Here is a 144,179-nt window from a genome sequence, read left to right as displayed (position 1 = left end):
CAGTGGCCACTTCCATGTTAGTGGAGGAGGCAATCCACTCCTGGACTTCACTGTAGCTGACCAGGATGCTGAACTTTATCCCCCAAATCAGTCTGGCATCTTGGACAGATTTTTTAAAGTTCAGACTAAAATGCAGAACAGAATCACCACTCCACTGTCATGAAAGCCACCAGCCACCACTGACTTTTCCATGTTTTCTTGTTTGTCAAAATGACATTTGGCTACTAAGCTCAGATGTAACTTCTGGGAGTCTGGGGAAAAGTTAATTGCTATATATTCTGTAGTAAGAGGTTTTATCCCTCCTTCCCTCTCTTTACAATTAAAAGAATGTTCATTGCTGAGGAGATCTCTTTGCCATTGCCCCAGATGTGAGGGAACACTCAGAAAGGAGGGGTGCAAAGAGGAAACAGAACAGTCATGGAAAGAGGGACCTATGGGATGCACATTCTCAACCAGGTTTGCTGGGATGGGATTCCATGATGCTGGCACAGAGAGCTCTCTCCTGTAGAAAGGCCCAGAGATCTTCAAGGCTATGCTCCCCCACCCCGCTTCTTTCACAGATGGCTGCCCACTTTATCTGCAAGAGTGCTCTGCCAATTCCTGCAGGCAGCCATGCAGAAAGGCCAAGCTCCAAAGCAGATGTGGCACTGACAGACGAAAAGCAAAGATTTGACATCAAAAATAAGGGGGAAGCTGGACCAAGGGAAGAGAATTCTGTGCACACCCACACCCATTTTCTTACTCCAAATACATGAATGGCACATACATTTTCTGTTTACCAAATACAAGCAGTTCGGCCAAAATAAAGAAAACCCTACTAGAGAGAGCATGTGAGATAAAAACTTATCTGCCACCCAACCCCTGGTCTATTTCAATTTAGTGATCTATTCATCCTCTTCCCCTCTCCCCTATCATCCTATGGATCACCTATTACCAAACCCTTTCAGTAATTCAAGTATAATTACTAATGACATTCAGGAATTTTTTTTCAGTGGGACATGGGAAGATTGCATTATGCAGTAAGGTCAGAGTTATAAGGCCCAGGGAGTTCAAGTCTTGAACCAGGGCCTCTAGCAGTGTGCCTTTGGTATCTTACTTTCTGAGCCATCACTCCCTCACCAACCCAGGTAAATTAACTTCTGTAGATCAATGCTGCCATCTAGGCTGCCATTTTAGCTTCAATGCATTCATGCAGACCCCAGAAGCCACTGGAAATATGTCAGGTCATATAAACCTCTTATATCCATATCACCACTTCAGTTTAAGCAATTTATATCATTGGGTACCATGTAGACTCCCTATCCTGGCCTGCCTTGCCCAGAATCTGATCACTACCCTAATTCTGACCATGCCTTCTTCCTCTGTTCCTTTGGATTCTCCTCTGCCTTTTCCAGATCAGGCATGTACCTTTGATCACATGAGATGCTTCTTGCTCTTTTGGTTCCTGTTTGCTGGCACTCAAACCTAAACCTGCAAGTGACCGGCCTCAGAGCTTGGCCAAGGCCAGGTGAAGGGCTTCTCCTGGATAATGTCAAACCAAAATGGTGCTTCACTCAAGGTGGAGATGGTGGAAACAATGAATGTGAAGAGTATTTACAGTTGGCCCTCCATATCCACAGATTCAAGTATCCACGGCTTGAAAATATTCAAAAACTGTATAAACTCCAAATAGCAAATCTTGATTTTGACATTTTATGCACAGGACATAATTTTACTATGTCACAGTATTTATTGGGACTTGAGCAGCCAGGGATTTTGGTATCCATGGGGGGTCCTAGAACCAAACCCCAGCGGATGACAGGGGCCCACTTTATTTTGATTACAGGCTGAGGGCCCATTCAGACTACCTTTTAACCCGGTTCAGGATTCAAAATTTGCACGTGAAGTTCATATTGGTCCCGATTCTGTCACAATCCATGTCAAGGCTTGCACAAGGAAATGCCCCTTACCCCGGGGTATCCAGAATCGGGCTAAAATCCATCTTTTCTCAAAAGACCCGGGTTCCGCGAAATATGAACTTGCCTTCGATCATGATCGGGGCAAATTCAGGGAGGGATTAGGGTCAGAGGGCAGGCAGAGGTCAGGGCATTCCCTCCCCTCATCCGAGGGGAGGGGGAGGAAGAGGAGGAGGAGGAAAGAGCCGAAGGACTGGAGGCTGAGAGGAGGCAAAAGGGGAAATCAGGGTGACTTTTGGGCTGCAAAGGGCTGTAAGAGGGAGGGTGGGGGGAGTGGAGAAAGTGATGGAGATGATGGAGGAGGAGGAGGAGGAGGGAGCCGTGGGAAGAAGGGAGCCATGGAGGGCATTCTCTAACAGAGCAGGAGGAGGAGGATGAAGGAGCCAGGGCAGCTTGGGAGGGGAGGGTCGGAAGGAAAGAGGAGGAGGAGGATTGCCAAGGGAAATTGGGCCAAGCCAGAGGAGGGATGTATGGAAATCAGGCTGTAAAATCAGGCTTTTATTTTTAACAATTTATGCGCATGATTTTTTGGGTGACATGTCTGTGTGCTTGCTTGTGCTTTATTTCCTCTTGCGCCTGAATTATTATTATTATTATTAGTGTATGACAGGGGTAGGCAACCCTTTTGAGCCAGGGGCCAGGTTGCTGTCCCTCAGACAACTGGGGGGCCGAAGCCAAAAAATAAATAATTAAATAATTTTTAAATAAATAAATAAACTGGGACAAATGTAGGACAAAATTTTCTAATGGAGGGCACTTTTTAAATAAAAAATGGAGGACATGCGAACAAATTTGCTGATTTTTTAAAAAATGATAATATAAATGCATGTTTCTGAGGCTTCTATAGACAATTGCCCCCCTTGCCCCAAAGGCCCCGGTGGCAATCGGTGGCAGGACCGGGCTGGGGCCGGTCCCAAGGCCTTGCCGGGCCGCATTCGGCCCACGGGCCGCAGGTTGCCTACCCCTGGTGTATGAGGATGCTACAGTCAGAATGCCTGTGCTGCATTTCCCTTTTATTCCCAATTGATTCCATGGGTCAGTTGGAACTGACAGGTCACTCTCTCTCAGCCTCAGTGGAAGGCAATGGCAAAGCTCCTCTAGCAGGAGGAAAAGGGTCAGTTCAGTTCAGGTCAAAGGCAGGGCACAAACGGAGCTCCCATCAGGCACCTTCCCCCCTTTTTTATTTTTTAAACTTATTTTTGACAAAATATGTGCATGTTTTTTTTTCTTGAGGCAGCTATATATGGATAGAACATGGCTGGCTGCTTGTTCACTTTCCCTTCTATTTCCTGGCTTCCAGCAAAGGGGAAATGTTGCAAATGGGCTAGACTTTTTTTTCCTTTGCCAATCAATCCCACAATTCGAATGTTACATTTGTTGTTCTTGTAAATTAGGCAATTGGCAAACTGATACATGCTTTTGATACTCTTCAGGGGTAGCCCTGAATTGCTTTTAAAAGCAAAAAAGAATGCAAGGCAATCGCATCCTTTTCTGGCATTTCTAAGGTGAGGAAATTATTATTATTATTATTATTATTATTATTATTATTAATTACCAGTGTATGAGGCATTCTGGGGTGGCAAGGAATGGGGATACAGGATGCATTAGCTTGCATTTTGGGGTTGAAAATGGGGCCAAGGGCAGATCATAACCTGCACTCACCCAAATGCCCCCCCCCCACACACAAAGAGATTTTAAAATTTGACAAAATGTGTGCACTTTGGGACATTTTGTGCATGGCTCTTTAAAAAAAAGGAGGGGGGAGGACACTTCCGATGCCCCTGCAAATGTCACCTATGACGATTGCTTGATTGACAGCAGGCGCCTTCAAGTTAAACCCGATAAGGCATTCGGGTTAAAATGCCCCTCAAATCTAGTGGGCACTTGCTAACAGAGAGATTCGGGGGAGGGGCATCCGGATCTACCCAGGTCCACCCACGTTAAATGGGCCAGTGGGAATGGGGCCTGAGTCTCTCTAATCTGGAAACTGAAATCAGAAATACAGGTACTCCAAAATCTAAAATTGTCCACATGGGTAGCTGAGATGGTAACATCTTTGCTTTCTGATGGTTCGGTGTACGTAAACTTTGTTTCATACACAGAATTATTAAAAATATGGTGTATCAAATTACCTACAGATTATGTGTATAAGGTATATACAAAACATAAATGAATGCCATGTTTAGACTTGGGTCCCATCTCCAAGATAGCTCATTATACAGTGGTTCTCAAACAGTGGGGCGGGACCCTTGGAATGTGTGAGAGTTGCTCAAGGGGTGCGCAAGACTTGGAAGCTCTGATCCTTCCTCCTCCCCCTCCTCCCAAACCTTTTTATGTGTAAAACGTACACCTGTATTGAGTTAAATGCTGAACTTACTTAAATAAAACTGTTCTAATTTGAATGTTACTTCCTTATAAAATGTTACAACATGAATATACATGAATGTTTGAATGAAAATATGCACACTAAATTAACAAAATATTTTATTTATATATTACATCGAGTGTGTGTGTGTGTGTATGGGAGTGACGTCTGCATGAAGATGTAAAGGGGGTCCCAAGGGTAAAAAGTTTGAGTACCACTGTCATTATGTATATGCAAATATTCCAAAATCCAAAACACTTCTGGTCCTAAGTATTTCGGAGAATGGACACTCAACTTGTATTTCTATCATACAACAGAGTGAGTTAGAGAGAAAGATCATTCCTGAGAAATAGTCTCATGAGTCATGAAACACAATGGGGATAGTTGCCCTTCTGCTTTCCATCTATGGTGTACCTGTTTATGCTACCAAAACTATTTTCTCTACTCATGACACAATGACTGTTTTCCAATCATACTGACAACAAATTCCCTAAGCTCCTAAACTGACCTTTCTCAGAGAGCAGCCATCCTACAGAGAGCCAGAAGATTTCTCTCACATCTTCGGGGCAGGCAGAATATTCTGTCAACATGTGAGCAACTGCATCGACTGAGCAACATAATTAACCTGCACTTGAGACACCACTCACTTCAATTTCTTGGAGAATGGCTGTCCCAAAGGATCAGCAGTACAGCTGAAGCTTGAAGCCTGCAGACATTTCGAGAAGTAGCCTTCACCTATTCTTCCAACATGTTAGGTCCTGATGAAGACATTCATTAGATTGAACAGAAAGCTGTTCTACCTGACATAACTTAGTTGCAGAGCCGCAAGTCATAGTGGGCTAATTGGCCATGGAAACAGGCCCTTGTAGTCCTTGACCATTTCTAGCTCATTTTGTTTATTTCCAGGCATGAACTGCATCTGCTGAAAGAGGACACTGATCTTTCTATCAAGTACAGGAAGCTGAGATAATGGGTAATTAAAATGCAGTACAGGAAAATACTGCTTCTGGGCCCCAACTTCCACAGTTAAAGTGACACAACATGTAAATTCAACATGCTCAACAATTTGAACTGGAGCGGAGGCCAACCTCCGTGGGTCTAGAGGCCAATTTCTTGCCCCTGGGACCCTCCTGAGGTTACAGACTGGCACAGAGCCACCCACCTCTTCTATAGAGGGTGATGATATGCTTTTTAAAGAAATGTTTCGTTTAGCAGCTGTATAGTTTTTAACAGTCCCCACATGGAGCAAAAAACACAGAATGTGACACCTGGGGTAATCCAAAAGATGTCATGCACAGCACACACACAATCATTGGAAGAAACAGAAAACGCAGTTGGAACAGCACAGAGGCTTCTTGAGAAATGCAATGTTCTCTGCCTACAAAAGAGGTAGGTAGCCTCACCCAGAAACAAAACAGCCTTGAACTCAAAGGAAGTTACTTTTTCTGTTGAAATGTTATTGTCTGGATTTTACGACTCTTTGTCTCCCAGAGTCCACATGGCCAAAGAGAAAAGTGGCCTCTGCCTGCACTGATATCCCTTCAGGTCATCTGAAGTGATTACAACAACAACAACAACAAAACATCTTGACAAAATGTAGGCCTGTGACACCAACATCATTATTTTTCTTCTTTTCCTGTACAACCTTTAACATATTTGCCTGATGAAGAAGTCAATGAATCTTTGAAAGCTTACACAATGTATTTTTGGTTGGCCCAATAAAGGTATAACTCTGTTGTGGATTTTAGATGCTATTATATTTTGCTGTATGGCCAACATACGTACCTAGCACTGGATATGATTTATAGAAAAAGGAGGATTATCCACAACTGAGGTGGGAATCATGTAGCCTCTTGATGTTGTAATAATAATAATAATAATAATTTGTTTTATTTATATACCACTATTCCAAAGATCATAGCGGTGAACAGCAAGTAAGCTAATTAGCAAGTAAGCTAATTTGCCCCCAACAGTCTGGGTACTCATTTTAGCGACCTCGGAAGGATGCAAGCCTGAGTCGAGCTTGGGCCCTTTTGCTGGTCTTGAACTCGCAACCTTGTGGTTTCGAGTGAATGGCTGCAGTACAGGCATTTAACCACTGCACCACCAGTGGTTAAATGCTTGTAGTACTGGAGGCCCCAGCATTTTTCACCATTGACTTTTACTTATGTGCCATTTGCTGGGTTTAGGCTACTGGGAACAAGGTTGTTGTTGTTGTGTGCCTGCTAGTAATTTCTGATTTACTGCAACCTAAGGTGACCAAGCTGCATACTTTCAACAACTCTGAGCCTAGACTGTACCCTGATAAGACCCCCAAATCTGTTCTAAGATGAAGATACTGTTTCAGAGCAATAAAAAGAAAAGTCCCGACATGTATTTTTTCTTTTGACTTGCCATCTACCAGTTGGTTATCTGTTGTTTTATGTCTTCATTTCCAACTTATGGCAACCCATGGCATTTTCTTGGCAAGTTTCAACAGAGGGGGTTTCCCATTGCCATCCTCTGAGGCTGAGAGTGACTTGCCCAAGTTCACCCAGTGGATTTCCATGCTTGCGTGAGTCATTATGGAATCAATGCTTGCCCTCTCCATAAATGGAAGATGGAAGCACTAGGCTTAGAAATATAGCTGGATTTTCAACATACATCTTAAAAAAACTTATTGGAGGTAATCTTAGAAGAGAAAGCATTCCACACAGTGGATACCAATATGTGGATATACAACTAGGTTTGTCAGATCTGGAGCTCCCAGGCTCTGAGATTCTGTGGATGGACCCTGGTGATGTCAGTGAGGACAGCCCTGGTGATGTCATTAAGTAACTTCTTCCAATTACCACTTTGCACATATAGAAAATTTCCCTACTGTGGCTTAGCGCATGGGATGGAATATTATTTATTTATTTATTTAGGTATTTATATCCCGCCCTTCAGCCCTAATGGCTCTCAGGGCGGCTTACAATTATTATTTTTAATCAGACAGTTCCCTGCCCTCAGGCTTACAATCTAAAAGACACGAAACAAAAGGAGAAGGGAATGATGGAGGGAAAGGGGATGAGGTCCAGTGGTTCTTCTCTCTCTCTGAGGCCTGGACCAAGGCAGATGGATTGGAGGAATAATGGACTTACAATGCAAGAAATGTTTTTTCCTCCAAGTGATGCATACCCTAATATATTTGAAGTATGATGTAGCTGTAGCTCCTGCACATCTGGACCTGGATATCATGTTTCACGGGTAATGTCTGATGAGGTGGATGGAACATATGGAATATGCTCATATAAGCTCAAATGGCTTATAAGGTGTGATGTAGGATCCATGACATAAGCAGCAATTGTGCCTTGAATTTCTGATCAGTCATTACGTGTATATGTAATGCTTAACATAATGATCAGTTGCATCTTGTTAGTCAATATTAATATGGTTGTTTTCATGTACTATAACAATTTTAAAAGCCCACCTACATTTGACATCTAAATAGTAAACACCTTAAAAACATTGTTTCCACAATTTTTCAGGGGCAAGATCTTGGAATACCACTACTTTATGGCCACTACATTCTAAATTTTGAATGGCAGGAAGTTTATATAAGATCCCCCCCCACAAGGAAATTATTAGATGCATACAATTATATCCCTCAAGAGTTCACTTGTTTTTGTGTTGATACCTAGCAATTGAGGGACACATTCTGTGTCTGTGCTGTCAAGTTCTGCCTCTGGATGAATTTCGTTTCTCGACAGAATTATAACTTGCCTTACTCTGCTTGTTCCAGGACCGCATCCAGCAGATACTGAGACATCTCCCCTGATCTTTGAGGTCTTCAAACTCATTGTAAAAATAAGCACTATCTTCCTCCAGTTTATTATTATTATTATTATTATTATTATTATTATTATTATTCTGCCCTCATGTGAGATGCTTTGCTGAAAAGTAGCCTTAGCCTTCTTCTATATCACCAGCATAGCACACAAGAACAAGTTTTGAACTGACTGGTTCCAAATCAAAAGACCGGTCTTTTTGCAAGTTTCTTATTATATCAGTTCTACATTTTTCTAATAAAATTGTGATCAGTGGATCAGTGTTCTTTCCTTTATTTACCTTATTCTGCTCCTGCTAGGAGTCAGTTGAGCTGTTTTTGTCTTCTAGAGCTGTTCATTTTTAAAAATGAAGAACAAAATATTGTACAGTGGGTCCTTGTTATCCGCTGGGGTTTGGTTCCAGGTTCCCCCATGGATAACAAAATCTGTGGATGCTCAAGTCCCATTAAATGTATAATGGCATAGCAAAATGGTATCCCTTATATAAAATGGAAAATCAAGGTTTGCTATTTGGAATTTATATTTTTTTAAAAAATATTTTCTAGCTGTGAATGCTTAATCTGTGGATAAAGAATCCATGGATAAGGAGGGCTGTTTTTGTGTTGATACCTAGCAATTGAGGAACACATTCTGTGTCTGTGCTGTCAAGTTCTGCCTCTGGAAGAATGTAAATTTCCATTGATTAGTATACTGTATCTGCAGTCTTTTTTTCTTTCTTTTTTTTTTTTTTTTTTTTTTGTTTGTTCCACACATTAGACCTGACAGTATTTTATTTTATATTTACCTTGATTTTACTCTAGACTACCATAAAACAGTAAGGCTACATTCAACAATCACATTAAGTCTCTGTCATGTTGGAAGGCCATGCCTCCCCTGAACTGACTGGTTTTGATTCCCTCCTCCATCAAAAGAATACTGTTACCCAAAATGCCAGGGTTCCAGGAGGGCACCCACAATTAATGTTGAAATGGGGGATTTTTAGTATTTCAATTAAAAGCAGCTGAGGCAACTCAAAGTTGGGATCAAGCCTGTGTATAATGGTTCTGAGAAACAGAACTCCAGAGTGCAATTTCAAAACCAGTTTTATTTATGGGTCGAAGATAATCATCATCCACTCTGAAACTTGCTCATGCATATGTTGAAAGGCTAAGAAATAAAAGGTGGAGGCAGATAGTGACTTAAGGGGTTGCAGAGGGACATACTGTACCAACTGCAAAAGGAGAGAAGTGGCTCAGCAAGCTGCCTTGGGGTCGTGGAAGGGCCTGCACTGTTGAGGAGTCAAGTATCTGTCTGACCTCAAAAGGGACCAAATTGTGGGTGCCTAAATAGTCATATTTATAGGGATTAAGGGGTAGCTTCTAAGAGAAAAGAACGAGAAGGGAAGTTGTGAATGGCCTGACATTCAATGCAAATGTTCTTGGACAGCGGAGTATCACTTCCAGAAGTAAGTGTGTGCTTGGATTTCTGTTTTCCTTTAAATCCAAGGTCTATCACTCACCATCACTTCTATCAGTGAAGGGATTATGCAGATTCCAATCTTGATTGATCTATCCTGGCTATGTGCTTTTGAGCTCCCCCATGCTGAGCCTTCTGGATCTCCTTATACTGTATGTTAAGGGTAGTTTTCTGCACTGGGGTGCCCTCGCAGCTATATGCTCTAAACATTCCCTTTGATATCAATTTGATATTAGAAAAGAGGAGGAGTGTGAGGGTCAGACCCTGGGGTTACAATCCACCCAGAAACAGAAATTTGGAGTAACAACTGAAATGCATTTATTCTGTAGTGTGGCAGCAGTCTCTGTCTCATTTTCTTAAAATCAATAAGCTTGCATTTGAGGGGAAATTTGGCCCAGTACAATTCAATCCAAAAAGACAAACAAATGAGTCCTAGAGCAGATCAAGCCAGAAATCTCCATGGAAGCCAAGATGACAAAACCTAGGCTGACATACTTAGGACACATCATGAGAAGGCATGAATAACTGGGAAAAAAGCAATAATGCTAGGAAAAGTGGAGTGGAGTAGAAAGATAGGAAGGCTGCATGCTAGATGGATGGACTCTGTTAAACAGATCATGAGTATGAGTTTGCAGGAGCTGGGCAGAGCAGTGGAGAACAGGGGGTCATGGAGATGTCTCATCAGCAGGGTCGCAATGAGTTGAGATCAACAGGAAAGCAGTTAACAATAACAATACAAGAGTTCCTGTGTCTTTCATTTAATACAGCTATTTAACACCGAGCACAAACACCTTCCAAAATGATCCTGCAGTTTCCTGCAAAGTGGCCTTGGCTAGAGACAAGACCTAGAACTATATGGGTCATTAAACTGACATAAGGAGTTCAGTCATAATTAGGAGACTCTGACTCTGCTGTTGATCATGCTTGATCACTATCCAGATAATTGGAAACTAAAAGTCAGAATAAGCTATTTCCCCCTTGGTTGGCAACAGGTCTTAGATGTGACCAGAGAGCTATGCTGACCTCCAGTACTAATAAGCTATATACCTGAATTAGTCAGGCAAACAAATGTATTTGACATCCTTATTACTATTATGTTAGTAGAATTGCATTCATTTACAGGGACAAATTCAATTAGAAGGTTTTTTTTTTTAAAAAATACCAAAAACAGCAATGTAAGATTAGCTATCCTAAAGTGAGGGAGTAAAAGTGGAATAAATATACATAATTGTCTTTTCATTAAAAAATCCCAGATGAAAAATGAGTATCTCTTCAATAGATCCTGCTATACAGACAAGTGACTTCAACAGGCAACAAAGCATGACAGCATCAAAAGGAAACTTCTATGCCTTGTGTTTGTCAGGAGAAGAGTGAAGCATTTTTGGATGATCTGAGAGTTACCAAGGGAATCTAAAAAATCAAAATACCCTAAAAATAGCTTATTCCTTCACAACAGAGTCAATGGATATACAGCCATGAACATCTTTGCAATTTCTTCTTTGGTTGCATGGTAGCCAGATGGCCCTCTGCTTCCCAAATAAATAATAAATAAATAAAACTTTTATTTATATACCGCTTTTCTGTGACAAGACAATCAAAGCAGCTTACAACACGTTAAAATCCACATTTACAAATTTATGTCCCAAATTCCCCCCCCCCCCCCAAAACAAGATTAAACAAGTTACAATTAAAACATCTATTAAAAACACAATAAAAATACAATGAGGACAGAGCAGTGGGCTGATACATGATGTGAGGGGCAGTCATTCTGTAGACAAAAGCCTTCCTCATCCCACAAAGAAAAAAAAAGGGAGAAAAGAGAATGACAAATGGCAGCAACTAATAGACTATAGAAATTGAAGTCATTGTTAAGAACACAATGCCTTGCAGCATGGGTGCATTGTCTAAGTGACAAAGCATGCATTAATTCCTCTGAAAGGTTCTCATCCATCTTGAAGTTTATGGACATTATCTCACACTACAAACCCTGCACTGTCAAATGAATTGGGGGGGGGGGGGTGTTTTTGTGTGAGTGTATTCACAACCTAGACTTTGCCAGGGGCGGATGTAATGCTTGCTTATCTGAGTAAATATAATGAAGAATTGGTTAAGTACCTGATTTTGAAATCAGCACATAGAATTGAAACCACCCAAGTCAGTCATCTTAATGTGTTAAACGTACAAGCCATTCAGCAAATCTCCACAATTTCTCTCCAAAAGAGAAATGAAACTGCTGCCAACTCTTCAAGCTTCCCCCCTGCTAAGAGTAAGAAATCAGTAAAAATTATAACCGATTCTCACATCTTACAAATAGGGACTCCTGCTTCCTTCTACAATCGTAACACTTGGAAAATGTAAGATGAATTGGTTACTGTTACTGTTAATATATATACGTTCACTATAGCAAAATGACAATACACATGCAAATCACTCCTGCATTCCCAGGCTCACACTCTGTGTGTGTGTGTGTGTGTGTGTGTGTGTGTGTGTACACATACACATACACAACTTTTTCCAGGCAAGCATTCTCTGAAGATGCCAGCCACAGTTGCTGGCGAAACGTCAGGAAGAAATCCTTCTAGAACATGGCCACATAGCCCAAAAAAGCCATAAAAAACTATGACAATGGGTTGCTTTAGGCTTCAAATTACTTGAAAAAACTGAGAAAAAGATCTGAGTGCTTCTGCTCACTGTGAACTGTCAAAAACCAAGCTGGATGATAGAAAAAAGAAGATAAGAATTGCCTATGTTCAAACTGAAATTGTACTCAGACATCACCTGCTTTTTGAGATTTTACTACTCCCTCTTAGGTCAGAATTGTGCTGGAGTGAGACCTTTACCTGAGAGTAAGTACCACTGAAATAAATGGAACTTACTTCTAAGAAGACATACAAGAGTATCTGGTCTAAAGCAGAAATAACTGCAGAGGGACATGCACAAATAAGATAGATATAAGGTAGTATTTAAAATACAAATAAACACATTACAAATGAATGTTTGGAGAAGATATTGAAATCTGACCATATGTGCATTTGTTCTTGTGTGCCTTTGAGTCATTTTTGACTTATGGCAATCCTAATGCAAATCTCTCATAGGGTTTTCTCAGCATATTTCTTTTCACAAAAAATCCCAGATGCCATCCTCAGAGCCCCCTTTCACACTTGCACTTTTGTCCTGGGTAGATTCAGACGGACCCGATCCTCCAAGAGCGAATATGTCTGGAATGGAAGCTCCTACTATCTTTACCCTGATCAAACATTCCTGGTGCAATTTAACCCTGTGGATGTTCACACTTACAAAGTATCGATTTAAGATACAGCCTACTTATTGATCACTTTCTATCATTCCCGGGGGGTTTGTTCTGTCAATCAAATGACGAGCATCCACTGTCATCAATGGTTATGTGTCCCTAGTAGTCATTTTTTCGTCAACTGCATGAGTGCTTTTAATGGAGCCACCTTAGCAGATTGCATTCGATCATTCCTGTGTTTGGTTTTGTTTTTAAAAAAATATTTGACAGAATATGTGCATCCAGTCGATTTGGGAACATGAAGAACCAATGGCCCCACAAATTAGTGGCATCTAGTAATATTGCAGCCATATGGAAAGTACTGTCTGAGGATGGAATGGGGAATGACACCCTGCAAGAATCAACACACAAATCCCAGACATTGCATAGTCTGTCAGTGAAAAGATTAATAAATACATGTCACCCAAATGACTACCCTATACCAAACTTTCGCATAATCTATTTTTTTAAAAAATTAAAAAATTCCAAACCCCAAATGCTAGCAACATCCAAGCAAAAAGTACATATATGAACTTTTGGCTGCAGTAGCAGGAGAAAGCGAAAGAAAAAACAAACAAACAAACATGGTAGCGCTAAAATACGCATATTCTATCACAAACTTAAACATAAAAAAAAAGATCAACGGGTCTACTGACATCCCCCTGTTGCAGGATTAAAGGGATTACATGGATGTCAGTTCAGGAGTGGGAAATTAAATTGGCACCCAGCGCTTGCAAAAAATGTCACTTGCCAAGCAACTGGGGTGAGAGGGGAGGTATGTTCCACCCAACTGCCCATCCTCTGACCTTTATCCCTCCCCCTTTAAATGACCTGAGCAGGATCAGGGACAAGTTCACATTTCCCAGCACCATATAAAAAATGGGTTTTCCAAAAAAAGAAACAGGGGGGAAAAAACTGCTTTTGGAAAACCCGCAGTAAGGGGGATTTGCCCCGGATCCACCTTAATTTGGGTGTGCAAAAACCGGCACCAGTGGGAATTACCCACTTATAAACCAGTTTGTGATCCAATCTATAATGCAGTGTGAATGGCCCCAGAGGTTGAAAGAGTATGACTTTCCCAAGGTCATACAGTGAGTTTTTATGCTTGAGCAAGGAATTGAACCCTGATTTCCAAAGCAGTTCAGAATTGGACTAAAAATACTGTGGCATGCCATCAACGTGTGATCAAAACAAATCTGAAGCAGATTCAAGAGGGGCTCAGAACATGGGGCAATATAGATTTTTATACAAGTATGCTGTTCCCAAGCTCTTCATTTCTCCATAGTACCTTTCTCCACTATCCCTCCACTTTTTAAGTACAGGTTTAATATATGTTTCCCCCCCCATGTACTATTTATGTCAGAGAGCCAGTGTGGTGCAGTGGTTTGAGAGCTGGACTATGACTCTGGAGACCAGGTTTCAAATCCCTACTTGGTCATGAAAAGCTGCTGGGTGACCTTGGGCAAATCATACTCTTCAGTCTTGGAGGAACCATAGAAACTGAACAAATCTTGTCAATATTCAGAGGGAACATAGCATTGGTGGGGGCGGTGGGTAAAGGGGTGCATGGCTGTGTGATCTGCCAGCTGTTGCAGCAGAGTTTCAAGGAAACTTTGCCACAAATATTCAATCATTTTAAATCACACTAAGGGCTTTTTGGTCGGGCTGGAACCACTGGGTTGGTATCTGGTGTGGCTGAACCCAGACAGGGCTATTGCCCCCATACAGGACAACACCATGCTGGGTAGAACACAAGCCTTTTGGAGCCCTGGTGGCACAGTGGTTAAACGCCTGTACTGCAGCCACTCACTCAAAACCATAAGGTTGAGAGTTCAGTACCAGTGAAAGGGCTCAAGCTCGACTCAGGCTTGCATCCTTCCGATGTTGCTAAAATGAATACCCAGATTATTGGGGGCAATTAGCTTACAGTTGTAAACTGCTTAGACACTGTTAGTTCAGTATGAAGCGGTATATAAATGAAGCTGTTTTTTTGGGATGTGCATTCAGCCCTGTTGTAATTCCCCAGTGCTGAGGAACTAATGAAGAGCAAGAAGTAGTTATTTAAAAATCCAATAGAACTAGGCTTTAGATAAAGAACCATCTAGAAGATGTGAAATCTGTTCATTCTCTGGAAGAGCATCTTATTTAACTAATTAACAGCATAACCAATAACTTAATTCTTGAATTAAGTTAATGCTGAAATTCTAAGGCAAGTCAGTTAATTAAAAATTTTAAAATCTAATTAGGCTTCCTCTTTCCATTAGAAAATTTCTAACTTAATTGATTTGAATTAGTTCATATCATTGGGTTTAACAACCCTTGGTCCCTATTGGCTCCCTGCATTCTTCTTTTTCTAGCCAATAAATGATGAACTGCCTCTCTTGGAAGTCACTGAGAGTGGCGATTCACTTTTTAAAACAGGCTACTATTACACATGCAAACAGTCTGCAGAGGTTTTCAAAATTGGACGTGCTCCTCTGGCAGCTTGTTTTTTAACTTTTAATTTGCCATTTGAGGCATTTTGTGCTGCTCCTGGAGGGCCTCAGGGGCAGAAAATGGCTCTTAGACTTGTCACAGTTGCTAACCCTGTTGTTGTTGTTATATGCCTTCAAGTAGGTTATGACTTATGGCAATCCTAAAGCAACATGATCACTGGCTTTTGAAGGCAATATTTGTTCAGAGGGAGGTTAGCTTTTGCCCCCCTCTGAGGCTGAGAAAGTGTGATGTGCCTAAGGTCACACAGTAAAAAAAGGTACCTCTGTTTCTATCATATGGACTATTCAAATGGCATATACGCCCGATACAGATGGCCCAAAAAGGGCGGGTCTGTGGCGCTCCTTTCCACATCGGATTGGGGCCAGGGCAGCCTCACAGGCAGTCCCTGCGGCCCCAATCTGGCGCTTTTCCAGGCCACGGAGAAGCGGCAAAATGCCGCTTCCCCATGGCCTGGAAAAGAGGTATCCTTGGGGCTGCATGCCCCCGGACACCTCAACAGGCACAGCCATGGGACAAAGGGGCCACCCGGCCCCTTTCTCCCTGGCTTCATTCCTGCAACAATCTTGTTGCTGCGGGAAGGATGTGCGCACCTAAAAGAAACTACTCTCCAGCGACGCAGTGACGTCATGCATGCGTTGGTCCGTGTGGAGGCAGTGCGTGTGTGACGCCATTGTCCCACGCTATGTATGGACAGCACGGCTTCAAAATGGCGCCATCCATATGAACTAGGACTGGAGAGCATGCGGTTGCTGCATGCTCCCCAGCCCTAGTTTTGGCCCGAGGACAGCGTTTCTGCGCCATCTGTATCAGGCCATAGTAATGTGGACTACATTCAGTCCACAATTCCTATGACATCTGTTGGCTGCCAAACCAATACAGTCCTAGGATTAATTCAATTTAATTTTTTTAAAATATGATCCTTAGGTTAATTGATTATCACTATTTTTCTTTGGGAGAACGTACCAATTTACAGTGTCTTTTTTATTGTTTTCTACTTTAGGTATTTTAGCTGTGAGATTCCTAGTGCCTTTGTTGTAGAATTTTGAGCATCACTTTGCTTACCTAAGAGACTAATGCAATGGTTTTATGTTTACTGCAATCCCTAGTGTCCCATTTCTTTGAATGCTTATTGAGTGTTTTCAATCTATAAACCATTATTTTATTTTCCATATTTGCTGACAGATTTTAGTTAAAATTTGAGTGTATTCTGTCTGTTGCATGAAACACCTATTTTGGTATGCCATCTGTTCTTGGTGATTAATTTCTCCCAAATGCTCTCAATGCAGCTTCACTTAACTTTCTAAAATTATGGGTTCATCTTCAAACAGTTCTTCTGTTTTAACTTGTTTTCTTATGATGTTTTTAATTTGTTGTTTTAACTTCTAGAGATTGTACGCCATAGGCAGGCTTTTTATATATTCTTGATTTTACTTGGTTTTGTACAGCGCTGTGTAAATTTATGGTGCTTTATAAATAAAGCTTATTGTTATTATTATTATTATTTGAATGAATCAGTCATCCTTTCATCTCTCCTATACAGTTCTTCCCTGTATTGTTTCCAATGACCTTGATTTCTTCTTGGACATGCAATGTGTTTCCCTGCTGGTTGTAAAGCATCTCCACTCTTGGTTTAAGATAGATCTTAAACCTGGATTATGGTTATATTTTTGAGTTTTCCCTGAAGTCCTGTCTATATGATTTAGTCAATCTTGGCATTATATCCTTTGATTGCTTTTATTATATCTCTCCTCACTATTAATGCCATACCATTTCTTTTTGGATATTCATTTCCTGAGTAAAATGTAATTAACTGCATGTAATATCTGATTCAAAATGTCACATTCCAGCCCACTTTAGCTCACTCACTGCAAGTATTGCAATACTGATATGTTCCATTTCTTGTTTTACAGTGCGCCCACGTCATACATGGGCGCATTATATGCTGCTTTCAGCATATGCTGAAAGCAGTGCTGGAAGAAGTGGTGTCATGCGCCGGAAAAAACAATGGTGTGTGCACCCATGGAGCACGCATGCTGCCGCCCCACACCATCACAAGCACAAGCCCCATTACTTGTAATGGGGCTCGAGCATACACGCTTTTTCCTTTATGCAGGGGGTCCGGAATGGATCCCCCACATAAAAGAAGGGCACACTGTACTATGTCTAGCTTCCCTTGCTTAATGCTTCTTACATTCCATGTTCCTATAATATGTGTTGTTTGGCTTTGGACTGTCTTTCTGGCAGTATTGCTTTTTCATTTTGGAATGTCCCATCACAGGGTTTTCATGGTAAAAGACATCTAAAAGGGGTTTACCATGCCTCCTTCTGTGTAGTACTATGGTACCACTGCTGTTGTCTCTAAGATCATCTACCAGTGACACCACTGCTGCTGCCCAGTAGCTGCTTGGCACATTTAGTCTGGCTCCTCAGCAAAAGCCTGCCTGATATGGAAAACCCTATTAGTAGCACTACTGCCATTGGCATAGTGTGGTGTAGTAACTGGAGTGTTGGACTAGGAGTCTGGGAGATCAGGATTCAAATCTATGCTCGGTCATGGAAACCCACTGGATGACCTTGGGCAAATCACATACTCTAAGAGGAAGTTGAACTTCATCTGAAGAAATTTTGCCAAGAAAACCCTAGGGCAGGGTTACCGTAAGTCAGCTGATTTGAAAACAACAAGAAGAAATCGTAGGATCACAGAAAAATGAGTCAGACCTTTGATTAATTTAGCCCAGAACTGTTAGTTCTGACTGGCAGCTAAGGCTCTCCAGTACTTTACACAGGATTCTTGTCTAGTCTGACTGGGAGGTTCCTGGTATTCCCTGGTCATCTCTTATTCAACTACTAATCAACCCTGATTTTAGCTTCTGATTATCAGATGTTTTTAGAGTGTTACATTGGAGAGCCAGTGTAGTGGTCTGACCATTGGACTACAACTCAGATCAGACCAGAGTTCAAAGCCCCACTTGGCCATGGAAATCCACTGGGTGACTTTGGGCTAGTCACATTCCCTCAGCTTCAGAGGCTCAAAGGCAAAACCTCCTCTGCACAAATCTTGCCAAGAAAACCCTGTGATAGGTTTGCCTTAGGCTCACCATGCTTCGGAAATAACATGAAAGCACACAACAACAATTTTGGCATATCATACACAGATTAAAATTACATATGGTTTATAGTGCTGACTGAGGAAGCAAATTTTCATCTTGGGTGACCTTGAGTGTAAGTCACACTCTCTCAGCCTCAGAGAATGGCAGTGGCAAACCCCCTCTGAAGAAACTTGCCAAGAAAACCCTATGATAGTCTTGCCTTATGGTTGCCAAAGTTGGAAATGACTTGAAGGCATATGACAATAACAACAACAACAACAGAAAAATTCCTTGCCTCAGAAAACCCTATAAAATTCATTGGGTGACTATAAGTAATAAGCAACTTGAAGGCACTTGCACACACACACACACACACACACACACCAATTATAGGGGTTTCCTATACATGCTTATTATTATGATATATTGAGTTCATTTGTAAAGTCAGCCCTATAGCATTCAGTGGGACTTAAAACCAAGTATGTATAGGATACAGTTGCCTTACAGTGCAATTCCATACATGTCTACTCAAAAATATGTTTCAATGGCCCGTTACAAACGGGCCAGAAAGTACGCATGGAGCGCGTACTAGGGTTAGAAAGGGGCGGTGCTTCCGCACTCCCCAACCCTAGTGCACGCTCCGTGTGCACAAAATGGCGACAGCCGTTCCACATGGCCGCCACCATGACGACGTCACGACCGCACCGCCTCTATACGGGGCGGCGTGGACGTGATGTCCTCGCTCCACGCCAGGGCGCTTAGTACACCCTTAGCGCGGAGCAGGAAGGAGCTCCGTTTCGGAGCTCCTTCCTGGTTTGGTCCGCTGGGCACAGCCTTCACACGGCTGCGCCCAGCGGACCAAAGGAGAAAGGGGCCAAGTGGCCCCTTTCTCCTTCTCCCCACCACCGCGGGGTGTCCTTGGGGCTTGAAGCCCCAAGGACACCTCTTTCCAGGCTGCAGGGAAGTGGCCTTTTGCCGCTTCCCCACAGCCCGGAAAGCGGCGGATCGGGGCCTCAGCAGCTGCCGGTCTGGCCACTGAGGCCCTGATACCCCAGGGAAAGGGGCGGGTACAGGCCGCCGCTTTTCAGCGGTCTGTAACCCGCCCATGATTTCTGGCGGGCTTAGGCTTGACAAAAGTGCAGACTGGAGTATAACCTTAATGATTTTAATTTATGACTGATGAAAAACATTGACACTCTCCCTCTCTCTCTCTCTCTCTCTCTATATATATATATATATATATATATAGCTATTTTTAAGAGCTCAGTCATCTTTATCTTGCTCCTTTTAGCTTCCATTTTTATCGCTGTAAACCACACAGACTGCAATTAGATTTATTGTAGAATCTTTTAATTTTCTATTCTCTACAATGAGAAGTAAATTGATACACAACCCAATCTGCATCAGGGACTGCCTGAAGGAAGAGGCCCCTCCCTCCTCAACTGTCATCTCGGCCTCAGAGGGAGCGATCAGGCAGACCCAGCAACATCAGGGACTGCCTGAAGGAAGAGGCCCCTCCCTCCTCAACTGTCATCTCGGCCTCAGAGGGAGCGATCAGGCAGACCCAGCAACATCAGGGACTGCCTGAAGGAAGAGGCCCCTCCCTCCTCAACTGTCATCTCGGCCTCAGAGGGAGCGATCAGGCAGACCCAGCAACATCAGGGACTGCCTGAAGGAAGAGGCCCCTCCCTCCTCAACTGTCATCTCGGCCTCAGAGGGAGCGATCAGGCAGACCCAGCAACATCAGGGACTGCCTGAAGGAAGAGGCCCCTCCCTCCTCAACTGTCATCTCGGCCTCAGAGGGAGCGATCAGGCAGACCCAGCAACATCAGGGACTGCCTGAAGGAAGAGGCCCCTCCCTCCTCAACTGTCATCTTGGCCTCAGAGGGAGCCATCAGGCAGTCCCAGCAACATCTTGGACTGCCTGAAGGACGAGACTTCTCCCTCCTTTAACTGTATTTTGTATTGTATTACGATTTTACTGTACACCGCTATGATCATCGCGGAATAGCGGTCTATAAATAAAACATATTATTATTATTATTAATCTTATGAATATTTACTGTGAAATAAAACCTAGTGAGTGCAGCTTCTAAATAAGTTTACATAGTATTGAACCCTGAGGAATTCATAATCTATCATATCAGTGAAAGTGACAGTCTCCCTAGGAGGAAGCATAGGAAAGGAAAGGAAATTATTTTCCAGGTTCTCAAATGCTAATATGTACATAACAAGATATCAGTACTTTGTTGTTTTTTTAAAAAAACTCCCTAATAAGTGATTAATTTCTTTTAGTTTAAAACAATGTTATAAATTATGCATCACACAGCCTACAATGTTTGTCAGGGGAATGTTTTATTAAGCTACTTTAGAAAAATATGCTATCAGCTGGTGAGGTTTTTTTAAAACAGAAAACAAAAATAAAACATTTTTTTAAAAATTAGATGATCAATTTAACATCAAGGAAAAGTGTGCAGCTGACAATTATGAAGAATGAAAGCTTGCAAATGATCACATTATGTTATTACTGCAAAGCAGAGCAAACTTCTGCAAGCACTTATGTCACAACGCCTTTCCAAAGGAATTTACTGATCCTAATTGAGAATGTATCTGACAAAGATTTGACTACCAGTCCTCTATGAACAGTTCATAACCACTATCTCTCAAAAAAGTTTCTTCTAGCATAGTTGGAAGATGAATAAGTACTGTATTCATCGTTAAATAAAAACTTAACATAAGAATGCCCAGCTTTCATAGATTGCAGGAAAAAGCCCTGTACAACAATTAAGGAAGCTTCACCAAAGATGAGAGCTCTAATGAATTAATACCGTAGCTCAGCCAGTTACAACATCACCAATCAGGAGAACTTGGAAAAGTTACTTTTTAACTACAGCTCCCATAATTTTCCAATGGAATCCCTGGGAGTTATACTCCAGAAAGGTATTCCCCCCCACCGCCATCCTCTCCTGATCAGTGTGAACTACATAGTCACAGTGCTATGATTCCACTGTAACTGCAATGCCAACATCCTTTGGAATTCTGGGCTTTGTAGTCTGGTGAGGCACTAGAGCACTCTGGGTAAGAATTCTAAATTCTCCTAGCTAAACTGTCAATTCCAGGATCACTTAGGGTGCAACTATGGCAGTTAAAGTGGAACTGTGGTGCAATAAATAAATAAGTCCCAGAGAGTCAAACTCTCCTTAGGGGCAAAGATGATTAAACAGAGGCTGTTATTTTGGCCATATCATGAGAAGAAAGAACTCCCTAGAAAAGATCATAATGCTTGGTAAATCTGAGGGCAATAGGAAGAGAGGAAAACCATATATCAGAAGGACGGATTCAATCAGAGAAGCCACGGTCATGAATCTGCAAGAGATGGGCACTTGGGGATAAGAGGAAAGTTTCTCATCCATAGGGTTGCCATAGGTTAAGGTCGACTTCAAGGCAATTAACAACAAAATAGATCTATAATTGTGCAGTGTGAAAAGGCCTCTGGTGAGGGACACAACTGAAGGAAACCAAGTATGTTGTTAAAGGAGGCAAGGCAAGGAGTTCTGTATGAGTGTGCTATCCTTCTTAACCTACAGGAACTAAGCCAAAATCTCAGCTACCCAGGAAAGCCTGGTTATTGTGTATGAGAGAGAATTGTTCTCAGCAAACGAGACAGATGTCTTAATTAGGGATGAGGGTGCTTGTGAGCAAGTGACTCGCCCAAGATCACTTAACCCATAAACACATCAGTGGAGAATTTCATTAAGAAGAATGGGCTGTTCTTTCTGGTAGTATCATACAGCAAGTGGAGAGAGGCACTATGTGTGTGTGTTGGGGGGGAGTGTGTAAACTTTCAGCAGAAGGGATCCAAATTCAGCTGGAGTTCAACCATCTATTGCTGTTTAGGATAAATTTAAAGAAAATATTCCACGTATTTTAAGAGTACTCTGATAATTGTTGAAGTAATTCTTGGTGGGTTCAATCTTGACTTATACACACGGTCTAAATGTCTGTCAACCCACTGAAATCAGAGGGGCTTCAGTTAGTCATAAAGGAATCATGGGGGGGGAGCACCATTGATTTGTATATGGAAAAATGCAGCCCCCACGTGCAAAATAAGCAAATAAATAAAACCTCTTTCACAGAGAGTGGTATTCTGTTTGAAGTGCTGTCAGGGCAGGTGTCCAGAAGTCCTTTCCAGGCAAGCGTTCTCTGAAGGTGCCAGCCACAGATGCTAATGAAACATCAGGAAGAAACTCTTCTAGAATATGGCCACATAGCCCAAAAAACCCACAAAAACTTATGGATGCCGGTCATGGAAGCCTTTGACTTCTTTTTCTTGTTGGACTCCAATTCCCAGTACCCCTCACCATTGCTGGGAGATACAGACCAAAAGCTCTGGAGCTTGGGGTGGGAATCATGTGGGCCTCCGAATGCACTTGGATTGTTGTGGCTTTTGGGAATTCTGCTTAGCATGGCCAAGTCAATGGGATCTGCAGTCCAGTCACATCCGGAAGGCTTCATGGTCAGGGTGACCAGATAATACTACTACTACTACTACTACTACTACTTTATTTTTACCCCACCTCTCCCTCAGGATCGAGGAGGTGGCTTGCGATAAAAATCCACACGATAGAACAACAATCCCAATTATTCCCTTCCTCCCCTAAAACATCAATTAAACTCATTTAAACATTATAACAATCCATTAAATGTCAAGAAAAATAATAAAATAATAATAATAAAACTTTTATTTATATCCCGCTCATTTGGAAGAAACAATCAAAGCGGCTTCCAACAATTAAAACAGTACATAAATAATTAAACCGTCCTAAGATTACAATTCAAACACTGAAACCAACACGTTTATATTAAAACTACACAGTATCACAGCGCAAAAGCAGTGGGCGAACTCTTCACGGCTGGGATTGCACAAAATGTAGGACGTGTCCATATAGAGGCTAAAAACGCTCCTATAAATGTTAAACCCGTGCTTCTCTGTGATGCTCCAAATGGAGGACCTTTTGGGATTCCTCCTGGACAGAAGTGGAAATGGAGGCCGTGTCAAGGAAAGGGAAAATGGAGGGGCATGGCCGAAGAAAAGCTCAAACACTTAATATAAACGACAGATCCATGTTTCTTAGTGATGCTCCAACAAATGGAGGGCCTTTTGGAACAGGAAATGTGTATGCATGTCCTGGAAAAGGAGGACGTGCCTGGTCGCCTTGGCAACATGGCCTCCAGCATCAGCCCTGCCCTCCCACTAGTCCTCTAGAATGATTATGGAGACTTCAACTCCCAGAATTCCTGAACAATGAGCATACTGACTGGGACTTCTGGGAATTGAAGTCCAAAATATGTAGATGCTCGAAGGGTTGACTAGAACCTTCCGGACCAATCAAGGGGCGTGGCCTAAAACCCATCTTGGTCCCGCCTCCCTCCCTCTCTCCCTTGCTTCCCATTGGGCAGAATCCTATCCAATCACAAGCCTGGCGATTCTACGCCCCGCCCCTTACCCAACCACTCCGCCTCCCTGAGGTAACCAGGTCACACCCACTCCCTTTCGACCCCCGGCCTCTCCCCGCATTTGAAATGCGGCGGGCGTCGTTGAGGGCTCGGGGTCCGCTTTGGGAGACGGGGCCCGTGGGGGCGGGTTGCCGGTGGCCGCCAGGAACGGGCGCCAGGCTCCCGGCGGGGCTGCGGGGAGGCCAGGCCTCGTTTCCATGGCAACATCAGCCGCAGCAGCAGCAGCAGCGGAGTCTGGGGCGCTGGTGCCGCCACGTGACCGTCGGGGGCGGGAAAGCGCCGGTGCCGCGCAGGTGGAGGCACGCGGGGGGCGACGGCGAGCCCAGCTTCCTGGGGATGGTGGAGATCTTCTGCGATCGGGCGACCCGCGTGGTGGAGAAGGAGCTGGTGAAGCGGCTCCGGACCCCGAAGGACGAGCAGGAGCGGGAGCAGCGCGTGCGCGGCATCCTCGACACCATCCGCAACTGCGGCCACGTCCTCGAGGTGGCCTTCCCCATCCGCAGGGACAGCGGCAGCTGGGAGGTCATCAAGGGCTACCGCGCCCAGCACAGCCAGCACCGCCTGCCCTGCAAAGGGGGTGAGCCCTCGCCTCCCACGCTTGGCCCTCGGTTTGTTTGATTACAGATCCAGGATGCCCTCAGGGTGGCCATAGAAGCCTAGCGTTGGAAGAGACCCCAAGGGACATCCAGTCCAACCCCGATCTGCCATGCAGGAACCAATCAAAGCACCCCTGGGACAGAGGGCCATCCAGCCTCTGTTTAAAAACCTTCAAAGAAGGAAAGACCACTACACTTCATAGAACAATAGAGTTGGAAGAGACCCCAAGGGCCATCCAGTCCAACCCCATTCTGCCATGCAGGAACTCTCCATCAAAGCATCCCTGACAGGTGGCCATCCAGCCTCTGTTTAAAGACCTACAAAGAAGGAGAGCACTACACTCTGAGGGAGTGTGTCCCACTGCTGAACAGTCCTTACAGTCAGGAAGTTCCTCCTAATGTTGGGGTGGAATTTCTTTTCCTGGAGCTTGCATCCATTGTTCCATGTTCTATTCTCTGGAGCAGCAGAAAACAAGTTTGCTCCATCCTCAGTATGACACCCCTTCAGATGCTTAAACAGGGCTATCATATCACCTTTTAACCAGGTGTGCTTCTTGCCGCAAAGGAGGACGAGCCTCTGGAAAATGGAGGGCGTTCTAGGAAATATGGAGGGCTTGACCAAATAAAAGCTAAACATACAATACAAATGTAAATCCATACCTATTAGTCTGGGTTCAAACAGGTGACATTTTGGAATTCCTCCTGGTTGGAAGTCTGAAATGTAGGATGAGTCCTGGAAAAGGAGGACACCTGGTCACCCTGACTGCAAGATTTAATCTTCAAAAATAATGCAGTTTGACACCACTAGGCAGTGAGCTTGACGTCTAATCTGCACTGCAGAATTAATGCCGTTTCACACTGCTTTAACTTCCATGACTCCATCCTATGCTATCCTGGGGTCTGTGGTTTGTTATGGCACCAAAGTTCTCTCACAGAGGAGACTAAATAACTCACAAAACTACAAATCCCAGAATTCCATAGCAATAAGTTAAAGCAGTGGCAAACAGCATGAATTCTGTAGAGCAGATTAGACCTCAAATTCATTGTCTAGACAGTGAGTGTGTTTCTGTGACACTTCCTTGTGCAAATAAAACTTAAGTCTTCAGTTTGGTCAGAAATGCCATTGTTAATTTGTTTGTCTTTAAGGTGCCAGAGGACTGCATGGGTCTTTGTGTTTTTGCTGCAACAGACATACTGTTTCCCCTCTAGTTTTGTTTTATTTTGTTTTTTGGAAAAAAGTGAAGGAATGAAACATCTTTCACGCTGGAATCACAAACCAATCACTCATAAAAGGTTGGCGCAGCAAAAACCGTATGGATCATGGGCCAAAGCCACAATGCAGGACTGGTGAGCTGGAGGGCCTCTGGCAAAAATGGTGCAGCCTTGTTTTAGATTTTATGGCAGTAGGCATACATGACACCCCTCTTTTCAAACCCAGAAGATGTTCATCTTCTAAATCCAAAGTTAGACTATTTCTCTTATACCTCTCTAATACCGAGGTTGTTGTTGTGTACTCCAAGTCATTTTTTACTTATGGCAACCCTAAGATAACCTATCATGAGTTTTTTCCCAGCAAGTTTCTTCAGAGGGGGGTTTCCATTGCCATTCTCTGAAGCTGAGATAGTGTGACTTGCCCAGTGAGGTTTTATGCTCAAGCAGGCAATTGAATGCTCATCTCCAGAGTCATAGTCCAACACTCAGAACACTACACCGTGCCTTTTGTCAATTTATTGACTCATAACTGCTATCTTTCCTAAGAAAGCCAGGTCTTTCCTGGTCAGTGACTACTGGGAGCTCTGGTGATGCAGTGGTTAAATGCTGATACTGCAGCCATTCACAGCCACAAGGTTGTGTGTTCAATCCCAGAGACTCTTAAGGTCCACTCACCTGTGTGCATCTTTCTGTAGGTCGCTAAAAATAGTACCCAGCTTGGGGGCAGTTAGCTTACACATTATAAACCGCTAAGCAACATAGAAATGTACTTGTTATTGCTATACTCTTTCCTCATGCAGTATTCTTTCCCGTATTCCTCACTTCTCTTGTTTGTTGAGATTTCCATCTTAAAAGAGTTGAGGAAAAACCTGAAGGATAAAAAAAAATCATGTTTGCTATTGAGCTGTTCACTTAGTAGTTGAAGTCTAATTTATTTTAGTGTTCCTTTTCTGTAAGTTTCTCTGGGAACCTATTGTGTGGGATATAACCTTGCTCTCCCAAATAATACGCAGATTCAAAAATGTGTTCCAAATGTATAGCAGGTTAGAACATCAACAGTTAGAAAGAGTCTTCCTCTCTAATGGCTCTAATGGAACTTTTCCCTAGAAAGCTGTGTTTGTTACTGAGCACTCAAAAAGGTTGTAAACTGACCTCTTTTGTCAAGCTTCTGGCCAAACTGATTTCTTTTTTGGTTGCAGTTGAATGTATTATTATTTTTTTGCTACTTAATTGCATATTATTTATCATTGTATTTATATTTTTATTGTTTTAACTTCCTAAGAGATAGCTAGGAAGGGCAAATGTAAACATATATTTTTTTAAAAGATGGATGTTTTGCAGGATCTTATTGGATTGTTTTCTACCACAGACAGCTGTCTTTCTGATTCCTTCCTTGCCTGCAAAAATTGAGGAAAATAGAATTCTTTCAAATATGGTGTGCGCTCTTCTTTTTTCTTTCTTGGTTAATGCTACCATCTAGCTCAATGTAACAGCACTACTTTGGACTTGCTTTCCAAACTTGTGATCCGTAGCAGTGTCTGAAATTCTCATATGGCTAAAAGGAATTTGGCAAAAGCAAGTCTTAACTGAAAATTAGGGTTTAAAGAAAACAACACACCATCCAGAAGCCATAGAAACTCCTAAGATATTTTGGAACAGATTGGACCATATGCACTGCTATCTGTCTTAATGAGTCAATCTGCACATAATAGCAAACATGCCTACAATTGGAGGCTGGTTTGTTACACTGTAAATCATGTGAGTATGCATTTGTATACAAATAAAGGAATAATAAACAAAATAGGAAAGAATGTGCCCATCAGTACATATAAAAGAACAGCTAGATCTAACTCTCTACTCATTTTTGCTGGACTGTCTCTCAATATATGAGCTCCTCCTTCAAAAATCCCCAGTGTCCTATAAAAAGAAGAGTGGGCATAAATAAGGTGTATAATAAGTCTTTGGGGCACTTAATGCCACATGGTTGCTTTTGCTCTTTGTTTCATTCTGCAGTAACCTATGGCTGGAAAAAAGAAAGTATCTGTCTCCAGACAGCTGCACCAAATTACTTTTATAATGGCATGAGCTTCCATGTTAATGGGATTGTATCTTGACAAAATGATTATACTAGCTAGCAGTCACTTTCTAAAGATGCAGATTCAGAGCCTGCCAAGAACTGTAGGCTGTGTTTTTTTATATGTGATACTCTTTTGAGTCCATAGAACTGAAGTGGGGGTGGAGGACTATGAATTAGTATAAATAAATAGATATATATGTTTTGCACAGACATTGACTAAGCACCTGCTTGTTTGTTTCTTTACCATCCCACAGGAATTCGTTACAGCCCATCAGTTAGTGTTGATGAAGTAAAGGCCTTAGCTGCTTTGATGACATACAAATGTGCAGTGGTGGGTAAGTAGCATTTAGTCTTGCATAGGGTGTGTTCTGAATGCTAGGAGATGACTCTATCAAAATATCCCATGGTAATATTTGCAGAAGGATTTGTGCATAGTTCAGAAAGAGAATTTCAACATTTTTAAAAAAAACTTGTAACTATGCAATGCAGATACAGTGGTCCCTGCACATTCACTGAGAATATGGCTGAAGGACCCCCATGAATGTGGGAAAACTGTAAATGTAAAAAAAACCACTATTCTTTTTATCTAAGAGAATGTCTTTCTAAGAATCTCCAGGTCCTCCAATGCAATTCTGTGGTCAACATCTGCCAGAAAACGATCATAGCATCATGCTGGAGGACCTACTAATGCCTAGAGAAGTGTTTTCTCTAGGAACCTCTAGGTTCTCCAGCACAACTCTGCGATCAACTTCTGGCAGAGTTATGCTGGATGACCAAGATATTCCTAGAGAGAACATATAAATCAAAACTGCAAATAATCAAATCTGCAAAATTCAGAGCTGCAAATGTGGAGGGCTAATTGTATATTTTGAGGATATTCAAGGAAGGAAGGAAGGAAAACAATGGATGTCGGTATTTCTCAAACAAGTTGAAGTTGGACCCACTGGTAAACCCACTCATTCTTTTGGAGTACATCTGGAAAGCCACACCATCGTCTGGACCCTATTTTTTTCCTTCTGCAACGGAAAGGGCAAGAATATCACATTAGCAGTTAGTTTTAATTGGACTTGTACATTGTTTTTTATATAGGACAAACATTCTCTCTCTCCTTGTCTGCATACATACATACTGTATTGGTGCTGAGTATTTGGACAGGATTTAAACATGACAGAAGAGAAGTGCCACAAAACAGAGGGGAAAAAGTCTTAATGTACAGTGGGGCCTCCGCATTTGCGGGCTTTTTATAAACGGCTTTGAGCGTCCGCGCTCAAGCCGCTGGGCGTGCGCGGGGCGGAAGGGGCGGCGCGTCCCATTCAGTTGAATGGGCGCGTGCGCCTGTTGCGCTGCGCCTGTTGCGCCCCACTCACCTCCGTGCCGCCGTGCACGAGCCCCATTGTTTACAATGGGGCTCGAGCATAGGCGGAAATCGCCATACGCGGCGGGATCCGGAACGGATCCCCCGCGTATGGCGAGGTTCCACTGTATAGTACATCTAAGGACAGACATACCATATATTTGAAAAACTTTCACCTCCAGTTTGAAACATAAAATACATCGTGGAATTGACAACCTTGAATTTACAGAGTGGCAAACAGCATTCAAAACTGGTGAAAGGCTGGGGATATGAAAGAAGTGTACTGCTACTGTGGGGTCCTCCAGATGTTCTAATAGCTCCAGTAAATTTGAGAGCTTTCTTTTTCAGGATTTCAGACCTTGTAATGGTTGTTCTGCTCCTTTTTCTGGTCATGCTCTTGGTTTTGACCTTAGTATGTTGCTATCATAATGTAGTTTAGTGCTACCTTGATCTGCACATTTCTTTTCAAATACTCTTTTCTCCCACTTGAGGAGTGGTTTAACAGTGGTGTGAGCATGTTTTTTCTCCTTCAACCTGTCATTCCTTCTCTATCAACTTAACACCTCCCCCATGCTCCTCCCCCAGTATCCATGTTCCCTGTCTTGCACATTTAATAGGTATGAAGGGAAAATACAGAAGAAACCCTTAATGTGGTCACTGGAAGTGTAATGAAGGAGCAAGGATAAGTGGGAAACCTCTGTGACAAAGGTCACACCCCCATTCCATCAGTGGCACCATCCAAACATACAGTGAGAGGACAGTGGATATACAGATGTGTGACATTTAGTGTGGCCTGTTTGGAATCTCCCAGGAGACAAAAAAACTCCAAACTTTGCAGTGGGTTTATAAAGTGCTAATACTGAAAACTGACAATAATACCGGGACAGAAAGAATGTCATATAGATATTAGATAGATACCCCAGTAGCTACAGCTGTAATGTATGAAAAATGCTGAGGCTTTTAGTCAGTCTGGAGGAGTCCTGTGTCATTTCACCTCAGTGAATTATCTTTTAAAACCAAATTTGTAGCTCAGGGGTGGGAAACATGCAGCCTTCTAGATAGAGCTAGACTGCAGCTTCCGTCATTCTTCATCATGGGGTATGCTGGCTGAGATTGATGAGAGTTGCAGTTCCAGAGAGTCACATGGTGTGGTCCATTATCTCTTATATGAGCTCAGAATGTGGCCATCTAGTCCAGTGTACCCTGACTGGTAGCAGTTTTCAAAAGTCTCAGGCTGCTATTTTTCCCATCACCTCCTACTTAATCCTTATTTTAAACTGAAGATGCCAGAACTTGAAACTAAGGCTCTCTGTGTGTAAGTCATATGCTTAGTGACTGAGCTTTGGTCTTTGCACAACAATCTCTCTCTTTTTTTTATTGGCTGGATGGGAGGGAGGAAAAATATAAATGAACAAATTCTCTAAACACAGGTAACACTCTTTTAAGAAGCCAGAGTGGTTTTAAGAAACAGAAAAGTGTCATTATTATATGACAAAATGGGTGGGTTTTAGAACAATGAAGTTTACACCAGCCTGGTAATCTGTGGAGTGAGGTAGAAAGGAACCTGTGATTGTGTGGCCACACAGAGCTGTTGTAAGAATTACTGCTCTAAGAACTATTGAGAGTACATTGATTTGGAGTCAGAACACCCTCACTCCCCCAGATGACAAAACCTCTGGTTAGGGCAGTAGTTCTGAAATGATGGGCTGGCACCCCCCCTCCCCAGGGGGGGAGCGGACATGAGAGTTGCTTAAGGGGGGTTACGAGATTTGGAGGCCCTGATCTCTCCTCCTCTTTCCAAACTTCTTTATGTGTAAAATTTACACCTGTGTTGAGTTCAATGTCGAATTTACTTAAATAAAACTGTTCTAATTTGAATGATATATTTTCCTTATAAAATGTTAAAATATGAATATACATGAATGTGCAAAAGAAAGTATGCATAGTAAATAAACACAATATTTTTATTCATATACTAAGTAGTGGGGGCACAAGTATGCATGTAGATGTAATGTGGCATCCCAAGGGTAAGACGCTTTGAGTACCATTGGTGTAGGGAACACGGAGGTATTAGGAACAAGGAATGTCATATTAGGATCAAGGAAGCGAAGTGGGTAGTTGCTAAATTGTATGTCTGGTGTTTTCCAGATGTTCCTTTTGGTGGGGCTAAGGCTGGTGTCACTGTTGATCCAAGGAATTACTCAGTAAGTATATGCTCTATCCTTTTCATTTTCTAGGAAGTATTTAACACTGCATGGTTACAGATATATTTAAGATGTTTGCTAAATAAATAAATAAATAAATAATTCAGATGTGAGCACATCTTATGATAATTCATAATTACAGAAGTAGGGCTCTTTAAAATGTGCTGTCATTATCTCTTACATGGTGAAATCAAGTGTTTGAAAGAAGCCCTCCGCAAATACAGCCACACCTTCTTAGAAGCAATTCTTGTGGTCATGGTGTTTACTTCTCAGTAACCACAGGCACAGATTTGTTACAAAGAGGCTATGCCGCTATGGCTATATATACTTGAGGACCTTAGGTCAAATGCTGCAATCTTCTGTATATATTTCATTATAGGTGGTCAGTGTCGATTGTTTAACATAAAAGGGTTAGCAACTTTGTTGTGACCTACATGTGGTACCAGATGGCTACAGACACACACGTACTCTTCCCCCATTTCACTCAGGGTGACCTGGGTTGCTCACATGTATGGTAGCCCAGAGTCTTGTAGCATTGGTACTGATGCAGACATGCCCTTTACAGAGAACTGTGAAGGTGACATGAGAAGCAAGCATTAATAGTGGAATGCAACATGGAGAACTCCATCTGATGACAGCTCAGCTCTTCAGAAGTAGATCTGCTAACCCCAGGAGCTCCTAAAGAAAAATGCCTGTGATGAAATATTTCTCTCTTACCAGGATGCAGTATTCTGCAAAGCCACTTGGTCTAACCTGGATGCTATAAAATCATATATACATTAGCTGTTGGTATCTCTGCAAGAGTATGTAGTAACAGCTGGATGTTCATGTTCTTGTGCAGGAGAGTGAACTGGAGAAAATAACGAGACAATTCACATTAGAAATGGCCAAGAAGGGATTTATTGGTGAGGGCACCTTCTTTGCACTTTTTCCTACAGAATTGAATTAAAAATGGTTGGTTTGTTAGCTATCCCATAGGCAAAGAGACAGTTTAATTTGTGTATTTATTGTTAAAATAGTTATATCCCACTCTTCATCATGTGATCTCAGAGCAAACTAATGCCTCCCAACTGGAAGCAAGATGGTGAGGGCTGGCTAATGTGCATATTAGCAGATCCCCCCCCCCCCAGTTCTTTAACAGGACTGTATGGCTGCACCCTCACAGCAGAAATAATCCAGTTTGACACCACTTTAACTGCCATGGCTCAGTGCTGTGGAATTCTGAGAACTGTAGTTTTGTGAGACATTTAGCGCTGTGGTGTCACAACAAACTACAAACTCCAGATTCCATAGCATTTAGCCATGGCAGTTAAAGTGGTGTCATCTTGGATTATTTCTGCAGTGTGGGTGCAGCCCTATTTATCCTGGAATTTTATGCCAGAAAACTGGGGGGGGGGGGACCCAAACCAAACCCAGACTTTGGTATCTGGTTCACAATTCAAGTTTCTGTGAATATGTGCTTTCATTTTTTTAAAAGCCTACATTTAAGCTTTAAGATTCATGTTGAAAATGCCTAATTTCCATGGGGGGTGGGGTACTTTGTTGCTTTGCATGTCTCTGCTTTTAACCATTGATTAAGATACACAAAATGAGACTGCTGTTCTGCATCCACTTACTTGAAAGTAAGCCTTACTGAACTCAGTAGAACTGTAAAGGTGACAAAACAAATGTCAGTGGTGTGGCGAAATGCATATAATAATGTATGTAATAGATATAATAAATGTAGATGACATAATTCATATTATTTACATGCTTTTTCTGGTTTGTGCATAATACATGTAAGGCCTTTTGGCTCATGATACCTTTCTCTTGCCTGTCATTTCTAATGCTCTATCCTAATTTCAGTATCTTTAGGTGGAGTATGAACAGTGTAAACTTTTCTGCCACTTGTAGCATAGGATCCAGAGCATATCAGATGGGTCATGGTTAATCTCTTTCTGTCTGCCTCTCTGTCACACACACACTAAAATTTGAGATAATTTTTATGTGAGTTATGTATGCAATTTGAGGGGAGTCAGTCATGACCACTGCTGAAATGTGTGGATGTGTTTGTTTGTCTTTCTTTTTTCTTTTCTTTAAAACATAATATTACATAACAGTACAACCATCCTTAAACACAAGAATAATAGTCTTAATCTGGTATGTTGACCTTGCTAAATCAATCATTGTTTTTCATTGTCAATAATAATTAGATCTTTTTTTCAATATTTAAAAACTAAATGCAATATTTACTGCCCTTCTCTCTGAATTCAGTTATTATCCAGTAGTCGTCTCCAAATTCACCAGTGTGGATCAAAGGGCCTGCCGTTCCTGACCCAGATCTCATAAATTCAGTGAATGGCATGCATGTTTCAATGAATATGTCTTCTCCCCCCACCCCACCCCCATTTTGTCTCTTTTTGTGCCTTATTCCTTTCAGTTAATTTTTCCCATTAATTAATCTCATATTTTCCTCCACCAAATAAATATATCTATTTTCTCTTCAGATTTCTAATATTTGGCTGTAATTAATCTTGCTAAAGATAACTGCAATTAGATACTTTTAATGCTTCAGGTTCTTTTTTTTCCCCCACAAAAAGAGACAATAGTAAAAATCTATTGTCATATATTATTTGTTTTTTAGTGATTTGGGTTATGTGGTTTAGTACTTGATACCAAAATTTTTAGGATATATGAGCCACAAATGTACCTTTTTGTTTACTTCCTTTCCAACACAGGGGAAAAGAATTTTCATTAATATAAGATACTCCAACTGGCATTAAAAGTTCATCCATGACTGATATTGCTTTAAATGTGTCTCTGGACTAGATACTAATTCAATTCTATCTTTTAAAAGTTATTTCAGTATTTAAATCAGTTTCCCATGACAAATGTGTTGAGAATTAAGACTGAGCTCAAAATGATTTGAGCGTTAAGGTTTGGAGTGTTCGGGGTATACAGAAAAGTTACATGTTTTAGCCTCTAGCAGTGTCAAAGGGTAAGAGGCCTGTGCTTTCTTTGGCAGTATTTGTATATGTCACATAAAACAGGCCTATCAGAAAATGACTGGTCTAACTTATTTGATATGAGAGAGGGAGAACATTTGATGGATCTATTGTCCCTAACAGGTCCTGGAATTGATGTAGCTGCTCCTGACATGAGTACAGGGGAGAGGGAGATGTCCTGGATCGCCGATACTTATGCTAACACTCTTGGATATAGGGTAATGTTGATTCTTTATACAAAAACACTCAGTGTGTGGCTTTCTGAAAACCGTTAGCTTTGCAGCTTGGTTACTGTCCTTCTTCAACATGGCTTGAAAGCAGGGTGAACATTGTGCCTCACTACTGACTGTGCAGGGGACTCAACAACATTTGAAGGGCCTGACAGTTCCCATCCCTGCTTGAATGGATGCTTCAGACTTGGCTTTAATTAGTATTTTAAAACGTTAGCTCCTTTTGAATATTCTGACTATGGGTGCTTTTGGAGAGGACATAGTTTTAAGCTGTCTGGACTTCTGTGTAGTAAGTGTGAAGGTATGACCATGCTTATCATCTATTGTTTCATATGTGGAATTTTAGGATATCAACTCCCATGCTTGTGTGACAGGGAAGCCTATCAGTCAGGGAGGAATCCGGGGAAGAATATCAGCAACAGGTCGTGGAATTTTATATGGGATAGAAAACTACATCAACAACACAAAATACATGGATCTCATTGGCCTCAAAACGGGCTTCTCTGGGAAAACTTTTGTGTTGCAGGTAAACATGAGATTGGGCTGCTGCAGTATTGATGCAGTCTCTTTATTTTACAGGATTGAAAATTTAACATCCTTAGTGCTTCGTGTGTTAAAGTTGGGAATGTCTTTTTAATTAGTGAGTTATGTCTTTGCTACTTCTAGTTAATATAATCTTATATAATCATTTTATGATTTTGTTAGTAGTTCAGGTGACAGTTTCCAGGTGAATCTGAGAAAATTGGTAATGAATCTCATGGCCACAGCCTACTTTGGCTGTTGGTTAATTGTTACAACTGATGATTGACTGCAAAACGTTTTGAATGTGGTAAATATTATGAAGCTTATATTAAAATAAGACACATTCCACAGATCAGCAATGGACTTCAGTATTATTGTTTTTTCTATACTTATGTATGTATGTATGTATGTATGTATGTATGTACAGTGGACCCTTGTTATATGCTGGGGTTTGGTTCCAACATCCCCCGTGGATAACAAAATCTGTGGATGCTCAGGTCCCATTAAATATAATGACATAGCAAAATGGTGTCCCTTATAAAAAATGGAAAATCAAGGTTTGATATTTGAAATGTATGATATTTGAAATTTATACTTTTTTTTGGAAACATTTTCAAACCATGGATGCTTGAATCCGTGTATAAGAAGAAATCCATGTATAAGAAGGCCTGACTGTATATATTTTCAAGGGGACCTGGATTATAACCTCTGTACAGCTACTTTTTCTAGTACTCTAGTATATTGCATATTTTAAAAGACTTTTAAGTTCAAGCAAATTGTTTTATATGTTGTATTGCTGGTATGTAAAATGTAATAAATAATATATGGATAAGTAGGGTTGAGAAAAAAAATGATGTTCCTTGGAACACCATAAGCCTGTTGCCTTGTTTCTCCATTCAGAGTCCAACTATATACAGGATGAGTATCCCTTATCTGGAATTCTGAAATCCAAAACACTCCAGAATCCAAAATTGTCTACATGCCCTCCATGGGCTGCCCCCCTCCTTATTTATCAGGCCTTCTTTCTCCTCACCTTCCCACTTGGGCCCTCGGTTCTGGTAGTCAAAGTCGGCTGGCCCAGCCCAGCCCAGGATTTCCTCTGCCCCATCTAGGATTCGCCCCTTTTCACTTGCTGCCCCTCACTCCTGGAACCTTCTTCCCCTGCGAGCAAGGGCCATCACTTTCTTTAACCAGCTTCAAAACGGAGTTGAAGACCATCCTGTTCAGAGAAGCGTTCCCAGACGTTGCGTGATTGTCACTTGCTATCTGATGTTCTTTTTTGTTGCCTGTTTTATTGAACCATTTCCTGTATTACTATGTATTTTATATGTATTATCCTATCATTTCTTAGATTGTACGCCATAGGCAGGTTTACTCTTTTATATTTATTGTTTTTATGTACAGCGCTGTGTAAATCTACAGTGCTATATAAATAAATAATAATAATAATAACAACAACAACATGGCTGGCTGAGATAGTGACACTTGCTTTCTGATGGTTCAGTGTATACAAATTTCATTTTACCCACGAAAGTATTTAAAATATTATGTATAAAATTACCTTCAGGTTATGTGTATAAGGTGTATTCAAAACATAAAGGAATTTCATGTTTAGACTTAGATCCCATCTCCAAGATACTTCATTATGAATATGCAAATATTCCAAAATCTGAAAAAATCTAAAATACTTCTGGTCCCAAACATTTTGAATAAGGGAGACTCAACCTGTGTCAGCTTTGTCAAACTGTTCCTACATATTATTGAACTTAGAAGAATTATCTGGTTATATTTTTGCTTACTTCTGCAAAATCTCTTGATAGAATGATAGGTTTTGCAACTACTGTGATATCCAAAAGTGAACATAGTGAAGCAGGAGCCTGTACCAAGGGCATCTGCAAAGCTTAAATCAGGGGTGGGTAATAGTATGCTTTCCAGATGTATTATATTCCCAGATCCAGTCTGTCAGATTATGGGAGCTGAGGTCCAGAACATTTGAATGATCAAAGTTTCCTCACTCCTCATTTAAATTAATCTGTGTAGGATCTTGTATTTAAAATTGGGTAATTTGTCTGAAATGGGATAAATAGAAAAATATCATGAATGCTCTTAGGTGAATTTGGGATGCTTCAGCTTGACAACACATTTTTTTTATATACTCTGTTTTATGAATCCCTTGCTTCAAATCCTAGGTTAAGCTGAAATCCTGGCTAGCATTCACTATTGCAGACAACATAATACTTAACTTTGGTTAAGACTGACAGCAAGAGCTTGTGCTACATGAGTGGGGTTCTGTGAACTTACAGACTAATCCTAGTGATTTCAAAGTGTTTCCTAACATGCAATTTAACCTTAGTTCATATTCATATTTATGGTCCCTCAATGTGTTGATATACTTTTTTAAAAAAGGGAAAAAAAGAAACCCATCTTAATTTGATTTCTGTTGAAATAAAAATGCTAACACCCCCTTTATGGTAATGCTGTAGTAATCCATGAGGTTCTATAATAACTTTGTTTGAGCCTTCAAGTTACCTGTTGACTTATGATGACCCCATGAATTTCATAGAGTTTTCTTAGGCAAGGAATACTTAGAGATGGTTTTTCTCTGTTCCTTCCTCTAAAATATATCCTACATAACCTGGAATTAGTTGGCTGTCACCCCTCTAAGTTCTAACCAGAGCTTACCCTGTATAGCTTTCAAGGTGAGACAGGATCTGGTGCCTTTGTTGTTAGTGCCTTCATGCGATTTCTGACTTATGACAACCCTCATTGAGTTTTCTTGGCAAGATTTGTTCAGAGGAGATTTGTCTTCCCATGAGAGTGAAAGCATGTGACTTTATGTCAACATATTTATGGCTGTGTAGCATTTCCTGTTCAACGTATATGCAGAAAATATCATATGAAGATCAGGCTTGGACTCAGAAGAAGGAGGAGTGAAGATAGGAGGAAGGAACATGAAGAGAACATGAACAGTCTAAGATACGTGCATGATACCATACTCCTAGCAGAAAACACTTGGAGCCAAGTATTAAAGAAGGTCAAGGAAGAAGATGCAAAAGCAAGTTTGCTGCTGAAGATATACCCCTTGAAAATAATGACCATAGAGCATCTATATAAATTCAGTCTAGATAATAAGAAAATAGAAATAAAGACTTTACATACGTAGGATCAAATACTGATTGGAATGGAGACTGCAGTCAAGAAATCAGAAGAAGACTAGGCATGGGAATGGCAGCCATGAAGGAACTAGACAAGATCCTAAGAGTAAAGATATACAATTGAACACTAAAGTTAGAATCGTCCAAGTTTTTGTATTCCCGATCACTATGTACAGATGTGAGAGTTGGGACAGTGAAGAAAGTCAGTAGTAAGAAAATCAACTCATTTGAGATGTGGTTCTGAAGAAGAGTGCTGAGGATACCATGGATGGCTAAAAAGACAAATAAGTCGGAGAACACATCAAACCTGAACTCTCCCTGAGACAAAAGATGATGAAACTGAGGCCACATCATGAGAAGGCATGATGGAATCATTAGAAAAGACTATCATGCTTGGAAAGGTAGAAGGAAGCAGAAAGAGAGGAAGACCTCATTTCACATGGGTAGACTTTATCAGAAATCACAGGCCTGAGCCTGCAGGACCTAAGCAGAGGTGTTGAGGACATGGGATCTTGGATATGTCTCATCCATAGGGTCACTGTGAGTTGAGGTGGACTCAAGGGCAGTTAACAACAACAATGCATTGACTTATTTCCTATTCTCCTAGTGTCTTTCTACTCAATGATAACATTTTTATCTGAATGTGTGGGATAGATGTCCTTGGGAAACTATATTAGTTTCTATTAGTTTCAAATTATATTTGAAAACCTATCTCTTCCAGTTAGCATATCCTCCCAATTCTCTTTAGAGAAAGCATTCCCCAACTAGATTAAGACGACTACCCATAACTGATATCCCGACTATTTTTAACTGCACTGTTTTTAAAAATTGAATTGTTTATAATTGTTTTTAATCTGTTTTTAATATTGCATTTGACATGTGTCACAGAGTTTTATCGTATGTACACCGCTTTGATCTGGAGGAAAAGCGGTATATAAATAAAAGCTTTATTATTTATTATTATTATATTAGCCTTTGATGATTTCCATGCCATGATCAATCTAAGCTTCAAACACTCTTTGCAACAGGCCATTTCTTGGGCATCACAGTAGAACTGTGTGAGGTATGTATAGAACATTGCTTTGTGTTGTATACCAGCTAATTGCTACATACAGTATACAACTACAGTCAGCCCTCCATATGCACAGATTTTTTATCTGCGCATTCAAGTATCCATGGTCTGAAAATATTTTAAATATATATAAATTTCAAAAAGCAAATACTGATTTTGCCATTTTTATAAGGGACATCAATTTACTTTACCATTGTATTTAATGGGACTTGAGCATTCACGGATTTTGTTATCCATGGGGGTTCCAGGAACCAAACCCCAGCTGATACTGAGGGCCCATTGTACTCTCTACGTATATGAGGCCATCTTAAAACTGTAATGTTGGCAAGGGGAAGTGAAAACAGATCAGGAACATGGGATAGTACCCAGAGTCATCTACTATGGAACAGCAAGCAGAAAAAACTATAATAAAATTAAATTTTAAATAAAATGTAAAGTTTATCATCAGATATATTTTATCTAATACATGTTAGATAAATGTCCACTGCTGATATTACTCACCATATGCTAGAAGATGATCTGTCCCTTTTACCAATCTTTTATGGAAGACGTGTCTTTCCTCTGTACTGAAGCAGCTGCTGAGTACCAGCTGTTGTTCACAGAAGGAAAATATAAGCTCAGGAACAAATCCCCATATGTATATAGACAACACTACCTGGGACTAGCAATATAAGCTTCAGAGACAAGGACACATCTCATCTTTTCACTTGATATATATTGGGTGCATGTAATGGAATGCTCCTTCAGGTGCGGAAAGGGTCACGCACCTTACAGACCAATGATCCTGACTGGGAAAATGTTGAGAGATACAGATCAGTCTTTTTTCCTCACTGCTAACCTTGCAGGAGTGGGGGTGGGAGGATGATTTGTATTAAGTGGATTTGGTGGCAAGGATATCAAGGCCTTGTGAGTTCAGGTTGGGCGCCATCACCATGCTCTTTTGGCTTCACATTACCCAAAATGTCTTTCTTTGTGCAAGAGAATGAAAAGGCACATATTGTTGATTAAAATTAGTAATGCTCAGAATCCAGCAGGAGAGTCTATTAGGGATGTTTGTCTATTGGAGACTTAAAGGCACCATTTTCAGTGAACTAATTTTGGAGATTAAATCTCATATGAAAATTGTAAATAATTAATTTTACATTGGAATTAGGTCTCATTACCTTCTGGAAATGGCACTAGCTTACTATAAAAATTGCCTTTCTTATTCCTGCCAGCCCCAATGTGGCATGATGAACCTAATTTGATAGTTTGCAGTGACTTCCTTTCAAACCATTGGAACACAATGTACAAATTTCATACCTTTTAACCCTGTGAACCCCCTAGGTCTCCTGCACATGCTTAAAAAAATCTTTGCTTGATAAAAAACTTTTGGTGCAAAAAGAACCAAGTTTTTCCTGGTTTTTTTTCCTGTGGAGGGAAGCTACACGGTTTGGTGGCTGTGGCCTCCCTCCGGAGGAAATTAGGCTGCTGGTAGGCCACTTTTCCACGGTCTGTCCCGCACCTTGATTTCAAAAGCGTTCACAGGAATTTTTGTTTCTTTTTGATTTGCCTAATAAACAGTAATAGCAAGTACATTTCTGTACTTATTATCAGTAGACCTAAGCGGTTTACAATGTGTAAGCTAATAGCTTACAACAAGCTGGGTACTCATTTTAGTGACCTATGGAAGGATGCAAGACTGAATGGACCCTGGAGCTCTGGCTGGGATTGAACACTTTATTTATTTATTTATTTATTTATTTATTTATTTATTTATAGCCCACCCAATCACAAGGAATCTGGGCAGTTACAGCAATAAAAATACATAGAGAATACAATAAAATAGAGCAACATAAATCATAGTAATTAACAGCTAGGCCTGATGGAGTTGTGCCCGTCTTTTTCACTCCCTCCCAGGCCTGGTGATGACAGTTGGCATAAAGGGAGGGCTCTTCTTTCTTGTATAATCCAAACCATCTGAATCCAACATGCAGACTACATGACTGTCACTACATCCTCCTTTCCCTCTACATGTTTTCTAAAAACATCTTTGCTTGATGAGGAAACTTTGATTTTGTAACAGGGATTTTTATGCCTTTCTGTGTGGCTTAATAATAGTATTACAGCAGTGTGGACTTTGAAACACTTCCACTTCTGCATTTGATCCCTCTTTCATATTTAGTTTTTATACTCTTGTTCTTCCAATACGTATAATCCATTGGTGGCTGCTTCATACTGTCAGTGAATGGATCTTGTATTTGTTTGACTGGATTTAGAATTATTTTGTGGTCATACATAGTAGCATGATATGTTTATTGGTGTCTTTTGGAATATTTTGTGAATATTCCTTTCATAGTATTCAGACTGCCTATTCAGCTAAGTGCACATTTTGTACCTCATGACACTGTGGCCTTCTTGGCCCTTGGAAATGGATGATACAATAAATGTGTTATTTTTGTGTCTTGGTTTTCCTCAAAGGAGCTTGGGCTGACATATATGATTCCTTACCTCCTACCCTACACTTTATGTTCACAGCAACCCTATGATATAGGTGAGATTGAGAAAGAGTTACCGGCCAAAGATAACACAGCATAATGTTTTTGAACCTGGATCTTTGTGCTAGACTAACACTTTAGAATAGAGGGGGATAGTGGGTTCCCCCCACCACACATTTCAGAAACAGTAAAAATATACAAAAATTTGCAAATGTTTTTTTTAAAAAAATAGAATCATTTAAAAACTTAAACCTTTAAAATGCAACAAATAAAAAAAAACCCAGCACATTATTCAAAGTCCATTTCCCCCCTTAAAAAAATCAGTTCTCAAAGGCCTGTTGGAGCAAGAAAGTCTTCCCTCACTTGCAGAAAGATAATGAGGGTGCCAGTCTAACCTCTCTGGGAAGGGAGGTATGGACTTAGGGAGCAGCCACTAAAAAGATCCTCTTCTGTTCCCTCCAGCAGATGTACTTGGGAAGGTGGCAGGATAGACAGAAGGGCCTCTCCAGAAGATCTTTAACCACAGGCAGGCTTGTATAGGAGAATACGGTCCTTCAAATAACCTGGACCTGAGCCATATAGGACTTTATAGGTCATAACAAGCACTTTGGCTTGTGCACAGAAAGTGACCAACAACCAGCGGAGCTATTGCAAACAAACCACTTGCGGAGCACATGCCTTGTTCTGAAATGAATTTTATTCCCACATCTGTGATTTGGTTTCAAAATCTGGTTATGTAATGAATTCAGTGGCACTGCAGCACATGGGGATTAGGGCACCTGTTAGATTCAGTGTAGACCAGCGTAGCATCTCACTGATGGAAACCTCCCCCCTCCATTTTTTAAAGTGTTGCTGTAGAAATGACGTCCAGGTTGCTGCTTTAACCAGTATCCCATATCTTTAAAGGTGCAACAGTATTCATCTTGTTTTTTGGCTGGCATATAATAACATAGCTGCCCCTCTGGACTTTGTAGAATTGTTTCTGCTGCTGCTTGATTAATTGGGCAATAGCAAATTTTTGCCTGGGGAGAAGCTCTTTTGTATATCAGCTTTCCATCAGAATGCCGGTCCTTCTAATACATTTCTTTGTTTGGAGGTTTTAAGCTGGCAGATTTCCATTTTCCCTTCAGTGTGAGAGAAATATGTTTGTCCCCAAAGCAGTTTTCCCCTCAAGTTGAAAAATTTGGCTGGCAGAGCTGAGCTTGTTCGAAGAACTGTCTCTTAAGTCACTTCTATTGAATTAAGTTTGCTGAACAATACCCCAAAGAATATTTCACTTACTCTAATTAACTTACCAAGAAAATTAAACTGAGAAGCCCTCTAGTCCTCCTCTTTGTGCATTGTTTTTCCTTGTCAAATCAAGTTTCAGTTTTTCTTAAAGAAATCAAAGAAGGGTACAGATGGGTTAGGAGCTAAACAGTGTGTGAATAGTTGCTCCAAGGGGAAGAACTCAGCTACTCTGATTTCTTTTCCATCTGTAGTCATATTTAGCTGTTTTTGGCTGTTATGCCAAACTAGAATAGATGGTATAGTATTTTTGGCTTATGCAATCATCCTGAAGAAATGCTTTGTCACAGTTGTCATGTTTTTGGTGCTCCTAAGCACTTTCCTTTCAAAAGGTTCATTCAGACTTTTGTATCTGATACTGTACTTTGATGAAAGGACATGGAGCCCTGGTGGCCATTGGTTACTGCAGCCACTCACTCACAAACCATGAAGTTGTGAGTTCAATACCAGCCAGGGGCTCTGGGTCGACTCAGTTTGGCATCCTTCCATGGGTTGCTAAAATGAGTATCTAGCTTATTGGGGGCAATTAGCTTACACTTTGTAAACCGCTTAGTAGACCAGTAAGCCATATAGAAATGTACTTGTTATCGCTATGTAAGCATTGTTCCTTGCTGCTATACCATGAACAGGAGAGAAGTAAGCATTGCCTGCTTGGGGAGAAAAGGAAACCTGTCCTGAGCAGATCAGAGCCTTTTAAGTGACCAGTTTAATGAAAGGTAAAGAAAATGTATAGAGTTTGGATTTCTACAGAATGAAACCCTTCTTCTGTTAGATATCCCTTAGTGCTCCTTTTCTAGTACAAAAGAGCTTCCATATGCTTTGTCCTGGTCATTACTACTGGAGATCTCAGCTTTCCTGAGCCAGCTGTACTTTGCCCTTTCAGCCTCAGCTTTATTTTGTAGGGAAATTTAGAAGTATTGTCCTCAATAACAAAAGCCTTCATGTTGCATAGGAAAATGGGCTTGTTGCTTATATACTGCCAATATTTAAACATGGGCTATTTTACCTTAGTTTCCTATTCAGTAGTGTGAATCACAAACCTGTTATCATGTTTGGAACAAACAAACAAAAAAGACTTTAGTTTTTTGTGGGTTTTTCGGGCTATGTGGCCATGTTCTAGAAGATTTTCTTCCTGCCGTTTCGCCAGCATCTGTGGCTGGCGTCTTCAGAGAATGCTTGCCTGGAAAAAAGTGTGTGTGTGTGTGTGTGTGTGTGTGTGTGTGTGTATACTGTGTGAGCCTGGGAATGCAGGAGTGATTTGCATGTGTATTGTTCTGTGCTCATGGCAGGCCTCAGGCTGGGAGGCTAATGCAAAACAGGATTAGTGTCTGCTAATTGGTACGAACAGAGAGATGGAGTAGTAATGGGAAGCCCTCTAAGCCCGGTGATAGCAAACGTATACATGGAACACTTTGAAAAGCAAGCCCAGGAAACAGCATCGAAAAAGCCCACAACTTGGTTCCGATACGTGGATGACACTTTCACCATTTGGAGACATGGAGAAAAAGACCTGGCTGTGTTCCTGAACCATCTGAACAACATCCACCCCAACATCCAATTCACTATGGAAAAAGAAAAGGAAGGAACATTGCCATCCTTGGATGTCCTAGTCATCCGCAAACCGAACCAATGTTTGGGTCACAGAGTATACAGAAAACCCACACATACAGACCGATACCTGCACTAGAACTCCATCACCCAGGACAAAAAAGAAGCACAATCAAAAGACTGGTAGACTGAACAAAATGCATCTGCGAACCCCACTTCTTGGAAGATGAACTGAAACACTTGGATTGGGCTCTACAGGCTAATGGTTATTCCAGCTCAGACATCAGAAGGGCTGCCAGGGAAATAATGGAAATAAAAATACCCCTATCTCCAGAAATATTTCTACTTAACATGATAGAAATTCCACAGAAAAAAACTAGATAAAATACAGATAAGTATATTATTATATTTAATAACGGCTGCGCGCATGGTATTCGCAAGACACTGGAAACAAAAAATAATCCCAGACTTAATAGAGTGGAAATTAAAAGTTTTGGCGTTAAAAGAAATGGACAAATTGTCCATGTACATTGCGGGGAAAACAAAGCAAGAATTTGAAAAAAAATGGGGGAAATTGATAAAGAAATGGTGATAAGAATAAGGAAAACAAACAAGAACTAAATGGAAATATTATGAAAGAAATCCCAATCCAGTTATGGTACAGTGGGGAAAAAGGACAAGTGTTATTAGAATTTCTTAAGTATAGAAAACATTGTAGACAGATTATTATGGAAAAACACAAATAATACCTCCGTATCTTCACATCAGAAATGACAAAAGAAATGTGTCATTTTGATTAAACTTGAACGTGCTTTTCTTTCTTTTTTTTCCTTTTTTTCTTTTTCTTTCTTTCCTATTGTATTTAATTTAAGAAAATCAAATAAAGATTAATTAAAAAAAAAAAAACGGGCTGCCAGGCTCAGAAAAACCCAGAGAAGTGAAGACAAGCTAGCCACCAAAAGGGAAGGTATTTTTACCATACATCAAAGGAGTCACAGACAGAATAGGCAAAGTGATGAGGAAGCACAACCTTCAAATGGTTTACAAACCAACGAAGAAAATCCAGCAAATGCTTCGCTCAGCCAAGGACCAGAGAGACCTTTTCACAGCCACAAGAGTTAACCGCATACCATGCAGCTGCAGACAAGTCTACATAGGGACCACCAAACGCAGTGTGCAAACAAGAATCAAGGAGCACGAGAGACACTGTAGACTGGGCCAGCCAGAAAAATCAGCAGTAGCAGAACATGCCACAAACCATCCTGGGCATAAAATACTGTTTGAAAACACCGAAATTCTGGACCATGCCAACTACTACCATGTCAGGATGCACAGGGAAGCCATTGAAATCCATAAACATCTGGATAATTTCAACTGGAAAGAAGAAACCCTTAAAGTGAACAAAATTTGGCTACCAGTCCTGAGGAATAGCAAAATAAGGACTCAGTAAATGCAAATGGTAAACCACTCAGAGTCAGGGGCTTTCCCAGCAGATAATGATCACCAATTAGCAGACACTAATCCTCTTTTGCATTAGCCTGAGGCCTGCCATGAGCACAGAACAATACACATGCAAATCACTCCTGCATTCCCAGGCTCACACAGTATATATATACCCACTTTTTTCCAGGCAAGCATTCTCTGAAGACGCCAGCCACAGATGCTGGCGAAAGGTCAGGAAGAAAATCTTCTAGAACATGGCCACATAGCCTGAAAAACCCACAAAAAACTATGGATACCGGCCATGAAAGCCTTCGACTTCACATTAAAAAAGACTTTGATAATGATAAGGAAGACAAGTGGTAAGATCACTCAAACAATCAGCAAAGCAAACAAAGTAAAAGTTTGTGCTCACACTTGATTCTTTACTAAGGATGTTGTGATTACCTATCAGCATTTGATTACCTTTAAGAATGCTTGTCAGTGTTTCAGATGTTGGTCTATCCCAGTTTAATCTATAATAGAGTGAACTCTTGAATGTTTCCTACTGACTAAAAATGTGCCTCATTCTGTCTTCAGGGTTTTGGCAATGTAGGTTTTCATTCCATGCGATACCTGCACCGCCATGGGGCACGCTGCATATGTATTGGGGAGCATGATGGTGCCATCCTTAATACTGATGGAATTGACCCCCTGGAACTACAAAACTACAAGCAGGTATGTTGAATCCCTTTGGGATTCTGTGGATACTGAGCTGAGTCTATGAAAGGAGTGCTGAATAAATGCTCAGTCCAGTTTCTGCCATGAAGCTCCATTGGTTAACAGCAACCTGATACAGCTGTACCATCCTACAGTGTCACCAGCCAAGTTGCTTTAGCCACAGAAAAGGCCACTTGATATTCTAAGGAGGCGTTTTCATATTTGTGTTCTTTGAATGTCAGGCTAAGCAAGCTAAAATTTCTTTCTTATTCCAGGAACATGGCACAATTGTTGGCTTTCCAAAGGCCAAGAAACTTGAAGGTAGTGCCCTTGAGGTGCCTTGTGATATCTTAATCCCAGCTGCTATTGAGAAACAGTTAACAAAGGCTAATGCTCATTGTATCCAAGCAAAGGTAGGGTTTTGAGTGTGCTGGTTTTCCCCCCCTGTATCATTCCAGGACAAAATGAAAGCTGTGGCACCCAATTTATTTGTGTGGGAATGGAATTTGATGTTCAGCAAAAATGGGCTCTTTCAGTACAGACTAGATCTGCCCATTGTGAAGACACTATGGAGCTGAGCTGCTGATATACATCCACTAAACAGACTTTAAATATATGGCAAACTAATGGCAGGGTAGGTGTGGCTGATTTAATTTATTCTCTGTACATGAAATAAATTCACCAAATGTGGTCTCGAGAGAAAAAAAGTACCATTATCTAATCAATCAAGTCTTATGGCTCTTAAAGACTAACACATTTATTATGGCCAGCTTTGGAGCTTATAACAGACTGTGTGTGTTCAAGTTGCCCATCAACTTAAGATATCTTTGTGAATTTTATAGAGTTTCTTAGGCAATGAATACTCATGAGGTGGATTTGCCAGTTCCTTCTGTTGAAATATAGCCTACGGCACCCAGGATTCATTGGTGGTCTCCCATCCAAGTACCAACCAGGGCTGATCTTGCTTAGTTTCCAAGATCATCTGGGATCTGGTGCATTTAGGATATTTAGGGTATATACCATATATATTCGACTGTAAGTCGTGAATTTATGCCCCAAAATGGATTCCAAAATCATGGGTCAACTAATATACAGGACAATAAGTTAATACTGCTTATAAAGTTCCTAAAAGAAGTGCCCACCTTTGTAGCCAAGGATCTTTAGACAGCTCCCTGCTAGAGTTCTCTTGCACATGCTGTGTGTGTGTGTGTTACCCCTCAGCCTTCCCTTGCAGCCAGAGCTAACAAACAGCTGCTGAGGTGAGGGACAGAGAGAGAGAGAGAGTATGCTGAGGTTCATACCCCGTTTTGCAAGACATGAGCCTTGGAAATCCTGAGGGTAAAAGGAGAGAGATAGGTCTGTACCCTGTTTTGCAAGTCATGAGCCTTGGAAATCCTGGGAGTGAAGGGAAGAGAGAGGGAGGTTGTACCCCATTTTGCAAACTATGAGCTTTGGAAATCTTGGGGGTGAAGGGAGGAGAAGTGTGTGCGCCAAGGTTTGTTTCCCCATTTCCCATGCCGAGATGGTGACCCTTGGGAGAGGTCCAGTGAGGGAGAAGTAGGGAGGGAAGTGTCCCTTTGTTTCCCCCTTCAGATCTTTTGTAACATGCCCCAGTGTTTGACCCTTGACTTATCCACGGGTCATATCAAACTCCAAGATGTTGGCCCCCAAAACTGCTCTCGACTTATATATGAAGTCAACTTATACACGAGTATATAAGGTAGGCCCCTGTATGAAAGTACCTTTAGACACTAGATGACAAGCCACTTGTGTTCTTGTTGTTGTTATAGTTATATCCCACCTTTTTTCCAGATTGGGACTCAAAGCACCTTACAAAAATTAAAAAAAAAATGTTGTTGTGTGACTTCAAGTCGTTTCCCACTTATTCTGACCCTAAGGCAAACCTATGGGGTTTTCATGGCAAGATTTGTTTAGAGGAGATTTTCCATTGCCTTCCTGTGAGGCTGAGAGCATGTGGCTTGCCCAAGATATCCCAGTGTGTTTCTGTGGCTGAGTCTTAAAAAAAAACAACCAAATTAAAAAAAAACCCAAAAATAATTGAAACCAGGTTAAAACATATATTAAAATACACACATGCATACACACAGCACAGTGATTAGCAATATTGGCTCCTGAAGTGACCTATTAGAAGTTGTCAGGACTAGAACTGAAATCTATTACTCTTCTTAAAGAGTTACAGTTTAATGTTGTCAAGCTTCTCAGTTTTGGGAGTCATGGAGAAGAAACAGATGAAACAGCCATTTGTGATTGCTAATTTATCTCAAATCACATTTGAAAAATTATGAAAATAATAGGGAGTGGATGTTAAAGGTAAACTAAAAGGTATTCTCCATTGACAAGGTTGCCAGTCATGTTCGACCATAGGGGGCGATGCTTATCTCTGTTACTAATCCAAAGAGTCAACATTGGCAGAGACTACTCTGTGATCATGTGGCCAGCATGATTGCAGAGAATGTTGTTTACTTTCCCACCAGAGTGGTACCTATTTATCTATTTGTATTTGCATGCTTTTGAACTGCTAGGTTGGTAGAGGCTGGGACTAGTGATGGGAGCTCACTCCATCATGTGGCACTCAGGTCTCAAACTGCCAACCTGCCGATCTTGCAGTCAACAGAGTCAGCACCTTAACTACTTGAGCCACTGCAGCCCATGAATGTTAAATTAGGTGCTTTCAAATCCATATCAGGAGAGAGATTATAGTACAGAATCAGTTAGAGGAGATGGGTGGGTTCTACACAATCTCCCAAATTTAATTTATTGTTAACTGCCCTCAAGTTGACTTCAATTCATGGCAACCCTGTGGATCTCCAAGCCCCTCTATCCTCCACTGCTCTGCTCGGGTCCTGTAAATTCAGGCCTATGACCTCCTTGATTCCATCTGGCCAGTGGTCATTTTTTCTTTCTGCTACTCTCTACCTTTCATAGCATTATTGTCTTTTCTAATGAGTTGTGCCTTCTCATAACGTAGCTTCGATTTGATCATCTTGGCTTCTAGGGAGAGTTCATGCCTGATCTGTTCAAAGACCCAGTATTGAAATTGTGATGGAGCTGACCTTATTGACCAGGGGTCGGCAACCTACGGCCTGCGGGCCGGATCCGGCCCGCCGAGGCCTTTCTACCAGCCCCCACGCAGTCCTGCCAACAATTGCCGCCGATTGCCCCCATTTCCGCACCGCTCTGGGTGCATTTTGTTTTTCAAAATGGCGGCTGAAGTATCGTGTGACCTTTCCCAGGACGGGAAAGGTCGCGCGAGACTTCGCTGCCATTTTGAAAAACAAAATGGCGGTGGAGGAGGAAGAGGAGGGCCACGCGGCCTGGGGTGAAGGAGGCAAAGGGTGAAGACCCGCGCCGCCCTCCATGCCTCCCCACGCGGCCCTGCACGGCCCTCTCCGCAGGGCTCCGCGCGGCCCTCCCCGCCTCCCCGCGGGGCCTTGCGCCGCTCTCCCCGCCTCCCCGCGGGGCCTTGCGCCGCTTTCCCTGCCTCCCTGCGGGGCTCTGCGGCCCTCCCCGCGGGCCTCGCGCCGCTCTCCCTGCCTCCCTGCGGGGCTTCACGCGGCCCCACGCTGCCCACCTCCTCCTCTGTCTCCTCTGTCCTGCCCCCAGGCCGCGCGGCACATGGAGGAGGGGGAGGAGAAGAAAGAAGAGGAGGAGGAGGAGGAAGAGGAGGGAGGAAGAGCAGGAGAAGGCAGCAGAAGGAGGAAGAGGAGGAAGAGGAGATGGGGCAGCAGGACGAGGAAGAGGAGGGAGGAAGAGCAGGAGGAGGCAGCAAGAGGAGGAAGAGGAGATGGCAGCAGGAGGAGGAAGAGGAGGGAGGAAGAGCAGGAGGAGGCAGCAGGAGGATGAAAAGGAGATGGGGGCAGCAGGAGGAGGAAGAGGAGGGAAGAAGAGCAGGAGGAGGCAGCAGGAGGATGAAGAGGAGATGGGGCAGCAGGAGGAGGAAGAGGAGGGAAGAAGAGCAGGAGGAGGCAACAGCAGGAGGAAGAGGAGATGGGGCAGCAGGAGGAGGAAGAGGATGGAGGAAGAGCAGGAGGAGGAAGAGGAGATGGGGGCAGCAGGAGGAAGAAGAGGAGAAGGTGGTGAGTGGCCAGAGGCCACATGGTTTTTTTTTGTTTTTTTTTTTTTATTTTGCATTCTTTTTATTTGCTAACAAGTCTCCCTGCTTTGACAATGATAGTGTGGTGGTGATGATGATGATGATGATGATGATGATGATGATGATGATGATGATATAAGCCAGCTTGAGAGGCATGGAGGCACTGTTTCTGAAGCCAAGAGAGTGTCACCTTCCAAAGTGTGTTTTGTGTGCTTTTAATGTTAACAAGTCTCCCTTGCTTTGACAATGATAGTGTGGTGATGGTGATGATGAGTCAGCTTGAGAAGCATGCAACTACTGTTTCAGAAGCTGAGAGAGTGTCACCTTGCAAAGTGTGTTTTGTGTGCTTTTAATGCTAACAAGTCTCCCTTGCTTTGACAATGATAGTGTGGTGGTGGTGGTGGTGGTGATGATGATGATGATGATGATGATGATATGAGTCAGCTTGAGAGGCATGCACGCACTGTTTGTGAAGCCAAGAGAGTGTGACTTTCCAAAGTGCCTTTTCTGTGTGTTTTTGGTTCTTTAATGGTGATATTGATATCAGAAAGCCTCTGAGGCAAGGCCAGTGTAAATTGCTGTGATTTTTACAAACCCATGCGCAGTGAAGAAAAACCAAAGTCCCTTGACCAAGTACACACTCCTGAGAAGTACACTTGGTCCAAGAACGGTGAAACCACCTTGACATGTTCAATATGCATAGCCATGTTAAACCATGCTAAGTGTTAAACCCAAGGGGTTTGGTTATGGAATAAGCCTCTGAAATATGCAAGAGGCCATGTTAAGTAAAGCCATGTGAAATGCACAACTGTGCTGTTGTGTGTGTTTTGGAATGCAGGTTGGGGGTGTTTGTCCAGAAAGGGACCGAGGAGGAGAGGGCGGGCACACGCCTCCTCCTCCTTGCAGGGCTTCGGTGGAGGCTCCGCCCCCGGAGGGTGGCTTTGCCCCTGGAGGGTGGAAGCTCCGCCCCCAGCATGCAGCCCCGCCCCAGAGGGTGGAAGCTCCACCCCCCGGCTTCGGCCCCCCGACTTGTCTGAGGGACAGCAACCCGGCCCCCGGCTCCAAAAGGTTGCCTACCCCTGTTATTGATCCTTTTGTTCCTTCTTAAAGACTTCGCTGTTTTAAAGGTGTAGTTGAGAGCAATGTTACAAATTTGTAAACTTCTCTTAGAGCCAATCTGCACTGTAAAAATAATGCCATTTGATACCACTTTAACTGCCATGGCTTAATGCTGTGGAATTCTGGGATTTCTGGTTCTGTTGCACAAAACCTATTAGAGAGAAGGTTAAATAGCTTATAAAAGTCAAATCCCAGAATCCCGTTGCACTAAACCATGGCAGTTAAAGTCAAACTGCATTATTTCTGCAGTGTAGATTCAGCCCCAGTCTCAGAGGCTATTTGTTGAGTTTTCATATATTGGGACAGGGATAGGCAGGTTTCTTGTAGCTGAATGTACCTGGATGCGTTCTAAATGGTAGTAGTTTTTTGAGATAACATTTTACAGAATCATTTCCATATCCTGCACAAAGGTAATTTATCAGGATAGCTTCTCAAGGTTTGCTTGTATTTTAGCTGTTATTCTGATGTCTCCTGTTATCTTTTTGTTTTGTTTTGTTTCTGGTGCCTCACAGATAATTGCTGAAGGTGCTAATGGCCCCACAACTCCAGCAGCCCATGATATCTTCCTTCAGAGAAAGATACTTGTTCTTCCGGTATGTCTGCACATTGCTTGTCTCCACTGATCCCCTGTTTGATATCTTGATGCTTGCCCCTCTGGTTAAACCACAACTATTGAGCATTGTCTTCTGTAGCATCCGGAACCTTACTTTAGAATAAGGCAAGCTTTTTGCAGTGTTGTTGTGCAAATAAGTATAATTGAGCTCCTCAGCATTGTGAAATTGGGATTGTGTGGAGCAGTCTGGCAGTAACTCGATGTAAAATGATTAAATGCACTGTTCTTTTTTTAAGTCTTGCCTCTGCTAGGAGTAGGCACTGCATTTAGTCCCTCCGGTTGGTATACTATTAAGCAGTGGGGGTGGCTTTCTCTGTTACAGATTTAGTATCCCTTATCCGAAATGCTTGTGACCAGAAGTGTTTTGGATTTCAAACTTTTTGGGATTTTGGAATATATGCATATACTTAATAAAGTATCTTGGAGATGGGATCTCAGTTTAAACATGAAATTTATGTTTCATATGCTACACCTTATATACATAGCCTGAAGGTAATTCTATACATAATATTTTTAATCATTTTGTGCATGAAAGAAAATTTGTGTACATTGAAATATCAGAAGGCAAAGGCGTCATTATGTTACCAGCCACATGAACAATTTTGGAGTATTTCAGATTTCAGGATTCTGGCCAAGGGATACTCATAATGTATGTTGCTTTTATTTACTTGTTATGTTCTTATCAGCATCATGTAAAACAGCTCAAATGATTAAAAGCAGACCCTTGTCAATAAAATCAAATTGTTTTGTGTGATGTAAATATCCATCTTTGTGGAAAACATTAAAGTATGTTGGACTTGAAAAAAGAATAGTACATGTCTCCCCTATGCCAGTCTCTTTCCTGCTGTGCTTCTGGGAGCACCTATCTCCAAATAAATGAGCTGTCTTCTGAATTAGTCTTTCAGAGGTGATCTATTTGCTTCCTTCAGAATAGTTTGGATCAATGGTAATAGCATTACTCAGAGATGTTTTCAGTCAGTAAGCACATAGAGAGGGGTGATCAGCTAGACATTATATACTTGGACTTGCAAAAGGCTTTTTGCATATTCCACACCAAAGGTTATTGAGTAGACCTTAATTGTAAAGTCAACTTAGAAGCTGTTGATGGAGGGAATGTGTTAAAAGCCTTCTGCAAGTTCAATTGCATAATGTCTACCTGATCACCCCTCTTTACATCATTGGATCTTCTTCCATTAGACATTTGTATCTGGTTACAGTATAGGAAGTAGATGAAGGAAGGAGTACATGGCCAGCTCTTGCCATAAGGCAGGGATGGGCAACTGGGATCTTGGAAGGGGTTATTAAACAGACCCCCACCACACCCTCCTTTTGAAAAACAAAAATCAAATGTTTTTCCCCCAAATGTCTATACTTCTGCCATGTTTTTGCCTCCATAGGGCCATTTTAGGCCCAGGAGGGGCCATTTTTTAGTAACAGGTGATAAAAAACACTTACTATTCATAGTTTTCTGTGGGCTTTTTGGACTATGTGGCTGTGTTGTGGAACACAGCAACTATGGATGCCAGCCATGAAAGCCTTTGACTTCACACTTATTATTCACTTTCTGTTTAGGCCCTCTCCTGGGCCTAAAATAGCCCATGTGTTTGTGTGTATGTGCCTTCATCTGTCCATTTGTGGCAACCCCATGAATTTCATAGGGAGGGTGCAGAAATATAGTGAAAATGCCCCCAAACTTCCCAGAGGGCATTTGGGGGCAAAACATTTTTCCTTTCTTGGGGCATAATGCGCCCCTCAGCCTATGCTTTGCCCACCCCTGCTATTAATAGATGATCTAGAGTGAGACGTGAACAGCTTGGTGGCTGAACTTCTAGGAGATACCATGTTACTTGGTGAAATCCCAAGCAGTATGTGAAGGGCTTTGGGAAGGAGGACCTCTGCGGATTGGATGATTTGATGATAAACTGGTTAAAGAGAGAATGAATAAGAGATGCACACTGCAACTGTCACATGTAGATTGATGGTGTTTGACCTGGCAGTGATCAACCAGAAAACAGATCCTGGGGTTATGATGAAAACATCAACTCAAGTGTTTAGTAGCAGTGGAAAGAAAGGTAAATTCTAAGCTAGGGATGAGTATGAATAAGAATGAGAATAAGATTTCCAGTATAGCAGTTTAATGCTGAGGGCCAGCTGTACTTGGAAACCTATGCATGGGTCTAGTTGAACCATCTCAAATAAAAATTTTGTAGAGATGGGAAAGGTTTAAGAAGCCCTGGTGACGCAGTAGTTAAATGCCAGTACTTCAGTCAGTCACTCACTCACAGCCACAAGGTTGTGAGTTCAATCCCAGCCAGGGGCTCCAGTCAACTCAGCCTGATATCTTTCCAAGGTCACTAAAATGAGTTCCCAGCTTGTTGGCGGCAATTAGCTTACACATTGTAAATCGAATCTTAGGGAGTGCCTAAGTGCACTGATAAGCGTTATAGAAATGTACTTGCTATTCCTGTTGCTAAGAAAGGGTAGCCCAGATCATCAAGGAGATGGAGCACTTTCCAGTGAGAAAAGATTAAAGCAATTGCAATGTTTATGTTTGTTTCCCAAAAAAAAGGGTGATAGGAGTATGCTAGAAATTTATAAAATTACGTGTAATATGGAGAAAACAAATAGAGAGGTTGTCTTCCTTCTCTCACACTGCTAGAACTTGTAGTTAACCCGTAGAACTTTTGAGCAGTAGAGTCAAGACAGAGTAAACACTTGTTTACCCAAGTCATAATTGCTTTATGGAATTCACTCTACCTAGATCTGGTAGCGATACTAACATAACTAATATTCTGTGATTCTGTGGCTTTTGGGAAGAATTTGTTAAAATCAAGACCACTCAGTCACACACACACACACACACACACACACACACACACAGAAAATCTCAGTATTCCATAGGATGTTGTCATGGTAATTAAAATTAGAATCATAGTGGGGAACTAACAGGAAGGAAAAATGAATATGAATTTTGAGGGAAAGGAGGGGATATACATAAAGACAGTGATGATGGATGATGACAACAACTGATTAAAAATGTTGAGAGTAATACATGAAACTCTCTGAATAGATAGTATTATGTTCCTGCAGCTTTCTTATCAGGAGTTCCCTAGAGCTACTTTTCTATTTTTGGTCAGGATTTATACATAAATGCAGGTGGAGTGACAGTCTCCTTCTTTGAATGGCTGAAGAATCTGAACCATGTCAGCTATGGACGCCTCACTTTCAAATATGAGCGTGACTCCAACTACCATCTGCTGATGTCAGTGCAGCAAAGTCTGGAGAAAAAGTTTGGAAAGACTGATGGACAAATTCCAATTGTGCCTACACCAGAATTCCACGCCAGAGTGGCAGTAAGTCATAATATTCCTAAACACTCTCCCTCTTCGTTCCTCTTTCCCCTTGAGGACAATCCCTAGGTGAAAGTTGCTTGGGAAACTGTAAGATGTGAATATATATTTTTAATCTGGCTTGATGCCACATGACTTCCTGGCTTTTTTTTTTTAAACTATGACAGAACAGTCCTTGACCAAGCTGTTTTCTAATGGGCACCTTAAATTTAATCTCTGATTATCATAAACCTCAGAATTGAGCATACTTTCCAGAGTTTGGATCCAGTTCTGATCCAGCTCTGCTTATTCAGAAGGTCTGTAGGTCTATGCAGTACTTAAAAATATCGGAGAAGATTTCAATAAGACTTCATAAGGAGTTTATGTGTGTGTGCCATGTATGTATGCATGTTGTGCATGTATGTATTTAAATATTTGTATCTCATCCAATATTTGTATCTAAAATCTCAAGACAATTATTTCAATAACTTTAAAATAATAAAGATGATTTTAAAAGTTTGAAAACATATGAAACAGTTTACCAAATTAAGACAGTTTAAAACTGTTTTTAAATTCATGTGCAGTTTTGGATGAAATGTAGGCTTTGATAAAAAGCCATGTTTTTACTTGGTGCTGGAATGGCCCCAGCAATGACACTAGTTGGATCTCCAAGGTGAGGGTATTTCACAAGCAAGAAACCACGGTAAAAATAGGCCCTTTCCTGTGTTCTCCCACAATGTATTCCCTTGTTGGTGGTACACAAAGAAGCACCCCTCCACCAGACCTCAATTTTTGGGCAGGCATATATGGGGAGAGGAGCTGCCTCAAGTACCAATGTCTCAAGCCATTTAAGACTTTGAATGTCATCATCAGCCCCTTAAGTGGATGTGTACTGGCTGATGTTGTAGCTCCTTTTAAGAATGATGTTATATATGTTTTTTCTGCATTATTCTACCCCATGGGTTCCCAAGCTTTTTCATTTGTGGAGCCCTTATTTCTAGGTTGGAGCCCCTAATAGGCCTACCCTATGTCTTACAAGTTAATGGTGTTTAGGAGTACATATAAAATACATTCCTATTCTTTTATTCCATTCAATTTTTATTTCTTTCATTTTCTGGAGTAGCCATGGAGCACCTGGGAAGTGCATGCGGAGACCTAAGGGCTCCTTGGAGCACAGGTTGGGAACTCCTGTTCTAGTCAATAGACTACTGCAGCATTTGCACTAGCTGCAGCGTCTGAAGGGCAGCCCCATATGGCATGCATTGCAGTAGGCTAATTGGTAAGCTAACAGTACATTAATGACTATAGTTAGGTTATTTCTGCCCAGGAAAGATTGCAATTGGTGGACCAGCCAAAGTTGATACCAAGCACTGGGTTACTAGTGACAGAGTACTCCAAAAAATCTCTATTCACAAAGCCTCTGTCGTATTGACCATCACCCAACCCAATACAGTATCCAGGTCAGGCATCTGTACTGCCCCAGCTGATGCCAGCTACAAGGAGAAGGAGAGCTGTGTGTCATAAGGCACCCAACCCTAAGCTTTGGGGGAGGCAGTAACGCCTTGTTGAGAGTGATGTACCAATTTTTGTTTACACTATTTTTTCCTGCCTGTTTCTAGAGGTTGAGGGCAGTACACTTGTGATTGTCATTTTATCCTCACAGCAGTATTAGGGGGGAAGTTAGGATGCTAGTGATGTGCCCTGTGAATTTAATGACTCACAGTTAATGAGCAATACATACATATAATGCTGTGACAAGTCACTAGGCAGGCTCGTTTAACAATAGCCAATCCTGGTTCAGGCTGGCTGTAGGCTAGTGGCTGCTGTGGGAAGAATGGTTATAAAAGGAGAGGAGTCAGTCATTCGGTAGTCAGGTGAGATTCAGTGCAGAGTCCTTTGATGGAATTCAGAATTCCCTTGAAGGAGTAAAGACTTAATAGGCAGAAGAGAATAGTTTAGAGGCAGAAAAGTGTCATGCTCGTCTAGAAGGACTCAGAAGATGGCTGAGTTTGAGCCCCAGCTCTGCTCTGCCAACTCAAGCAGAGCCTGTTCTGTGTCAGGAAACTCAGCAGCCCAGCCTTCCACCAGCAGAGATTCCAGGCACAGACAATATGGACAAGCAGGACAATGAAGTACCTACCTTTAGCCAGTAAAGGTCTGAAAGGGCATGCCTCTGCCTGTCCAGGAGGCTTTATGAGAAACATTCAGCAATCAGGAAGCACCTGTGATTAGGATCTGGGTAATATAAACAGGTACAGGTCACTGAGCTCCTTTGCCAGAGATTATCTGATTTTTCTGGTGAAAGCATGTTTTTCTGACTCCTTTGGACTTTGTGGCCTTGCCTCTTGAACTACTGACTGATCTTGACCCTCTGGACCTTGGAATTGCCTTGCTCAGTCTGCCTTACTAGAACCCTGGACCCTTGGATTGTTTCACCCTTCTCTATTGGACATTGAACTGGTACTTGGATACTGTACTTTATTTCTTGCATTTGTAGAGACCTTTAGTTCTGATTATAAAGCTCTGCTAGGCTGTTTTGAGCCATTATCAGCAGTCTTGGCAGCTTTCCCGGACAAAAAGAACAGTTTAGTTGTAAAAGAGTTCAATGAGAAGAAACTGAGAAGTGAAGTACATGCAACTGTTGATTTATTATCACTATTGTAACATACTATCTGTGAAACTATCTTAAATGAGCTACATTCGTACTTCATTCTTGTAAATAAAGCTGAGTTTTGTTTGTTTCAAGGCAAGCTTCTGACTGAATGAAATCATAACAATAAAAGCACATGAAACATTCTACCACAGATGTAAGATTTATAGGAAAAAGACACTGAAGACACTAGCCCTTAAACATGTAGGGAAGGTGTAATAAGGATGGATGTTAGGTCAGTGTCATTCATGATGCGTCTTTGGATGTTCCTGAGGTAGAAAGGTGGCCTCGAAGCATTGACAGAAGAAGCCTTGCGATACATGCCTTTCTCAAACTTCTTTATTTCTTATAGGGTGCCTCAGAGAAAGATATTGTGCACTCAGGTTTGGCTTTCACTATGGAGCGTTCAGCTAAGGTAGGTGCCTGTGATTTGAATTTCTCTGTGTGGTTTTGTTGTTTTGTTTTGTTTTTTACATTTCATGCCAAATCCTTACTATCTTACTGTTATTTATTTATTTGCTTCTGTGATACTTGTCATAGCATGATGAAAAAAGCCCTCATAATTTACAATGGCATCTCAACCCAATTCTTTGTAACCGCCACCTTTGAAATTTTGGCTTAGGACAAGAGTACTGACTGGAGCCATTTTTACTTATGTTTATGTTCTATCTTTGTAGCAAATCATGGCCACAGCTACAAGGTACAACCTAGGCTTGGACCAAAGAACTGCTGCATACGTCTGTGCCATAGAAAAGGTCTTTAAAGTTTACAGTGAGTCAAGTTTCACTTACTGAGGCTACTTGCCCACAGAGTCCGTCTATCTATTGCCTACAGTTTGGGTATTCTACTTTAGAAAAGAAGAAAAATCACCATGAGAAAGTGAGCTCTAGGTGTCGCTGTGGAGTCCTGCAAGCCATCCCTTTTGTTTGTACCTTGTTCTTCCTTTTCCTGTGTCTCGTATCCTTCCTGCACAGTAGTAAGCCGTATTTGAGAAATTATTTTTTTACACCTGCAGGTGGTGCCAGCAGTCCAGAGATGCTGCTGCTTTGCTAAATTGCAATGTAATTGTTGAAATTAAGTGTCTGTTGGCATTCTGCTTTGTATATTTTGTTTTATTCAGTTCAGCTTTGCTTTTTGTGTCTTTGGGATGCCTGAGGTCACTTGTTTCAGATGTATGTCCGTTTTGTACAAGTCACAATTTTTGGTTCATGCCTCTTGCTTCTTTTACAGGGCACAGGCTGCCCCTTTGGGGCAGCCTGTGCCCACCCCTTTCCCTGATGGATTGGGGCCTCAGCTACCACAGCGGCAGCCCTGAGGCCCCGATTCGCCGCTTTTCCAGGCCGCGGGGAAGCGGCAAAAGGCTGCTTCCCCGCAGCCTGGAAAGGGGTGTCCTTGGGGCTTCAAGCAGCAGGGAAAGGGAGAAAGGGGCCACTCAGCCCCTTTCTCCTTTGTGTCGCTGGTGCAGCCGTGTAAAGGCTGTGCCAGAGACACAAACCCAGGAAGGAGCTCCAAAATGGAGCTCCTTCCAGCGCCACGGAAAGGGCGCCACAGGCGCCCTTCTGCATTGCCAGGAGTCACGTCCGTGCCGCTCTGTTTGTAGAATGGGCGCTGCCATTACAACGTACTAGGGTTGTGGGGCATCTGGAAAGGACGCCCTGAGACAACCCTAGTATGCGTGCAGGCCGGCACAAAGCGCTGGTCTGTACAGCGCCATAATTACAAGTTAATCTACTTCACTTCTCCCTGCCATAAAAATGGGGATTCTGAGGTCTAGCACAGATTTTCTTCCCTGAACTATTCTTCAGTTGCACTACATTTTTCAAATGCCACATTACATTATCCACACTTGTATGTACTTCTGTTTTCAGTGAGTTGCTTCTTTTTGAAAAATAAACTATATGAGTTTATTAAAATAACATTTTACCTTACAAACCAACAAATTAATCACATCCTATCTCAATAGTGTTCTCAGCTAATTACACACATGCACACATAATATTTCCTCTATTTATTTATGTTTTACCCCTCCCTCCCTCCCTACCAACCCCCCACCCCAGGAATGGTGTTTTCTTTTTAATTTCTTTTTCTGCCCACGTGGAAAATAATTTTAACTGTTTCCTGAGTTGCTTCACTGAGTGTGTCTCTTCATGCATTCCAAGGATTTAAAATTTTTTCTCATAACATCAGTAGATGTGAATATTGCTGGGTAGCCACACTGCAGAACTAAAGCAGATTGACAAAACTTTAACTGCCATGACTCTATCCTACTGAATCCTGGGATTTGTAGTTTGTTTAGCCTAGTCTGTCAGAGATCTCTGGTGCTTCACTAAACCCAGAATTCTGTAGGATAGAGTTAGAGCAGTTAAAGTGGTGTCAACGGCTTGAGTTTTTCAGGGTGTCTGCACCTTGCGAGGCCAAAATACCCTAAAGGCACCAGATCCCATCTGAACTTAAAAACTAAACAGGGCCAGACCTATTAGTATATGGATTGCAGGACTGCCACAAAGTACTATGTGCTGTAGGCTATATTTCAGAGGAGGGCAATGACAAACCATCTCTGAGTATTCTCTGTCTAAGAATACCCTATGAAATTCATAGATTCACCATATGTCAACAAGTGATTTGAAGGCACACATGCACATAATGTTTGACATCATTATTCCCTGCATCCTACTACATGATATAAGATGGCAAGCCTATCTTGTTATTAGTTGTTGCCCTACTCAGGGTAGTAGTAGGAATATCAAGATTTCTGTACCGTTGACCAGAGCTAGCCCTTAGTTTCAGCTTCATACCTTTGGTGTTGGTTCTTCACCACCATGTGCCATCCAAAGTCATTGTCATTGAACTTTTCGTCTTGAGACTGTTCATGGCTTGAAGAGGTCTTGGCAGATGGTTTGGTCTTTGGTGTCCAAGGCTACTGGGCAATAGCCTTTCAATGTAATCTTCTCCTAGGCCAAAAATTACTGTGCTGCGTTGACTATTGTGGCAGAATTGTTGGAATGAAGAGCTTATCCTTAGGTAGAAAAATATCATACCTGTAGTTCAGCTGTGCTCTCTCCAGCAGTGGTGTCTATTCCTTTCTGATACGGCAAATGGAGCAGCTTTTCTGCAGGATTTAACTTGTTACCTGTGTGCATGCTAGATTGGGATGGAAGGTGTTAGTGGAGTATGTGTCAGTATGTGTCACTCTTGAGAAAAGTGACAAGGAAGAGGAACCTCAGTTTCAGCACAGACCTAGATAAGGTAGTTGGATTAATTTTAAAGGCTGCTAGCAAAGAACATTCAGAAAAGAGTCACATTGTGACTGTCATATCTTTTTTCTTTTGGTTAAACAATGTTGCAAAGGTTATTAGTCCAATGGAATTGCTGGCCTGCCTGAAGGCATTGTTAACCTAATAGTGCTATCCCAGACAAATTTAATGGAAAGAGGTGTAATATATAATGGGCAATTATCACATATAATAAATGTTTGGTTCTTTAGCCATTCCTCAAGCCTGTAGATCCATGCCTCGCTTTGTCTTACACCAAATGGACATTTCTGAGTTTGAGGGTATAAATGGTGATGGATGGTAATGTCAGAGATCAGATATAATTTGGGCTATATTGCTTCCAGGTGTGCTATGATAGAGATGTCAGGACCATGTTCCACATTGGCCTGTAAAATGACATGGATGTGGCCAGCAGGAGGAACTGGAGCTGAGGTTACTACAGTTCAAGTGGTAGGTGCATGAGTCAGCACTTGGTGAGCTGTGTATCATGGGAAGTCTGATGCAACATGCACAGTAGGTGAAAGTCAGCAGTGCATCATGGGCAATGTTATGATGTAACAGGGACTGGGTATGAAACCAGCAAGGTTTCATTGGTGGCATGGCTGTCACATGACATCACAGAAGACTATCCATAAAAGGGAGACGGTAGCTATCTCCGTTGTTGGGTTGTTGTGGTTGGTAGTTGGCGAAGCACTTTGTTTGTTTGTGGAGAGCATTCAAGACGGCTGTCTGATACTCTGTATAATCTTTGTATATAGTTTATGAAACAAAGATTAAAGCCCTCGTGTTGAGTGAACCCTGTTGTCCGAGGTTCGTTCCTTCAAGCCGGGGGTTCAAGGCTGAAGCCTGTGTGGGAGGAAATTTTTCCTTGCAGCTCAAAGCCTTTGCAGACTTCTCACAGAGAACTTCTTCTGGGCGTCCTGCCTACATGGATTAACTCTGCATGTGGTCATAGTGGACACAGCTCGTCTCTACACTCCAACAGGAGAGCCCCTGCTCTGTGCTAGCACATAATTTGTCTGCACATTTTTGCCTGCAGTTAGGCAGTGTCATCCTTCACTCAGTGGGTTAAAAGCTGTTTGCCACCAGAAATGTCTACCAGGTTGTTACTGAAAACAGGCGGGACATTGCTTGGAATAGATTTACGGTACCATATTCTCGCTGGGCTGGATTTCCCCCCTCCCCAATTGTTTCACAGTGGAAATGATCATGTGGCTATTTCAGCACCCATGGTCTAGTGCAGACCTCCATTTCCCCCTGTCTCCCAGATTGGCAGGGTGGTCAGCACTGTGATTGAACCATATATGGAATAATTCAGAAAACCTTAGGATTTCCATATAGCTTCAGAATATTGCTTAATTTTGGAAAAATTGATTCAGTGAATCCTTCTGGCATAGGATTCTTTACTGACATCTTCTTAACATATCTGTAGTTTCATGGAATCATGGACATAAGAATGGAGATCTTGATGTCAAATTGACATCCTAGTCTTACTGAAGTGGATTTCTGAATGTCTGGCTGACTAATCATGAGCCTTATGAAGTTTAAACAGCCTGGGGCATATTTAGTTGGTAGCAGGTGTGCCAGGTTCACGCTGAATGCTGAAAACCTTTGTGTTTAGATACTGTTCCTCTGGAGGAAATATACTTTCCAGCAGATTTAGTAACTTCATCACTGGAAAATTACCAGTGCTTCTGGTTATAGTTCCTTCTTGTTGGGGAGAAATGTCATTTTCTGTAACCCAGGGCATCACTGCTCTGTCATGCTGCAGAAATCATCCAGAAAAGACAGTGCAGTCAGCATGGCAAATAGTTTGGAGGAGGTAGTGGTGGCTGTGCCTGGCTGGTCTTAGGTTGTGTGCTAGGAATGCTGTGCAAGGGCTGATAAGTTCTTCGCTCATATGCTGCCCAAACTGATGCCTTGAGGTGTTCTCTGCCTGATTGATAGACTGGCACTTTAACACACTTCAGCCTCTCAATCTTGCCTAAGAGGAATAGTACCTAGGTTTGACTTACATCTAACAACTACATCCAATATCGTGCTGACAACTAATCACCATTGCAGGGCAACATTTTTTTTTTGGCCTCTCCTCCTGCTAGCAACTCTCTATACAGCCCCAAAACTAGCTTTGATGGGGTTGGCAGCCATCTAAAGAATGTTTAGGCTGGTCACTGATTATATACATAACATTAGTGAAGCTATACAGTACGTCGACTATTGCTTCCACTTATTAGGTGTTCCCATCTTCTAACACTACATTATTGCATGTCCCTTTAGTTTGGCTTTCCTTTATGATCTTTACAATCCAGACAACTGACACTGGGGAGCACTTCTTATATGCAATGCTTTCGTATTGATACAGGAGGAAACAACTGCCAGAGGTTGAGGGGGTCGATGGGACCAAGGAGTGCTACATTCCTCAGCCTCACCACCAAAAAAATCCCTTTATATTTTTTAAAAATAGCAAGAAAAGTCTCCTAAGCCTTGTGAGCTTTGAAAGTATGTAGAGAATTTTGTGCCTTTTTTGTGCACTTGCTAAAGATATTAACACAATATGGACTTTAAAATTTACCATTTGGAATGCTTGCAATATGCTGTATAATCCCTAAATTAACCTTTGTCTGTGTTTTAGTGCAACTAGTTTCTTCTAAGCCTTGATCTATTCCACCACTTTAACACCTCTGCTGCCATGGTTCATTCTTGCATGCTGTAATGACATTTATGGGTAGTCTCCTATCCTTCTGTAGAACTGTTTCTACAAAGGTTTTTTCCTCAGTTCTTGAACCCCTTCGTGGACAGGACAAACCACATAAATTGAATCAAAGAGAAAAAGAAGTAAATGAAACAAGATTCTGCTGCCATGGAAATCCGACAGTAACTTCATTTTGTCTGTGTTGATTTTTAATAATAATAATAAAATAAATTTTTTATTTCTATACCGCCCTTCCGTTGATCAGGGCGGTGTACAACATATTACAAAACATACAATAAGCAGAAATACAATATTAAAATACAATATTAAAAACAAATTAAAAACCTAGTCAGCCAACCATCTTGCCGGGAAAAAAGAGGGAGGAAGCCATCAGGGGCTTTATTCGGGGAATGCCGCTCGAAATAAGAAGGTCTTCAAATCCCTTCTAAACTGAGCCAGAGAGGTGGCCGAGCGGAGCTCTGTGGGCAGCGTGTTCCAAAGGGCCAGGGCAGCGATGGAGTACGTCCTCCTCGACGTAGAGGTAAGTCTAGCCCCTGGAACCCTAAGTAATTGCTGCCCAGAAATTCTGAGGGTGCGGGGCAGAGTGTATGGGGAGAGGCGGTCCTTCAGGTATCCTGGGCCCAAGCCATGTAGGGCTTTATAGGTCATCACTAACACCTTGTACTGTGCCCGGAAGCGAATTGGCAGCCAGTGCAAGTTTTTAAGCACAGGTGTAATATGGCTGGCCCTGGAAGTACCAGTGACCAGCCGGGCTGCCATATTCTGGACCAGCTGTAGCTTCCGAGTATGGTATAAGGGTTGCCCCATGTAGAGCGCATTGCAGAAATCCAATCTAGAGGTTACCAGAGCGTGTACCACTGTTTCAAGATCCCTCTGGGCCAGGTATGGGCGCAGCTGGCGAATAAGCCGAAGCTGATGACAGGTGCTCTTGACGGTCGCATTCACCTGAGATGTAAGGTGAAGCGACGAGTCAAGAAGCACCCCCAGACTGCGCACGGAGTCCTTCACAGGAATCATGATCCCGTTCAGGACAGGTGGAACCACCGCCATTCCTGGACCAGGGGAACCTATCACAAGTACCTCCGTTTTCTCTGGATTCAGTCTGAGTCGGTTTTCCCTCATCCAGCCCATTACCGACTCCAGACAGGCCACGAGGGGAGAGACGCCATCCTCAGTCACTGCATCAGTCGGAGACATAGAGAAAACTATTTGGGTGTCATCAGCGTACTGATAACCCCGCACCCCATGTCTCCGGATGATCTCTCCCAGCGGTTTCATGTAAATGTTAAATAGCATGGGAGACAGAATGGCTCCTTGAGGGACCCCAGTTGTGAGGGCCCTCCTATCGGAGCACACGTCTCCCAGCTGCACCATCTGGAACCTCCCAGAGAGGTAGGACCGGAACCACTGGAGCGCAGTGCCCCCGATTCCCACCTCTGCCAGGCGCTCCAGAAGGATACCATGGTCTATGGTATCGAAAGCCGCTGAGATGTTCAAGAGCACCAACAGAGACACGCTTCCCCTGTCGATTACACAATGATATAATAGCATCTGCTTTGCACTTTATCCTTGATAAGGTCTGTCTCTGGGGTTGACATCTGCACAGCAGATTTCCAACTCTTCACAGCCTTTTTGTTTAGATTAGAATATTGCATATGTCATCATCACAATCATAGTGGCCCTTTTCAGACAATGGGTTTTGCAGCTCCAATCCGCAGTCACTCCTGATCCAACCATGCGAATTCACGTTAAAACGTGATGTATTATTCCACGTGATTGCTTTCTATGGGGAGTACTTTCAAGCCAGATCCAAAGTCAATTCAAAGTGACTCCTGATTTTTGTGAATTCGTTAACAAGCAAATTCACAAAAATTGTTTCCAGGCTCACCTCGATTTCAATCCAAATTGGTTTGGTGTGGAATGCAACTTAGCTTCTGTCCTGGTACACACACCCCAAACCTCCAAGATGGCAAGTTTCCAATGATGCAGCGCTGTAATTTTGCTCCATTTGCTTCCGATACTCCAAGAATGGAGGCTGCATAATATTTCTTTAATAATAATTTCTTTCCTGCCTTTCCTCAAGGCTGGAGCCAGGGTACCCAAAGGAGAACAAGGCACTGCAAAATAATAATAATAAGAGTAATTTATTAGTTTGCTGAGGCACCAGAGCTCTCTGGCAGAGAAGGCTCAATGTCTCACAACACTACAGTTCCCAGAATTCCATAGCATTGAGCCAGGACAGTTAAAGTGGAGTGAAACTGGATTATTTTCCCCAGTGCAGATGCAACCTAAGAGAAGGCAACTGTTACAAAGGAAAGGAGAGTGGATTGGATTCAGGGAGGTGGTATTTTAGGGAGCATGGAGAATAAGGGCTATTCTCCCCATACAATCTGCCCTGCACACTCGGGTCAGCCGGGAAGAATTTGTTGAGGGTTCCGACTGCAAAATATGCGTCGACCTCGCAAAGGGCCTTTTCTATCTCAGCCCCAAAAATCTGGAACACCCTTCCCGATGAGCTCCATTCTATCACTCTTTAAAAAGAAACTTAAGACCTTTTTCTTCCATCAAGCTTTCCCCCATGTGCTCTAATATCATGTGGTTCCCCCCCTATATGTAATTTGCATCATGGATTATCAGCTCAGCTGGCTCTGACTTGGGTTTAATAGTTTTTAAATTGCACTTGAAATTTTTTTACACTGTTTTATTGTATGTTTATATATTGTATTTTTATTCTGTATTGATGTATTGTTGTATTCTTTGCTTTGTACACCGCTTTGATCAATGTGGAAAAGCGGTATAGAAATTATTATTATTATTATTATTATTATTATGGGAAACAGGATCATTTCTGCACTCCTCCAAAATGGGTCTCCCTCAGATCCAAAGGATTTACTTCCAAGTAAAGCTGAAGCTTCTACACTGATTATTTTGCAGTGAAATATTTTTTATTATTTCAATAATAATAATAATAATAATAATAATAATAAATAATGGATGGGGGCTCTGACACGGAGGATAGATGTAGATGTGGCTGGAATGGATGAGGAGAATGACAGGAGGATAGATGTAAATGTGGCTGAAATGGGTGTGGGCTCTGACATAGAGGGTAGATGTAGATGTGGCTGAAATGGATGTGGGCTCTGACACGGAGGATAGATGTAGATGTGGCTGGAATGGATGTGGGCTCTGACATGGAAGATAGATGTAGATGTGGCTGCCAGGGATGGCCAGATAGAAGGGAGGAAGAAACGTGAAGCCATCATTCACATGAGTCTAGCATTCATGTGAAAGTGGAACCAGGAAGTGGCCCCCTTCTTCATCTCAGAAGTGCAAAGGTTCACAATGCATTCAGAGCCCCACTGAGCATGCGCAAGGGTGCCAATTCAAATTGGTGATTCCACATGGTATGTACTGGTGTGATAATTTATTTTGCACTCGCTTTGCTTTGTCTCAGGAATGGCCACAATTCCTCTCTTCACGTGAGATAATTCATCACGTGAATTGCCTTGGATTCAAATTGACTCTGCTTCCCTTCACTTCGAATTTGCTATAAATTTTAATTCAAATTTCATGTGTGATAAACTCCTTAGTAAACTGTGAGTTCTTCATTGTGGTTTCTGTGACTCACACGAAAAGGTTTTCTTGAGCCTGTGCAGAGACATTCTGAACATTCTAGAATTGCAAGGAAGACTTTTTGGCTGTGGCTCCATTCACCCTATATATATACCCCCTAGCATTCCTGCTCATTTTTCTTTTGTCCACTGCGCTAGCAGTATTGAAGGAACTGATTTGTAGAATTGCCTTCATTTTTGCTTATAGCAGTTTTACAAAACAACAGATTTCACCTTTGACTACTCCTCTCTTATCGAATACTGGTATTTTATTTAGTATTCCCTGGTTTTTGACTTGGTTTGGATTTGACTACTCCCTGTTTCCTGATTTGGACTCTGCTTGATGTTAAGGTTTGAACCCAGACTGTTCGATGACGTTCAGCCCTCGATGGCAAGTGTAGCCTCTCAATCGCTATCTTTCAAGATCATGGGCCTAGACTCTCATTGCTTGCTGTGCCTTGGCAAGGGGCATAATAAACAGAGTTGCCTCCATTGTAGGGCCTTTACCCCTTAGGCCTGGAAGAATGACCTCTCTCTGACTCTAGGCAATTTTATATGAAAAGATCTTGAAGCCGCATTTGGCCCCCTCAGCAACTGTCTCCATGCCCCCAATGTCTCTGAACTCAAAGCGACAGATTGAGCCATTGTGATGACTCTACCCACGCTGGCTCTACAAAACTGAGCCATGAGGCATCATCATCATCCAAATGCCAACCTGAACCCGAGTGGCATCTCACATTTGAGGGTCACAGATACGAGAACGTCCAAGCAAAAAAGTGAAAGTCCTCAACAATTGAAGCTGACTCTGCTTCTGTCTCGGCCTCAAAGGACTCCAAAAAGTCCCGTGACAAAGGGGGAAAGAAGAAACATAAGCAATCTTCTTCACACTCCTCCTCCAAGCAGGTCACCAGATCTGAGATTTAACTGATCGAGAAACTTGTCTCCCTGACTCCATCTCTTCAGGTGGTAGAGACTCAGGTTGGTTTGGCTTCGTAGGGGGAAATTGCTGATTACCCAGTGAGACAGCCTCATTGGTCTCCCTTGCCGCATCTTCTCTGCACTCTGTATATGCTGGTTAGAGTTCCCTCACCTCACATACTGGTGAGTGACTGTTTGGCCGGTGTACTAGCCAAATTACCGGTACAAATCTGAGGCGCAATTCAAATCCGACCATCAGTACAAATCCAACCCTCAATCCCGATTCGACACAGATCGTGATTAGTACTGACAATAGCAGGAAGAGAATTGGCCCTGTTACTCACCGATTCATGTTAACCAGGCCAGCAACCTCGTCTTCAATAAGGAAACCAGTCACTATTAGCTGTCAGTGGAACCCGACTTCCATCAAAAGCATTATGCCTGCGACTTCCTGAGAGGCCCTCAAGGATCCCCTACAGGTTCGGTAGTTTTATAATCGGCTCTGTTGGCTCGACCGTGCCCTTTAGTGACTCAGCATGTACACCCTGTATCAGAAACTCCTCCCATTCCACCTCACCATGAATCCCTGGCTGATTGATCTCTTCCTCCTCTTCCTTGTTCACTGCATTCGGTAGTCTGGATAGAATCCACTTCCTCTACTCCTGATCAACTCCATGTCAGTTCCCCTTCCAATGCCTTAGTAACCCATTCACTAATGGACAATGTCTGCTCCTTTTCAGAACAAGTCATCCAGATGGCCAGTGCACACAGTCGCAATGTAGTGTATCACGAATCCAACCAATTGGATCCCATCTACGAGCATATCCATAGGACTCCTGCCATCCATGTCCCACATCGCTAAGTGTTGAGGGAAGCCTCCAGCTACCATGCCATCCACCTTGTGGAAGATAAACAATATTTACTGGATCATGCCTTCCGACTCCATGTGGCTCTTTTAGCATTCGAAGCTGAACTCAGCCATTGTAGAGGCTTCCCAACTCTAGCCAACTTCCAGAACATTGTCGAAACTGACAGACAAAGAGGCTCGGAAGGTTGATGGTATGGCTAGGAAGCTATACTCAGCAGTGGCTCTGAGACTTTTGAGTAGCTAACTACTCGGCATGCATGGAAGCTTATCCAGCAGTATCTTTGGGAGAGAAACCTTCCCCTGTTTGATAAGCTCCCAGATGAAGAAGGGCATTTGACTCAGGCCCTACAGATGAAGGCCCACTCTCTCAGGGCCCAGCAGATCAATTCTGCTTGTCATTCTGCAAACTGTGCGATGAAGGTGTTGTCAGGATCAGTAGCCCTTTGATATTATGCCTGGCTTCATGCTTCCGACCTCTTGACAGGCTCGAGCTGCCCTCGAAGGCATGCCATTTAATGACTCCAGCCTTTTTTCTTAAGGAAATGGATAAAAAGCTGGACTTCAAATATAAGATGAAGACCACAGCATGAAAATATGGCATGTTCTCCTCTTTGCCAAGGTTTACCCCTCATTGACAGTCGGATTGGTAAGATCCTCCTTATGCTACAGTGAGGAGTTACAGTCCATTGGCATTGAGGAGACAGATTCCAGTCACAGTCTTCCTTCTCTGTAAGATGCAACACAAGCCAGGCTCGGTACTGACAGTCCTTCAAGAGGAAAGACATTGTCCAAGATAAAAGGCACCTATGACTCTCTTCTTGTGCACACTTCCATCCTGCTCTCTCTTGACATAGACTTACCCATTATGTCAATGAATGGGCTTCCATAACATCTGATTCCTGGGTGCTTGACATCATCTTCAGGGGCTGTGCCCTCAAATTTGAAGAGATTCCTCCCACAGGGGATTTATATATTACACCCTACTTGATGAAGTGCATACATCTCTCTAAGGGCTCTATCAAACCCGTACCCATTTTGACAATGTTTCTTCTCACAATATTTCATTGTGTCTAAATGGGATGGAAGCCTCCAACCCATACTGGACCTATTCTGTCTTAATCTCTATATTTCTTACTAATGGTTCCGTATGGTAACTCGCTCCTTAGTCCTTTCCCTTTTGCAGAGAGGAGACTGGTTTGCCTCTCTTGACTTGAAGGAAAGTACTTCCACTTAGGGATATGAGACTGTCACCAAAGGTTTCTGGTTTTCGCAGTGGGACATCTCTACTAATTTAGATCCTACCTTCTGGCCTGTCTACAGCTCCCAGAGTCTTCACAGAATGCACACCTTCCTTTGTCAACACGGTATATCCATTTTTCTATACCTGGACAATTGGCTGTTCGCAGCACCCTCCATACAATCTCTGGTTAGAGACATCAAATTCACACTGTCACTTCTTGAATTTCTTGGATTCATAATCAGTGAGACCAAATCCAACCTCTCACCATCTCGGGAGGCCGCATATGGTGCGCCCACATTTGATGCGGGCGCACTATAGAAGTTCTGAATGAAGAAAGGAAATAATGATTTTTTGTTTTCTTATTGCTAGAAAGTAAACTTGCACATCACAGTGGATAAGCTGTGGATTCTCTTGGTGAGCATTCTTGGGACTACTGTACTTTTTTATTCAGTATTTTAATTGATGGTCCAGAGAGGGACTGCTTTATGGAGAGGTTTTAGGTGCTTAGTAATAAAGGATAAAATATGCAGCTTCCTGAGTCAAAATGTATGAAACTCCCACCTATTGCTTCTGTTGCTAGTTGAGGACCTCAGCTGGAAATGCAGAGGAGAATAGAGATCATCAGTGAGGTAATTCAGAACTAGTTAATCGAGCAATATAGCTTGATGTAAATTTCTGCATTGGCAGGATTTACGAACCCAGGACAAGATCTAACATGGAATCACTATTTTAAAGAGGTTCAGATTTAATCCAGCTCTTTGCCTTTGATTTGTGTCTCAGAATAGTAGGAACTATAGTAAAGGCCAGAATTAATACTGTATACTATTACACAGCATGTTAAGACAACAATCAGTACAGCATTTACAAGGAAAATCAAACAATGTTAGGAAATAATTGAAAAATGTAGGTTACTATATAAGCAGGAAGGGAGCCTGCACAGGGTGTAGTGATTTGAGCACTGGGCTATGAAGCTGAAGACTAGGGTATAAATTCCTGCTCAGACATGGAAATCTACTGGGTTACCTTAGGCAAGACACATTCCCTCAGCATCAGAGGAAGGCAAAGGCAAACCCCCACTGAACAAATCGAAAACCCATGATAGTGGTTGCCATCGTCAGAAACTACTTGGAGGTACACAACACCAGCAACATATAGGCAGGAACATATTTTTAAAAAGAGGGTAGAAAGTAGGCACATTTGGAAGGGTTTGTGGGATGTTTGTCCATAAGGTAAAAATATTAGAGTTAAGAGAAAAGATTGGTACCAGCTTTTTAAAAAGCTTATAAGCAAGGGTGCAAAAATGATCAGCAATATATATTACAACAAAATAATGTGAAAACTAACTGCTACAGGTATTTTTTTAAATGGTTCTTGCAATAGTGCTGATGTTGGCTGGGCAGTTTAGTGGAGGTGAACCTCCACCGAAGACAGCACATACCTAAAAAGATGTGTTTAGCTAATCTCCTTTGTGCTAAGCCTTGTTTTCAGAACAGTAGAGTACAGATTTCTTTTGTCCTTTGCAGTGTCTCATAAGAACAGCTGGTGAGTGGGCATATTTTCCCTTTTTCCATATATATATACAGGGAATTAATTCAGCAAAACGTGTACATGCTGTCTTCCTTTTATCATATGTTCATTTTATGTTATGAAAGACCGAGAAGCCATATTTTTATATCACTGCATGTAGGCTGGGTGTGCATTTGTTTATTTTAATCCATAAAACTGCCTGGCACTCTTAACAGTTACCTTAGTGATTTATGACTGTTTGGCCAGTTGTAAACAGGGATAGAGCTTCTGTATCTTTTAAGTGCTATATATGAGAGCAAATTTTAGTAGGTACAGCTTAATAATGTAAGAGCATGGAACCTGTATCAGGCTAAAGGTTTATCCAGTATAGCATCATAATTTTCACAGTGGACAACCAGAGGTTACTGGAAATCTGACAAGGCAGAAGTCAGTGTAATAACATCTTTCTGCTCATTTTCTTGAGCCATTCATAATTTGGAGGCATATTGTGTCTGAGCCTGGAGGCAGCATGTAGTCATCATAACTTGTGACCCACATGAATTTGTCCCTAAAGCTATTTAGAACAGAGGCCATAACCAGCCTTTTGTGGTAGGGAATTCCAAATATGATCTCTGTTCTGTGTATTTCATCTGGTTTGAGTCTCCTCCATTTGGCTTCACTGGTGGAGCTTCGTTTTTAGTTTCATGGGAGAATGAGCAAAACATTGTACTTAATTTCCCTTCATCATGTATACTTTTAGTCGGCCCTCCTTATAGGCAGGTTCGCCTTCCGCAGCTTTGAGCTCACGCAGAAGGCAAGCACAGGCTGAAATAACGGGGCAAGTATTCACCCCGTGCGCCCCGTGCGCTATCGCAAGCACGCACCCCATTATTTCCTATGGTGCTTGAGCATACGTGCTTTTCTGTATAAACACTGATCACACTCCTTACCCTTTATCAACCTTTCCCTTAAAACCCCCAAACTTTCTTTGATTATTTTTGTTGGCCTTTCAGAAAAATTTCCAGCTCCTCAATATCCTTTTTGTAAAGTATGTACCAAATTCCAAGTGTGGCTGAACCATAGATTGGTATGATGAAGGCATTATAATACAGTGGGCCCTCCCCTTACGTGAGGATCCATTCCGGATCCCTCCGCATAAGGGGAAATCAGCATATGCTGGAGCCCCATAGGAGGTAATGGGGCTCGCGCCCACAGCGCACAACAATGCAGCGGTGTGCACGTGCCATGGGTGCGCGCCCCATTAATTGTTCTGGGACGCACAAGGGGCCCTTCCGGTGCGGCTTTCAGCATATGCCAAAAGCCGTGTATGGCACGCTCACATAAAACATGGGTGTGCTGTACTACCAGTTCAGTTTTCAGTTTGTTTTTTGTAATTGCCAGCTTGTTAAGTAAGGATGAAAAAAGAGTGAAGTAACCTGTTTTTTCCAATAGTTACAAAAGGCATTTTGCACAGCTTTCTTTTTACTTGCCCATTCTTAGGCAGAAGAAGCTCTACTAGTGTTGCAGCAGTTTTACTTTTTCTTTACTAAAGGCAGTTATCCCTTGGAAGTACTAGGAGATTATCAGATGGGGGAAAGTTGGGGAAGAAAAAGGCATATCCTGGCAGCGATTGTGCTGAAGATTTTCAGAGACGTTGCGCTTATCCAGGACTTAACCCATGAAGATCCAGGAATGTTCCAGCAACAAACCAGGACTTAACCCATGAAGATCCAGGAATGTTCCAGCAACAAACCACTCCCTGGGCTTCCCCATGGTTTGTTGCTGGAACATTCCTGGATCTTCATGGGTTAAGTCCTGGATAAGTGTGATGTGTCTGAAAATCTTTAGCGCAACTGCACGGCTTTGCCGAGAGTATGCTTTTTACTCTGGCTCCCCCCCCCCCCCCCCCCAGTCTGATAATCTCCCTAGTTATACTTTCTCAGACCACAAAAAAGCTAATAGCTGCAGGATAGCCAGCCCATAAAAGCTGTCTTATTCACAGCACAAAGCAATGGCTCCCCTCTTGACATGTGAACGATGTGAAAGCAGACAAGCAACTACAGAGAAGAGTTGGCTTTATTCATGGACACAGGGGCAGCTGTGTCACTGGCAGCTGCCCCAGGATTGCACACACAGCGACAGTGGGAGGTATATATCCATGCCACAGTCACAACACAGAGCGCTGGGGGCAGGAAAGGGAGGGCACTCCTTTTGTTTGGGATACACAGACACAACTTCTGCACTGTCAAAATTGGGGAGTCTCTGTTACAAGACCAGGGGAGTCAGGAAAGGGAGAGGTCACAAAGGCATAAACAATCCATTCAGAAATATAAAAAAAAGTTCCACCAATGGTAATGGAGCGGAGTTGGCGTGATTCACGTGCAAGCAAATGTACAGCAGGCCCAGCGTAGGGTCCCAGCCGAGATGATGGAATGCTCTGCTTTAAAATGGAGAAGATACAACATGCTTCTTACAGACACGGGGAAGCCTGGCCTTACTGCGCTGGGAGGGAAACAGGGTAGTAAGGCCAGGCTCACAAAGGCGCACACACACAAACCACTGCGGCCAGGGTTTGTCTTCAGAATTCTTTGTTTCTCTTAATGCTAAAGACCACGATACATAAAACACAGATCCCGATGAGGTCCCTTGGAGCAGAACTGGAGGAAGAACTCATGACAGTATGTGGTGTGGGGGCTCCTCTCCATCACCATCTGTGTCAAGGCCTTTCTTTGGAGAGGTGGAGGAGGTTTGGGAGAGGGAAGGTCATTATTGTTATTGTGCTGCTGGTGGAAGTGTCGGGAATGGGGATGGCCATTATGCTTCCGGCTCGTATTCCTGATATTCCTCCTGGAGAGACAGAAATAAAGCTTTATTTTATGAGTTGAAAGAAGAATATGAACCCAAGCAGCTCTAGATTGGGTCTGGAAAACAGCTAGCCCAGGGACATACAGTCCACCCTCTCCATATGCACCCTCACTGTATATGGATTTCCAGCTTACGTGGATGGCGAGAGGCAAGGGACAAAATGTCGCAGAGCTCACCACCATTCAATTAAATGGGACTCCAGCATTCACGAAATTTGCCTTACGCGTGGTTTTTCCCTCCCCAGAACACATCCCCAGCACGTGGCAAGGGTGGACTGTATAAATACTTCCATCTGCAACACAACTCCCAGGTTCCCTCATTTAATCTCCTGGCTATCCACTTTTTCTTGGTTTAGGCTGAGGAATTACTTATATCGCAACCAGGTACTAACAACCCCCATATTTGGCATTTACTTTGGGTTTAATGCATATCAGCTCTTATGAATGCAGCTAATTTATTCTCTTCTAGGACCTTACAGAAAATTTTCTTTTTCCTCTGAGTGCACACATCCTGTCCTGCACCTCAAATTTGTCTAGGAACAGACACTGATTTGTACTGAGGTATTGGTCCATATAGCTCAGTGTTGTGTACCCAGACTGGCAGTGGTTCTCCAGGTTTTCTGCCAAAGATTGAACTTGGAATGTAAAATCCACCTGAGCTAAGACCTCTTACCCATTCTCACATACTGCTTGCCTGTACCCTGGCTTGGATCAGCACTTGCTGAGACACATTTGGATCTATCTCTCTGATGGAAACCTAAGATACTTTCATTGCCAGAGTCCCCCCACCTTCCACACACACATATTTCTCCATTCTGCTCTGCTCACCTGAGGTGGCTCTTCATAGTTCTCTCCCTCAGGTTCCAACAGTGGCTCTATCAGTGGTTCTTCCACAGCTTCCTGACCAACCTCTTCAGGCTGCCAGCAAAAGAATTACAGATTATTCATGGTTGTCAGTATTCTTCCATTCTGAAAGCCCCATAAATTAACAAACTTGGGTACTGTGGGAACCCAGATGTTTAAATAAACATTATCGAGGATGTATATTTTATACATGTTGTCCCTTGAAAAGTAACAAAGACCACACTTTTAGTAGCACTGAGCATACCTTACACTGGGAGTAGAGAGATGGGCAGAAAGATATGCCTTGCAGCTCTGGTACATAACAGGTGATATTAGGCAACCACAATGAGGAGGAAAGATAAGACAAAATATTCTTCCCAGAGAGAAAACTATTTGCTAGATCAAGATCTCATAAATATAACCTTCCATCTCTACGATCAGCTGGGAGCCAGATATTATTTGTTGGGTCTGGGCAGATTTTGGTCTTGCTGATTCTCATTCCCAGTTTGCTGTTTCTTTTTATATCTTGTCTGTGTAATTCCCAGCAGTGATTTATGCCTTCCTAATTCCTCTCCTGGGTCTCCCCTTCTACTGCAAATACCATTCTAAATGGTACCCACGGGCCCTCTGGCTCCTTTGTTTCTTCCAGATTCCTGTTAACTTTTAAAAATCTGTCTCATGTTTGTACAGACAGAGCGTGGCAGGCCTTGTTTGCCAAGTCCTACATGGATCTACAGCATAATATTGTCATACGAAAAGGGGAACAAGCATCTTCCAAATTCTACTCTCTACAGAGTGTCCTTCAAGTAAGGGAGCTAATCAAACCTGATATCTGGTAGTCTGGGTAATTGGTGTTTAGATATTTATGAGAGATCTTAATATAGTTCTTAACTATTTTATTGCCCTGTCCCCTTCCATTATAACGATTTCTTGAGACTATAACTTCCAGATTTGTGATGCTTGGCTTATTTGCAGCTAGAGCCACCAAGGGCCAAAACTCCTCTTTGGCTTGAGGAAGGTATAAGTTGTGATGGGAACAGTATAACCAATTCCCTCCCTATCACAGAACAGGCGTTGACCCAAGGCAGGGAAAGGAGGAGGTGGCTGCTGCAAAGTACCCTTCCCCCATGCTGAGCAGAAGAGAGCGTTTGTTCCTGCCCGGCTGTGCTGGCCTCATTTCTTCCTCAGCTGTTGCTATTTTAAGCTAAGCTGGGAGCAAACGGCTCAGTGGCAGCTCGGCTGCAAGATTCAAGAGCTCTTCCTTGGATCGACCAGCCCAACAGTTGCCAGACACAATCTAATAATAATAATAATAATAATAATAATAATAATAATAATGCTGCACATGAATGCATAATACTGGCATACATGAGTGTAAATACAGGTATATCATTTGAATATATGATTATCATTGGCACAGAAATAGCAGACACATTGGTACTGTGCTCACATATAGTCATGTTATCGTATGTCTGCATGCACATTTACTTTTCTGCACATGCATGCCTGTTCCTGCACATACTGTTCCTGTCTCTGCATCTGAGAAATGTCAGGATGGATGAATGTCCTCAGCATTCTCATGTCCCTCTCACATGAGCTTAATGTCATTCTTTCTTCTGCTGCTCACCCCAATCCACTTGTGTTCTGCCAGTAGCAAGGTACAGGGAAACCAGCATGGCCACAGTTCTGTTAAGTGGCATGGGCTTTGCAGGCAGGACCTTGTACCAATCTCAGATTTCTCTCCCGTCTACTAACTTCCCCAGCAAGGTTGCAGGATAAGTTGCCTTTCCTTTCTATGAGAGACCACAGGCAGCAGATGGTTTCTTAACAGCTTTCAGAATCACTGACTGGGTGTGGGATGCTCACCTTCAGGTCAGTTGGGAATTCATCTTTCTTGACCAATCCTGTGGCAGCTGCGATATTTCCAGCCCCTGAGAAGACAGCTCCACCCAGCTGGGATGCCTGCTCCTTTGTCTTCTCTGCAACTATGAAGCCCACAAAAGAAATACGAGCTGTCTTATAGGGCTATGCAATTAGTTCTTTACACTGGATTCATAGTATGTGGCTTTTCCACAGCCTTCATTTAGGACAAAGGACTTTGACCTCTGAAAGGTTGCACAGTAGGGCTGTCATGAACAATGCCAAGTATAGCTTACAGATAAACAACTTTCTTCACTATATATCCATGTGCCTTAGGACTGACTTCTTTCTCTGCTTCACAGTCTTACTTCCCACCAATTTAACCCATTCCCTTTCCCACTCCAGGCCTTCTGCTGGGTCATGTTCACTAAACTTTGTTTCCTATGATCACCTCCTCTGAAAGCTGGGCTTGTATTGTAGCCAGTCCTTTCAGCTGGTTCTGCAGACGTGTGAGAAACAGCCAGGAGACTGTCCTGGGTCCAGTTACATAAGAGGTTTTAGTGACATCACTGGCCTATTAGCCTGTGATCTCTTTAGCACAGCCGCCCACTCAGTGACCAGGCAATGTCAATCTGTGAGAAAGGCAGGGTGGGGTTGTGTTGTATTGTATTGTATTTTATGACAACAAAAGCCAGTACCTGAGGCCACACCTGCAACACCTTCCCGAGTTTTGCTTCCTACAAAGAAAGAGAAATAAAGTATTAATAATCAAAAGAATCAGTGATGTGCAGCTTTAGGGGGGTGAATGTGCAGAGCAACAGGCATAGAAGATAATGGGAAGAACTAAGCCAAGCTGGTGCTTCTCGTTTACATTTACATTCCTCAAAGACAGGGGTGAGTGGTTTTTTTAATCCTAGAGGGAAAATTTATATGGGATGGACATTTCTTTCACTGTCTTTCACCCCCTTCTGTTCACATGGGCCTGTCCTATTTCAATTTGCCTTCTGAAAGAATTTTAAAAAATCAGTCATTCAGGAGGGCAGCAATGGGGAGACATTTCTGATTGTGTGATCCTGTCTCAGAACACCTGCTCCTGGCCAGCCTGCAGATACCTACGAACTGAGTTACTCCGGTTTGAACAATTAAATGTGCTTATGTATGCTCACACCAACACCGATTACAACATCCAGGGATAGCAGTGTTGGCCACTTAGAAAATCTAATCAAAAATCTACCAGTGATCTAACTAAGTTTGCAACATGTATATTGTGCATTCTGGTTGGCCAATAAAGGTATCGCTGGCGCTGGACAGACGGGCCCTATGGGGCGCTGTCATCACATGCGAGGAGCGGTGCTTCCAGACGCGACTCGCCCCTCGCACGTGACGAGGCTGTCAAAATGGCGGCACCCTGTACATATGGGCGCCGCCATTTTGATGTGACGGACACAGTGTCCACACGTCCTGGCGCCTATGTGACACTGCAAGTGCGCCATTAGCGCCTTGCGGTGTCACAACAGCGCTGCAGAATGAACCCGCTTTTTGCAGGTTCTTTTTGCTGTGCGAGGGAGCTGTGTGGTTTGTCCCCTGTGGCTCCCTCATGCAGCAAACCAGGGTGGCAGGAGACCGCCCTTTGGGGTGGTCTGTATCCCACCATAGTTTGGTGGATTTTTGATTGGATTCACCAATGATGACAAGAATCTAGTTGCTGAAAGTTTCACAAGTCTATCATTGACAGAATGCCTCAAATTTACACGCCGTTAAATAAACTATTTTATTACATAATTGTCAGTGAATATATTTTCTCTGGGGTACAGCTCAAAGCTCAATGTGCTTGCCTCAAGAACCTCTCTTGCCAAATGAGGAGGGGTTAACTTGGGGCGACTTCCCTGTTTACAATTGCCACAAAGTGGACTTGATGTTGGAGCAGTTCCAGTGATCTGGGGCAAAAAAACCGACCTTCCATTAACACATGAACCACCTCATACAGCCATAATACTCTTGGAAAAACAACCAAGGCAAGGCTTATAACCAGAACTAATCTATTACAGAACAGACTGAAGACATAAAATGACAAAACCGCACTAGTGGTCACATACAGCTCCCTGCTGAGACTGCAATCCATTATGGACAATAGTGCTGCCCTCTCAAAGATTCTTCGTGGCAGGCCTTTACTCACCCACATACAGCTTCCAAACCTCAGTTACTTACCTACAGGTGGACACAAAACAGATGTACACACTAGTACCAACCCTTGCCACAAACCCAAATATAAACTGCCCACACATCGATTCAGGAAAGGGCATCACAGCACCTAGTGCATCACCCACAGTGTCAGAGGGATTTTCACTTGCTGATCCTCCAGTGTGATTTATGCCATACTATGTGAGCAATTCAGCACTCTACATTGGGCAAACAGGCCGGTTCCTGTGCCAGATGATAAATGAACATAAATCAGACATTAAGAATGGGAATACACAAAAACTAGTACTGGAACACTTCAGTCTTCCTGGGTATTCCATCTTGGATCTCAGAACAGTGGTCCTTGAATAAAAGAACTACAAAGGAAGATTGGAAAGAGAAATGGCAGAATTGGGATGTACCCACAGACTCCAATCCATCAGTAGTGGGTTAGAGACAATAGTTTCTTGGCATACTATACACATTTCAGCACTAACTCTCCATTCTCACAAGGGCACACTTGACTAGTTCATCACATCGCCTCTCTGGTTCGCACACTACAGTGGGCCCTTGTTATCTGCTGGGGTTTGGTCCCTGGATCCCTCATGGGTACCAAAACTGGCTACTCAATTGCCATTAAATACAGTAGCAAAGTACAGTGGTGACTCTTATATAAAATGGAGAAATTAAGCTTGCTTTGTTAAATGTATGCTTTTTTAAAAATACAAGCCATGTGTGCTTGAATCTGTGGATAAAGAATCAGTGGATATGGAGGGCCAACTGGATATTCCAATACTTATTCAAATGATTATCTACTCTGCTTGACTTTAAAGCAACATGCTTCCTCCTGCCTTTGTCATCCAATGGCCATAGTTAAAACTGAACTTACCATCTTATCTCCATAACCAAAAGGTTTTGAATTTCAGTTGGCATACTGACACACAACTGGCTTATATAAATCTCTGGACTCTACACTCCACTCCTTGCATCTGAGAAAGCAGACTCAGGTTTATGAAAGCTCATGCTACCAGCTTCTTTCTTTCCGTTATTCTCCAAGGTGCTACAAAATACCATTGCATACTGATTTTCCAGACTAACATGGCTGTATCTTTGAATTCTACCACTGTTCGGATGGGTGGGTGAAAAAGAATGGATAATGAAAACACAGTGTAGTCATAAATCCACATTGAAGATGTTTAAATGGATTCAGATAGGTGCAGAGGTGCTGCAATGGATCTGGTATGTCAGGATTTACCATGGGCATGCTAATTGAGCAAAACAAAACTGGCATGATAAGACCTTATGTCAGTGGCGAGGATTAAAAAAGACAGGGCACGCTTTATGTCAGAATCAGAGACAAAGAACGGTTCTTGTACCTTTAATGCAGAAGGAGAGGAAATTGTACCAAACAAAATGTACCCCTACTGATATTCCCTCTTAAATAAGATGAGCCCAGTCCTCCTGTTTCTGGTCACCGTAAGGTGAATATGGAAGGGGACAATCTTGGAAAGAGGGTTGTTTAAAAATCTGGCTCCTGTGCCTTCCTCTGGTGTCATCTGCTACAAAGTATGTAGACTGTGCTTTAAGGTCACAGTCCAGGTTCCAGTACCAGCCTACTCAGCTGACCCCACAGACTAATCCTAGTTTATCAGACTATTTAAAAAAAAATAAAAATCCACGTCTCCAGACAGGTGCCTCAGTTTAAACACAGGGTCTCTCTAAGTAGAGACTTAATGTAGTGCCTGCTTCCTGCTTATTATCTTGGGCATAGTAGCTTACAGCACAATTAAAAGAGCAGAGATGCAATTTAGCTTTGGCCATGCACCTGACTGACTTCTCTGATCTCAGGTGTGTTGAACTCAGCTCTGCCTCTTTTGTACTATGCACTTGTTTCTGGCACTGTGGGTTGAGGCAAATGGTTGCATAAGCCCTCGAACTTGGTTGCCTGTAGTCTAACCATCCCAAGGCCTGACATTCTGCCCTAATGACTCCATGCCACAATGGAGAAATGTCATGCCATAACTAGTAATACCTGTAGAATATGTATGTATGTATGTACAGCGCTGTGTAAATTTACAGCGCTTTATAAATAAAGGTTAATAATAATAATAATAGAATATAAATGGAAAAGAAAGAACTGAGGAATGTAGTGCCCATCTTGAAATAAATCTTGTCTTATACCTCTCCTGCACTTGATTAGCTTTACAACAATGTGACAATGTAAATATTACACAGCTTACTACTGATGCCTTTCCCAGTGTGGTGCCCTGCAGGTGTTTTTTATTACAATTTCCACTGGCACTACCAACATGACTAGTGGTCAGAGGTAGTGAGAATTATAGACCAAAACATTGTGAGGTGGTGATATACTGAAATAGGCTGGCCTACTGTGAAGTTCAAGCGTACAATGGGAAGAAACTGATTACATAACTGTAATCATGAACTGTAATGTTACATTCTTCAGCCTTAGACAGAATCCATTCTTCTTTCTGTATTATGCAAGAGGGAGGGTGTGAAGAACTGAAACATATCAAAGAGATTACAAGATGCATTAAAATGACCCTAACTATCAACATTCTCTTGGGCATATTAAGGTGAGCATATCTCTGAAAGCTGTACAGTCAGTCCTTATCCATGGATTTTTTATCCACAGATTCAAGCATCCATGGCTTGAAAATATTCCAAAAAAGTAAACATTCCCTATTTGATATAAGGGACACCATTTTACTATGCCAGTATATTTAATGGAACTTGAGCATCCACAGATTTTTTTATCCACAGGGGAACCTGGAACCAAACACCAGTGGATAACAAACTCGCGCTGTACATAGTACACCTCAATTCTATGTATTTCTGGTCATGTCTAGGCAACAATATAACAAGCTTTCTGGACTGCAAACCATAGCTCATTTCCCTGCAGCATTTTTCAGGCTTTAAATGTCTTTAATTCCTGATTGGGAATAACAGCAGAAGAGCTTGTGGAACATATGGAGAAACCTCAGCAAGTCAGAGGTTTCACATCCAGGGTTCAGGCCTAAAGCTCATGGATGTTTTCTAAGCGATACTACAAGAGAGTGCAGGCGAGAGCTTACAATAATGCTTCTCTGTTCAATTTCTTCATGTACATTTGTGAGAAAGAAGGCTAAGATATAACATTTCCCTCAAACCCTGTTGAGTGATATTGGGCTAGATGTTATATGGTGAAGGGTCTAGAAACCATTTCCTATGAGGAACGACTTAGGGAGCTGGGGATGTTTAGCCTGGAGAAGAGGTTAAGGGGTGATATGATAGCCCTGTTTAAATAATTGAAGGGATGCCATAATGAGGAGGGAACTAGCTTGTTTTCTGCTGCTCCAGAGACTAGAATGCAGAACAATGGATGCAAGCTCCAGGAAAAGAGATTTCACCTCAACATTAGGAGGAACTTCCTGACAGTAAGGAACAAACTCCCTCGGAGTGTAGTGGAGTCTCCTTCATTAGAAGTCTTTAAAGAAAGGCTGGATGGCCTTCTGTCGGGGATGCTTTGATTGAGATTTCCTGCATGACAGGGGGTTGGACTGGATGGCCCTTGCGGTCTCTTCCAACTCTATGATTCTAGAGTTCTCATGTTTCCCTGCTGAGAGGCAGCAGCTGGCCATACAATAAGACAGAGAGACAGTTGCCTCAGTCAGCAGAAGAAGCAGCAAGGTGTTAATAGAAAGCCAGGCCAGATTCACCTAAGATGACCTGCTTCTCTCAGGCAAGGCAGAGGGTACTCTCCTATTGACAGCACTGAAGGAAGATTCAGTTGCCAGCCCAGACAGTTTTAGTAAGTGGGATGGGTGAGGCTGCCATGTTCTTGTTCAGTTTTTGTAGCAAAATGTCTTGAGCCAGTCCTGAATGACATTATACCAAGCTAAGAAGAGACTGCTACAGCTTCCACTGGGTTCAATGGGACTTTCTCACAAGTACATTTGACAGGGTATCATCTTATATAAATACACTTGGGCGTAAATTGCAATGTGTTGTAGCAGCTTGAGTGTTGGACTAAGTCTCTGAAGACCAGAGTTTGAATCTTCACTTGGCTATGGAAAGCCACTGGCTGATCTTGGGGAAGTCGCACACTCGGTCTCAGAGGGTGACAAAGGCAAACCTGCCTCTGAATAAATTTTGCCAAGAAAACCTCATGATAGAGTTGCCATAGGGTCAGTGTTAGTTGAAAACAACTTGAAAGCACACAACAACAACAACAAAGCTACACTAATCAATGAGATTTACTTCTGAATACACATGTATAGAATGGCAATATTAGCCATTCTATATTAGATATCACTGGACTTGGGAGTGAGCCCCACTGAACCGGATGCACCATACCTCAGAGGAAAAATGTTTAGGATTGGAGTATAACCTACTCAGGACCCAGCAGATAATCCATGGCTGGATAGAAGGATGAACATATATTCACATGAAGCTTTTAAGCTGTTTGGAACAGAGACTGATGTTTTGGGTGTTTCTTTAAAGAGTGGAGTGCCATAGTTCTTCCAGTCATGCCTGCTGTGCAAAGTCTGGCATAGCATGCATAAAGTAGACAACACTAAAGGGATAACACCAACATCCCTCAGTTTGATTGATCAGAATTAAGAAAGGTTGAGAGCACAGAAATACAGGTAGCTAGAATTCACATGAAATCTAAGGTATCTGCCATTTCTTGGCATGTTTGCATCAAGAGTGAGGGAGACACATTTGAACATGCAGCTCAAACACCCTATCACAGAGAAACAGCAAGAAAGGAGAAAAATGTTAGCCTAGGGACAAAATAGAGATCACTTATAAACACACAAATTGAAATGCCATTGGCAGTTTTTTGTAGGGAAAAGCAGTTTTTGCAAGGGCAAGTTTGAGCAAAATGGAATACGTGTCAAACCCCTCCTCCACCTTCTACTTTTCTGCTGCCAGACACACATAAGCGATTCGAGACACATTTCGGGAGGATACCTGAAATCCCACAATGGCAGATGTGGACAAAGCTAAGCACCCCTACCCAGGTTCTTTTCTCTCCAGCACCCCTTCTCAAAGCTCAATTTACCTTAAAAGGCACAGCTGTGGAAGTTTAAATTGGGAGGGGAGCCTATGCTTTCAGGCTCCATCATTTTCAGCCAACCTGGGCAATGAACAGGGATGACTGAGTTTTAGTCCAGCAATATCTGGAGAGCCACAAAATTCCAACCTTGGTTTAAATGGACATATGTGTGGTGTAGTGGTTTGAATATTGGATTGCAGCTCTGGAGACCTGGGTTTGAATTCCCACTTGGGATTGGAAACTCACTAGGTAACATAGGCAAGTCATGGACTCATAGCCTCAGAAAACCCTGTGATAAGATCATCTTAGGGCCACCATATGTCAGAAAAAACAGAGGCACACAACAACACAACAATGATGGTATAGATGAATAGTTTGCTCCTTGGATTAGAGCTTTCTGAGCCTGGCTCTCAGGTTTGCCTCTCAGACAAACCCGTGAGGCAACCAAGAGATGGTGGGAAAAAGAGTCATATGAGGAATCTCCTTTAAGTCATTGGAAGAGGAGTAGGCAACAGATATAGTTTTGAACTTGTTAAGACTTGTGTAACACATTTAGCACTTGCATAAACATGGTACAATGGCTATAAAGAGACCCAGCATGGTATAGTGGTTGGGTGTTGGACTAGGACTCTGAAAGACCTAATTGCTGCTCAGCCATTGAAGCCCACTGGGTGACCTTGAGGAAATCACACTCTCTCTGTCTCCTAGGAAGGCTATGGCAGCCCCTTGCCCCTGAACAAAGCTTGCCAAGAAAAGCCCTTTAGGGATATTGTGAGAAACTACTTGAAGGCACATAACAATGGTAGCAATAAAAGAACATATCCCAATTGCAACAACAAAGAGAGCAAATAACAACTGAAATCTCAGGAAGTGTGGCCCTATAGTGCTCTAGCCACAAAACAGTGGTAATATGGCTAGGTTTCAGGCTGGACATGAAGGAAGGCTTGACAGAAGCCCAACAGGCTGGTGGAGCTCATTCCAAGGAAAAGAGCCATTCTGTCTGTATTGGTTGGTTGGTTGTGTTTTTTTAAAAAAGGTAGCCATGCTGGTTCCTGAGGCAAAAAGCAACAGAAGATGTAGTTGGACAATGCCTTAATAGGGCTAACCAAAATAATACAAAACTTTTTGAGTTCTATGGAACTCTTTATCAAGTGAGGGTTTAAAACCACCTGTACCCCCCCATATCTGGGTGTGTCACTGAGTGTTTCATCACCAGACAGCCACAATCAGACACAGCTCTGGTAAGCATACAATTGGTGCTCCTTATCCATGGATTCTTTATCCACAGATTCAAGCATCCATGGTTTGAAAATATTCAAAAAAATACATAAATTCAAAAAAGCAAACATGGTTTTGCCATTTTATATAAGGGACACAATTTTATTTTCCATTGTATTTAATGAAACATCAGTTTCCATGGGTTTTTATATCCACGGGGGATCCTGGAACCAAACCGCAGCTGATACCAAGGGCCCACTGTATTTGTCAGTTGCAAGCACCTTCTGCTTGCATTCACATGTTACTTGCACTTGGGGAAGATCTCTTTCTCTCTGAGGTGTGTGTGTGTGATGCCTAGGGAGGCCTATAATGCATTAACAGAAAGACAGGATGAGGAAACAGAGAACAGCAAATTTGTTTGTTTGTTTGTTTATGGTATTCATTTATTTCACATAGCTGCTCTTCTTTTAACAATATCAGAGAAGCTTAGCTGGGCTCTTGCTCAGTTTCCTATCCAAAGAAGAGCTAGAACTGCTTAGCTCTAACAATCTAACAGCAAGCACCATGTGCTCCAAGGCACAATTATTTTGGCATTAAAATAAAAATTCAGTAGTAGTAACTACAGAGCAAGAAGCATGGAATGAAAGTCCTAATCCAACCAAAGTCAAGATCCACATTTCTGCTGACTGATAGCTTTCAGCTGTACAGCACACAGCCAGCTATTCTGTACAGCTGTCTCATCCAACTTGGTATCCTCCAGATGCAATATTGGCTGTGCTGGTTGAGGATGATGGCAGCTGCAGTCCAATAGTAAGTATCTTTTTCATTTACTTTATTTCAATAGCTAATTAATCACCCTCAAACAACATTCCAGATTGCTGTGGAGCTGGAAGTAGTGAGGTTCATGCCAGCTACACAGATGTCTGTTATTACAATGATCTTAATAGAAGGCCAGAGACACAAAGTTAAAAATTCAAATCAAATGGGTCTGGGGACATCCTGGCTAGAGGAAACTATGCCCACTAACTTTGTAAGATGCTACTAGCAGAAAAACATTCTAGGCAGACTGGCAAGAAGTATCCTGATAATGGCAACTCTATTGCAGATATGGAACTGCCTGCCTTACAATGGAAGGAACCCATGGATCTGCTTCCTTGGTTTTGTTTGGTGTGATACAAAAATTCCCTAGTAAATAAATCTGAATTATTCCCCTGACTGAAATTAGGAAGTCTAGAATTTTTCTTTTGTGGAATACTGTACACGTTTTCTAAAGAGGGAGCCAGTGTAACATAGTGGTTTGAGTATTGAGCTACAATTCTGGAGACCAGCATTCAATTCCCCAGTCAGCCATGAAATCCCACTGGGTGACGTCGGGAAAGTCACATAAGTTCAGCCTCAGAGGACGGCAATGGCATACCTCCTCTGAACAAGCCTTGCTGTGAAAACCCCATGATAGGGTTGCCATAAGTCAGAATCAACTTGAAGGCACAGAACAACAACAGGTTGGTACACAATAAATATGCACATTACTTTTATAGGGCATGGCTTCCAGATAATTTTTCCTCAAGGTAGTGCTTCTGGTGAAAGTACATTGAATTTTCCTCAAGTAGTAAACTGCAATATTTAGTAAAGTGGCTGGAAATGTTACTTTTTTTTTTCTTTTCTTTTTTTGCACTCCACCTTCCAAAATCCCTTAGCCAACATGGCCAGTGACCATGTTTATTGTGAGTTACAGTCTTCCAGGCTCAGATTTTTGTCATTAGACAAACACAAGTTTCTTATCAGCTTTCATCTAGAGCAGCCATAAGGACTATGAGTGGTGTGTGGAATGTGGTTGTGTGAGTGTTACAGGAGCCAGTGTAACCTAGCGGTTTCAGTGTTGGACTGTGACTCTGCAGACCAGGGTTCAACTCCCAGTTCGGCCATGAAACCTATTGGGTGACCTTGGGCATGCTGGCAGCCTCAGGGAAAGGCAATGGCAAACCTCCTATGAACCAATTTTGCCAAGAAAACCCCATGATAGGTTTACATTAGTGTCACCATAAGTTGGAAACAACTTGAAGGCACACAACAACAACAGTGGCTCAACAATGGTTCTTTTTTATTCTGGAGAGAAGTGACCAGTGTGGTCCCACAGGGTTCTGTCCTGGGCCCAGTGCTATTCAACATCTTTATCAATGACTTGGATGACAGAATTGGGAGCATACTTATCAAATTTGCAGATGACACCAAATTAGGAGGAGTAGCTAACACCACAGAGGACAAGATCAAAATTCAAAATGACCTAAATAGACTAGAAAGTTGGGCCACAGCGAACAAAATGAACTTCAACAGGGAGAAATGTAAGGTACTGCACTTAGGAAAATAAAATGCACAGATATAGGATTGGGGACACCTGGCTGAACGAGACTACGTGTGAAAGGGATGTGTAAGTCCACAAGTTGAACATGAGTCAACAGTGCGATGAGGCAGTTAACAAGGCCAATGTGATGTTAGTCTGCATCAAAAGAAGTATAGTGTCTAGATCAAGGGAAGTAATAGTAGCGGGATACAGACTGCCCCTTTTCCCAATGGATCGGGGTCTGAGCTGACACAGCAGCAGCCCCAGAGGCCCCAATCCGCCGCTTTTCCAGGCCTCGGGGAAGCGGCAAAATGCCACTTCCCCGTGGCCTGGAAAGGGTTGTCCTTGGGGCTTCATGCCCCAAGGACACCCCAACAGCGGTGGGGAAAGAGAGAAAGGGGCCGCTTGGCCCCTTTCTCTTGTATCACTGGCGCAGCTGTGTAAAGGCTGCGCCAGCGATACACAGTGCGAAAGGAACTCCGTTTTGGAGCTCCTTCCAGTGCCGCTGAAAGGGCGCCACAGGTGCCCTGCAGCAGCACCAGGACGTAATGGCCGCGCTGTGCCGTTTGGATGCAATGGAGCCATTATGTCAAAATGGCGGCACCCATGTAGACAGGGCACCACCATTTTGACGTCCTGGCAACGTATTAGGGTTGCGGGGCATATATAAGCAATGCCCCAAGGCAACCCTAATACGTCACCAGGACATGCTATCACGCCCATCAGTACAGGGCCAGTGCCACTCTATCCTGCTCTGGTCAGGCCCCACCTGGAATATTGTGTCCAGTTCTGGGCACCACAGTTTTAAAAGGATGTTGAAAAACTGGAGCATGTGCAAAGGAGGGCAACTAAAATGATGAAGGGTCTGGAAACTATGTCCTATGAGGAACGACTCAGGGAGCTGGGGATGTTTAGCCTGGAGAAGATAAGGTTAAGAGGTGATATGATAGCCCTGTTTAAATACTAGAAGGGATGTCATATTGAGGAGGGAGCTGACATGTTTTCTGCTGCTCCAGAGACTAGGACCTGAAGCAATGGATGCAAGCTCCAGGAAAAGAGATTCCACCTCAACATTAGGAGGAACTTCCTGACAGTAAGGGCCGTTCGACAGTGGAATACATTCCCTTGGAGTGTAGTGCAGTCTCCTTCCTTAGAGGTCTTTAAGCAGAGGCTGGATGGCCATCTGTTGGGGATGCTTTGACTGAGAGTTCCTGCATGGCAGGGGGTTGGACTGGATGGCCCTTGTGGTCTCTTCCAACTCTATGATTCTCTGACATCACTAGAAACAAGGCAGCAAATGTTCACTTCTTTTCCTCCCCATTTCCTTAAGTCTTAGCACAGGAATGGGAAAGCTGAAGTCTTCCAGATATTGTTGGATTCCAACTCTATCAGCTCAAGCCAGCCAAGCCAGTATTCAAGGGATGGTGACAGTCTGGCTTCACTAAAATCTGAAGGGCCACTGGCTTTCTTACCTCTGGTCTAGTACATTGTCTGTGGGCACATGATGCAGCCATCTTCTAAGCCAGATAAATATTTTGATGGGAAACTATTTGGAATAAGCCTTTATATCAGGGGGTCATGAGCCTTAGGCCTTCCAGTAGGTTTTCACTTACGTTTACTAAGCTCCAGGCAGCATGGCCACTGGGCAGGGACTATGGAAGCTGTAGTCCAAAACAAATAGGGGGAGGCAAAGATTCCCAAGTATGCTATACTTGCTGGTTTGACATCCATGATGGAAGAAAAGCATGATACAAATGCCCTTAATTGATTAATTAATTAATTAATTAAAATAACATTTAATAAATACATAAATTTAAGCATCTTTAAAATGTTTGCTTTCTTAGCGGCAAGATCTCCAATACTGAAAGGACATAATTAGCATTTTTAAAACCAACAAGATTTTTTTCCACATTTTCTAAAGGGAATTTTCTTATTTCAAGATTGTGTGTGCCCTGTTTTTAGTTTTTTTTAATAATGCTGAAAAGGAGTATAGCCAAGGCTTCTCCATTGGCTCACATGCTGGGACAGGCTATTGAGCTACTAGCTCTTGTTAAACCACAAATTCAACTATTTTCTGGAAGCCTTTGACTGCAAATGGCTAGGGATATGGGAAAGGAGCAATACTTTTTTAACTTTTGCTTTGTGTAGTAGGCAACCTTTTGGAAGGCCTGACCTTCTACTGAGTTTTTACAGTTTAGAATTTCAAAAAAGCCACATGGATGAAAAAGGTTATATACTACCTCTACATTCCAGGTATCAAAAAGGGTAAAATGGAGCCTGGTTGATATTACACATGATGTGATAAGTCAGGGGCGCCTAGCTATCTAATCTTAACCAAAGTCAAATGAAAGCCTATCAAGGTTCTGCCAAGTTGTCTGATCCTCAGATTTATTTAAACCAGTGTTTCTGCCAGCCATTTTCTATGCTGTAACACAATGAAGAAAATTTATTAAATATTGATTTATATACTGGGTGTTGGCTGTTGCACCTTTCAAGAGGTGGCGTCTGGTGATTTCCATGTTAGTGGAACAATTAATCCACTCTAGCTGAACTTATTTTGGGGATACAGTTGCATGCCTTGGGACAGCTCCTGTAAAGTTAGGTCTAAAATACAGAACAGGTTTCCCCCTCCATGACATACAAGTCTCTAGCTGCCACTGATCACAACTTTGAGGACTATCCCATTTACCTTTTGCTTGTTTTGTATGGATTGTCAGAATGCAAACATCCAGAGTATCCATGCAAGGAAACTATGTGACGATGTTCCCCTTTAAAACAAAGTGACTTCAGTGCCATGACTCACAGCTTGTTTTCAACATTGACTATCATGTGGGAAGGACCAGTGTGCAAATGAAATGTACATTTGAAGGGGATGTGCTTTTTGGGTGCAGTCAATACACTCGCATCCACCTGAACCTGAACCTACAGTATACAAATCACTTTAACTATCAACACATGTCTGAGCATACAAGAGTATTGTAGTTTAGAGAAGCAACAGGGGGGCTGGGACTCCAACCTTGTGGGAAATCATTTCTGGAAAGCTCTAACCTCCAGATCTAAATGCATGTGAGAGGTGCATTATTGTCAGTTCTGAGTTTGATCTGTTCATGGTTTTATCCTTTTAATGAATACTTCATATACACAGATGCTGAGCCTTTGTGGTAATGTATTTCATTTGTATCTCATTGGTATGGATGTTTCCTCCACCAACACTAATTCCACTGCTTTTCATGGAATCAGCCTCAAGATCTTGAAGAGGGAATAAAAAAATATCCCTTCTAAACAGACATTTTAAACCTCCTTGCTATGCTGCCCCCTTCTGGACAATTCTGGTATATCACACTATCTTGTCACCAACCTGGCTCCCATGGACTTCCCATGCAAAAGGATGAAGTGACCTGCTTTAGCATCACCATGAAAAAACAGGGAGAGGAAGGCTGAAATTTGAATATGAAAAGTACCTTTTAACTTTTTAATGTGTTGGACTTATCCGGGATAGAGACAAGAATGCCATTTGGGCTCTATTAGGCAATACAATACCTTGAGTGGTTTCAAAACTTTATTTTAACATTTTCATTAGCATCATTTTGTTTGTCCAATGAGCTTTCCAAACTGCTGATGCTCACTGCATCCATCTCTCTCTCTCTCTCTCTCTGGGATTTCTATATCACATTGGGGCATACATCAGTGGTATTTGTTCACTGGTCACTCACTTCAGTATATAGGGCAGCGATGGGCAATGATCTGCCCTAAATATTTAAGACTCGATCAGCCCTACTGAGTATAGCCAGTGGTGAGGGGTGATGGAATTCCAGATGGAATTGAGATCCCCAATTCCATCTGGAGGGCTATACATTTCCACCTTCCCCTTGCTGAATTTTCCTGTTCTTGCTTTGCTCATAATAAAGGAACATTCCTACCTTTTCAGGGCTGTATGGTGTTTCAGGTCTTGGAAATGCAGCAGACCCCAACACACCCAGACTTCCCAGTAGGGAGTTCCATCATGAACTACAATCAGAAAAGAGGTTCCCAGAGTAAGAGATGATGGCTGAGTGATGGCTGGAGGCTGCCGTCAGAGCCATCACCATAAATCATTTCTTATCCTGCCTAATCCACTATGATCTGATTTCCCTTAACAGGTCCCACAGGGATAATTTAGGATGGTTGTTCAGAGGATCTCAAGTATCACAGATATGGCCAGTCAGTAAAGGAAAGCTCCTTCCCACTACTTGAGCAACCTTTGAATGGTACAATTGGCACAAGGCTGGTTTTACTTACTTGGAAGATTGCCAGCAACTGCCCTAGCCAAAGCTAAAATCTCTCCTTGGCAAAGAGCATTATCATGTTAACTGTCCAGAGGCTAGGCAGCAGTCAAGGATTTCACACTCTCATAGTCTGATGAACTGGAGTGACCCGAAAGTTTGTAAACAACCACCATTACAGTATCCCTTTGGGGCATGTGTCCCTGAGGTCCAATTTTACTTCCTATGGCTAACAGAACACCTGCTTAAGGGAGACATACAGACCAGTATAGCATCGGAACCAGAATGGCATTCCTCCTCTTCTTGCCCAGTTTTCCTTATTTCCTTCTACAAAGAATGGAACCACAGAAAGTGAATAGTAAAACAACATGCAACACTAAGGTGCAAAACACACTGCAGAAATAATTCACTTTGAGACTGCTTTAACTGCCCTGGCTCAATGCTAGGAATGCTGGAAACTGTACTTTATGAAACACTTAGCCTTCTCTGTCAGAGAGCTCTGGTGCCATAATAAACGATAATCCCCAGGATTCCCTAGCAATGAGCCAGGGCAGTGAAAGTGCTCTCAGACTGGATTATTTCTGCAGTGTGTTTTGGCCCTAAGGACCTCTAACAGGGAAAAACAAATTAAAAGTCTATTGATGCCAATTCCCCCTCACAAAAAACAAAACAAAACAAAACAAAACAAAACCCCAAATACCACCTTCAGAAGTGATCAGAATCATACATGCATACATAAAAGGTAAAAGTTTTCCTTTGACAAGATTGTCTAGTTGTGTCCAACTGTAGGGGGCAGTGCTCATCTCCATTACCAAGCTGAGGGAGCCAGAGTTGTCAAAGACAGCTCTGTGATCATGTGGCCAGCATGACTGCACAGACTGCTGTTGCCTTCCGGGCAAAGTGGTACCTATTTATCTCCTTGCACTATTACATGCCTTTGAACTGCTAGGTTGGCAGAAGCTGGCACCAGTGACGGGAGCTCACTCTCTCACACAGCACCTGGGCCATGACCTGCCAACCTGCTGATATTGCAATTGTCAGTCAGCATCTTAACTGCTAAATTTAAATTCTACATTGTTTAATTGTATTTTAAGGGGGGGGGGGGGTGAGGGGTCGGACTGTATGTTTTAATCTTGTAAGCCGCCCCAATTGCATTTTGTAGAGAGGTGGGATATAAATAAATTTTATTATTATTATCATTATCATCATCATTATTATTATTAAACCACCATGTCCCTCTACATGCATACATACATAAATGATTATAGAAACATATTTGATATACAAAGAACGTGAATGTGCAGATACACAACTAATATCACTTAGCCCTAAGACAGTCTCATAAAAGATCCAGCAGCACTGAGGTACTGAGGATGATTCCAGGTAAATTTTTTACTGTCAAGTTCACTGCACCTCCCACACTTTCCCCCCGTCCCTGTCCATCACAATTTTATTTTAGGCAGAAAAAACTAAACCGGAAGCTTCCAAGCCAAGTGATTCCTAACCTTGCCTGCTTCACATTAGCTCCCAGTGCACTTAAAACAAAACCAAAAGTGACCTTTTGTTTGTTTTTATTTTCACTGGAAAACAGATGTGCACCACTGGGGTTGGGAATGGGAGTGGTGTGGTCCCTGGGTCTTTTCTGGTTCCTCAGTCTCAGTTTAAACAAACTCAATACTCAATACTCTTCTGGTGAGACAAGATATTGTTACATTTTACAGAGTGAGAACTCTGTAAAATGTGAGTAACAATATCTTGTCTCACCAGAAGGGTATTGAGAAAGGAAAGAGTCTCATGTATCATTAAGGGTTCCAAATAGCATCTTCAGTTGGTAGCCATCCTGTGTTTTCCCACCATTTGGTCTACTTTTTTACTTAATTAAAAAAAATGCTAGGGGAGAAACCCTAGAGTAGGTGCACAGTGCCTTTTGGCAATAAAAGCCCTGTCTAGAATACATATATGCAAAATTATAGAAACATATTTGATATACAAAGAACCTGAATGTTCATACAGTACACACAGTTTATATCACTTAGCCCTAAGGCAGGCTCATAAAAGGTCCAGCAGCTCTGAAGTACTGAGAATGCTTCCAAGTGAATTTTTTACTGTGTGAAACAGGGATGGTGAGAGTGCAGGCTGCCAAAGTCACTCCTGCTGCTCCCATAGCCCCCCCCCCCCCGCACAACACTCCAGGTTGGATAAGGTAATCGAAATTTATCAGAATTCTCACTAGCCATTCAGATGCTAAAAAGGAAGTGAAGAATGGAATATATTCACTCATCTCAGCTATTAAAAGAAAAGCAAGTTTCTAGCCCATGTGGCGGTGAATGCATGCTTGAAAGTGTACAAATAACATCTGGTGAAACATAAGAAGTCAGTGGAGTTACTGTATAAGATCACTAGAGATCAGAAAATCATGTTTCAGTGTGGGATTTCAGTGCCGTGTATATTGTATTCCCTTGTCTCCCCTTCACAAGCAGAACAGAAAAATGTTAGGCGCAATAAGAAAACAAAATTGTTGATTGCATTATTTATTGAGGCTTGCAGAATTCTGTTTTTTCTTACTACAAAGTCATGTACCAATGTTTGTCTGGGTGCACAACTTCAACTTTCTTTCCCTCCACCCATCTCCCAGTGCGCACACAGCCCTAGGAAAGAAAGTCCTTTCATTTTTGCTGAATAGTTCAACAGCCTTTGAGACTTTTTCCTTTCTCAGTACCCTTCTGGTGAAACAAGATATTGAGGTTTATCACACGAGGCTTTTTACAGCTCAGATCCAGGGTGACTCCTGGTTCAGCTATGCGAATTCACATTGTAACGTGAATGTTTTATCACACATGGTTGCCCTTCCATTGCGCTTCCAAATCGAGGGGGAATCGAAGGCTAGTCACGTGATGCAGATTCGCACAAAGCGGAGTGAGTGCAAATTGTATTACCACACCGGTGCATACCATGTGGATTCAACGATTCGGATTGGGACCCTTGCGCATGCTCAGTGGGGCTCTGGATGCTGTCCTCCTTCCCTGCCCCCTCAGCTGTCATCCTTCATTGGGGATGATGGGATAGGTCGCAGGGGGTCACTGAAGCCAGGATCGGGCTGAAGGAGCAGTCAAGGCATGATGGGATAGGTCACAGGGGATCACTGGAGCCAGGATTGGGCTGAAGGAGCAGCCAGGGGATGCAGGGTGGCAGAGAGGACGAGATGGCATGAAGGAGGAGGAGGAGGATGAAGGAGCAGGACACAAGGGGCCAAGGGGGGTGACATCGGAGTGATCTTCCAAACCAGACCAATTCGAAGTGAAGTCGAAGTGAGCTTGAAAGTGAATTCTGTGACTTCACTTTTTTTCCGTTTTCACCAAAATGAGGGATCACTTTGGAATCACTGCGGAAGTGCCACGGAAGGAGCACCCATAGAAAGGAATCTCGTCTGGTAACACATTCACATTAAAACGTGAATTTGCATCGTTGGACCCGCAGTCACCCCGGATCTGAGCTGCAAAAAGCTCCAAAAAACTGAGTGTGATAAACACCATTGTTACTCACATTACAGAGTTCTCACTCTGTAAAATGTGAGTAACAATATCTTGTCTCACCAGAAGACTATTGAGTATTGAGAAAGGAAAGTCTCAAAGGCTGTTGAACTATCTTAGATAAGAGAGGGGTTAGGAGCTTACTAATATAGAAATCTGCCTATAGCAATGCTGATCCAGAACCTGGAAAAAATATTTTTTGAAAATCCCCCAAAGCAACTTCTCCAAGCTCTATGCATACCATTGCATCATCCATGGCTGCTCTGATTCATAACAGATCCCCATAGTTTCAGAGAACTTCCCCAGTTTTGGCTATTTGAAATTGTTTAACTTGTGAGTAGGCAACTTGTGGCTCTCCAGATTCCAGTTTCCATCAGTCCTAGCAACATGGCCTGTGGTAAGAGATGATGAAAATTGGAGTCTAACCACATCTGGGAGGCTACAGGTCCCTCACCCTAATGTTCATGGCAGACTGAACCATGGAGCTTCTGCATGTAAACCATGAGAACCCTCACTACTAGCGAACTCTTCTGGCGCCAATGAATCCTGGGGATTGGACCATGGTGGGAGGAATCCAATGAGGCTTGTAAAGAAGATCTGGAGTTGCCTCCACCATCTCAAAAGATGGTTTTCCAGTTGCACTGAGAGAGGACTTGCCAGTATGTTTTACAATAAATTCCTAGTGGTTGTGTAGGTAAGCACACAAATAATTCCAGTGTCCCAAGGTCACGTGGCCTTCCATAATTCCAGCTCCCAGTCGTCTGAACCAGTACAGCCATTGGTTTCAGAGTGATCCAGGGACTAGCTGTTTTTCCTTTGTATTGTGTGTCTGCCCTGGTCTCTTTAGCAGATCTGGCCAATGGTGGAAAAGGAGTTGCTTAGACTTTCTTAGAAGTTTCTATCCCCAGAGAATTCTGTTTCATTCTACTGTACCCGCCTGGCGGAACAGGAGAAGCTACAAGTTCATTTGGTCTCCAAAGTGCTTGCTCACTCCTTCCATCCATCCTCCATTGTCTTGCTCTCATGGCCAGAACTCTATCTTGCCTGTCATCTCAGGGGATCTCTCTTTTTATTATTTACAACCTGCGTTTCACGAGGGTAATAACTGAATAATTATAACAGATTGTTTTAAGGGACTTGACTTGCTTCCTGGGACATTCCAATTAAGAAAGGAATGTTATATAACATCAATAAAGTGCACAATCCAAATTATTAAGTATGGAGAAACCAGAGGTGCCTCGATTAAGATCCCTGAGGGATCTGATGCAAGCCCAATGGTCTTCAGCGTTTTCCTTTAATAAGTGATTTGGAGAAAGGTATTAAAATCCTTGGCAATGAAACAGGCCTAAGATACAAAATGGCTTGAGTAGTAATAAATGAGAAGGACTCGGCACTTCCAGCAATCTGGATTGCTTGCTATTTTGGGCCACTTCCAAAAAACATGTTAATGCAGCCAAATGCAAGGTCACCATCGAGGGAAAGAACACACACAAAAAATGCAGGGCATACCTAGGGAATGGGAGACTGTCCTGGAAAGCAGCAGCAGCCCTGGAAGTAATTACAGAGATGACTAGCTTTTTTCTCCATTAAATAACTTCACAATATATGACATCTGCCCCCTCATTTCATCCTCTACTCACTACATTTTAGAACTCCCTGCCCCCAAAACAAGAAAACTCCACATGGATTAGTCAAACTGTGACTGTTGAACTTGCCTTTCCTTTTTTTCAGTTAGAAAAATTAATGTATTGCAAAATGTGTTTTCAATGTCTTCTGTTACGCTGTTTGCATGCAGACATAATTGCACTAATTAACCACAGTCTTGTAGGTGGGATGAATCTTCTGCCAAAGATCAAGAATTGACTCTCCTGCCAACGAGACCTTATTCAGGCCTTCTCTTCCTTTTCACTTTAGGCAGACCCACCTTCTTTGTCCATTCTTGTGGCTAGCCATCCTCCATGCTTCAGAGAGAGTGGGGGCCCATGTTATAGCTTGATTCGATTTATACCACACCTTTCCCCCAGACCTGGAGCCAAGCTTCTTGGAAACCTATGCAGAGCCTCCCAAGCAAATCAGATCCATGAGTTGCATGTCCAGCCCTGCCATACCTTGGAGGGAAAGTATGAGGCTGCCTACTTGAAGGAAAGGAAACACATCAGCATTCTATACCACAAGAGGACCTACACAAGGATAGCATACTCCTCTCTACAGACACACACCCCAGTTAAATGCAGGCATGCGGAAAACTTTGGCCTTCCAAATGTTACAAAGTACAACTCATATCATTCCTTACTATTGATCACAATGGATGAGCTGCAGTCCAGCCTATTCACAGCAGGGTTGGGCAACTGGGCCTGCAGGTGAATTTTATGCACTGGGAATCCTCTGGGAGGCCCATGGCCAGCCACAAAACAAAATCAGAATTCTGCTTGAGAAGTCAGTTGAGAAACTAATACTTTTTGGTGCTAGTACAGTACAAGGCAGGGGCTGCAATTGATCTAAAAGGTGAACAGCTACATTTGGAGTCTTCCAGAACAGGCAATTCATCTTGGGGGATGGTAGCAACAAAAAAGAATGGTCTGGGGAGTCTGGAGGAGCCATGGGTTTCAAAAATAGCTTTGGGGCTACATACTGCCCTCTCTAGATCTAGAAGGCCAAAGGCCACCCATTTCTGCTCTGATGTATGGAGGTCAGGGGAACACATTCAGAAACATAACTGAAGAGGAACAGCTACCTAGCACATTCTCCTTTACTCATTCATGTGTAAGGGGAAGAATATGTACATAGGGCTACAAAATCCATTCAGTGCATTTTTAAAAATTTTTTTGCATGTCTGCTTGGAAGGGAGCATTAGAATGCTCACTGGCCCTTATACCAAGTTGAGTGAGCACAAGACAGAAACATCCCTTTGTTCCTTCAGTGAGAATCACCAGATTTAAGGCCAGATGACCATGTGCAGTAGATATAAGGAAGCAAAGTGCTCTGTAACTAAAGCTAAACATAGGCAGGGTTTTGTAATATTCCTCCAAAGAAAAGGTCCATGCATGTAGTAAATTACCATACCAGGAAGAGGGTAACAATCATTTGACCCTTAGTACTCATCTACTACTAAATACAAATCAGTTTGTGTTTTACACATGGAAGGAGACATTCGTTCAAAAATATGCCCTGACATGTAATCATAAGTGGCACAGTCCAATATCCACAACCTCATTCTACTAAATGGGCAAAATATTCTGAAATCAGAGTCATAAGATTTTAAAACTTATACTTGCCCATTCCAAGATACTTCTTTCCTACAGCCACTCCTAGCACCAAAACACTTGTCCTCAGCTGAGTCCACACAAATCTCTGTACACAGTCCCATGTCTGCTGATATGTCTAAAGACAGGTTATCGTTCTCATCTCCTGCATAACTTCAATCATACCATGCCACCAGACTATCTTTTTTCTTGGAGGCACCTGCAGCTATTACACCAGATCTTAGCTCTGAGGAAAAGAAACTTCCACCTGACTCCAAAATTTCTCTCTTGTTGGAACTTCACATCTTCATCTGTGCAATCTTGTCAAACAGTCATTATTATTGGGTAGAATGAGGTACATTGCTTAATTCAAAATATGTTGCGAGGTGGCAGCTAAGCGTTTAAAAGAACAATGTGCGATGCTGCCTAACCTATGGCATCTTAGCAAGCCTGCTGCCTCCAGGTTCTCCTATTTCCACTATTGAAAATAAAAACATCAACTGTCAGCCCAGTTGGCTTTATACATGGAATAGAAGGGGATGCCATCTTGTTTTTTGCCTCAGGCAGCAGAACATCTTGAGTTGAAATCTATGCAAAGTTCAAAAATGTGTGGACCAGACTGTTACAGCTGGTTACGCTTCTAAGCCAAGGAAAACCCCATTTATAATGGGGGTGGATGGGTGTCAGAGGAGAAGCCTGCCTCAATAATTGCTACCACCACCCCCAGGAAAGGCTGGGCTTTATAATTTGTACTGAAACAACAAGGAACATATATTCTGGGGTTTGAGAAGCATGAGAAACCACAAGGGCAACTTAAAACTATTCTAGGGGCTTCAGCTTTGATGGCAATAATGATGCCATCACCTCAATACATGTAGCAGTTCAGAATTTGGGTATGGTATTCTCAGCCAGAAAGAGTGTGATTTGGGCAATTTTGACTTGGCTCCTTTGTCACAATCAGATTGCTTCCTGTTGAGATCTAGACTTGCACTAACTTTCCCTTCAGTGTGTGTCTGGAGGGGGATCCATTAAAACAGTTACATGGAGTAGAAGGGTAATTAATTGCATCTTTCTGGATAAGGAAGTTCTGGCCTACCTTAAAGAGGTGATAGTAATCAACCCATTCTTAGTTAAACCTATCCTGAATATGTAAGATGTTGGTAGTTTTAGGCTGGTGGCAAATGTCTCCTTGATGGGCAAGGTCTTTCAAGACAGTTGCCAACAGGCCCAGATAAACCAACTTTCTGGATCCGTTTCATTTGGGATCCAGGCCTTGATTAAGCTGCCTTGGTCACTGTGTCTGAAGAAGCGCAGAAGGTATGAGAATCTGTGGTTCTTTGTGATCTCTTAGCTGCTAAGACTGTGCAGTTTCAGTTATCATGGAAAATAAGATCACTTTGGAGCAACTGTCTTGAACTGAGAGTAGGATATGTGTATGTGAGGTCCTGCTCCTCCTTAGACAGTCAGCTTCTGAATGTAGTCTTTAAGTGACACTGCTCAGTCCCACAGATTCCACATTACACATGTACTTGCAGCTGCTGAATGAAATTCACTCAAGGATTTGGAAGGGCACAGTAATAAGTACACTGAGGATGGGTACCTCTAGTTTTTCTTTTTATTTTCATCAGGTGAGGTGGTATATGAAATGATTTATAAGAGGAACTTAATATAAGGGCAAGCAATGTAAAGTGTAGATACCAAATATTACTATCTATGGTAATAATGGAAAATATAAGAAGATATAATAGATTTAGATAGTAATATTGGATGTACTGAATTTCAGTATTGTTATAACTAATAAAAATTACAATGGGCCCTTCCCTTATGCGGGGGATCCGTTTCGGATCCTCCCACATAAGGGGAATTCCGCGTATGCTCGTGCCTGTGGTGCATTCGCCAATAACCCGTCTGGGGCACGCCGAGCCTTCTTCTGGCACAGTTTTCAGAATATGCTGAAAGCCACGTAAGTCACACCCATGTATGACACGGGTGCACTGTATTTTTTTAAAAAAAGAAATTACTTTAAAAATTGTAAATGTAATAAACTAATTACTATTGTAATTCTTTTAATCCTTAATTCTTTTAATTCTTGGATTGTTTAATGATGCTTTATTGTAGTACGGAAGGGGAGGGAATTAATGGGATGCATCTAAATTGTATGTTGTATTTTATACTGTGTTTTACCTGATGTTATAAGCTGCCTCGATCCTATGGGGAGAGGCAGCATATTATTATATGTGTTGTGCTGGTGCCTTGCCAATGACAGTCACCTGTTGTTCCTATTCTTCTATAATTAAGATGGTAGAGGAGACTAATATTAAGCAGCAATACAGGAAAGATTACAGATCTCTAAAATTACATTTAAAATCATACATCTGTGCCAGCCATGTGAAACCATCAAACTAAGTGCACATATCTGAATTTTCATAAACTATTTCAAATACAGAATCTTAAATTTCTTGTTGCTAACTGGGAAAAGACATGTAAGTAAAAAGCATGCAGACTGTAAAATCATCCAAGTATAGAGCGCCTAATATTTTTCTTTAAAGGCAACAGTAAAGAGAACTAAACTATACAAAATGGTTTCAGTAATACTGAGGAGACACAGGGAGGAAAGGCTTGGAGTGGGAAACTATGGCAGCTATTGCAGTATGCACTTCTTTCAGAAAGTGTGGTGGTGGGAATACAAAGAATGAGGATACAAGGGTGCGTCCAAAGGGGGGGGGGGGATGCATAGTAGTGTAAAAAGTGCTTCCATATACTATGCCAATTAAGTTTCTAGAGGAATTGACAGTCTCTCTAAACTCTAGATGTAGATTACTGTGAGCCAACCAAGCACAGAAAAATTACATGCTTCACAAAATGGAAGGCAAAAGAGACAGAGGATATGGGAAAATAGGGTGTAAGGAAGACAGAAATCAAAAAATCAGAAGGCAAGGTGAAATGAAAGAGAAAATGCCTGCATAGATACAGGCATGCTATATTCATAGTTACTTCAATTTAAATCTGCAGTGTTCTTTAACTCTTGTACCACTCACAGTGGGGAAAATAGTACATGAAAAAGGAAGAGAAATATGTGTTATACAGTATTTGTTCTATTCCATGTACAAAGCCAACTGGACTGACAGTTGGTGTTTTTATAGTACATGAAAAAGGAAGAGAAATATGTGTTATTCTTTAAAGTATTGATAAGGCCATAATCATATCCATTTAGCTGGGAATAAGTCCCATTGAGCTCTGTGGGATTTTGAATAATCATGCCCAGGATTGCTCTGTATTCTTCAGCTGCTGTTTCATGTGATGTGAACATCTCAGGAGCTGCTTTTCTCATTCCCTGGGTACCTCTTCATCTCACCATAGCCAGGATCCAACAGTGCTGTTCAACTGATGGAACTACTTCCATCTGTGGAACTGGGAAGGGGCATACCAACTCCCCTCCCCCCCTAACCTCCTGGGCACTCTCAAAATTTGCTCCAGGGAGCAAGGAGCCCTACCTCCAAATACAAGTTGTGTCTTCCTCATCTGGAATCCTTGGGACTAGAAGTGTTTCAGATATTGGGTTGTTTTTTTTGTTTTTTTGAATATTTGCATAAGCATAATGAGATATCTTAGAGATGGGACTCAAGTCTAAACACAAAATTAATTTATGTTTCATATATACCTTATACATGTAGCCTGAAAGAAATTTTATACAATTTTAAATAATTTTGTGCATTAAACAGTTTGTATACATTATGTACACACTGAATTTGTGGCGTCATGTCAGCTTTGTATTTTGGAGCTTTTTCAAATTTTTGGATAAGGGAAATTCAACCTGTAGTACATTTGGGGGCATGGGGAGGGGAGGAGAGGAGAGGAAGCTAGTCCCACTAGCAGACAACCACTGGATACCAAAATAGCTCCATTTGGCATTGGGAGGGAGGAAGAACCAAAATTAACTTGGGATATTTTTCCACTACAACATCTTAGCATGTGACCCACCATCATTAATGGACCATCAGCACAAGAGTTCTTAACACATTTTCCCCTGGACCACTCACTACAGAGGTTCCTAAAACTGATTGCTTGTGCTCAGCTGACTACTATGAGTTTTTGTCAGTCTTCCCTATGTGTGTCTCCAGGTAAACCAATCCCAACCTGAGAAACTCTGTAATGATTTGGATCGGTAGAAAATAGACATTCTGCCAATTTAGATCGGAAGAAAATAAACAAGCACGCTGGTTTGACAGAGGACTCAAATCAACCCTTTTCTCTGTCACTAATGCAGAAACTTTGCAACACTGCTTTTAGGGACTACAACTCCTAGAATTTTCCAACCAGCATGAGTTGTAGTAAAAAGAAATTATTGTTCCAGGCTCTCTTCTAATGTGGACCCACTGAATGTTATTTAGGAAGGCCTGGATCCCAAGGCTGGATGCTTGCAAATGGTTTCTTTAAGATAAGATACAGATAGTACACTCCAAATCCCAATTTGTTTGTCTGTCACAAGGTATTTTTCCCCAGAAAAATGTAAATCATGTTAATGGATGGATATTTTCACTTCATCTCACTTCTGTTCTTCCTCCATTGTCAGAATCCCTCTTTTTCCCCCAGAAGCGCATTCCCCTAGAAGCACATTTCACCCACGGACTGACACCCCTTGTTAATTTTTTTCCTGCTAATTTATTTTAACAAGTGCTGGTAGACATTGCTACTGTCAGTCCCCTCCTGCTCATGCTGCTTCACAGTCTCATCAAGAATTTCAGTGCCATTTATTTATTTATTTTGAAAATTGCATCAGATTTATTCCAGTGCATGGCTGCAAATGTACATATCTGCTGCTTTGTTGTTGTTTTTTTAACTGAACCTACCATTCAAGGCAGGCAGTGTGGTGTAATAGTTTGTATAAGACTAGTACTCTGGAGAGCAGGACTGAATTCCCTTCTTGGCCATGGAAACCCGCTGGGTGACCTTGGGTGGATCACACACTTTCAGCCCGAGAAAACCCTGTAATAGGTTCACCTTAGGTCACCATAAGTTGGAAACGACTTGAAGGGACACAACAACAAATCATTCAAGGAAGAAGATGTACCTATATACAGAGGAACTGCAGGGATGAGTCCAACACTGGGAGGGACAAAGTGAAATGCTGGTGAAAAGATGGAAGGGGAATTGCTGGAAGGAGGAGCTCTTTCAACATGTTTTTCATCATCAGCCTGACCAGAGAGAGAGAGCTATAATTGGAGAAGTTTGACTTATCCAATCAGATTTTGGGAGGCGATGCTGCTGAATCTGTAAAATCAGAGGTGGCTCCTGAATGCAGAACAGATATTTATTAACATTAATCTGTCAAGCCTTCAGGCTGAGCTGGCTACAAAATTATCCACCAATATTCTTTTTCCCTAGAGCATTTCCCAAAGAACATACTATTTACTATTACACCCTATTGGTGCACCAGGCTAGCAGAAGATCTCTAAAAACATGAACTTTCAAGGCTGGACTTGCATCTGAAAAGGAGTGCATCACATTCAGCAATGTGACTCAGTTTCCAATTAGGGAGAGAAAGGTGGGAAAGAAGAAAAAGAAAGCTCAGGTTTCATGGATTCCACACTCAAGTGACCTGTTGACATGCCTCCCCCCCTCCTTTAAACTAAATTATGGCCCGTTTGAGCCTTTGTAACAGGAGCATAAAACTAAACAAAGACCACAGCATTTGGAGATCTATATCTAAAATGTGGTGTGCGGCAAACACCAGGCCTAAAGCCTGTATTTCATTAACTCTATAGTAAAAAATACAGAGGGCCATTGGTATCTGCTGGGTTTGATTCCCGGATCCCCACCCCCAACAGATAACAAAATCTGTGGATGCTCAAGTCCCATTATTTACAGTGGCATAGTAAAAATGTGTCCCTTATAGGAAATGGAAAAATCAAGGTTTGTTTTTGGGAAGATATATATATATATATATATATATATATATAAAACTTTCAAGCTGTGGATGGTTGAATCCATGGATAAAGAATCCGTGGATTTGGAAGACGGGTGGTATGTGGTGTGGTTTGAGTACTGGTCTATGACCCTAGAGACCAGGATTTGAATTCCTGCTCAGCCATAGAAATCCACTGAGCTTAGGCAAGTCGCACTTTCTCAACCTCAGAACAGGAAAATCTCTCTGAACAAATTTTGCCAAGAAAACCCTGTAATAGATTTGCCTTAGTTTTGCCATAAATCAGAAACAGAAGAAGAAACAGATACAAGCATGCATTAATCTTGATGTCTTTCATTGGACCAACCCCCTCTTTAAAGAAGATAAGCAAGCCATCACAGTTCACAGAAGTCTTCATTAACCAAAATGATACTATTTGTTTGAATATCATTTTGCTTGATCAAGATTTCTGTGAAACCTGGAAGCATGTATGTCACAGTTAAAGTACTGCTACATCCAGAGAAATTAGCCTATCCATCTTGTGCCCTTGATTTCTTCACGGAACCAGCAAGATGAGATGAATATAAAACCAGAGGGGGGAATAGCCATGCGATATTGGATTCCTGTCCAAGGTTTCAAGACTCTTGGATGCCTTCCCAGGTATATCACAGACACGCTGTGTCACTAAGGGCACACTATTCACTCTGTACACCTAGGCTGGAACAGGATTGTTACAGTTCTGTACAATGGTGGCCTGTCAGTGGTGCTTTATTTTAAATAATGCAGATGCACTGGGACTCTGGGATTTAAAAGGGCCAAGGAACCAGTGGCATTCCACACCTGGGTGCCACCCAGTGGGGAGCTTGGGGTGGAGCCAAAAGAGGCCCCTCCCTCCTTGCCTCACATGGCTTTACCTGGCGCCCCTTGTCCCTGCTCCATGTGGCTTTAAGATAAAGAGGTGTGGGGCAGAGACTAGGCACAATGGGCCCTCTCCCTCCCTGTTCTGTGAGGCTTGAAAGGCAAACCACCCAGGGATGGGGGGTGCTCACCAGGGGTCACCTCTCTTCAAAGGTGTCACTCAGTGTGGCCTACCCCCCCCCCCCTCCAGTGATGCTACTGCAGGGAACTACTTGAAAACCAGAGATATCCAAGGCTGCATCTGCACGGCAGAAATAATTCTGTTTGACACCACTTTAAGTGACATTGATCAATGCTATGGAATTCTGGAAATTGTAGTTTGTTGTGGCACCAGATTGGAGTTTGATATCTAAGATCCAGAGCCTGGTATCACCAGAGCTCAGGTGTCCCAATCAACTACAGTTTCCAGAATTCCATAGCTTTGAGCCATGGCAGTTGAAGTGGCACCAAACCAGATTATTTCTGCTGTGTAGATGAAGCCCAGGCAAGGAGAGTGGAACCTTTCAGTGCATGCTGAAGGCAATTGGAAATCAAGACCAAGTAAACGGCTGGGGTGGGGTTGAAATGGGAGGCAGGAAACTGTCTTATAGGATAAGACTCCAGTCTACTAGGCCTGTGTTCACCCAGGTCAGTGGTGCCCTCCGCTCTCCCCCATTGCCCCCAATCAGCACCACAGATGGGGCAAGGGGGAGGAATTGGGGGAAAGGGATGCCAGCTACCTGGAGGGGGACAAATGGAAGCTTGCTTGGCTGGTTGGTTCTCTTCTCTTCTCTTCTCTCCTTCCTTCCTTCCTCCCTCCCTCCTTCTGCCCCTGGGCCCTGTTTCTCCTGCCTGAGGCGGGGGGGGGGGTCTAGGGAAGGCAGGGCAGGGCGGGGGCCCCTTCCTCTCTCCCCCCCGGGGCCCCTGCCCCATCCTCGCCCCTTCCTTACCGACGTAGAGGACGCCTTCCTTGGTCTTCTCGGCGGCCACGGCCACCCCTTCCTTGGTCTTTTCGGCTGCAGCGACGACCCCTTCCTTGGCCTTGGACAAGCCCTTCATGAAGGCATCCATGCCGGCAGTGAGCTCTGCGGGGGAGACAGAGAGGGAGAGACGGGGCAAGGCAGCTTCAGAGGGCGCCTTCCTTCGCCCGCTTCCCCGGGGCAGCCTGGCAGCGCAGCGGTGGGCCAAGGGGGCAGGCAGGGGGCTTTGGGGGGAGCCACAGGGGCAACCTCTCAGCCACCCTCCTGGAGGGAGTTGCCCCAGAAGCTGCCATGGCTGGGGGACCCCCCACACACACACACACACAGGCACAGAGGCCTCCATCCCTGGCTGGCATCTCATCTTGGTGCCCGGGAGAAGGCCTCCTTCTCCTCCTCCTCCTCCTCCCCGAGGCCCCCTCGCCCAGCCCTACCTGGCCTCCCCGAATGGCTGCTCCTCCAGCACCACCACCACCGCCGCCCTCCTGCTCCTGCTCCTGCTCCTCCTCCTCCTCCTGGCAAGGCCCGCAGGACTGGCAGCAGGGCAGGGCTGGCACCTTCCCGACCCCCCTTCCTTCCTTCCTTCCTTCCTAGCCCCCGCTCCCGAGGGAGGCGAAGGGAAGGAGCCGGCCGAGGGTCCCAGGAGCAGCCTGCGGTCCGGATCCAGGCAGCCAAAGACGGGGACAGCTCCGTGCCCTTGAAAGCGGGAGGAGGAGGAGGAGGAGGCTGGGAAGCAGGGAGGGGGGCAGGGAGACCCAGGGATAGGCAGCGCCTCCCTCCCTCCCTCCCTCGCTCCCCGGGGAAAGAGGGAGGAAGGGGCCTCGCCTTTCTCCTCCTCCTCCCGAGGCCCCTCTTGGGCAAAGGAGGGGCCCTGGCCAGAGGGAGGGCCAGGGAAAGCAAGGGGCCGGGGGTGCGCCTCGCTGCCAAGGAGGACCAGCAGGCCCCGCAAAATGGAGGGATGCGGCCAAAGGAAAGCACCAGACCCTCTTCGAGATGCCAAGCCAATGCTTCTGAGAGGGCTACATCTGAGATGCCAAGCCAATGGCTCGAGATGCCAACCTGGTGCTTCTGAGTCCTGCTCGGAATGGAGGGCGTTTGGGGGGGGGGTTCCTCTGGGGTTCCCAGCTGCCCTCCTCCTCCTCCTCCTCCTCCCCGCCAGACGGAGGGGGCCAGAGGGGGCTCCGAAGGCGGGCCACCTGCCGGCTGGCTCTCCCTGCCTCTTCTTAGGGATGATGCCTTTGGGCGGAAAGCACCGCCTGCAAGCCCTGGCCTGCTCCCAACTGGGGGGGGGGGTCTTTGGGGGGGCTCGGCTCACCTGGGGCGCCGGGGGGGCGATCAGGGCTGGGCTCCGTCGGCTCTCCTCCTGCTGGGCGGGGGGCTTCAGAGCCTGGGGCGGAGGAAGGGGGCTCAGGCCAGGGGCTCTGCCATGGAGGGAGGCAGGAGTTGAGGAGGAGGCTGGCTGCGATGCCAAGGCCAGGGCCTCCCCGGCTGAAGAGGGCAAGGGCTCTGAGGCGCCGGCGCAGGCTTCTCTTCCCTTCCCTCCTCTCCCGCCCAGAGGCAGCAGGCAAGCAGCAGGGCCAGCAGGGGTCCTCCTTTCCCCGGACGGCCCCTCCATCCCAGCCCCGCCCCCAGGAGGAAGCCCCAAATGTCCTCCATTCTGGGCATCACTCAGAAGCAGGGATCGACGTCTCTAGGAGGGGGGTTTTGGTGGTTTTTTTCGGGCTCTGTGGCCATGTTTTGGGCTGCATCCACACTGGAGGAATAATCCGGTTTGGCACCGCTTTAACTCTTTTCAGGCTCAAGGCTATGGAATTCTGGGAGTTGAAGTTTGTTGTGGTCCCTAGAGACTCCCAGAATTCCATAGCCTTGAGCCTAAAAAGAGTTAAAGCGGTGCCAAACCGGGTTTTCTCTCCAGTGTGGATGCAGCCCTGACTGGGGCTTCTGGGAATTGATCCAAACCCCCGAAGGCCCTTGTGGTCTCTTCCAACTCTTCCGATTCCATCAAGTTTGGGAGCCACTTTGGCTCCGACTAGAGCCAGGCAGGGAGCTGCTGCTTATTCTGTGGAACGTGCCCCTGGAAGACTCCCTCCTTGGGAGCTGGGCCTTGGCCAACAGGCCAAAGGGGAGAGGCATCTTGGCCCCGTTCCAAGGGGGTACCTTAGTATTATTTATCACTATCGTTCATTTATGTAGTGCCACCCGTCTACATGGTGCTTTGCAAACAGTTACAGGATAAAACAGTTATAACTATTCCAATAATACCAAGATACAATATAAAGATACTAGTTTTAAAAAGCCACACACAATTAAAACAAAAATAGTATGTATAGGTCCAAAACACACTCCAGAAATAATCCAGGATTTTAACTGCCATTTTAACTGCCCTGGCTCAAAATGCTAGGCAATTCTGGGAACTGTAGTTTTGTGAGACATTTAGCCTTCTCTGTCAGAGAGCTCTGGTGCCACAATAAACTACAGCTCCCAGGATTCTCTAGCACTGAGCCAGGGCAGGTAAAGCAGTTTCAAACTGGATTATTTCTGCAGTTTGTTTTTGGACCATAATCAAGTATACTAAAGATATGAAGCATTATATTTTTTTACCACATGAGGGAGTGGCAGCCAAGCAGCAGGAAGTCCTCCATACATTGTTGGACTGCAGGACCCATCATCCCTCACTTGAATGCATGTGGAGGAGATTGAAGTCTAACAGTATATCTGGAGCCCCATAGTTTCCTGAACACTGCCATACTGGTCTGCTTAAAAGTAGGTACTATGGGATTCTGTGGGGATTACTCTTGCCAAGAAAACCCCACGATAGGTTCAACTCAGGGTCGACTTAAGTCAAACACAGCTTGAAGGCACATAACAACAAAGCAGACAAGAGTGTCCTGTATACTCCATTTTTCACTTACTGCCAGTTCTTCCACCCTTTTTCTTTCAAGCACACATTCCCAATCTGAGAAGGAGGACATATGAGAGCAAGCTCTTTTGAATTTGCCTGAAACAGCAGCAGGAATATAGTTTATAATTAATTAATTATGTTAATCCTACATTTAGATGTTGTGCAAATATACTGCTTTTGTTTTATACGTATATTTGTATGGGAAATAAAGAATAAAATAATAATGAATAACATACAGAGTCCAGCCCACTTTTGAGTCTGGTCCTGCCCGCTGCTGGTTTTGCTGTGGTGATGTTAATATGTACCCCTTCCCTCATTCCGTGGCAGATTACCTTGAAGAAATGTGGTCTTGACAAGGGAGGAAAGTGGTCTAAATGTTCTTCTTGAGACTATGGGTGATTAGGTTCATAGGGAACACTCTCATACTGCATCAGATTACTGGTCCATCTAGAGCAGTACTGTCAACTCTGACCAGCAGTGATAGCTCTCCAGGGTTTGAGGCAGGTTTCTTTCCTAACCTCACTATCTGGAGATCCTTGGAAGTTTCCCCATCCAAGTAATAGCCAAGTCTGACTCTGTTTAGATTCCAAAATTAGACAAGACTGGATGAGTTCAGGCCAAGGTCTGGTTTCCTGATTCAATACCTCTTAGTGCTGCCAGTTTTAAAAAGTGGATGGGACAGTATCCAGAAGAGAGAGACTGTCAAGGAAAGCTGTGGGGCTTTGTATATAACTAGAGCAATCTGCAATCTGTGGGTAGGGTTGCCATAAGTGTCTACCTCCAAACTGGGACAAATGTTTAAAAAGTAGGAGAAATGTAGGACATATTTTGTAAATGGAGGACACGGACAACTAAAAAACAAAAAATTAATAAATTCAAAAAGCATTGATATAAATGCATGCTTCTTAGGCATGCTCAAAATGGAGGACATTTTGACATCCTTCTTGGATAGAAGTTTGGGATGTAGCTTTGTGTGGTGGACTAGGACTCTGGAGACCAGGGTTCATTTCCCTGCCTATGAGTGACCTCAAGCTCACACAAGTCACACTCTCTCAGTGGAAAGCCATGGCAAAACTCCTCTGAACAAATCTTGCCAAGCAAACCCCAGGATAGGTTTGCTTTAGGGTCTCCATATGGTTAGGGTTGCCATAATTGTCCACTTTTACCAGGGACAAAATGTGGAACAAATTCAAGACCAAACTGTAGGACAACTGCAGGACAAAACTCAGCCCAAAATGTAGGACATTGAAGAAAAATGGTGGACCTTAAATGTCCTACATTTTGAGCTGAGTTTTGTCCTGCAGTTGCCCTACAGTTTGGTCTTGAATTTGTCCTACATTTTGTCCCTGGTAAAAGTGGACAATTATGGCAGCCCTACATATGGTGGAAAACAACTTGAAGGTAAACAATAACAAAGAATAACTGAGTACTGTACCTTTAAGTGCAGTGGAGGATCCAGCATGGTGTATTGTCCTAGGACAATGGGAGACCAGGGTTCAAATCCCAGCTTGGCCATGGAAACCCGCTGGGTGACTTTGGGCAGTAAGTCACACTCTCAGTCTCTCAGGGGAAGCTAAGGCAACCCTCCCTGAAGAAACTTGCCAAGGAAATTATGCAGGGTCACCATAAGTCAGACAGGAGCTGAAGTCAAACAACAACAACAGCAGCAGAGGAGGAAGAAGGGGAGAGAAGTGAAGGAGAAGGAGAAAGAAGAAAAGGACAAGAAAGAAGAAGAATAGGAAAAAGAAGAGGAAGAAGAAGAGGAGGAGGAGGAGGAAGGAGAGGAGGAGGAGGAGAAAAAAGAGGAAAAAGTAGAAGAGGAGGAGGTGAAGGAGGCCCCAACCCCCTCCCCCGCCACCGGAGAGAGAGCAGCAACAGAGGCCCCCAAACCCCCACCACCACTGGAGAGAGGGCTATAACCCTGGCCTCAGGAACCCTGTTCTTATGAGAGTCCCCAAGGTCCTCCTTGGAAATGCTACCGTAGTTTTCTGTTTTATTTGTTTTGTTCTGTTTTGTTTTTGTCTTGTAATAATGTGTATGTGTTAATGTTGTTTAATTAGTTGGTTTTAATTATAATTGATTTAATAATTTTTAAGGGGGGGAGGGAATTTTGATCTACTATGTACTGTATTTTATCGTTGTTAGCCGCCCCGATTGACCTCAAGGGGCGGGATATAAATAAACTATTTATTATTATTATTATTATTATTATTATTATTATTATTATTATTGACCTCTCTCTTTTCCCTGTTGCTGCTGCCGCGCCAAAGGCACAACAAACAGCAACAGAGATCTCCAACCTCCCCGAAGCAGTGGAGAGGCCTAGAAGGCCTCTCACTGCCGGCCACCTCACTTTGCTGCCTCGCTTTTGAGCACCTGGCGCGCACGTTCAAAACAAGTCTAAATGGAGGAGCAAGGCTCAAGCTCCTCTTCTTAAGGCTGGCCAATTGGGGGCAGGCAGATTGCAGGCCTACCCCCTGCCAGCACTCACAGGCTCCTGCGCTCGCCATTAGGCAAGGGCGAGAGGGAGCCCGGAGCCCCGGCCATCCAGGACAATCAGGGAAGCGGGATGAGACCGTGCCGCTTCCTTAAAAAACGGGAAGTCTCGCCTTTTCCCAGGATATGGCAACCCTATCCCTAACCCCTGACAGCTCAAGATTGTTTTGTAGTAATCAACAATAAATGGAAATCAATACAAATATAGTTATAAGAAGTGCATAAAAATTAGATACATGGAAGCTTTCTTTAATTAGAAAAAAAATCTGAAAACTATATTCTTCAGTTGAAATGTATGGGGAAAAATGTAGGGCTTGTGGACTGAAAATTGGAGAGGGCTCCCCTACCTTTAATGGTTGTGTAGGAGAGGGAATTTCATAGATATTGGTTGTCAGATAATCAAGTAACAAGCAACATCTGCTGAAATTCCCACTTCTACACATTTGAAGGTGCAGTAGTCATCTACAATTTTCAGTCTGGCAATCCTATGAGTAGTGTTATATTTTTATTTAGAGTACAGTCACATAGCAATAGCAATAACAATAGCAAGTACATTTGTATACTGCTTATCAGTGAACTAGCACTCCCTAAGCGGTTTACAATGTGTAAGCCAATTTCCCCCAGTAGTGTCATTAGGGGGATGCAGGGGGTGACACCCTAAGGAGGGTGGTGACACTACTGTTGTTGTATTTTGGCAGAAACATTGTGGTATTTTCCTGTATCTCTTTAAAATGCTTTAAGAGATGGTGGGAGTGAAATAAAGCTCAGTGGGAGAAGAAAGGAAGGGCCTCATAATTTTTTAAAATTAAAATTTCAAAATTCAAAATTTTAAATGATGTAATTTTTTAAAAAAATTGAAAAAAATATTCTTTTAAAAATTCTTTAAATCTATTACATTTTAACCAAACTTTCACTATGTATATGTAAATACATTTAGGTTATGTGTATGATATTGTAATTCGAAGGTATACTTTTAATTTTGCTAGTTGTTTATGTCACAACCATTAACAATCACATTCAGTGATATATACAGAAGGCTGAGTGGACCCTGGAGCTCTTGTCTAGGATGAAACTTACAATGTTGTGGCTGCAGTACCAGCATTTAACCACTGCGCCACGAAAGGGCTCCTTTACAGTACAGAAGATTGAGACAGTTTGGCAGAAGTTTTGCTATGTTGATGCAGTAGTGTCATTGGTGGGGTGCAGAAGGTGTGGGCCACACTGAGTGACACCCCAGAGGAGGGGTGACATCTGGTTGGGCCCTCCTGCCCTTTGGGTGCAGGAGGGGGTGAGCACAGAGCCTTCCTGGCTGCTCCATTGCTGGGCTGCTTGGGGAGGAAGCCTGGAAGCAGGAGCAGGAGGGGTGAACACACACCCTTCCCAGGTGATTCTTTCTGCACCAGGTGATACCCTAGCTCAGGGGTAGGCAACCTACGGCCCGTGGTCCGGATCCGGCCCGGTGAGGCCTTGGGACCGGCCCCAGCCTGGTCCTGCTGCTGATTGCCGCCGAGGCCTTTGGCGTATCAGGAGGAGGCGGGCAAGGGGGTCAAGGGGGAGCAAGCGGGGGCAAGTAGCGGGCAAGGGGGGCAAGAGGGGGCAATTGTCTATAGAAGCCTCAGAAACATGCATTTATATTAACATTTTTTTAAAAATCAGCAAATTTTTCAGCGTGTCCTCCATTTCTTTTTTTAAAAAGTGTCCTCCATTTGAAAATTTTGTCCTACATTTGTCCCGGTTTATTTATTTATATAATTTTTAAAAATTATTTAATTATTTATTTATTGGCTTCGGCCCCCCAGTTGTCTGAGGGACAGCAACCCGGCCCCCGGGTCAAAAAGGTTGCCTACCCCTGCCCTAGCTTGTGACACCACTGGTTGATGGAATGTCAAATATGCTACCACCATAACAGCCACATTGGTGGGACAACTTTGACCCTTTACTGGAATGGTTAAAACGGCTTAGCCATGTACTTTCACCAACTGCATGTTGTATGTCTTCAGCCCATGGCCATGCCGCTAGTGAGTATGCTGTTTTGCTCCAACCCTACACTAGGGGCAGGGAATATTTCTCCCACTGATTTGTATGGAAGGGGGGATTACAAACCCACCACCACATCAAGGAGACCACCTTGACACAACAGAAGATAGGAGATGGTGTCACACAGCATTCAGCACATCTGCGCTAGTAGATAAAATCCAGACAATAAAAATGCATTTTTCATATATTTTTCAGATAATAAGAAACAGAGCATGTGGTTAAACTTATTTGGCCCCACGCTGCATATTGTTAGGGCTGCACAAAGGTAAACAATGTGAATGTGTAACCTGCACACAATGAGAGCACTTTGAACAAGATGCCTGTCTCAACAACATTTCTAGTGACTCAAGTGCATTGCTAATACTCCTCTGCCTAGAACTCTAACAGGTGTTTCTTTCTCAGGAATCTAGATAAGGATACTTCCCTGCAGGTTTATTAACCTACTCCTGTCAAGAAGGCTTCTGCACCCTGAAACACCCCATGACAGACTGAGAGGCAGACACTACTAAGATTGAAATCACATCTGTTCACCTTCTCTCTTCCCAGCAATTTCCAAAGGCACAGGAGCCCTGCTGGAGTAAGTGGTTGGCAATCCTGTGCAGAAGTGTGCTGAGTGCCTTTGACTTTTAGGATCCACACACCACCACCCTGATCCCATATGGCATGCAGTAAACACTATCCCATGCTACCGGTGTTCTTTTTGGGATTGATGATCGTTTTCCATCACCCATTGGCCAATAAGCCCTAGTCAAGCAAGGAGGGAAAAACAAGGGAGTCAGTAGCATATTCCCCCTCACAAACACATACTGCCCTGACCCTGGGCAGGGAAATAGGGTGCCAGGGCTCTGCAGTTAGTTATAAAACAAGTGAGGGAAGCAGAAAGGGAGGCAAGATGGAAAGAAGCAGTGCAGCCAGTGAAGAGGGTATGGGATCAACACATGACTGGCAGGCAACAAATGACTGGGTCATGTTGCAGAACTCAGGAGTGGCCAGATCAAAGTTTGTGTTGCCCCAAGGTTTATAATTTATTTAGAGAATGTTATCCTGGTACATACCATCATATGAAGAATCCTTGGCCAAAGGAGCTCATGATCTTAAAAAGTGTAAGCTTTCTTGTCAGTGTTGTTCTTGTTGCAGTGGATGCTGAGGGATAAACCTTAGGGACCTCGATGTACATTGTGGAGGAAGAAGTGAAAAATTTTGATATGAAGAGAAAGGAACAGTTGACAGTGGGGCATGTCTAGAAGGCAGGGTGCTCTGGGCACTCTCCCCTCACTGCCAGTGGCATCCCTGCAGTGGGTGTCAGCCAGTGGGGGGGGGGGCAGGGCTTCCTGTGGTGGTGCATGCTCCCTCTTCCCATGCTGCCCTGACTGGATGGTGTGGTGTGGGGGGTGGGAGAGTGCATGGTGGAGCATGAGGACAGTGCAAGGCGTTGGAGCTCATGAGGGGAATGGTACATGCAAGAAGCATATGGTGTCACCTGATGTGGATCACACCACTACACCCTTCCTAGTGACACCGCTGTTTTCTGGGCTAAAATGGCCTGAGGAGAACACAAATGTGGCAAAATTGTCTCCCACCCTCCAGAGAGCATTATATAAGTGAATACTAGTCAGAATCATGCATGCCATATTTCTGGTTTCAGTGTATCAGTATGTTTGTAAAAGCTGAACAGCAAAGGTACCATAGGCGCAGGACAGACTGCCCAAAAAGGGCAGCCTGCTGACGGCCTAATTTCCTCCGGAGGAAAAAGAACACAGAAAAAATGGGTTCTTTTTAAGCCACAGGGGTGGCGTAACAAGTGTGCCACTGTCACACTTGTTACGTAAGCGCCGCACTTCAATGTGCAGATGCCGTGCGGCACTTACGTAACAATGGCAGTGCCCATGTACACAGGATGCCACCATTGTTATGCTGCCCACACGTACTAGGCTTAGCGACTGAGCAGTTGCTGTGCAGTCCCTAACCCTAGAATCTGCGCTGATACAGCGCTTGTTGGCAGTATGTACCATGCAATAGACTGCCCTAGGGAGATCTAGCCAGTACTCTGTCTAGAGACCAAAATGACTAAACTATTGTACTTTTTATATTATCATGAGATGACATGACTTATTAGCAATAGGATGCTAATTACAATAATGCTATAAGAAAAGGAAAAGACAGGATCATAGCTATGTATATTAAAGCAAGCGAACAAGCCACAAGGCCTGAACTTGCAAAACCAGAGGTGAGTTGTGGATGGCTGGAGCTCTTAGAGTTGTTTATTCATGGAGTCACCATAAAGTGAAGCAGACATGTTGACAAATAATAGCAGCTAAAGAATGGAGGCTAAATAAATAAAGATAAAGATAAAATTTGGGGGCTGGAAAGACAGTATGATGCAGTGATAAGAGGATCTGTGGGGGAATCTCCAGCATGTGAGCCAGAGATAGCTACTGTATCTTAGGATCCAGGCTGCAGACTCCTTTCCTAAGCCCTTTACAGTGATTGTGTTACAGGAGCTCAGGCTTGAACAAAACACCATATGTACAACATTACACACAGAGGCCTCCTCTCTGTCAGTATCTGTATTCATCAGGAGGGCTCCTGGGATGCAAGCAATGTCAAAAGTGCTGTTACATGGCACAGCATGGGTTGTGTTGTGTTGTGTGTTTGCTTGTGTAGTAGATGGGCATCTGTACTTCCCTAGACCTCCACATGCTGCACCCACAAATTTTGATGAAACCAGAAGTGATTAAAAGTTTTGTAAATATGAAGACTAAACAAGGTGTAGAAGAGCATGTTTGAACTGCATCGCCAGAATGCAGATGTGATCACCAATTTTGGCTGATTTTTTGTTTAGTTTTTGTGGGTTTTTCAGGCTATGTGGCCCTGTTCTAAAAGAGTTTATTCCTGACGTTTATTCCCGATGTTTCACCAGCATCTGTGGCTGGCATCTTCAGAGAATGTTGGCCTAGAAGAGAGCTGGAGATATATATATATACTGTGTGACCCTGGGTCTGGAGGAATTCCATGTTAATCTGTGTATTGTTCTGTTGTTGATGGCAGGGCTCCAGGGTGGGAGGATATGCAAAGAGGATTAGTGTGTGCTAATTGGTGATCATTATCTGTTGGGAAAGCCCTTGACCCTGGGTGGTTTCTCATTTGCATTTGCCAAGTCCTCATTTTGCTATTCTTCAAGACTGGTAGCCAAACTTTGGCCCTTTACAGACCACCCAAAAGAGCGGTCTGCCGGCGCCAGTGTTTGCTGCGTGAAGGAACCGCAGCGGACAAACCGTGCAGCTCCTCTGTGCAGCAAAAAGAAGCCGCAAAAAGCAGCTTCTTTTTGCGGCGCCATTATGATGCTGCAAAGCGCCATTGGCTACGTCCGCTACGTCAAAATGGCAGCGCCCATGTAGAATGGGTGCCGCCATTTTGTACGTGCTTGGCATGTACTAGGATTAGGGGCGTCCGGAAAGGATGCCCCTTCCTAACCCTAGTACGTGCTGAGCACGTACTTTTTGGCGGTGTGGAACCCACCTTTGTTCACTTTAAGGGTTTCTTTTTTCCAGTTGAAATTATCCAGATGTTTATGGATTTCAATGGCTTCCCTGTGCATTCTGACCTGATAGTTGTTGGCATATCCAGAATTTCAGTGTTATCAAACAGTATTTTATGCCCAGGATGGTTTATAACAGGGGTAGGCAACCTTTTTGAGCCGGGGGCCAGGTTGCTGTCCCTCAGACAACTGGGGGGCTGAAGCCAAAAAAAATAAATAATTAAATAATTTTTTTTAAAAAATTAAATAAATAAATAAACTGGGACAAATGTGGGACAAAATTTTCAAATGGTGGACACTTTTTTTAAAAAAGTGCAGGACACGTGAAAAAATTTGCTGATTTTTTAAAAAATGTTAATATAAATGCATGTTTCTGAGGCTTCTATAGACAATTGCCCCTGTGCACGAGAGGCCAAAGGCCCCGGTGGCAATCGGCGGCAGGACCGGGCTGGGGCCGGTCCCAAGGCCTTGCCGGGCCGCATCCGGCCCGCGGGCCGCAGGTTGCCTACCCCTGGTTTATAACATGTTCTGCTGCTGCTGATTTTTCCGGCTGACTCAGTCTGCAGTGTCTCTTGTGTTCCTCGATTTGTGTTTGCACACTGCGTTTGGCGGTCCCTATGTAGACTTGTCCACAGCTGCATGGTATTCGGTAAACTCCTGAAGCTGTGAGAAGGTCTCTCTTGTCCTTCACTGAGTGTAGCATTTGATGGATTTTATTGGTTGGTTTGTAAACCATTTGGACGTTGTGTTTCTTCATCGGTTTCCCTATTCTGTCTGTGACTGCTTTGATGTATGGTAAGAACACCTTCCCTTTAGGTGGTTGCTTGACTTTACTCCTCCAGGTTTTTCTGGGCTTGGCAGCCCTTCTGATATCTGAGCTGGAACAACCATTATTTGTTGTTTTGTTTGATTTTTTGTTTGTTTACAATGGTGGATTTCCAGAGGAGCTGCACAAAAAAGGCCCCATGGGCCACACATGACCTATGGGCTGCACAGCTCCTGCTCCTAACCTACACACTTTGTTGAATGTCTGAACTGGGCTAATAGTTTATTTATTTGGTGACAGAGCTTCCTCATGCATCCTCTTTGCTTAACTCATGGAATTTTAACTGATTGTATGTGTATATATACTACAAACTGTTTTCTGGCTGTGACAAGGAGTGACAAGACATCCTTCTATTTTGTGAGACTATTATGATCACGTCCTGAATTCAGCAATAAATAGTTTGGACTATCTGGAATCTGATGACTGCATATATTTTCAAAAGCAGGGTTGCAACTTCCTTCTCTGGTATGGATTCTGTTTGTTTTTTAAACAGCTCCATGTCATGCAGAAACTGAATGAAGCAATTTTAGTGGTTCCGTTCCTACCTCTCGGGCAGATTCCAGATGGTGGAGCTGGGGGACTGTCGCTCCAATAAGAGGGGCCCTTACATCTGGGGTCCCTCAGGGAGCGATTTTGTCCCCCATGCTATTTAACATTTACATGAAGCCGCTGGGAGAGATCATCCGGAGGCATGGGGCGCGATGACACCCAAATAGTCTTCTCTGTGTCTCCAACTGATGCAGTGTCTAAGGACGGCATCTCTTCGCTCAATGCCTGTCTGGAGTCAGTAATGGGCTGGATGAGGAAAAACAGACTCAGCCTGAATCCAGAGAAAACGGAAGTACTTGTGATAGGCTCCCCCGGTCCCGGGAAGGAAGTTTGTCCACCTGTCCTGAACGGGGTCACGCTCCCTGTGAAGGACACAGTTCGCAGTCTGGGGGTGCTTCTGGACTCCTCGCTTCACCTGACTTCTCAGGTGGATGCGACAGTTAGAAGCGCCTGTTATCAGCTTCGGCTGATACGCCAGCTGTGACCCTACCTGAGCCGGGGGGACCTTGAAACAGTGGTATATGCACTGGTAACCTCTCGACTTGATTTCTGTAATGCGCTCTACATGGGCAACCCTTGTACCATACTCGGAAGCTACAATTGGTTCAGAATATGGCAGCAAGGCTGGTCACTGGTAGCTCCAGGGCCAGCCATATAACACCTATATTGAAAGATCTGCATTGGCTGCCTATCCGCTTCCGGGCACAATACAAGGTGTTGGTTGTTACCTATAAAGCCCTAAATGGCTTGGGCCCAGAGTACTTGGAGGACCGCCTCTCCCCATATAATCCGCCCCGCATTCTCAGGTCAGGAGGGAGACAACTTCTGAGAGTTCCTAAGGTTAGATACACAGTGTCCGCGCATAGGGCCTTTTCTGTTTTGGCCCCCCGGACTTGGAATTCTCTTTCTGATGATCTCCGCTCGGCCCCCTCCCTTGAGTCTTTCAAGAAAAATCTTAAGACTTATTTCTTCCGCCAAGCTTTCCCCCACATGTCCTAATTGTTAACTTCTTCTGTGTTTTGTGAATATTCTTATTGAATGTTTACTGGGTTTTTTTTACTGGTTTTAATTATTATGATTGAATGATGGTTTTTAATGATGTATTGTACTGTTTTAATATGGGGGGATTGTTGTTATTACAATTTGTATTTTACTATGTTGTAAACCGCCGTGATCAAAGGAACGGCGGTATATAAATAAAGTCTCATTCATTTATTCATAGTGTAGAGAGATGGGGGAAATGATGGGGAAAACCTTTTGCAGATGAATTGTTGCTTATTAATAGCCTGGAAGCCCTGCCACAGGATTGAAAAGGTGTCAAACCAGTCTGAAGCACCAAATTTTATTTTCCAGAATCTAATTTAACACACACACACACACACACAGAGTGAGATATATACTTTTATATCTCCTATTTGGCAATAACTTTTAATACAGGACTAGCTTGATGAATTATTAAATTAAAATCTCTTTGTTGAATGTCCACTGCAAAATGGTAGCACAACCTTCAGTTAGAAATCTACTATACTATACATATATTATTGTTGTTGCTGTTGTTGTTGTGTGCCTCCAAATATTTTTTTACTTATGGCAGCTTTCTTGAGGGTTTCTTGGTAAGTTTCTTCAGAGGGGGGTTGCCATTGGCATCCTGTGAGGCTGAGAGAGTGTGACTTGCCCAAGGTCACTCAGTGAGTTTCTATGGCCGAACTTGGAACTGAACCCTGATCTCTAGAGTCATATTACAACACTCAGAGCACTACATCACACTGGCTCTTATACATATATACAGGCTTATATGCAAACTTCTAGCTTTCCCCAATCACATTTTAAAAAGCACTCTTTATATAATAACAATAATAATAAAATTTATTTGTATTTTCCCACCTCTCCCAGATGGATCGAGGTGGGATTACAACCCAACAGTAACAATAAAATACAAGAATAAAACATATAATTTCAAACATTAAAACAGTTAAAAACAGTGCAGTCAACTTTTATAAGATAAAATGTTCTGATCCTGGATAGAAGAGTGAATGATGTTGTTACAGAAGATTGGGTGGATAGGCTTGCCGGAAGAGATCCATCTTAACTGCCCTCTTGAAACCCTTCAAGGAGGCAATAAGATGGATCTCTTCTGGGAGGTAGTTCCATAGTTTAGGAGCCACTGAGGTAAAGGTTCTTCTTCAGGGTTAAGAAACAAGTGGCCATTCAGATGTTGCTGGATTGAGCCCCATTCTTGCCACATTCTTGTTGCTTAGTTAATAACAACAAAAACATACCTGTTTGAGAGCAGCTGTTATCGCACATCTCAGCAATAGCATGGCTGGGGCTGTTTCTGCAATTGCTCACTTCCAAACTCCCCCTTAACTCTGCTTCCCTGCCCTATGCCCTACTCAGCATGCCTTTCAGGGGTTTTTTATTTTTATTTTTAATGCAGTCCCAGAGCTATGCTAATACAATTTAAGAGGGGGAAAGGGGAAAAAAATAGAAATAGAAATTAAAAAAATAACCTGCTTGGGAATAGTGAGGGGAGGGGGCAGGGGGAGATGAGGAGACACTGCTACCATGTGACTGCCACTATTGGAACCACTGTGGCATTAACATTTTGCACCTAAGTCTAAAGGGACCGCAGTGTGACTGGGAACTTATTAACAGGTTTCCTCTATCAGTGAAATGGGATGCCCTAATCATGCTCCAGAAACACAGTAGCTACAGGTTGGAGGAGATGTCATGCAATAAGTATCACCAAAAGGCACTATTTCCCAAATCTAATTGCAGTTTAAAAACTGTGGATTATAATCTCCCAAGTTAGCACGTTCCTTACCAGTTGGTGTGTTTGGAGTTGTAGTTAAACAACATCTTGAAGGGCCACACATTCTCTTCCACTGGGCTACAGCCAAGTGCTATGTTCTGTCACATTTGTTTTAATTCATTAGACACAAACACCTGGGGTTTGGAGTTTGCAGAGTGGCATTTAGAGCTGCAGTGCCTCACCAGACACTAAATTCAGGATTTCATAGGATAATGCCATGATGGTTAAAAAGGATTCATAGTGCTATAGTTGTGTAGTGGTAATGGGTTGTCTGAAATAATGTTACTGTTGTTTTTTGTGGGTTTTTCGAGCAAGGTGGCCATGTTCTAGAAGAATGTATTCCTAATGTTTCACCTGCATCTGTGGCTGGCATCTTCAGAGAATGGTGCCATGGAAGTGAATGGTGTATATATACTGTTTGACCCTTAGTTGAGAGGAAGTGGTTTACATGTTAATCCCTATGTTGGTCTGTTGGTGAATGGCAAGGCCTCTGGGTGGGAGGATATACGAGGAGGATTTCGGTCTAACCACCATGCCACCATTCTCTGAAGATGCCAGCCACAGATGCAGGTGAAACATCAGGAACAAATTCTTCTAGAACGTGGCCACATAGCCCAAAAAACCTACAAAAAACTATGGATGCCAGCTGTAAAAGCCTTCTACTTAGGGTTGCCATAAGTGAGGACTTCCAAACCGGGACAAATGTAGGGCAACATTTTCAAATGTAGGACACATTTTTATAAAAATGGAGGACGCGCAAAAAATTGGGGCCCCCAAAACCGTGATTGTCACGGGGGCCGCCGGGTTATGGCAACCCTACTTCTACTTCACAGTGTTACTGTTATCCTCAAGACTATTTTGCAAACAGTCACTGTAATTTCTTCCTGTAAGCTTTAACAAAGTATCCACGATCTCTCTTTCTTAGATTTCTCTCCAACCTGAAACCTTGTGTCTACAGTTTCTTCACTAAGGCTGGGGAGCTTTTGTTCCTCCAAAAGTTTTAGAGACGAACTCCTACAAAGCCTTGCCAATGTCATGTCACTGGCCATCTTGATTGCTGCCTAGAGATAAATCCAAGACAGCATATGCTGTGGTAAATGTATACTAAAATGCTATGTTACCTATTTTTGCAGCAAGAAACATGGCTGCCCTTCTAGAAATTACAGTGAAGTTGCCATACAACAGCTTCCTAAAATGCAGCATGAGGCCTGGATTCAGCATTGTCAGGCAGCTATCTATTATGCTCATATGCCAGCAGAAGGTTCTCTGCTGACCTGCCAATCCCCTTCTTTGGTTTTAGCCTTCCTTTCTGTAGCTTCCTGATCAATTACTCTTTCTAACTGTGCAAATGGAAGGAGAATTCTAACCAGTGTCAAATTATCATTGTTTCGGTATCAATTCAAGCAATTGTTCCTGGGTCGCTAGTGGATCCAGCACTGAAAGAAAAAGTTGTTGATTTCATCTTGTTCCTCATTCACTTCCTGAATCTCCTGGTGTTTCTGTTACCATTGATATTGTATTTGTCTAATAACTAAGTAAAATGGATGAAGCCAGGGTGTTAATCTCACTGGCACTGCAGGGCTGAAAATGGATTCACACATGAAGATTTTTGTGCTGCTCTCTATTGTACTTTGTATTTTATCACTGGATTACTCATTCATCCATTCATTCAATTTCCATGCCACCATTCTTAGAGTAGGTCATGCATGCACAGGAAAAAAAAGATCATAATATTTGAAGTCTTCTGAGGCCCCAACCACCTTGATCCAACCTTGCTTTTATCATTAAGCAGAGTGAGACCACTGCCTTGGGCAGCAGAAGACAAGGGAAGGGAGTGATGATGAGGTTGCATTCTGTTAGCTTGCAAGTGTCTTCGGATGCAGTGGAGATCTCTGTCCCATTATAATCAGCCCAGCTGTTTTCAGTATGGAGAGGATGTTTTTCTTTGCCTGAGGCAGCAGATTATTTTGGGGAGACCCTAAGAGTAACCTCCATTTGTCTTTCCTCTTTATGGGCAGTGATGTGGACTGGGACCAGACAGAGTGTGGGCATCAGAGCAGTGGTGAGAATGAGATCCTCTGAAATCATCCTGTCAAGGGATCCCCCACCCAACCCCACCTTCGAGATGACAACAATACAATATGGAATGCCTACTGTACAAATTGGCATCTTCTCAGATGATATGATGCTACAGCCTGTTTAGCTAAAACAGGAGTGGACAACTCTCCTGAGAGTGTGGTGTAGTGGTTACATTGTCAGAGCCATGAAATACAGTGAGTACTTGGTCCTCCTCTGTTTGCCTGATCAAACGGAGAGAGTTCTTGTGCAGATAAAGTAAGGAAGAAGAGAACTGTATATGCTGCCTTGAAAACATTTATAATATATACATATATAAATAATAATATAAACATACAAGTAAATATATAAATACGATGGCTTCCAGATGTTATTTTAGTTTACATCTCCCATCAGCCCTAGTCAGGAGTTTATCACACAAGGGAAAATGTGGAGTTTAAACAGAGATTAACCCATGAAAATCACGCAACTGACATTATAATGCAATTAAAATGAGATTAACACAAGAGACATTATCCCGTGAATAACCAGAGAATAATCAGGCAATAAACACCAAAAAGGCATTCATGGGGAAAAACTTGAATTATTTGCTGCTGTTTCTTGCCTGGTTATTCATGGGATAATGGCACTTTAATCATGTTTCATCTCGACATCCAAAGAAATTATTAGCGCAATTGGGTAAATCACCATTTATGGTTCCAATTGTCCCCTGTGTGATAAACCTATAGCCAAAAGTGTGGGAATATGGGAAGAGTCATCCAAAACCCTCTGGAGAACCACAGGCTGCCTACCCTTGGAAAGGAAACTTAAAATAGGACCAAATCCATTTGGATGCAATCCATAGTGGCAAGTGTTCTTTGTTATAGACATGAAATGGAATACCTCACAGCTCTCATTTCCTATTTAACCTTCTCTGTCACAGTGCTCTGGTGCCACAACAAATTATAAATCCTAGGACTCCATAGGAAAGAGCCATGACAGTGAAAGCAGTGTCAAGCTGTCGTAATTCTGCAGTGTGGTAGCAGCCTTAATTTTGACATGGGGGAAAAATGAGATCTAGTTCTCTTAATCCCATTAATATGACCTCTTTATAAGAAGTGGCACAAAGTGGGCCTGGCCCTAAACAAAGAACAAGCAATCAGAGCAGTGGAGACAGTGGGACCCCATTTTGGCCTAAACATTTTTTCTAGCCCATTGAAGGATACAGTGATCCCCCATGAAATCTCAAGGACTGAAGAAAGGAGCTGCTTCTTTAAAAAGTAAAGTTTTCTAGATTAAGGGCGGTTCTCAAAGGTACCTTCAGGATAAAAAGAAGGTTTGAAGAGGTGGAATCTGTTACTGCTCTAGAAGATGGCAGCAGCTATGATGGTAAGTAGCACAGTTTTCTGCTGATTTCTTTCCCTGCCTCCCAGGCTATCAATTGCAACTGTGGGCTGCTGCCTCCTTCAAATATAGCTCTGTATCTCAAAATCCTCATTCAACTCAGAGGCCTTATTGGCCTTGAGGGAGCGGGGGAAACTAGGCTGGATGATTGTACTTTGAACTCTCAACATTTTTGACTTGTTGCAAAATCATCTATCCCTCAAGGCTGCTGTTCTGTGCACCTGGGAAATAAGTTCTATTAAATTTAAGAGGACTTGTTACTAAGCAAATTTATAGTATTTGGCTGAATACTGGAAAAGTTACCAGGTAGAGGTTTCAATTGTTCAAATAATTATCTCTAGAAGGCTTACTATCAGGACTTGGGAGGATTGTTTTTTGTTGTTCTGTGTATTGATCAGCAGATGGGGGGAGATGCCTTCTATACATAAGATGCTTGGGAGGCCTACTTATAGCTTGCAGTACAGTCAGCTCTCCTTATCCATAGACTCTTTATCCATGGATTCAAGCATCCATGGTTTGATTGTGTGTGTGTGTGTGTATTCTAAAAAAACAAACCTTGATTTGCCATTTTATACAAGGGACATAATTTTATTATCCATTGTATTTAAAGAGACTTGTGTATCAATGAATTTTGGCATCCATGGGGGGTCTGGGACCAAAGCCCAGTAAATATCAAGGGCTCACTGCACAAAACTTCATCAGGAACTGCCCCTATTTCTTCAACAGTAGGGGGCTGAAGTAGATTTAACTGGAGAAGCCGTATGCATGTTAGTGGTAGGAAAGTATTATTTAACCATTAATTTTGACTTCTCTTAAAGCTGTTAAAGATGCTTTCTCCCCATAGTGGGAGGTGAAAATAGCTAATCCTAGCTTTTGATTTGGCTTGATTTTTGTGATGTCATGGGTCTGTATATGAAAACATTTATTGGTTTATTACGTGATTATGAGGCAAGTAGCTTTTGGGAGGGAAAGAATAATGAACTGTTGAAGTGAATGCTGATTAGATTTTGCATGGGGTAGTTGGTGAATGACAGAATTTGACTTGAATTAGTTTACCTTGGGGATTGAGAAGAGTGCTCATGGAAGGTGTCTGTGGTGGCAGCACTGAAGATGGAAGGGTAGTGTCCTATTGGGGATAAAAGCAGTATAAATCCTTATAGGAATCTTGAGGACATTTATACTAACCCCATAGCTGATGCCACACAAGGGGAGCAGGAGGACGTCCTTAAATATAGCAGAGGTGGGAATCGGGGAAAACTCTCATACTTACTGTTTGCAGAGAAGACTGGGAAGGTTTCACATATGGTGGGTTAAGTGCAAAGACTCAAACATTCAGCCATAGTGGTAGGACTGCCTGAAAGGTATCCAAACAGATGTTGGTACAATGTTGTCATCTCTTATCCCCAGCAGTCTACAACTTTTTGCTTATACAGGTATACTTCAGCTAATGAAGCAGATGTGTTCCTAGACATTACTTGTTGAATACTAATTTGGTACTAGAGACAGAAATAGCATGAAAAGAATATGTATGGGTTTCTACATGTGCACAAAAGCTTGATATGTTTCAGCAATTTTTTAATATAAATAACAACATGCACATTGAAATGACATATCCAGGTCAGCTAAACCTTGCATAGTAAACAAAAACATTTCTAGAGACCTCTTGGGGGCTTCCTCCAAAATGCATCTAGGGCCAATTATGATTTTTTATTTTTGTTTACCACCCTCCTCTTTTCTTATCATTCCATTTTGTTGGCAAACTTCTAGATCTGTTTCCTTAACATACTGGTGAGGGATAGCTTACCTGCTTCCCCCTTTTTTCTGTTTTGCTCTTCAAACATGCTCAGTAAAGTATTCTGGAGACAGCTGGTGTTTACTTCGCCAGTTGTAGACAGACACACACAGCTACAGTAGGATTGGCAGGAGTAGAATCTCACTCTTTCCAAGCAAAAGCATTATTGTTTACTCCAGACATGCTGCTGCAACCTATTAGCAGCTCTTCTACACCATCCTCCCAGTGTTAATGCCACAAACATTATTCCAGCTAGATAGAGGCCAAAGAGGGACAGAGGGCTGGTAGGTCTAAAAACACTTTGTAAAAATTAGCTTCTTTGTCAGAAGCTTTGTTATCTGAGGTATGCTTACATATGCAAATCCTGTTGCTTGAAGGTAGTTTAGGTACCACCAAGATGGCCTGACCCAATAGACCAAGCTGTGTAAAAGCTAAGCAATTTTACTTTCCTTAATGGTCATTTGGTAATTCTCCTTGGCTTTTCAACCAATTTCCACAAGTGTGGATTTTTGGGTTTTTTGTTTAATGAGGAAGATGGGCATTTCTAATTTGGGGGCTGGTTGGGGGGGCTGGCAGGGCTACCTATTTCCCCACATTTCTTACTAAACATGTGTCAAACAGAGCTGATCAAAGACATTTTGTTGCCTAAGACAAATGACACCTCCAAATTAAAGTCCATAGAACCCAAGCCATCTAGCTTTTTCACACTACACAATGACCGCACAACTATTCTACTTGAACTGCCAAGACAATATCCTGTGGAACCCTGGTGCTTGAAGTCTGGCCAAAGGCACTGGAATTATCTGGCTAAGAATTCTAAATGTCTCTCCCTAAACTGCAAATCCCAGGATTCCATAGGATGTAGCCAAGGCAATTAAAATGAAATTATAGTGCTATAATTCTGTGGTATAAAAGGTATAAGTTGTTTTAGCACAGTATACAGCTAACCCCTTAAGCCATTATATCCCATCTTAAACAGTAAAATAAAACAACAATTTGCTGACCTTTTTCCTAAGGCAGTCCTTTCACTCTATCTATTGGCAGGGCTGGCACTGGTGGTAAGAGATAGAAAGTAGTTTTGGCAGTCAGTGCTTGATCTTTCTGACCCTTCAACAGGCAAGTGCCCTTACTAACGCTATCCCCTATCCCCTAGAGCCTGCTGAAGGCACCAGCTGTTTATGGCTCGGCCAGTTCCATGGAGTGGGTGACCCTCTTGTCACATAAGTTGTCAACTTCTTAATTGGACCCTGAGCACTTCAAGCTGGTAGTGCTCAGGGACACAGTAAAGCTGGGAAAAGCTCCTTTTACTTTTGAAAAGCTGCTTTGTGAGAGAGCACTTGGTTCTCCTGTTCCAGGGGACAGATGCATAGACTGCCTACATGGGCTGTTTAGTTTTAACAACATGTTCTGGATGAAAACATTTTCCTAGAGAGTGAGAACGAAAACACAAGCTCAGATATTGGGTGTGCAGTTCCTTGGTGCTTGGTTTGTCTGCAGTGCCATACTGCTGCAGTGCAAATACATAAAACCCTTTGTTTGATCCTCTCTGATATCTGGCTTTGCGTACTCTCCAACTGATGTGGCAGGGACAGTCCCAATGAATCCTTTGTATTCCCATTTTTTCAGCTACTTTTAAAATGGCCTGTTTTCTTTCTCCACCTCCCCCTTTCCCCCTTTGTCCTCAATTAGTATGTGCTCAATTAAATCAGTAGGGAAAACCTGAGAGAAGGTGGAAGAATCTTGCCCTTTCCAGTAGTCTCAGGCTAAAGCAAACTGCTGCAGCATCTCCTAGCCCATGTGTTCTACCTCATTTATAACGTTTAACTATTAACCCCACTCATGTTGCTTGATCAGATGTGTGCTGATTTTCATACATAAAATGATGGTTTTATTTGCTCTTTGCCTAGATAATTATAGCCTACACAGTTATCTCTTGCCTGAGACAAACCTGCAAGAGGCATTTTTAATGCCTGTTGTCATAATGTATGATCTGTTCATTCAATTGTCAGGTAAGCACACACGAAGACCAGCAGAAGCACAAGGCCAGAAAAGGAGAGGTGGTTGTGGAACACATCAGCAAGCACCCCCTGCAGAACAGGTACTAGCTGAGCAGCAAAATGGGGTCTCAACATTGACTGGTAGTAATGCCACATTAATAATTTCTGCTGTAAAATTGGCCTTGTGGTGCAATATCGTGGCTTTCCTTTCTTAACGGCCATACTTCCTATTGAAAGATCCAGTTAGCTGCATCCAAGAAATGGCCAAGATGAGTGTGCCGTGGTATAAGAGATACTGTATTTATTGCCCCCTGCCACAAATCTCTGTTTTGGTTAAAGAAATACTTGAAATCTTCTTTCTGGAGAGATCATTGCTATTAAACAAGGAAACTCTTATTTTTGTGTTAAGGATCCTTTAACATCTCTTGCTTCCCACTTCTTGCTGTAGTGGAGGTTGAGAGGAGTAACCAAATCCTACAAAGAACAACTACGGTAGTCTTAATTTTCTGCTTTGAGAATGTCTTGTGTTTAATGAGGAATATCTCTTGAATCTCTTGAATATCACTTTTATTCCCCAATCTTTTCAGTCAGGAGTGGAAACTGGGCAGGGGGGGAAGTGCCTTTATTCTCTAGCTGTTTCAGAAAAAGACTTCAATCTGTATTGGTTGAAGTCTGTATCCCATTTCTTCTTTAGTGCCTCTCATTACAGTGCGTCTAATGCAATTTAGATTAGGATGGACATGGGCAACACTTTTCAGCCAGAGATGGTGATGGTTAGACCTGTGGCATGATATACTGGGATGTCATTGCACCCTGGCAATCTCCCTAATATGAGATTTGTTTTCATAGCTGGTGGTTTAATTCTTTCTTCTGTTCATCCCTGAAGGTGGGCTCTATGGTTCTTCAAAAATGACAAGAGCAAAACATGGCAGGACAACTTGCGTCTTGTCACCAAGTTTGACACTGTAGAAGACTTTTGGGCGTGAGTATATTCTAGTTCTGATTCTCCCTGAAACAGTCAAAGGAACAACATTTTGCCACTGAGCCCTTTTTAGTAGGGCTGATAGACGACTGCCTGTGTTAGCCTCAGGAAGGGCATGACATTCTGATACTGCTTCTCTTGAAATTTCTAATACTCCAATTAGAGTGCTGCTAATATCATCTTGCCAGACTTTCTTGATTGGGAGCATTTAAGGGGGTCAATTTGAAATTAATGTATTTTGTTGATATAGGGCTAGGCTGCTGCTTTTCTCTAAGATGCACTTGAATAACGTTAGACTTGCAAGCAAATTCCTTGGATACATTAGAACTCCAGCTGTGTAACAGAATTCAGAAACTTCTCCCCTATATGGCATTCAGGAAAGAATCTTCCATTCTGCATCTCTCTTTAAAAACGCTTGTACATTTACAGAATGGCTCTACATTTTCTTGAGGAACAATGGTGTTACTCTTTTGTGGCAAAATGAAGAGTCTTGTAGCACCAAGATGAAATTTTCTGTTCTTGTTAACTGTCCTTAAGTAATCCTTGATTTATGGTGATCCTGTGGATGAACCTCTCCAAGCCTCCCTATCCTCTACTACTCTGCTTACATCCTGAAGAATCAGGCCTGTGGCCTCCCTGATTGATTCTATTCATCTGACATGTGGTCTTCCTCTGTTTCTGCTACCCTCTACCTCTCCCAGTATTATTGTGTTTTCTAATGATTCACGTCTTCTCATGATGTAGCCAAAGTGCAACACAAAAATACCACAATAAGTAAAGTGTCATAAGATATTGGATTTCAAAGGGGGTTTTTTTGGCTTGGCATTAATTGTCTTTCTCATTAACACCCTCACCAAACCACAATTATTGGGGGAAGCAATGCCAATTGCTTACCAAGTGTAGTGTGTGTGAGAGGGTGAGTAGAGGGAAGAAGGCAGGAGAGAACATTAAAGTCCTAGCAAGAACATTTATGTACAAGCTTGGGAAAGGAATTTGATATGATGTACTAGGTGGAATTGTGAGAGAAAAATATCACCCAAAGCTGTTTCCCATTAGAGACTATACCGCACATGCTTTAGCACATACATATGCCAAATAAAACTTCTTTACCATGTAAATACATACTCTTGTTGTTGTATGCCTTCATGTTGTTTTTGACATATGGTGCCTTATCATAGGCTTTTCTTGGCAAGATGTGTTCAGAAGGGGTTTACTTTTCTTTGCCTCTAAGGTTGAGAGAGTGTGACTTGCCCAAGGTAAACCACTGAGTTTACATGACCAAGCAGGGATTCAACCCCTAGACTCCAGAGTCATAGTCCAATGTGCAAACCATTATGCCATGCTGGCTCAACATATAATTGGTTAAGATATTTGCAGCAAGTGGAAGGTGTCTGTATTTAGTGCAAAATAGTTCTAACAATGTTTTCCAGGGAAGGTCATTTGCTTTGAGTACAGTGGACCCTTGTTATACGCTGGGGTTTGGTTCCAAGATCCCCCGTGTATAACAAAATCCGTGTATGCTCAAGTCCCATTAAATATAATGGCAGAGCAAAATGGTGTCCCTTATAAAAAATGGAAAATCAAGGTTTGATCATTGAAATTTATACTTTTTTGGAACATTTTCAAACCGTGTATGCTTGAATCCGTGTATAACAAATCTGTGTATAAGAAGGGCTGACTGTATATTTCTGTGTAATACCCTAAATTTCTGTTGGGAACCATAGGCTATTTGCTCAGTTTAAGTCCTGATATATCTGTCTCCTTTCATTGAGGTGGCAGGCTGTACAGCCATATCCAGTTGGCCAGCAAATTGACATCTGGCTGTGACTACTCCCTTTTCAAGGTAAGACCTGTCCCACTTTTAACACATTACTGATGTTTTTTTTCTAATGCTGCCTCTTGAAGGTAGATGGATCGTACTAATGTTAAAATTGCCACAGTAATTTTGGCATGCACTTTATCACACAATTTCTATTTATTTGCGCACAATGTAAGTCTCCTGTGGGAAGGTGAGCAACAAAGATTTACTCAGCCTGTAGTGAAAAAAATCGCTCATTGTCTGCATTTTCCCATATGCTCCAAGCCCCACAGCTTGCAGGGAAGCTGGCTCGAAAGAATAAGAATGATCTATAACATCATGTCATAGAAGAAAATGAGTAACTTACATGTAATGAAGTGACAAGCAATTCTTGTCTCTTTGACTTTTTCTGAGCAGGATGGCATTGAACCGATGTGGGAAGATAACTGGAATAAGCATGGTGGTCGTTGGCTCATCACACTGGCCAAGCAGCAACGGCATACAGAACTTGACCGATTCTGGTTGGAGACTGTAAGTAACCAGATTGCTGTTATGCACTTGTGCCTTTCTTCATTCTAAAATGTGGTATTTTCCTAGATTTCAGTGTAGTGTCCGTCCTGGGCCTGAGATTTATTTTATTTTCTCCAAGTTGTCCTCCTCTTCAGCAACTGAGGCCATGATAGCTTATTGAGAATGACATGATGGCATGAGGTAGAGAGAGGAGGAAACATCCAGACATGGGCAAAATTGTAGTTTTTTGTGGGTTTTTCAGACTATGTGGCCATGTTCTAGAAGAGTTTTTTCCTGATGTTTCACCAACATCTGTGTCTGGCATCTGCAGATAATGCTGGCATGGAAGTGAGTGGGGTATATATAGACTTCCATGCCAACCATGCCTTTGGTTGGAAGGAAGTGGTTGACATGTTGATGTCTGTGTTGGTCTGTATTGAATGGCAAGGCCTCAGGGTGTCTATTTAATTAGTGATCCATTGTCTGCTGGGAATCCCTTGACACTGAGTGGTATTTATTTGCAAGTTTTGAGTTTTTGATTTTGGTGTTTTTGAGGGCTGGTAGCCACACCTTGTTTACTTTAAGGGTTTCTTCTTTCTTGTTGAGTTGTCCAGGTGTTTGTGGATTTCAGTGGCTTCCCTGTGCATCTTGATCAAATAATTGTTGTCATGTCCAGAATTTCACTGTTTTAAAATAGCATTTTATGCCCAGGATGGTTTACAACATGTTCTGCTACTGCTTATGTTTCTGGCTGGCCCAGTCTGCAGTGTCTCTCATGTTCCTTGATTTGTTTTTGAACACTGCATTTAGTGATCCCTATGCAGACTTGTCCACAGCTGCATGTTATGCAGTAAACTCCTGCATCCATGAGATGGTCTCCCCTTCGCTGAGTGCAGCATTTGCTGGATTTTCTTGGTCAGTTTGTAGGTTGTTTGTAGATTGCGTTTTCTCACCAGTTTCTCTATTCTGTCTGTGACTCCTTTGATGCATGGTAAAAATACCTTCCCTTTGGGTGGTTTGTTTGTCTTCACTCCTCACAGTTTTTCTGGGTTTGGTAGCCCTTTTCTCTTCCCATCCAGCTAAGACATCAGAAGGGTCAGGGGATTTCCCAAGAGACAACAGATCACTAATTAAATAGACAAATAATCACTTCCTTCCAACCATAGGTCACACCATGTATATATACCCCACTCACTTACATGCCAGCATTCTCTGAAGATGCCAGCCACAGGTGCTGGTGAAATGTCAGGAAAAAAAACTCTTCTAGAACACAGCCACATAGCCCAAAAAACCCACAAAAACTATGGATGCTGGCCATGAAAGCCTTTGACTTCACAATGGACAAATTTTTTTTTTTAAAATTACTGCTCCCAGGATCCCTCTATTTGGCTAGTCTAGCCAACAACATAATTTTTTCCAAGTTCTGGAAATGTAATGTGGGTTAATTGGTCATTATTTCTCCCAGCAAAAGGGCCCAAGCTTGACTCAGGCTTGCATCCTTCCGAGGTCGCTAAAATGAGTACCCAGACTGTTGGGGGCAAATTAGCTTACTTGCTAATTAGCTTACTTGCTGTTCACCGCTATGATCTTTGGAATAGCGGTATATAAATAAAACAAATTATTAATTATTATTATTATCTCCCTTCCTCCTCTGGTAATTGGTGGACTTGAGTTAAGATACTCATTCAGGTCCTTATTCATGTAGTGTAGATCATTATTGTAGATAAGGAGGACTTTACATAGCTATAGTACATCATGCAATTACTGACATATGTTTCTATATAAACTTCACAACTTTTTTCTTGTCACTTTTTTTTAGCTGCTGTGCCTGATTGGAGAAATGTTCAGTGACTATAGTGACGATGTCTGTGGAGCAGTCATCAACATACGTGCCAAAGGGGACAAAATTGCTATCTGGACCCGGGAGGCAGAGAACCGGGATGGAGTCATTCATATTGGGTACCTGACCATGTTTTTTGTTGTGAGATGTTGAAAAATTTGTAGGAGATCTAATTCCAACCTTCTATAAGTTAGGTCCAGAATATGTAACAAGTGGAATTTCATGGGTTTCTTTAAAGAGTTTGAAGCCTTCATATATGAACAGAGCCAGATACACATGGCATGGGTTTGTGGAGGTTTCCTGAAGCTTTGATGATGAGGTCTTCATTAGGAGGGGAGGTTAAGTATATAGTGGTCAAGACAGAGAAGGAACAAGCTGAGATAAAACCTGCCACTCACAAATAGTACATACATGTTCTCTTTTCCAGGCGTATATACAAAGAGCGCCTGGGCTTATCTTCAAAAGTGGTGATTGGTTATCAGGCCCATGCTGACACAGCTACCAAGAGTGGTTCTCTCATGAAGAACAAGTTTGTAGTGTGAAGTAGCCAGCATGGAGCTATACCATTCGCAAGATCTCTTGGGGTACCAGATGTTTGGAGATGGTTATAATCGAAATATTCTTTATATCTGCTGTCAGTATTAAAGTGTTGCAACTAAATGCTTTCTGTCTTTGGCCTGGATTAGAGTTTTGGGGAAACAATTTATATATGTGGCAAATTTTTGTTCTATTAGCCTTTTCTGGACTTCCTTTACCCTCAGGAAAACACACTAAGAGCAGAAGCTTTGTGAGCCTTTGTAGCCTGGTGAACAGAGAAAGGCTAGACACAATTACCATTCTTCCAAGTGTCCGCGTGGGAAAATGAGAACCCCTTGGTAACTGGGCAGCCAATTAAATTTCTTCACATGCCTTTCCCTCTTAACTGCTGTTCTCATCTTTCCACCACAGTTGTATCCCTCCATGGCTTGCCTGGCCTTAAGGGCAAGTGGGCAGGAGTGGATAATCTGTGACCTTTCAGCTGTTTGACTGCAGCTTCCACCATCGTTCACCATTGGCTATGCCATGTAAGATAGATAAGAGTTGCAATCCAGTGACACCTATAGGGGCAAAAGTTGTCCATCCTGATACAAGCATATAGTGGTGAGGAAAAGTGTGTGAACCCCTTAACACTGTCACATAGGCATGGTACAGACTGCCCTCAGTCTTACAATCTAAAAGACACAACACAAAAGAAGAAGGGACTGGTGGTGGGAAAGGGGATGAGGTCTAGTGGTTATTCTCTCCCTCTGAGGCCAGGACCAAGGCAGAAGGACTGGAGGGATGGTATGCCCTTGCCCCAATCCTCTGCAGAAAGGGGCGGGTGCAGGCTGGTACCCTGCAATAGTTTGACCCTAACATGTTATTAGATTTTAATCTGGCCCTGTAATCCTAAAAAAAACAAAAGCAAAAGCTAATCTGATTCAACGAATGGCACACAATCATGGCCAGAAACACACAGGCTAAATGAAGTAGCTGTCTGCTGCTTTGGGGGTATGGTGTTTACATGATGCATGCCCCAAAGTGACTGGGAACTGGTCTGATGCTGCCCTCTGGTCCAAAGAGCCAGATTGACAAAGAGCCATTTTAAACCACGTCCTGGGTGGTGCAGCTTGGGACCACAGCCAGCAGTCACTGTGGTCCCAGCCTGATTGCAGCCCAAGCAGCAGGAGGTCTCTTCTTCCTAGACATCTGCTTTGCTCCTAAGAGATATATTTTCAATATTTATTTATCCACATCTGTTTCAGTAGCCAATATCTATGTGTGGAAAAAGTATGAGACTTTAGATTAACTATGTGGTGGCACATTCTTGAACAGCAATGACTCCCAAGTAAGCATCCCTATTACTGTAAGTTGGTTCCTTGCTTCTGAATTTCAAGCCAGTTGCCTTACAGAACTGTTTCAGCTCAGGGACATTTCAGGACTTCTTTGCATGAACAGTTCGTTTTGTCCACTAAAACTTTGTGATGAAGATTTAATCTAGACCTTGAGTAGGCCCTTTTAAAAGATGGGATTTCTTCTTTCACATCCATCCTTAAATATCCCTGATCTGAAACAGTTCTGTAAGGACAACTGGATTGAAATGAGGAACCAACCAGCAGTTACAGGGATGCTTACTTGGAGTCCCTGCTGCTCACAGATTTGCCACCACATAGTTAATCCTTCATCTGGTTTCACTTGCTGGGGTAGCTGTGTTGACCATTTAACAAGTCTAAACAACAATCTATTAGTGATGCCTTTATTGGCCAACTGAAATGTACCATATACTTTTGCAAGCTTTCAAAGCTCCATGGGCTTCTTAATCAGGTGAGATGTTACAAACCAAAGAGGAGGGGAAAAAACAATTGGAGATGTTAGTCAGACACCTGCATGTTATTTCTATCCTTAGTAAAGATGGTATGCTGGGAAGGATATATTTTGCAGGCAGGCTCTTCCTTCTTCTGGCCATGTGGCAATAGGGAGATTTTCAAAATCTAGGAAATGTAAAGTCCATTTGCATCTCAACAGGGACCCCTCTTTTGCTAGGTTAACTCTCTAACTTCAACTATTAGTGCTTAAATGTGTCTCTGTTTCCTAGCAGGCTGCTGTCTGCATAACAGAGGAGCTTTGGAACTGAAAGGGTTTGCAGTGGCTGCTTCCTGCCCTAAAACAGCTTGCCTCCCTATTAAGGATGCTACAGAGCTGACTTGAAAGTCAATGAGGTGGCTTGCTGGGATTAGCCTGTGTAATAGAGATCATATCGGGTTTGTTCCTGCAATTCAAAGCTGCTGCTACAGCTCCTGCTTATTAATTTCTGTGAATGAGGTGAACAGCAAGATGCTGGGCTATAACAACTAGCCATGGATTGGCTGCATAAATGTGACTAGTGCTAGTGAAAATCCCTACAGTTCATTGTAAGCAATTCCAAACACTTTTATAGGGAAAGGTGGAGAGGAGACTGATAACTAATGGCAGAACAGACCCTTTATTGCAGTGAACAGAAGGCCAACAGCTGCTTTATCTTCTGTAAGAGTAGCCATTAATGGGCATAATACAGAACAGCATGTGAGGAGGTTGTCAATGAGCCTTAGCACACGTGAAACTGGAGCTGCAATGTGAAGCCCTTCTGTGGCGCTTCCGTAGCGATGGTGAAACTGAGTCAGTTCAAATCCAAGGCAATTCACGTGATGTATTACCTCATGTGAAGAACGCAATTGTGGTGATTCCTGAGTCAAAGCGGTGTGAGTGCAGATTGAATTACCACACCAGTACATACCATGCGGATTCAACTATTTGAATTGGCACCCTTGCGCATGCTCATTGGGGGTCTGAACGTATCGAGACCTTTTAAGCTTCCGGGGTGAAGAAGGGGGCACTTTCTGGTTCCACTTTCACGTGAATGCTAGCCTCACGTGAACGACAGCTTAATGTTCTATGGACTTTAGAGTCTAATTTGGCACCCAAACAAGCACTCTTTTTCTGGGCTTTCTAGTACATTTTTCCATGCACACAAGCACCCTTTTCTATGGGAGATATGGTCCATTTTCCCATGCACACAAGCACCCTTTCTATGGGAGATATGGTCTGTTTTCACAGCCACACAAACAGCCTTCCCCAGCGGCATCAGAAACAGTTGCTTTCCCCCTCCTCACCAGCATGTCTCCTGTCCATGTTAAAACGTGAATACATTCATTCCCCAGTAGCTCTCTGCCCTTTCCCCAGCAGCATCAGAAACAACTGCATTTCCCCTCAGCAGCAATGGAAGTGGGGGGGGGGGGGGGAGTACCAGAAGCAAATGGGGCAAAATTGCAGCATGGCATCATGGGAAATGTGGGACCTTGGAGGTTTGGGGGGCGGGTGTACCAGGACGGAAGCAAAGTTGCATTCCACACCAGACCAATTTGGATTGAAATCGAAGTGAGCTTGGAAATAATTTTTCTGAATTCACCTGTTACCGAATTCACAAAAATGAGGAGTCACTGCGGATTCACTGTGGATCCACCTCAGAACAATCCCCCATAGAAAGCAACCAGGTGTGATAATACATCACGTTATAACGTGAATTCGCATGGCTGGACCAGGAGTGACTCTGGATCTGAGCTGCAAAACCCCTCGTGTGATAAGGGCCTTAGTTTGGTATGATTACAGGGACGTAGCCAGGATTTTAGGAAGGGGGGGGTCCAGACTAAGTGCCACCATTATAATGGGGCTTGGATGAGGTAGCGCAGCAGCACACACCATTCATTTTTCTAATGGAAGGGGGGGTCCGGACCCCACGAACCCCCCTCCCCTTGGCTACGTCCCTGATGATTAGGTATGCTAAAGCTGATCTGGGGAAGGTGTGGCCCATGGACTGCATGTGACTGCTAGGGCCATTTTTGTGGCCCTCAATTTTCCAGCCCTGGCCCCCCAATTTTAAATTCTATCTATCTATCTATCTATCTATCTATCTATCTATCTATCTATTTTGCTCTCAAACCTGAGGTGTGAGGACAATTTGGCCATATTTTTGCCTCTGGATTGTTTCCCAAGGGAGACCCTTTTTTTGGGACAGGACATCACATGGAAGTTGAGATAAAATTGTTCAGAAGCGCAAATTGTGGGAAATTGCCTCTTACCCCTTGGGGGTGTTAAGACATTTGGGGGCAAAGAAATCTAAGATTTTGGAAATGGGGGTCCCTGAGAGACCAACATGGCCCTCAGCTGAACAGCTGTCCTCTAACTCAACTGCTGACCCCTAGCTAGCCCACTAGTTTCCCACCGTGTTCTAAGAGTTCTGTCATGTTCTGGGAGTTAGTCATGTCTATTATGTCAGTTGTGAAGCACATGTTCAATTATTTTCTTCTTCCTCTCCTGTTCTTTACTGCTTTGCAGCGGCTTTTATATTTCTGATATGTAAAACAAAAAACAGAACACCTATATGACATATCCCCTGTAGTTTTGATTCGTGTGCTTCTATCACTCACCTTGCCTTTTTACCCTTATGATCCCTGAATCTGGTATTTAGGTCTCAGAATGATCACTATATTGGACAGGTGCATATGCTGAACATGACTGCTCTTCCTTATTAATTATTAAATTAAAACATCCAAACATCCATGTAGAATGTCAAGAGGTGCAAAATGTAACAGTAAAGATTTATAGTATAAGAAATTAACATCTAACCTTATACTGGTTCCATAGACAGTGCACTACATCTAGGTTACAAACAAAATAACACTTCTCTTCAAATTCTTTCCGCATTCTCCATTCCCAAAGCCTTGTTGAGATCTCCATTTCTCTCTTCCTAGCTGGCTCTAACTCCTTTCAAGATTTAATCCATTTCCCAAGCCTCTGCTTTTTACATTTGTTCCCCCCATAGCTCCCCCTTCCACATTCTATGTGTTCCCCACTTAAACTGTTTAGAGGTCTGATCTGGAGCTGTAATAGTCACTAGTGTCCTGATGCAGCTTGTAAAGGCTTCAGGGTGCATTTAAAATGAACTGATGCTAATCTCTTCTTACAAGTAAAGATCCATTCTCTGTACTGTACTTCTTTTACTGGTAAGAATAGAAACCTGAACCTTAGTGGCCTGTAGCACTCTTTTTTTCCCTACCCAGCTTTATCAGTCTCAAACCCCACACATAGACCAAAGTAACAGATATAGCAGATTTCATAATGAATAATATAGTTGTCATTGATTGTTCACTAGCTGCCTCCTTCTATATTTTTCTGTTACTTTGTGATATACACTATTTCTAATGGGGAGAGAAGAACGCAGCCCAAGAGTTAAGGATATATATGAGTGAATCTGTATGTTTGCACCTTACATGCACTTCTGAAATGGAGGCAGGAAAGACAGAGAACAAAATATCCAAGACTAGCAAGGATTAAAAAAACTTTCATATACAGGCCAGACCTGCAGTCTCATCTGTTCAGACTGGATGAGACACCATGCAAGCAATGAACAATAACTTGTATTTATTTATTTGTCTGTCTAGAGCTTGGAAAAGTTACTCCTTTGAATGATAGCTTTCCAAAATAGCCCATCAGCATAGTCAGGCAGTAGCCATGTGGGCTTGAGGATTCTGGGAGTAGTAATCAAAAAGCAACTCTTGCAGGCATTTTTAAAAAAAGGGACAGGGAGAGAGTCTGAGTGGGATTTGAGTTGATTTAGCTATACAGCAATGGTTCCCAACCTTCTTTCACTTGTGTACCCCATGGCAGCCTATTTCCATAAACTGCACCCTTCATATTAGCAAAATGTTTGCTATTAATATAGTTGTTATTTCATATTATATGTTGTAACTGTGAATAAATATCCCTATTAAAAACATTATCTCTTACAAAGCTTTATTAAGTTTAAAAAGCAATGGAATAATAAGGTGAGCAGATAGTGCATAAAATACACACAGCAAATATTTTGTACACAACATATATTCAGTGTAATTCTTGAGCTTGTTTTGAGGCACACAGTTTTTTGAAATCACGTCCAACTGATGTAAGATACATTCAGAAAAATATGAAACAGGACTCAGCTTACTACAGTATTTATTTATTTTTGTAAAGGTAAAAGAAGAGTAAGCCCTCTCCACTAGTCAGTAGAAAGTTCTTGTAGCACCTTAAAGACTAACTAAAGAAAGAATTTAGCAATATGAGCTTTTGTAGACTTAAGTCCACTTCCTCAGATGCATTTGGATCCTCTCCACCAGTTCTGTATTTGTATATGGAAACAGAAATGATATTGAAGGTTATGTTTTAGGACCTAATCACAAAACCACAATATTAGATTTCAAAGACATAGCCATGTTAATCTGGAAAATCATTATGTAAAGCGATCTTATAGTACCTTTGAAACTATAAGGGCTTAGACAGATGCCCCTTTAATGGCCGGATTGGTGCTGCAGCAACCACATGCTGTGGCGCCAATCCAGCCTCTAGGGAGCACAAAAAGTAGCCACTGGACAGGGGGAGGCCATTTCCCCTCACCACCCCATCATCCTGCTCCGGTACCAATGCTGGCTTGGAGTCTGGAATTGGTCCTTGCACAGCTTTCCACACAACCCTTTGAGCCCATATTCACAGCTGACCTCAGGCTTCTCACCTGGAAGAACTTTGTGTGCTTTGTGTGGACCAGCCTTACCTTCGTTTCCATAAGGATAAAGTTGTTCTTCAACAGTACATCATCTTCCTGCCCTAGGTGGTATCTTCATTCCATCTGAGCACTTTTTGTATTCACTCGACATCTGATGGGTGCTCACATTATATATCAACTGGACTTTGGGTTCAAGATGTTCTGAGAGACGGTTTGTTTGTTACTCAGATATGAAGCTTGGATTCCCTGTCACTGCTCAGCGGTTGTCAAAATGGGTGACTGCTACCATTCATTTAGCCTATGAACTCTCAGGGAAGACTACTCCCACTCGAATTTGAGCACACTCTACCAGGCAGTAGCAGCATCCTCTGCTTTTGTCAGTGGAGTGCCCTTAGAGGATGTCTACAAAGCTGCAGTCTGGTCCCAGCCATTGACTTTCGTCTCACACTACAGGCTGGATACAAGGGCAAGAAATAATAATAATAATAATAATAATAATAATAATAATTTTTATTTATATTTTCCCGCCTCTCCCAGGGTAGATCAAGGCGGGATTACAAACCAATAAAATACATACAAAAAGTGATGCAGATTTTGGGAGGGCAGTGTTGCTTTCTGGTTTGCATTGAGGTTTGTTGCATTGCATACTTTCTACTTGCATGTTTAATAAAACATATTTGGTTTACTGACGTATGTGTAGTGTCATGACACTCCCTCTTCCTATGACTACAGCTTGCAAGTCTAACCCATTTGTGCAATTCACATAGACCACAACAAAGAAGGACAGGTTGCTTACCTGTAACTGTAGTTCTTTGAGTGGTCATCTGTGAATTCACACAAACCCGTCCATCCTTCCCTCAGGTCATGTTCCCTCATTATGCTGCCATGCGGCATCAATTGGAACTAAGGGAAAAGAGCGGGAATGCTCTAGGAGTGTATATAGGGTGGGTGAAGCTAGCAATTCTAGAAGGTTTACTCTGCGCAGACATAGGAAAATCCATTTGTGTGAATTCACAAATGATCACTTGAAGAACTAGTTACAGGTAAGCAACCTGTCCTTCCTGTAAAATACAGTACAAGATTTAAAGGTTGTGGTCCTTGAACAAGGAAATTACAAAGGAAGACTAAACAAAAACAGCTGAATTGAATTATATTTACAAATTCCAATCCGTTAACAGAGATATGAATGAAGATAATGGCTTCATGGCACACTACATATTTTAATATAAGAAACCTAGCTACAAAAGGAATCTTCCTGTAAGATTTTTAACATCTTTGCCTGATGAAGATGCCAGTGGAGCTTAGAAAGTGTGCAACATGTATTTTGTGCATTTTGGTTGTTCCAATAAAGGTATCATTGTTTTGTGGATTTTGGATGTAATTGACTTTTGGCAAGCAGATTTACTGCCTTCACACATCAACACTAACTGACCATGTAAAGATCTGAAAGATCTGTATCACCTTATGCAGTTTTTTGAAAATTTAGGGCAAGGGTCATGAGTTCAATCCTCCTGGATTCGATTACAATCCATTCCATTCCCATAACTGTATAAATATGCTTTGTACCTAAGATCTTAATATCACTCTGTG

At 42.7% G+C, this 144,179-nt stretch overlaps 3 protein-coding genes across 5 annotated transcripts; 2 read left to right on the top strand and 1 right to left on the bottom strand.

Annotated features, from left to right (window-relative positions):
- The first annotated feature begins 23,961 nt into the window (after positions 1-23,961).
- Positions 23,962-62,772, top strand: LOC149321712 (glutamate dehydrogenase, mitochondrial-like). The gene is made up of 12 exons (XM_089527357.1): positions 23,962-24,552; positions 28,115-28,195; positions 31,363-31,418; positions 32,260-32,323; positions 34,526-34,620; positions 34,979-35,158; positions 46,713-46,850; positions 47,108-47,245; positions 52,578-52,658; positions 55,816-56,031; positions 59,010-59,072; positions 59,335-62,772. The coding sequence occupies exons 1-12, from the start codon at positions 24,042-24,044 to the stop codon at positions 59,449-59,451; spliced, it is 1,740 nt and encodes a 579-aa protein (XP_089383483.1). The 5' UTR covers positions 23,962-24,041; the 3' UTR covers positions 59,452-62,772.
- A 12,071-nt stretch (positions 62,773-74,843) lies between these two features.
- SNCB (synuclein beta) lies at positions 74,844-109,496 on the bottom strand. 3 transcript variants are annotated; one of them, XM_089527344.1, is made up of 6 exons: positions 109,277-109,496; positions 107,935-108,069; positions 79,051-79,089; positions 78,359-78,477; positions 76,478-76,567; positions 74,844-75,632 (listed from the first exon to the last, which is right to left on the bottom strand). In XM_089527344.1, exons 2-6 carry the CDS (start codon positions 108,053-108,055, stop codon positions 75,600-75,602), a joined length of 402 nt encoding a protein of 133 aa, XP_089383470.1. In that variant the 5' UTR covers positions 108,056-108,069; positions 109,277-109,496; the 3' UTR covers positions 74,844-75,599. The 3 variants fall into 3 exon arrangements, with proteins under 3 accessions (XP_089383470.1, XP_089383460.1, XP_089383449.1); XM_089527334.1 differs by lacking the exon at positions 109,277-109,496 and adding an exon at positions 109,021-109,106; XM_089527323.1 differs by lacking the exon at positions 109,277-109,496 and adding an exon at positions 108,396-108,460.
- Positions 109,497-115,368: 5,872 nt separating this feature from the next.
- Positions 115,369-136,098, top strand: LOC149321710 (eukaryotic translation initiation factor 4E-1A-like). Its single transcript, XM_089516177.1, has 8 exons — positions 115,369-115,377; positions 115,884-115,973; positions 130,382-130,470; positions 131,256-131,351; positions 133,131-133,194; positions 133,567-133,680; positions 135,479-135,618; positions 135,927-136,098. The coding sequence occupies exons 1-8, from the start codon at positions 115,369-115,371 to the stop codon at positions 136,039-136,041; spliced, it is 717 nt and encodes a 238-aa protein (XP_089372303.1). The 3' UTR covers positions 136,042-136,098.
- The last annotated feature ends 8,081 nt before the right edge of the window (positions 136,099-144,179 follow it).

This window comes from Sceloporus occidentalis, unplaced genomic scaffold (genome assembly GCF_023333645.1).
Source record: "Sceloporus occidentalis isolate IW3139 unplaced genomic scaffold, rSceOcc1.0.p SCAF_1, whole genome shotgun sequence".
Classification (NCBI taxonomy): Eukaryota; Metazoa; Chordata; class Lepidosauria; order Squamata; family Phrynosomatidae; genus Sceloporus; species Sceloporus occidentalis.
This window is presented reverse-complemented; position numbering and strand designations above follow the sequence as displayed.

Coding starts and splice junctions, on each gene's coding strand:
- LOC149321712 (XM_089527357.1), top strand. CDS start 24,042: ATGCGGCGGGCGTCGTTGAGGGCTCGGGGTCCGCTTTGGGAGACGGGG. Junction 32,324..34,525: donor GGCCAAGAAGGGATTTATTG/GTGAGGGCACCT, acceptor TGTCCCTAACAG/GTCCTGGAATTGATGTAGCT. Junction 47,246..52,577: donor CTCATTGTATCCAAGCAAAG/GTAGGGTTTTGA, acceptor GGTGCCTCACAG/ATAATTGCTGAAGGTGCTAA.
- LOC149321710 (XM_089516177.1), top strand. Junction 133,681..135,478: donor ACCGATTCTGGTTGGAGACT/GTAAGTAACCAG, acceptor ACTTTTTTTTAG/CTGCTGTGCCTGATTGGAGA. Junction 135,619..135,926: donor GATGGAGTCATTCATATTGG/GTACCTGACCAT, acceptor TCTCTTTTCCAG/GCGTATATACAAAGAGCGCC.
- SNCB (XM_089527344.1), bottom strand. CDS start 108,055: ATGGATGCCTTCATGAAGGGCTTGTCCAAGGCCAAGGAAGGGGTCGTC. Junction 79,090..107,934: donor GGAAGGCGTCCTCTACGTCG/GTAAGGAAGGGG, acceptor CTTTCTTTGTAG/GAAGCAAAACTCGGGAAGGT. Junction 75,633..76,477: donor ACTATGAAGAGCCACCTCAG/GTGAGCAGAGCA, acceptor CTGTCTCTCCAG/GAGGAATATCAGGAATACGA.